Genomic DNA, 144,179 nt, shown 5'->3' on the forward strand with positions numbered 1-144,179 from the left:
ATATTTTGTGTTATTTTGATTCCTATTTTGGTTGTTTCAATCTGAAAGTTACCAGTCATCGGCTTTAGCCCCCATGGAGAGACTTCTTCGGGTGTTTCAACATATGTACTATAACGTTTAGCCGATGCATCGGTGCCCGAGGGCGGTAGTGCATGAGAGAAACAAGGAGATCGGACTATCTGGCACTACTGGAATCCAGAAATTTGCCGTCTGCTTGGCCTTTGCCGTCAGCTCACACATGGCAAAGGTACTCTTTGCCGTCAGCTGCCACAGTGCTGACGGCAAAGAGGTGGCAGATGGAAAAAGATTATTTTGCCGTCTGCCACTTCTTTGCCGTCCGCTGGCCGACGGCAAAGAATCCCTAAGCGGACGGCAAAGGGAGGCGGACGGCAAAGCCCCGCCACAAAACGCAAAGGGAGGGCGGCGGACGGCAAAGGTGTCGGCGCCCACCAACCCAACCACCCACCCGGTGCCCTCCCCCCCCCTGGGACCTTTGCCGTCGGCCTTGGCTGCCTTTGCCGTCAGCCTAGGAGCACGGCGGACGGCAAAGGTGTCGGCGCCCACCAACCCAACCACCCACCCGGTGCCCTCCCCCCCGGGACCTTTGCCGTCGGCCTTGGCTGCCTTTGCCGTCAGCCTAGGAGCGCGGCGGACGGCAAAGGGCCGGCAGCCTAGCCACGTCCACGCGCACCCCCGCTCCCCTTCCAACCATTCCCACGTAGCCCCCCTCCAACCCCCGCCGCCTACCGACGTCCCGCGCCGCCGCTGCCCCGCGCCGCCGCTGCCCCGCGCCGCCGCTGCCCCGCGCCGCCGCTGCCCCGCGCCGACGCCTGCCCCGCGCCGCCGCCTGCCACCGCCTGCACCGCGCCGCCGCCTGCCCCGCACCGCCGCCTGCCCCGCGCCGCTCCTCCTCCCTGCCCTGCGCCGCCGCCTGCCCCGCGCCGCTCCTCCTCCCTGCCCCGCGCTGCCGCCTGCCCCGCACCGCCCCTCCTCCGTGCGTCGCCCACTCCCCTGTCGCCTGCCCCTCCCGGCGCCGCCCCTCCTACACCGCCCCTCCTGCGCCGCCCCTCCTCCCTGCGGCACCCCTCCTCCCTGCTCCTCCTCCCTGCGCCGCCCCTCCTCCCTGCACCGCCCTTCCAAGATAGGTAAATTTATTTTTGTTTTTTTGTTTTTTTCTCTTTTGTCATTTTTAGGTTCATGGTAATTAGTTTGTGGTAATTAGTTTGGGGAAAATCTAAGTGGAGGCGTGCGCATTGCTTCCTTCCCGTGCGACGGTGCAATTATCTTAAATATTTATGGGTACATGCAGCTGTAGCGCAGCAGTGTGGCTTTAGATAAAAAAATCTCTCTTTTTGTGGGCCCACAACATCATTACTGGCTCCAGCGCGTATTACCTCATGGCTACAGTAACAGCTGCTACAGTGGCTTGCTTCTTTATATAACTACAGTTGGCTTGTTGTGCAGTGTACGGATGCCTTCTCCATTGTCTAATCAGTACTCGCTATTTGAACCTAGCCGAGAAAAGTTTAGTAGCTGACAAAAAATTATGATAATTAATCTGAAAACATTTTATTACTGAGATAATAATTTGATAACTACAACTTTCTTCACCAGGTAACTACACTGATTTGTTGCTTAAATCTGACAACTACGATCGCTTAAGTCCGAGAACTACATCTATTTAAACTGATAACCATGTGTAAATATGTGACAACCGTATCCACTTAAATCTGACAATTACACTTGCTTAATCATGGCAATCCTGTACTGAGAACATGTAATGCAACTTAACATGTTTAATTTTTTTGGCAACTAAGCACTTTATAATCTGGTGACTAATACGTTTAGCTAGCAGCCAATTAGTATTTATGTATGTGGCAACTAATCACTTTATAATTTGGAAACTAAATATTTTTAATTTGACAAGTACAATAATACAACCAATCATGCAATAATTAACTTGAGAAGAACTTGGCTGCCGACTCTACCTAGCTCTGACATGCAATGCATGCTCCTCGTTTTGGACTTTTGCGACCCTTTATATGCGTGAGCTTGCATGTCATCTCGCCCCTTATTTTTTTTCTGGAAGAGAAAAGCCGATGCATGTGGCACATACATGCCGCTGTTGTCACTGAGAAGGCCTAGAGAATTGTGTCGCAGGTGCACGGGAGCTAAAACGTGATTTCGCATGTGGATTACTGTCATGCCCCTGATGATGTGTTTCAAGAAAAAAGTGGTGTCATTAGAAAAGAAAAAGGTTTAGGGTTGAGCACATTATTCTATCTTCGAAGATCGACCCGGTACCCTCCCAAAAAAAAGATCGACCCGGTCCAGCTGATTCATGAGCACAACGACATGGGAAGCACTATGTTGTGGTGTGTGTGCTTCCACCGGACAAAACAATGAAATTTTGAAACATGGACGCGGCGCCGGACCAGGCGTTGACGGCGGAGGCGGCGGCCGTGCTCTCCCCGAGCGGGCCGGTCAGGTAGCTGATGATGTTGGAGGAGATGCCGTAGTACGCGAACCCCCGACCCCCGACGCCACTGACCCCTGACCCCCGACGCCACTAACCCTCGACCCCCGACCCCCTACCCTGACCGTGACGCCATTGACCCCCAACTCCCGAGCCCGGACACCTCTTTGGACTCTTGTTGACTGAAAAGACCCCAACCCCCGACGCTAGTGACCCTAAACCCCCGACAACACTCACCCTCGACCCCCGACCCCCGACCCCGACCCCCGACGCCACTGACCCCCGATCCCCGACGCCCGACGCCACTGACCCTCGACCCCCGACCCTCGACCCCCGACAACACTCACCCTCGACCCCCGACCCCTACCCCGACCCCCGACGCCACTAACCCCCGACCCCCGACGCCCGACGCCACTGACCCTGGACCCCTGACCCCCGACAACACTCACCCTCGACCCCCGACCCCCGACCCCGACCCCCGACGCCACTGACCCCCGACCCCTGACGCCTGACGCCACTGACCCTCGACCCCCGACCCCCGACCCCCGACAAAACTCACCCTCGACCCCCGACCCCCTACCCCGATCCCCGACGCCACTGACCTCCAACCCCCGAGCCCCGACACCTCTTCGGCCTCTTGTTGACCGAAAAGACCCCAATCCCCGACGCCAGTGACCTTCGACCCCCGATGACACTGACCCACATAGTTATGAGTTAGGTCATATAGTTATGTTAATTATAAAAACATCATATTTGTGTTGATCGGGTGAATTTCAATGTGCAGTTGTTCGACGACCTCCACGTGCGTTGGACGAGCTCCGCCCTTGCGTTGTTGGTGAGCACAAATGACTTCTCCTCCTACCCCCTTAATTTTCTCTGTCCCGGTCTTCGTGCCGATGAAACTTGCTAGCTATAGGTTTCTTCAATGTATTACATAAGGATAAATCGGAAGATCCAAGGCAACCTAGAGTTTTCATCAGCACGGTTGGGTTCAATGTGTATGGTATGACGGCAGCACAATATAGTTGTTGGCCTGTATTTGTCATTCCACTAAATTTGCCACCCGGAGAGATTATGAAAACAAAGAACATTTTCCTGACGTTGATAATTCCAGGGCCCAACTATCCGGGGAAGAATATGAATGTGTACATGCAGCCGCTTAAGGATGAGTTGCAAGAAGCCTGGGATAATGGGATCAAGACCTACGACGCGGCTACCAAAACAAATTTCAAAATGCATGTGTGGTACATGTACTCGACGCATGATTATCCGGCGTTTGCGCTATTCGCTGGCTGGTGTGTGCATGGAAGGTTCCCGTGCACCACATGCAAGGCAGCTCTTCAGTTTTGTTGGCTGCAGGCTGGTCGCAAGTATTCTTGCTTCGACATGCATAGAAAATTCCTGGATCCTGATCATAAGTTCAGAAAAGACAAGAAGAATTTCATCAAAGGTAGAGTTGTCAAAAACACTGCACCAGCTGCGTTGACAGGCCAACAGACCCTTGATCAGTTAAATGCTCTTGAGCCTGATCCTTTGCGTCCAGGATACTTCAAAGGGTATAATACGAAACACGCCTGGACTCACAAGTCATGCTTATGGGATCTCCCTTACTTCAAAGACCTCCTTTGCCCACACAACATTGACGTGATGCACACTGAAAAGAATATTGCGGAGGCCATTTTTGGTACATTTTTCGGCATAGAGGGGAAGTCAAAAGATAATCCTAAGGCTAGAATCGACCTGGAGGCTCTATGTGATAGACCGTTGCAAAACTTGCGACAACGGAAAGGAAAGCAAAGCATAGCGAAGCCAAAAGCATGGTTCAATCTTGAAAGGCCAGCTATGAGGGAAATGCTATTGTGTGTAAAAATGCGGTTGATGTTCCCCGATGGGTATGCAGCGAATCTAAAGAGGGGAGCGAGTCTTGAGAAATTGAAAATATTTGGGCTCAAGAGTCATGATTGGCACATATGGATTGAGCGGGTAATGCCGGTGTTGTTGCGTGGCTTTATCCCTGAGGATGAATGGCTAGTACTGGCAGAGCTGAGCTATTTCTTCCGTTCTCTTTGTGCGAAAGAACTATCGCCTGGCGTGCTAGATGAAATGGAAGAGTTGGCGCCGGAGTTGATCTGCAAATTAGAAAAGATCTTTCCACCGGGCTTCTTTAATCCAATGCAACATTTGATTTTGCATCTCCCGACTGAGGCAAGAATGGGGGGGCCCGTTCAAAATCGATGGTGCTACTCAACTGAGAGGATGCAGAAGACGCTTCGAGCTAAGTGTAAAAATAAACGTAGAATTGAAGCATCGATGGCCGAGGCATTCATTACTGAGGAGGCGGCAAACTTCGTGACAGCACACTACGAAGCCAAAAATCATCATTTGCATAACCCGAAGCCTCAGTACAATAATGGCGATCGAGAAAAAGTTCGATCCAACCTCAGCCTATTCAAAGGTAAGCTCGCACCATCCGGTGCTTCGAAAGGGAAATCGTTGGATGTCGAAGAATGACGGACCATTTCATTGTATATCTTCACCAACCTAACAGAAGTGCGGCCGTATATCGAGTAAATTCTCGGTAATTTATTGTTTCGCAACTTCTAATTGCTTTGAACTACTCTTATTCCCGGATATATGATATAGTCGATACGTCGCCGAATTCTCGGATGGAGCGGTTATCGAAAAGGATTCCGTCGAAGAGTATGAGCTTCTCGCAAAGCATGGAGGCGACTATCCTGGTTTCATCTCTTGGTTCAAACAAAGGGTAATTAATTACCATTAAGGGCCCATTTGATTTATTGGTCTAATTTGCGGCTAATGCATCCATTCTTTCGTATTAAACTTGTAGGCTGATGCAGAGTCTATGGACGCCGAGTTGAGACAAGTCGCTAATGGTTTTGACTATAAGGTCCGTTCATTTGACAAATACAACATCAACGGGTATCTCTTTCGTACCTTTGGCAAAGAGCTATCTATGCCCGACCTAAAGACTACAAATTGTTCTGTCTCTGCTATCGGCGAAGGAGACACCGAGTATTATGGAAGGGTTGCAGCAATTTATGAACTTCTATTCTATGGTGAAAACCCACCGACCGTCGTAGTCTTCAAATGTTATTGGTTTGAGCCGAGGGAGACTAGAAAGACTCATGAACATATAGGACTAGTCGAAATCAACCAAAACACCCACTTAGATGTTCCCGATGTCTATATTACGGCTCAACAGGCGACACAAGTTTTCTATCTACCGTGGCCTGCCAAACTGATCCAAATCTCAAAGGTTGGGATGTCGTTTATGAAGTGCCACCACATTTTAGACCACCTACCCTCAATGAAGAGGATTACGAACCTCACATTAACCCAGACACATATGAAGGAGAATTCTTCCAAGAAACACGTATGTCCAAGAAACGTTTCAAGAACCGCTCTACTTCACCCCAGAACATTGAAGTAGACAGCGACAGTGAATCCGTCTTAACCCCTGAGCCCGAACAGGAAGAGCTGGAAGAAGAAGAGGTTACTGCTACGGATGACCTGTCACTTCTTGACCGATTACATAATGGTGGCCTTCCACATGTTCTTCTAGATAGTGATGATGATGATGCATTTATTGATGATAGTGATGATCATGATGCATTTATTGACCCCGAAGCATATATAGAAGAGGACGATTGTTATTAGTTCATGTCAGGTATTCAACTATTATACTATATATAAATTTTGAGTTCATGTTAGGTATTCAATTTTTATTAGTCATGTTGGTATTTATGTTGTACTAATTTCATTTACTCTTTGTCATGACAGGTGTTGAAAGATGGTGGGAAAGGGTCGAAAGCACGCCGCGGCTGCTTCTTCGTCGGCGGGTGATGGGATGGGTACTTCCATTCCTGCCTCGCCTCTTCGGAGAGTGTTGCTCTCTACTATGCAAGGAGCGGCCCCCGTGAGAGGAGGTCGACCACCCACGAAGCTGAGAGGCACTAAAGGTACACGTTGTATTCATGTTGGTATTTATGTTGTACTCATGTTGTATGCATATTGGTATTTATATACATTTTATTACTCATGTTGGTATTTATGTTGTACTAAAGGTACACGTGGCCGCGGGAGAGGTAGGGCTACACGGTCTCCGCCACCACCCCAAGCTGATTCACCTGAGCACAGGAGGACTTCTAGGGTGGATTCGTCTGAGGTGGAGGCTACACGGTCTCCGGTTCACGAGCCTCGGGTCGACGAGCCTCAGGTCGACGAGCCTTTGACCCACGAGACTCGTGTCCCAGAGGCTTCCTTCCAGACGACTGCGGAGCACAGCAGGGATGAGGGTACGTCCCAAGAGACCCAGTGGGATCCCTGGCCAGAGCCAACTGGCCATGCTGGTAGCGACGAGGAGCTGGGTGAGGGGGATAACGTCTACCAGCGTGGTAGTTCGGGGCTCCCGCTCGTGCCAGCGACCCCCGAGCAGAGGTGCTCGATTAGGCCAAATGGGGACAAGTAAGTTAATTTAATCTTATTTAACCTTTTGCCTTCGCGTTTTCTCAAATATCTAATGTTTTGGCTTTAATTTGTCATACTGTAGGGGTTGGATTGTTGCCAAGGGATTCCGCAAGCCCAACAGTGTCCTCGGTGTTCTTTGCCGTCAAAACTTCCCAGGGTTTGTTACGTTGCCCGGTCGGGAGCGAGAGGTAGGGATGACCTGGGAGCACTACTTGGGTGCCCCGGCCCCGCCGGAGGTGGAGATCGACGGTGTTTTGTGTGACACGAGGGCGGACATGGTGATCCGAAAGTTCTGGGTAATTTCTCTTTCACACAATTATAAATTAACCATAGCTATTTATTGTACTAATCGGTGTTGTCTCGTTTGCAGACCTTCTATAGGTGTGAGGAGGGATACGAGGACGACGCGGCAAAGGTTATCGAAACCGAATGTCGCCGCCTACTTCAAAACATTCGGCACGAGGCTCGGGTGCAGGCTGTTCGAGACTACTATGCCACGCGGCGTATTAGGATTGATAAGGCGAAGTGCCGTGATGCTAAGATGGAGAAGGAGCATTACATGAAGGTAATTACATAATATTAAGGCTTTGTAGTTAGTTTCCTTGATTTGGTTCTTACGCACTCAAATTTCTCTTTATTAACTTAGGTGCCCCCGAGATGGTGTGTGGATAAGATGGATTGTTGGGAGGCCTTGGTGGACCAGTGGTGCTCCGAAACGTGGGAGACCAGCCACAACAACACCAAAGAGAGGCGTGGCAAAATGGTTGGCGTGCCACACCATCAAGGGAGCGTCAACTTAATCCAATTTGGCGAGAACTGGGTATGTGGTTTGCTTCATGCCTCATGAAATTCATTCTTAATGCTATCTTGAGCCCTTTACCAATACAATTTTCTGCTCTCTCTCTTTTAGGCGCGTCACAATAAGACGGAGGCGCCACAAATGTACGACCTGTATGCGATGGCCCATACTGCCTCGTACAAGAAGGTCAAGGCATTCTCTGAGTCTGACCTCGAGCATCCTGAAAATTTCACCAACATCTCCTCCCACGACAAGCTCGTGAAGTACAGAGATCACGGGAAGGCGAGGAAAGGGGAGGACTTTAACCCGAGCGAGGGGCCTATTGATCCAGAGCTGGTGATGATAGCTGGCAACGGGAGGCCCCATGGCTCGATCGCCATTGGAGACGGCCTTATACGTTGTCCTAGCACTCTCCGGCAGATAAAGGCACGCCAAACGAGCTCTTGTCCGGAGATAACACGTCGTCCACGGCCAGTCGAGCTCGCCATCGAGGTTAGTTTAATGGACTCAACTATCTTTCCGCATTATGTTGTGCGTTGGAACCAATATGATTACATTGTTAACAATGAGTTGTGTTGCAGGCTGCTATTCAGAAAGAGAGAGCGGCAATGCAGGTGGCTATGGCGGAGAAGGATAAGGAAATTAGGGAGCTGGAGGAGAGGACGACTCCATTGGTGGAGGCGGAGAGGGCACGGAATGAAGCGTCTACCAGGGCCATATACGAGCTCTTCGTGGTAAGTTTCTTCTTCATGTTATTTCAAATCTTGCATTTGAATGTCCGTTTCATTAATAAATAAAAAGTTTGACTTGTCGAAACCAAATGTACAGTCTATGTGCGAGAAGAACGGCCAAGTCCCTCCGCCGATCCCAGTCATTAACGTGGCGGGGACGGTGAGTTTCATTTCAGTGGAGTGATCTTAAGAGTGTCCTCATGCTAACTACACATTGCAAACGATGTTTAGTGCAGAATATGTCCCGAAACGCATTGCACGACCCTTCTACAGTCGAGCCTTCTCCAGGGCAGCCTTCTCCAGGTGAAACAAGCCAGAGCCACCGTGCTTCACCCTAACTTAGGTATGTTATTTCTAGTGTTTTAATAAAAAATAGCTAGACTTCCATCTAATGACATAATTAGCTTAGTTAGCTTCAAAATAGCTAGACTTCCATCTAATGACATAATTAGCTTAGTTAGCTCCAAAATGGCCTATTTAATAAAAAATGACCTATACTTAGCTAATTATCCTCGAAATGACATAATTAGCTCCAAAAAGGCATTCTTAGCCAATTTAGCCCGAAGAAGGGGACAAGAAGAGAAAAAGAGGAAAACTGAAAGGAGGGAAGAGGAAAAATGAGGAGAGGGAGGAGGAGAAGAAGAAGGAGAAGGAGGAAGAAGAAGGAGTAGGAGGAGAAGGAGCTCCTCCTACTCCTTCTTCCTCCTTCTCCTTCTTCTTCTCCTTCTCCTTCTCCTTTTCTTCTTCTCCTCCTCCTCCTCCTCCTCCTCCTCCTCCTCCTCCTCCTTATTTTACTTCTTCTTCTTCTCCTTCCCCTTTTCTTCTTCTTCTTCTTCTTATTCTTCTTCTCCTTCCCCTTCTTCTTCTTATCCTCTTCCTTCTCCTCCTCCTCCTCCTCCTCCTCCTTATTTTACTTCTTCTCCTCTTCCTTCTTCTTCTCCTCCTCCTCCTCCTCCTCCTCCTTATTTTACTTCTTCTTCTCTATCTCTTCTTCTACGTAGCTTAGACTTATCCAAGAAAGGCTAAATTGGCTAATTATCCTACGAAATGACATAATTAGCTTAGTTAGCTCCAAAATGGCCTATTTAATAAAAAATGACCTATACTTAGCTAATTATCCTCGAAATGACATAATTAGCTCCAAAAAGGCATTCTTAGCCAATTTAGCCCGAAGAAGGGGACAAGAAGAGAAAAAGAGGAAAATGAAAGGAAGGAAGAGGAAAAATGAGGAGAAGAAGGAGGAGAGGGAGGAGGAGAAGAAGAAGGAGAAGAAGGAGGAGAAGGAGAAGGAGCTCCTCCTTCCCCTTCTTCTTCCTCCTTCTTCCTCCTTCTCCTTCTCCTTCTTCTTCTCCTTCTCCTTCTTCTTTTCTTCTTCTTCTCCTCTTCCTTCTTCTTCTACTCCTCCTCCTCCTCCTCCTTATTTTACTTCTTCTTCTCTATCTCTTCTTCTACGTAGCTTAGACTTATCCAAGAAAGACTAAATTGGCTAATTATCCTACGAAATGACATAATTAGCTTAGTTAGCTCCAAAATGGCCTATTTAATAAAAAATGACCTATACTTAGCTAATTATCCTCGAAATGACATAATTAGCTCCAAAAAGGCATTCTTAGCCAATTTAGCCCGAAGAAGGGGACAAGAAGAGAAAAAGAGGAAAATGAAAGGAAGGAAGAGGAAAAAGGAGGAGAAGAAGGAGGAGAGGGAGGAGGAGAAGAAGAAGGAGAAGAAGGAGGAGAAGGAGAAGGAGCTCCTCCTTCCCCTTCTTCTTCCTCCTTCTTCCTCCTTCTCCTTCTCCTTCTCCTTCTCCTTCTTCTTTTCTTCTTCTTCTCCTCTTCCTTCTTCTTCTTCTCCTCCTCCTCCTCCTCCTTATTTTACTTCTTCTTCTCTATCTCTTCTTCTACGTAGCTTAGACTTATCCAAGAAAGGCTAAATTGGCTAATTATCCTACGAAATGACATAATTAGCTTAGTTAGCTCCAAAATGGCCTATTTAATAAAAAATGACCTATACTTAGCTAATTATCCTCGAAATGACATAATTAGCTCCAAAAAGGCATTCTTAGCCAATTTAGCCCGAAGAAGGGGACAAGAAGAGAAAAAGAGGAAAATGAAAGGAAGGAAGAGGAAAAAGGAGGAGAAGAAGGAGGAGAGGGAGGAGGAGAAGAAGAAGGAGAAGAAGGAGGAGAAGGAGAAGGAGCTCCTCCTTCCCCTTCTTCTTCCTCCTTCTTCCTCCTTCTCCTTCTCCTTCTTCTTCTCCTTCTCCTTCTTCTTTTCTTCTTCTTCTCCTCTTCCTTCTTCTCCTCCTCCTCCTCCTCCTCCTCCTTATTTTACTTCTTCTTCTCTATCTCTTCTTCTACGTAGCTTAGACTTATCCAAGAAAGGCTAAATTGGCTAATTATACTACGAAATGACATAATTAGCTTAGTTAGCTCCAAAATGGCCTATTTAATAAAAAACGACCTATACTTAGCTAATTATCCTCGAAATGACATAATTAGCTCCAAAAAGGCATTCTTAGCCAATTTAACCCGAATAAGGGGACAAGAAGAGAAAAAGAGGAAAATGAAAGGAAGGAAGAGGAAAAAGGAGGAGAAGAAGGAGGAGAGGGAGGAGAAGAAGAAGAAGGAGAAGAAGGAGGAGAAGGAGAAGGAGCTCCTCCTTCCCCTTCTTCTTCCTCCTTCTTCCTGCTTCTCCTTCTCCTTCTAAATCTCCTTCTCCTTCTTCTTTTCTTCTTCTTCTCCTCTTCCTTCTTCTTCTCCTCCTCCTCCTCCTCCTCCTTATTTTACTTCTTCTTCTCTATCTCTTCTTCTACGTAGCTTAGACTTATCCAAGAAAGGCTAAATTGGCTAATTATCCTACGAAATGACATAATTAGCTTAGTTAGCTCCAAAATGGCCTATTTAATAAAAAATGACCTATACTTAGCTAATTATCCTCGAAATGACATAATTAGCTCCAAAAAGGCATTCTTAGCCAATTTAGCCCGAAGAAGGGGACAAGAAGAGAAAAAGAGGAAAATGAAAGGAAGGAGGAGGAAAAATGAGGAGAAGAAGGAGGAGAGGGAGGAGGAGAAGAAGAAGGAGAAGAAGGAGGAGAAGGAGAAGGAGCTCCTCCTTCCCCTTCTTCGTCCTCGTTCTTCCTCCTTCTCCTTCTCCTTCTTGTTCTCCTTCTCCTTCTTCTTTTCTTCTTCTTCTCCTCTTCCTTCTTCTCCTCCTCCTCCTCCTCCTCCTTATTTTACTTCTTCTTCTCTATCTCTTCTTCTACGTAGCTTAGACTTATCCAAGAAAGGCTAAATTGGCAACTTATCCTACGAAATGACATAATTAGCTTAGTTAGCTCCAAAATGGCCTATTTAATAAAAAACGACCTATACTTTGCTAATTATCCTCGAAATGACATAATTAGCTCCAAAAAGGCATTCTTAGCCAATTTAGCCCGAAGAAGGGGACAAGAAGAGAAAAAGAGGAAAATGAAAGGAAGGAACAGGAAAAAGGAGAAGAAGAAGGAGGAGAGGGAGGAGGAGAAGAAGAAGGGGACAAAAGGATAAGAAGAAGAAGGAGAAGAAGGAGAAGAAGAAGGGGAAGACTACCTTCACTTCACGGAAGCTTGGTTGACATAATTAGCTTAGTTAGCTCCTAAATTGTCTATACTTAGCTAATTTCTCTCCGAAATAACCTATATATACACTACTTCATCTAGTATTATTTTTCTAACTTTCTTATTTGTCATTTCGCAGATTACCTTCACTTCACGGGAAGCTTGGTTGATGGATTCCTTGAAGATTATTTCTTGTACCATGGGTTGTATTGAAACTATTGTATGAATATATGAAACTTTGTATGCACGTGGATGAAACTGGTGTAATATATGGTTTGGTACGGATGTAACTTCCATAATATGTATGCACTATGGATGAGAGTTATTTTAATATGGTTATGAGTATGGAAAGAAATTTATTTATGTCAAATATATATATATATCTTGATTATTGTTAAAAATGCTGGATATAACAAAAAATAAATAAAAAAGGGGCTGGTTCCCCTCTTTGCCATCTGCCAACACATGGCAAAGGGGTGGAGGCACATGGCAAAGGGGGAATCTGCCCCCTCTCTCTCCCCTCTTTGCCGTCTGCCAACACATGGCAAAGGGGGGGAGGCAGACGGCAAAGAGGGAATCTGCCCCCTCTCTCTCCCCTCTTTGCCATCCGCCCCCACATGGCAAAGGGGGGAGGCAGACGGCAAAGAGAGAATCTGCCCCCTCTCTCCCCTCTTTGCCGTGTGCCCCCACATGGCAAAGGGGGGAGGCAGACGGCAAAGAGAGAATTTGTCCCCCTCTCTCCCCTCTTTGCCGTCTGCCCCCACATGGCAAAGGGGGGGAGGCAGACGGCAAAGAGAGAATCTGTCCCCCTCTCTCCCCTCTTTGCCGTCTGCCCCCACATGGCAAAGGGGGGGAGGCAGACGGCAAAGAGAGAATCTGCCCCCTCTCTCTCCCCTCTTTGCCATATGCCCCCACATGGCAAAGGGGTGGAGGAAGACGGCAAAGAGAGGAGGCCTGTCGTTAACACTTAACGGGGACGTTGCAATATATGCCGTCCCACTTATTTTGCCGTCCGCCCCCTCATGGCAAAGATTCTTTGCCGTCTGCTTTGTTAAAGCAGACGGCAAAGAGCCTCTTCACCGGATTTTTTTTACCGTCTACTTTGCCATGAGGGGGCAGACGACAAAGCCTTTGCCGTCTGTGGTTGCCCCCTTTGCCGTCCGCCTTGGCAGACGGCAAATTTTTGAATTTCAGTAGTGTGGATTTATTGCTTTCGATAAGCCTTAGGAACTTTATATGTGGGGACTAGTGACAAGCCCCGAGCCTTTTGCATTAATTCGAAAAACTGAAAGTTGAAATAATTACCGCGAGGTTTAAATAAGTGCAAAGCCATCCGCGTAACGTGGAGTAGGCTCTATGGACTTTGTATATGAGCTCAGATTGCAGATCAGTTCTCGCTTATTATGACAGTTAGTTTTTGGATATCTCCATTGAGGTATTTCAAACCTCGCCGGCTGGGAATACAATCGCAGTGCTTTTCCCTTTACCCCTTTAGCCGAACTTGCGGAACGTAAGGGCATAAGCACATGAGCTTGGAAATCCAACTGTAGACCCAAGACATAATTCGGAACAGGTGCATATAAACCAAAATCATGAGAAATCGAACACTTAGGAGAAGAAATAGTGACAGTATATTGATCGGGGAGGTGTTACCATCAAAGCCCCCGGTGCATGATCGATATCACTTTTAGTGTGTACAAAAAGAATTTTGACGTGACAATGCCAATAAGCATAAAGTGTATGTATACGAAGGTACTTGGAATAATGTGTGTGATGGATTTTTATAACTCGTAGCATAAAAGCAGTTGTTATATGTAACTATCGATACAAGTATTTTGAAGCAACATTTCAAGCGACCTTGCATGGGTGACTTGACGCCAGCCCTGTGTTCGACCGCACTATATCTATTTCCCCTGCTAGGGGTTGGGGTGCTATCCTTCAAAAGGAGTTGCGATTAGCAAGCGGACCTTGAGTAAAGGGTCTTGAGAAGCTGCTGATGAGACAAAGAAGCTTGACGCTTGGGATCTTCGTGACGCCCTATCTTTGATTCGTTGGACCATAGCTCGGTTTACCCGATCCCATGGTCCTTGGTGGGTTGCTCCCACGACTACCCATCAAATTTTAAGGATGAAATTGTGTTGTCGAGGGACATGCCTTGGTGGTGTTTGGGCTGTGCCGTGGGAGCCATTTCCCTATGCACTCTCGGCCGAAGAATTATCTGGCTGGTGTGTTTGAGTTCGGGCCCATTTTCCACCCCTTCGCCCTTTTGTTGTCGTCTTGTGGCTTGAAGTGTCGCTGTCTTGTTGACATTCAGCTGCTAGTGCGGCCATGTGCGACTCAGTACATAGAGATCACTTTGTGTTTCCGTTGATTGTGATGACTCCCTTGGGTCTGGGCATTTTGAGCTTCATGTGCACATAGTGGGGTACAACATTAAAGAGGGCGAGGGTTGTGCGACCAAGCAGTGCGTGGTATCCACTACAAAAGGGGACGATGTAGAAGATGAAGTCCTCGCTATGGAAGTGCTCGGGAGAACTGAACATGACTTCTGGTGTTATGTGCCCGAGCAGCGGGCTTGCAAGCGTGGTATCACTCCTTTAAAGGTAGTGCTGCTTGTCTTGATGCCTGATGGGTCTATGCCCATCTCTTTCACCAGATCCGAATAGATCATATTGAGGCTACTTCCTTCGTCCAAGAGGACTCCCATGAGGTGGAAACCGTCGATGATGGGGTCGAGGACTTGGGCGGCCGACCCTCCATGATAGATGCTGGTCGGATGATCCCTGTGGTCGAAAGTGATCGGGCAAGACGACCGCGGGTTGTATTTGGGTGCTACGGGCTCTATGGTGTATACCTCCCACAGTGCCCATTTCCTCTCCTTCTTGGGTATAGGGTGACATAGATCATGTTCATGGTCTTAACCTCGGGAGGGAACTGCTTTTGGCCATCATCATTTGAGCCACGGGGCTCCTCATCTTTTTCACTTCGTGGACCCCAATTTTGCTCATCGGTGGCAAGCTTTCCTGCGTGTTTGAACACCCAACAATTACGGTTGGTGTGGGTGGCTGGCTTGTCTTGGGTGCCATGAATCTCATAGGGCCGTTCCATGATTTTATCCCATGGGGTTTGTCCAACCCTATTCCCTTTAAAGTGTTTCTTCCGCTGTCCAAGATTTGTACTACAAAATCCAGCATTTACTGCTGTATCATCGGCATCACCAATACGGTAGCGGTGTTTGTTCTTGTTTTCCCTTGGCTTTCCATTTTATTCCTAAACCTTAGAAGTTCTAGGGTTGTCCGCATTATGGCTGCGCCGATCAAGCCGATTATCCTTGCCCGCGCAAAACCGGGTCATGAGGGCGGTAAGGGAGAACATTGTTATCGGCCTGTCCTAGCCGAGCTGTCTGGCAAGCCATTCATCCCAGATGTTGTGCTCAGAAGAAGCTATTGCTTCAATGTCCGGAGAGTGTACGATTTGGTATTTTTGGCGTGGAACCGATTCTAGAATTCTGCGGCTGATTCCCCTATCTTGTAGACGATGTTGCTTAGATCGATTGAATCCGGTGGTCGAATGTATGTTCCTTGAAACATAGATAGGAAAGCCTCATCAAGGTCTTCCCAGCATCCAATGGAATCTGTTGTCCCGTCATACTATTCGATATTTACAGGTGTAAACCCTTCTTGAAATTGGTGTTGCATGACCTCATCCATGAAACACAGTGGGTGAGTGGCACCTCTGATCCGAGCTATGTTGTGCCGCAGATCGGCTCCGAGTTGAGCCCGGTACGTTTCCCGGCATTTTCTCTTGTAAGGGACCCGAGGTGGTTCGTCATCCCATCAAGTGGGAGAGTACCTCCTGGATCCGTATATAGACCTACTACGACCTGATTTTTCATATCGTGTGTCGTTTCTTTCCCCATGGTGCATATGCTCTTTAACTTTTCGCCGCGAAGGGTCGGGTCGATACTTGTTCTCTCCGGTTGTTCTATCGCGACATCTAGGTGGGCGATCAGGCTGGTGGTAGTTATTGTGTCGGGGGGACACGTGTTCTGGCGCCTCGTCATCGAACTGGGGGAGTATTCTTCGGCACAGGTATGTTTTCTTCTGGTCCGACCATTTTGTGTCGTATCCTTCTTCGACTGCTAGGATTTTGGTCCACCTGTTATTAATAGTATCCTGTCATCTTGGAGCTATTGTTGCTTTGCTTTTAAGCTTTGGGTGGTGGCTATAAGCCGTTGCCAAAATTGCTCCTTGCCTTCACGGTCTTCGGGAATTACGAACTCTTCGGCTTCAAGGCCGTTGAGGTCGTCGATGGGAGGGAGGTAATCGTCGTCATTGTCCGAAGTATTGTGGCCGTCGGCATCGTCATTGGATGGTTCTTTTGGTTCATGTTTGGGGGCCTAGGGGTAGTCCTGGCTGCAAGGGTTGCGTTTTCCTATGTGGTTGTGTGTAGCCCCTTCCCTTGTTTTCTGTGGAGCTCTTATATGACTTTCAACATTTTGAAGGGTCTTCTATGGGCTTATCGCAGTTCTGCTTGGGTGTGACATTATCTGTGTTGTGAGGCATTTCTACCAGGTAAACATTGTAAGTAGATGTTGGAATCAACTTCCTGGTGTTTATGGGGTGGGGTAGTAGGCCTCATCGTCTTGATCATCAAGCTCTTCGAAGGCATAATCCACTGCGTCGGTTAGATCTTCGACGATGGCAATTAAGTGGGTGGTGGGTGGGTCGTAAGAGAGATTTGAAGCGACTGGATCTGGTCGAGCATCTAGTTTAACATCGAGAGACTAACTTGACCAATCCTTTGTATGTTTTGGGAGTTAAACTCTGCGACTTCCGGGAAGGAAACGAATTCGGAAGTAGCCGTTTCCTGCTGTCCGGACACAGTGGTTGGTTCCAAGCTTGAAGCCCTCTCTCTAAGGAGGAGAGGACCAAGACCGTGGTCGGACACGGGACCCGGAGACAAGGCTTCGGGATTCTGTCGAGGTCGTGAGGTTAGCGGGGAACAGATTGCCCCGTGAGTCGGTGGAGACTTCGAATTATCCGAGCCTTATCCGGTGACCGGGGACAAAACCACTAATCTCGCCAGGATGGCCGGTTAGGTTTGTGCTGAGCGTGAAGCATCCGAGGGCGAAGATGAGTTTAGTGGTGAAGATGCCCTCGTCGCGGACTCGATCGTTGATGATCAAGCGAGCCGTCGATCCTTTCAGTGATCCAATGGCACAACTCTCAATGAAAACACCAATGTCGGCGTCCTTAACCGGCAGATCTCTAGAAGGTGGTCCCGAACTATGGAGCCGAGATCAAGGGGTTGAAGGAAGTGAGCCTAGCTCACTTGGCTAGTGGAGTGGATGTACAACCCAGCCACCTAGGTTCAAGTCCCCATGGACGCAAATTTGGTTTCTTATTATTTAAAAAAACTCGTTGTGGGGGCTTCCCTTGCAATTTTCCTTCAAAAAAATGGGTTGCAGGAGAGAGTGGGAGACGATGTTTACCCAGATTCGGGCCCTCTTGAGGAGGGAAAACCCTACGTCCTTCTTGATTATAATGATTGGGAAGGATGGTTATTGTGTTGATCTACCACGAGATTGTACGAGATAAACCCTAGATGAGATAACCTACCTCTACGCATAAGGGCCCCTGGTATTGATGACCCACAAGTATAGGGGATCAATCGTAGTCCTTTCGATAAGTAAGAGTGTCGAACCCAACGAGGAGCAGAAGGATCTGACAAGTGGTTTTCAGCAAGGTAAAATCTGCACGCACTGAAATTGTCGGTAACAAGTGATTGTGTGGTGAGATGTTTCATAGCAAGCAACAAGTAACAAAAGTAGCAACGGTGCAACAAAGTGTCCCAATCCCTCTTGTAGAAAGGGATAAGCCTGGACAAAGTCTTATAGGAGGAAAAACGCTCCCGATGACACACGCGAATTTCTGTCATGCTAGTTTTCATCATGTTCATATGATTCGCGTTCGTTACTTTGATAGTTTGATATGTGGGTGGACCGGCGCTTGGGTACTGCCCTTACTTGGACAAGCATCCCACTTATGATTAACCCCAATTGCAAGCATCCGCAACTATGAAAGAAGAATTAAGACAAAGTCTAACCATAGCATTAAACTACTGGATCCAAATCAACCCCTTACGAAGCTTCGCTTAAACTAGGGTTTAAGCTTCTGTCACTCTAGCAACCCATCATCTACTTACTACTTCCCAATGCCTTCCTCTAGGCCCAAATAATGGTGAAGTGTTATGTAGTCGACGTTCACATAACACCACTAGAGGAAAAATAGCATACAACACATCAAATTACCGAACGAATACCAAATTCACATGACTACTATTAGCATGACTTATCCCATGTCCTCAGGAACAAAAGTAACTACTCACAATGCATAATCATATTCATGACCAGAGAGGTAATGAGTAGCATCAAGGATCTGAACATAAACTCTTCCACCAAATAATCCAACTAGCATCTACTACAAAGAGTAATCAACACTACTAGCAACCTTACAAGTACCAATCGGAGTTGCGATACGGAGATTGCTTACAAGTGATGAACTAGGGTTTGGAGATGAGATGGTGCTGATGAAGAAGTTGATGGTGACGAGTCCCCTCCGATGAGAGAAGTGTTTGTGATGACGATGGCGACGATTTCCCCCTCCGGGAGGGAAGTTTTCCCGGCAGGATAGTCCTGCTGGAGCTCTAGATTGGTTCTGCTCAAGTTCCGCCTTGTGGCGGCGGCGAATCCACGAAAAAGCTCCTCCTTGATTTTTTTCAGACGAAACCCTTCATATAGCAGAAGAGGGGGGCAAGTGGGCCAGCAGACTGCCCACAAGCCCTCATATTGCGGCCTGGGGGGGTGGCCGCGTCGTGCAGGCTTGTGGCCAACCCTTGGCTCCCCTCTCGCACTTCTTCGGCCGAGTATCTTTTATAAATCCGGAAAAAATCCTCATTGATTTTTATGGCATTTGGAGTTGCGCAGAATAGGTATCTCAACTTTGCTCCACTTTCAGGCCAGAATTCCAGTTGCCGGCATTCCCCCTCTTCATGTACACCTTGCAAAATAAGAGAGAAAAGGCATAAGAATTGTACCGTGAAGTGAAATAAAAACCCAAGAAGCGATAAATAACAACATGAAAACATGATCCAAAATGGACGTAAGAACTTCCCCAAGCTTAGACCTCGCTTGTCCTCAAGCGAAAGCCTAGCTCAATAAATATGTTCACATGTTTAGGGAGAAAGGTGTCGACAAAATAGGATACGAACATGCATGCATCATGTTCAAGATCAGAACAACAATACCAACATATAATCTCTTATGCTAAAGTGATAATTTCCTCACAAAGTAAAGCATGGATCAAGAACCTTACCGAGAAGTAACAACCGATAGCCTTTAGTCATTGAAGCAAGTGCAATTTATCACAACATCAGAAAGAGTCAAGTAAGAGCTTGTAAAGCAAATCCACGTACTCAATCATTCTTCCGTTCTCTACAATTGCTACAACTGACGTGGTACTCATGAGATCAAAGTTTCAGCTGGACACAAAGAAAGATAGGGGCTTATAGTTTTGCCTCCCAACTGCTTACCTCAAGGGTAATGTCAACAATAATAATTCATGAATACTTAGCTCCAAGTTGACATATGAATATAGATATTTCCCAAGCATATGACGTTAGCCAAGATAAAGGCGAAATAAGGATTTGGTGAAGATCACCATGACTCTTTCAGGGACAAAAAGTAAAGGTACAAGATAGGCCCTTCGCAGAGGGAAGCAGAGGTTGTCATGCGCTTTTGAGGTTTGGATGCGTGTCCTCTTAGTGCGGAGGAACGTCATATTATATTGCCTCCTGTGATAAAGAACTTTATTATGCAGTCTGTCGCTTTTATGTCTTCCTCATCAAAGGTTCATACAAAGCTTATTTTCCACACACTAACAGATCATACATATTAGAGAGAAATTTTTAATGCTTGCTCCGATGACAACTTATTTGAGGGGTCTTATTCAATCCATAGGTAGGTATTGTGGACACTCATGGCAAAACTGGTTTGAAGGTTTATGGATGCACAAGTAGTATCTCTACTTGGTGCGGGAGTTTTGGCTAACGTGAGGTGGAAGCAACCGTCACATGCTAAGGGATCTCTATTCATATAACATTGTTCAGAGCCAAGCAAACAAAATTCATTATGTTGTCTTCCTTGTCCAACATCTACTTCTAGGCATGCAATAGTTTAGTGAGTGTTCACAATCATAGATGGTGTCAGAGATGATATATTTAATGTGAACCTCTCCTTCTTTATCACTTCCTATTAATTGCAACAATGACAAAGGTCTACATTTGCCTACCCTCAACAAGTTTCAATCCTCATTCTTTTTATATGTGAAGCTATCACTTCCCATAAGATCATTACATGATCTTTCATGCTTTTGTTCTATTCTCACTCTTTTGATCATGGCAAGAGGCAAAGCCCTTCAACTGAGACACTCTTTGTTATATGACTCACGAGCTTGAATACATCGGGGGTGACACAAATCAAAACTCAAGACTAAAACAATAAGACTTTAATCTACTAGAGAAAGAGAAAACTAAAAAGGAAAACTAAAACAAAGGTAAAGGCAAAAGATGTGATGGTGATACGATACCGGGGCAAATCCCCCAAGCTTGGCACAAGCCAAGGGGATTGCCCATACCAATGCTCAGTTGTCTTCCTTTGGTGGTGATGGTGGTAGAGTTGTTGAAGAGGTCTTGAGCTTGTTTAATTTCCACTTGAGCATAAAATTCTACTCCCTCAGATCATCATTTTCCTCTTCAGGCTTCAACACCCTTTGGCATAATTCCTGCTTACTCTCGTGCAAGAAACGAGAAGGGATAAACATGGTCTTAGGTTTCTTCCTTGAGTCAGGGAGGCTCGACTTCTTGGACTCCACATGAGTGTGTCCAGGTTGAGGTAGAGGAGCCTCCGCTTCATCGGAACTTGTTTGTTCCTCCCCCTTCGGATCATAATCTTCTTCCTCATTAGTGGTCCAGCCATAAGGATCCAAGTCCCGTAGACCCTGGGGTTAGAAAGGTAATCAGCCACATAGCTCTTCCCCTGTGAATCCCGAGAAGACATCTTGACCTAGATCTGCGGAAGAAAACATGCTCGAAACGAAAAACATAGGAAATCTGCGTGATGCAGGGGTCAGACAAAACGGGAGTATATATAATGATTTTTTTCACACTAGAAGGAGTACCCCACACGAAAACTTAGTCCGGGAGGCGCACGACGTGGCCACAAGCCCTCACGGCGCGGCCAGGGGATGGGCCTGCACGGTGCAGGCTTGTCGCCTCCTCGCACACTTACCGGACTACTTCCAATTTTTGGATTTTTTAAAATATTCCAAAACGGAGAAAATTTCCTACTGGAAAAGTTTTGGACTATGTTTTCTTACAGAATCACATACCTCTTCATTTTCAGAGTCTGAAATAGGCTAATAAATATCCCTTAGGTATTCTTCCGGAGTTATGGTATTGATAATATTGCTTTCAACATTTATGGGAGCACCTGAGATATAATGCTTGATTCTCTGCCCATTTACAACTCTCGGACAATTTCCTTCCGTGTCATTGATCTTGATAGCATCGGAAAGATATACTCTCTCAACAACATAGGGACCTTCCCATTTAGAGAGAAGCTTGCATGCAAAGAATCTTAGACGAGAGTTATATAGCAAGAAATAATCACCTACATTGAACTCACGCTTTTGTATCTTCTTATCATGCCACATCTTAACCTTCTCTTTGAACAGCTTGGCATTCTCATATGCCTGAGTTCTCCATTCATCAAGCGAGCTAATGTCAAATAACCTCTTCTCACCGGCAAGTTTGAAATCAAAGTTGAGCTCTTTGATTGCCCAATAAGCTTTATGCTCTAGCTCAAGAGGTAAATGACATGCTTTACCGTACACCATTTTGTACGGAGACATGCCCATGGGATTCTTATAGCCAGTTCTATAAGCCCACAGTGCATCATCGAGCTTCTTAGACCAATTCTTTCTAGATCTGTTGACAGTCTTTTGCAGAATTAGTTTAATTTCTCTATTTCTTATCTCTACTTGACCACTGGACTCAGGGTTGTAGGGAGACACAATTCTATGGTTGACATCGTACTTAGCAAGCGTTTTACGGAAAGCACCATGAATGAACTGTGAACCACCGTCGGTCATTAGATATATAGGGACTCCAAATCTAGGGAAGATAATTTCTTTCAGCATCCTGATAGAGGTTTTGTGATCAGCACTACTAGTGGGGATAGCTTCTACCCACTTAGTGACGTAATCAACAACAACTAAGATATGAGTATACACGTTGGATTTTGGAAAAGGTCCCATATAATCAAAGCCCCAAACATCAAATGGTTCAATGAAAAGTGAATAGTTCATAGGCATTTCCTGATGTTTGCTAATATTACCTATTCTTTGAAATTCGTCACAAGACAAGACAAACATACGGGCATCCTTGAAGAGAGTGGACCAATAGAAACGTGATTGCAATACCTTGTGTGCAGTTCTATCTCCCGCATGGTGTCCTCCGTAGGCCTCGGAGTGACACTTCTGTAGGATCTGTCCCTGTTCATGTTCAGGTATACAACGTCTAATAACACAATCTACTCCTTCCTTATAAAGGTGAGGGTCATCCCAAATGTAGTGTCTCAGGTCAAAGAAGAATTTCTTCTTTTGCTGGTACGTGAAACTAGGTGGTATATATTTAGCAACGATATAGTTTGCATAATCAACATACCACGGTCCACTATGTGAAGCATTGATGACATTCAGTTGCTCATCGGGAAAGCTATCATAAATAGGTTGTGGGTCATCAAGAACGTTCTCCAACCTAGACAAGTTATCTGCTACGGGGTTATCAGCACCCTTTCTATCGATAACGTGAAAATCAAATTCTTGTTGCAAGAGAACCCATCTGATAAGTCTAGGTTTAGCGTCTTTCTTCTCCATGAGGTACTTAATAGCAGCATGATCAGTGTGAATGGTGACTTTAGAATCAACTATGTAAGACCTGAACGTTTCACATGCAAACACGACTGCTAAAAACTCCTTCTCCGTAGTAGCATAGTTTCTCTGGGCACTGTCTAGAGTTTTACTAGCATAGTGAATAACATTCAACTTCTTGTCAACTCTTTTCCCTAGAACAACACCAACAGCATAATCACTAGCGTCACACATGATCTCAAAAGGCAAGTTCCAATCAGGTGGTTGAACAATAGGTGCAATTATCAAAGCCCTCTTAAGTATTTCGAAGGCTTCCTCACAATCATCGTCAAAAACAAAAGGAATATCCTTTTGTAAGAGTTGGTAAGAGGCCTGGAAATCTTAGAGAAGTCCTTGATGAACCTTCTATAGAAACCAGCATGACCAAGGAAACTTCTTATACCTTTGATATCTGTGGGGTATGGCATTTTCTCGATTGCATCAACCTTAGCCTTATCGACTTCAATACCTTTTTCAGAAAGTTTATGTCCTAAGATGATGCCTTCATTAACCATAAAGTGGCACTTCTCCCAATTCAAGACAAGAATGGTGTCTTTACATGTCTGTAAGACTCGATCAAGGTTGCTGAGGCAATCATCAAAGGAAGACCCGTAAGCAGAGAAGTCATCCATGAAAACCTCAACAATCTTTTCAAAAAAGTCAGAGAATATAGACATCATACATCTTTGAAAAGTGGCAGGTGCATTACATAAGCCAAAAGGCATACGTCTATAAGAAAAGATACCAAAAGGACATGTGAAAGTGGTTTTCTCCTGATCAGATTGTGCAACTGGTATTTGGGAGAAACCATAATATCTGTCTGGAAAGCAGAAGTGTGTGTGTTTGGATAGCCTTTCTAGCATTTGGTCGATAAAAGGCAAAGGGTAATGATCTTTCCTAGTGGCTTTATTCAATTTCCTAAAATCGATCACGATCCTATAGCTAGTAATAATCCTCTGTGGGATCAATTCATCCTTATCATTAGGGACAACGGTAATGCCTCCCTTCTTAGGGACACAATGCACCGGACCCACCCAATAACTATGAGCAACAGGATAGATGATACCTGCTTCCAGGAGCTTCATTATTTCTTTTCTCACTACTTCTTTCATCTTAGGATTTAATCTCCTTTGATGATGAGAAACTAGTTTGAAATCAGGATCAGTTTTAATCTTGTGCTGGCATAGAGTAGGACTAATGCCCTTATGATAATCAAGAGTATATCCAATAGCAGCACAGTGCTTTCTCAGAGTTTTTAGTAACTTCTTGTCTTCATGCTCTGAGAGGCTAGCACTAATAATAACAGGATATATCTCTTTTTCATCAAGATAAGCATACTTAAGAGTATCAGGAAACTGTTTAAGCTCGCACACAGGATCACCCTTTGGTGGGGGTGGATCCCCAAGCAATTCAACATGCAAGTTATTCTTAAGGATAGGATATTGTTCTAAGACAACTCTATCTATCTCATCCCTTTCATCCATATGCATATCATTTTCATCCTCAAGCAAGTATTGGTCTAAGGGATCAGTAGGAGGCACGACAATAGAGGCTAAGGCAATAGTTTCATCCCTACTAGGCAACTCCTTTTCATGAGGTTGTCTACCAAACTTAGAGAAATTGAAGTCATGTGACACACCTTCAAAGCCAACAGTGACAATTTGCTTCTCACAATCAATATGAGCATTGACAGTATTGAGAAAAGGTCTACCAAATATGATGGGACAAGAGCTATCTTGTGCGATAGCAAGAACAAGGAAATCAGCAGGATACTTCGTTTTACCACACAAGACTTCAACATCCCTAACAATTCCCACAGGGCAGATAGTATCTCTATTGTCAAGCTGAATAGTGACATCAATAGGCTCTATCTCAACAGGTGCAATCTTGTCTTTGATTTCATCATATAAGGATTGAGGTATTTCACTAACACTAGCACCCACGTCACATAAACCATGATAACAATGATCTCCTATCTTAACAGAAACCACAGGCATGCCAACAACACGCCTATGTTTGTCTCTAGCGCGAGGTTTAGCAATTCTAGCTGCATCTTCACAGAAGTGAATATTATGTCCTTCACAGAAGATCTTTGATAATAACAATGCTAGGTTAAACTCTAATTTCCTTAGGGGGTGTAGGTGTTCTAATATAGCCTCTACGTATCACAGTTGAAGCGTTAGAATGACCCATTATCCTAACAGGGAAAGGTGGTTTCTCAATGTAAGCACTGGGAACAACAGAATCATTATAGGCAATGACTTTCTCTTCAACTGGAATGGGTTTAGCTACATTGACTTCTTAAGGAGGATGATATCTAAACCACTTCTCTTTGGGGAGATCAATATGAGCAGCAAATGATTCACACAATGAAGCTACTATTTGAGAGTCAAGTCCATACTTAGCGCTAAATTCACAAAAAGTATTTGTCTCAACAAAGGATTTAACGCAATCAAACCTGAAATTCATACCTGACTCCTTACCTACTTCAAGCTCCCAATCTTCAGAGTTGCATTTAATTCTCTCCAATAAATTCCATTTGAAGTCAATATCTCTCTTCATAAAAGAACCGGTACAAGAAGTGTCAAGCATGGTGCGATCATCATGAGAAAGCCGAGCATAGAAGTTCTGAATGATAATTTGTCTCGAGAGCTCATGTTTGGGGCATGAATATAACATTGATTTAAGCCTCCCCCAAGCTTGAGCGATGCTTTCTCTGTCACGAGGCCAAAAATTATAAATATAATTCCGATCACGATGTACTAAATGCATAGGATAAAACTTTTGATGAAATATCAATTTCAACCGATTGTAGTCCCATGATCCAGTATCATCACATACCCTATACCATGTCAACGCCTTATCCTTCAAAGATAAAGGAAAGACCTTCTTCTTGACCTCATCCTCAAGCAAACCTGCAAGCTTAAATAAACCACAAACTTCATCTACATAGGTTAGATGCAAGTCTGGATGTAATGTTCCATCTCCTGTAAAAGGATTAGCCAACAGTTTCTCAAGCATACCAGGAGGAAATTCAAAGAAAATATTTTCAGTAGGTGCAGCAAGTTGAGGAGAAAGTATTTGTGCTTCCGTTCGAGGTGAAGATACCCCGAACAAGCCCCTCAAAGGATTAGTATCCATAGTGACAAGTGAAAAGAAATTTCAGCACACTATATGAATGTTTCCTTACCAAGTTCCACTTACCAAAGGCGCTTCACTCCCCGGCAACAGTGCCAGAAAAGAGTCTTGATGACCCACAAGTATAGGGGATAAATCGTAGTCCTTTCGATAAGTAAGAGTGTTGAACCCAACGAGGAGGACAAGGATCTGACAAGTAGTTTTCAGCAAGGTAAAATCTACACGCACCGAAATTGTCGGTAACAAGTGATTGTGTGGTGAGATGATTCGTAGCAAGCAACAAGTAAAAAAAGTAGCAACGGTGCAGAAAAGTGGCCCAATCCCTCTTGTAACGAGGGACAAGCCTGGACAAAGTCTTATAGGAGGAAAAACGCTCCCAAGGACACACGAGAATTTCTGTCATGCTAGTTTTCATCATGTTCATATGATTCGCGTTCGTTACATTGATAGTTTAATATGTTAGTGGACCGGCGCTTAGGTACTGCCCTTATTTGGACAAGCATCCCACTTATGATTAATCCCTCTCGCAAGCATCTGCAACTACGAAAGAAGAATTAAGACAAAGTCTAACCATAGCATTAAACTAGTGGATCCAAATCAGCCCCTTACGAAGCAACGCATAAACTAAGGTTTAAGCTTCTGTCACTCTAGCAACCCATCATCTACTTACTACTTCCCAGTGCCTTCCTCTAGGCCCAAATAATGGTCAAGTGTTATGTAGTCGACGTTCGCATAACACCACTAGAGGAAAAACAACATACAACACATCAAACTACCGAACGAATACCAAATTCACATGACTACTATTAGCATGACTTATCCCATGTCCTCAGGAACAAAAGTAACTACTCACAAAGCATAATCATATTCATGACCAGAGAGGTAATGAGTAGCATCAAGGATCTGAACATAAACTCTTCCACCAAATAATCCAACTAGCATCAACCACAAAAAGTAATCAACACTACTAGCAACCTTACAAGTACCAATCGGAGTCGCGAGACGGAGATTGGTTACAAGTGATGAACTAGGGTTTGGATATGAGATGGTGATGATGAAGATGTTGATGGCGACGAGTACCCTCCGATGAGAGGAGTGTTGGTGATGACGATGGCGACGATTTCCCCCTCTGGGAGGGAAGTTTCCTGACAGGATCGTCGTGCCGGAGCTCTAGATTGGTTCTGCTCAAGTTCCGCCTCGTTGTAGCGGTGAATCCACGAAAAAGCTCCTCCTTGATTTTTTTTCGAGACGAAACCCTTCATATAGCCGAAGAGGGGGCAAGTGGGCCAGCCGGCTACCCACGAGCCCTCATGGCGCGGGTTGGGGGGTGGCCACGCCGTGCAGACTTGTGGCCAACCCCTGGTGCCCCTCTGGAACTTCTTCAGTCGAGTATTTTTCATAAATACGGAAAAAAATCCTCGTTGATTTTTACGGCGTTTGGCGTTGCGCAGAATAGGTATCTCAACTTTGCTCGACTTTCACGCCAGAATTCCAGTTGCCGGCATTCTCCCTCTTCATGCAAACCTTGCAAAATAAGAGAGAAAAGGCATAAGAAATGTACCATGAAGTGAAATAACAACCCAAGAAGCGATAAATAACAACATGAAAACATGATGCAAAATGGAGGTATCAGGTGTATATAGACACGAGGGCCCCTAGAGTTAGATGTTACCAACATAGATTAGGGGTAGATGGGCCGAACTGGTCGTCCTTCCTTGGAGTGCCCGCCTAGTCTTCACAACTCTACATATTGATTACGTGGTTGTCAGGTAATCCGGTCTTCAATGACACAACCCATATGATCGGCCCATAAGGGACAACCCGACTGCCGGAGGACCCCTTAATCCGGAACTCCCTCATCCGGGCCCGTCAGGGCTCCCGGTTCAGAAACTAATAGGACATGGGTGTCCCGAGGCCCCTCATGCTACCTGGAAGCATCCCCCACTTATCGAAACAGGGCATTATCCGGACGAGGTATCCCCCGTTCTTGTACTTATACAAGGGACACCCCCATGCGGAAGGCCGCTGATGACCTCGCTAATCAGGATCTGGAGCATCCCATCGAACTTGTCGACCGACACTCGCTCCGGATGGAGCCGCATGGCATCCTACGACCCAGAGTTGGCCCAGATCGAACGAGAGTGGCATTGAAGGGGGGCAATACACCGCCTGAGGAACTCCCTCACGACCAACGCGGTAGTCACTCCCTCCTCCCTCAAGGTTTCTAACCTCCTCCAAACTAGAGACAGCCTTGGGTCGTCGAGCCTCGCATGCCCCGACCCGGAGATGAGCGCCGCCAGGGACGATGGGGTCAGCAACAGGGAGTTGTACCGACCCACGTCCACATATACCCACTGCGGCTTGAAGCGTTCTATGGTGTGGTCAACCCACATATCGATACACTCCCCCGTCATCGCATCCGCAACCTGGAAGGACACGCACCCAGAGCGTTGCTCGGGTGTAATCAGCCGGAGAGAGAAGAAGTGCGGGATTTACACCACCAAGGGGAGAATACCCTGGAAGGCTTCACAGACGAAGGCAAACAATGCGATAATAAGAACGGATCTCGGATCAAGACGCAACGCATGAATTTGGTAATGCGTGAGCACGGCGTTGAAGAACTATGAGAACGGGGGAAGCAAGCCATAGAAGAGCCTGGGAAGAAGAAGGGTAACGGAGGGTGCGGCTGATAACCCACAAGTATAGGGGATCGCAACAGTTTTCGAGGATAGAGTATTCAACCCAAATTTATGGATTCGACTCAAGGGGAAGCGAAAGAATATTCTAAAGTATTAGCAGCTGAGTTGTCAATTCAATCACACCTGAAAGATTTGTATCTGCAAGAAAAGTATCAGTAGCAAAGTAGTATGATAGCAACGGTGCCAGAAAGTGGTCTGTTGACGGGAGACTATTGCTGACTTGTTGTATCAATGGCGCCAGAAAAGTCTTACAGCAGGTAACAACAAAGTAACAAGTAAAAGAAGTAGTGACAGAAGTAGCGGCAAAGCAAAGTAACAAGTAACAACAGTAGTGACAGCAGTAGCAAGTAACAGCAGTAGCGGCAAAGCAAAGTAACAAGTAACAGCAGTAGTGACAGCAGTAGCAAGTAACAGCAGTAGCGGCAATGTAACGTAGCAAGGACCAGTAGTAAAAGACTCGTAGGCAGTGGATCGGTGATGGATGATTATGCCGGATGTGATTCATCATGTAACGGCTATAACACGGAGAGATATGTAACTAGCTCCCGTTCGTCAATCTAATGTAGGTATGTATTCCATATGTAGTCATACGTGCTTAGAGAATAGAACTTCCATGACATATTTTGTCCATCCCTCCCGTGGCAGCGGGGTCCTAACGGAAACTACGGGATATTAAGGTTCTCCTTTTAATAAAGAACCGGACCAACGCATTAACACTTGGTGAACACATGAACTCCTCATACTATGATCATCTCCGGAAATGGTTCCGGCTATTGTCACTCCGGGGTTGCTGATGTCTACTACGCAACCTTCTTCTTGTAGACGTTGTTGGGCCTCCAAGTGCAGAGGTTTGTAGGACAGTAGAAATTTTCTCTCAAGTGGATGACCTAAGGTTTATCAATCCGTGGGAGGCGTAGGATGAAGATGGTCTCTCTCAAGCAACCCTGCAACCAAATAACAAAGAGTCTCTTGTGTCCCCAACACACCCAATACAATGGTAAATTGTATAGGTGCACTAGTTCAGCGAAGAGATGGTGAAACAAGTGCAATATGGATGGTAGATATAGGTTTTTGTAATGTGAAATTACAAAAACAGCAAGGTAACAAATGGTAACAGTGAGCACGAACGGTAATGCAATGCGTGGAAACAAGGCCTAGGGTTCATACTTTCACTAGTGAAGTTCTCTCAACGGTGATAACATAATTTGATCATATAACTGGCCCTCAACATGCAACAAAGAGTCACTCCAAACTCACTAATAGCGGGGAACAAACGAAGAGATTGTAGTTGGGTATGAAACCACCAAAAAGTTATTCTTTCTGATCGATCTATTCAAGAGTCCGTATAAAATAACACGAAGCTATTCTTTCCGTTCGATCCATCATAGTGTTCGTCCTAGAATAACACCTTAAGATACATATCAACCAAGACCCTAATGTCACCTAGATACTCCATTGTCACCTCAAGTATCCATGGGCACGATTATATGATATGCATCACATAATCTCAGAATCATCTATTCAACCAACACATAGAACTTCAAAGAGTGCCCCAAAGTTTCTACCGGAGAGTCAAAACGTGTGCCAACCCCTATGCATAGGTTCCCAATGTCACGAACCCGCAAGTTGATCACCAAAACATACATCGAGTACTCACATGAATCAAACGTGTGCCGACCCATATGCATAGGTTCCCAATGTCACAAACCCGCAAGTTGATCACAGCAGATAGACACGTGCAAGACATACATCAAGTGTTCTCAAGGACTCAATCTGATAAGAGAACTCCAAAGGGGAAACTCAATTCATTACAAGAGGGAGAGGAGGAAGAACATCATAAGATCCAACTATAGTAGCAAAGCCCATGGTACATAAATATCAAAACATCTCAAGAACACGAGAGAGAGAGAGATCAAACACATAGCTACTGGTACATACCCTCAGCCCCGAGGGAGAACTACTCCCTCCTCATCATGGAGATCGCCGGGATGATGAAGATGGCCACCGGAGATGGATTCCCCCTCCGGTAGGGTGCCGGAACGGGCTCTAGATTGGTTTTTGGTGGCTACAGAGGCTTGCGGCAGCGGAACTCCCGATCTAGGTTTCTTTTTGGGGGTTTCTGAATTTATAGGAATTTATGGCGGTGGAATTACGTCGGTTGGGCCCACGAGGAGGTCACAAGCCTGCCCTGCGCCACCTAGCGGGGTGGTGGCGGCGTCATGGCTTGTGAATCCCTCGTGGCTCTTCTGGCCTTCTTCCAAAGCTTCGGGGGTCTCTTTTGGTCCAAAAAAATCATCGTAAAGTTTCATTCCATTTGGACTCCGTCCGAAAATGGGCCAAAAACACGGAAAAAACAGAAACTGGCACTTGGCGCTGAGTTAATAGGTTAGTCCCAAAAAAGATATAAAATAGAATATTCATGCATATAAAACATCCAAAGTTGACAAGATAATAGCATGGAACCAGCAACAATTATAGATACGTTGGAGACGTATCAAGCATCCCCAAGCTTAACTCCTGCCCGTCCTCGAGTAGGGAAGTGATAAAGAATGAATTTTTGATGCTTTCATGCTACCTAGCATAGATGTCCTTTGTAACTCCTCTTATGTGACATGAATGTTCAGATCCGTTAGATTCAAAACAATAGTTTGCTATTGCCGTGGAGACAATAATACGTCAAGCAAACTAGCAAGGTAATCATGAACTTTCAAAATAACAAGGCCAAAAAGGAAGCTATCCCTACAAAATCATATAGTCTGGCAATTCTCTATCATCCTTGCAAAACAAATTTAAATCATGCACAACCCCGGTATTGGCCAAGTAATTGTTTTCATACCTTTACTTTCTCAAACTTTTTCGACTCTCACGCAATACATGAGCGTGAGCCATGGTTTTAGCACTATAAGTGGTGTGGAGTGTGGTGGAGGTTGCAAGGCAAACAAGGAGAAGATGGTCACATTGGCTAGGCATATCAATGAGCTATGGATATGCTCATCAATAGATAATAACGTGAATGAGTAGGGATTTCCATACAAATGATGCACTAGAGCTAGGAGTACATGAAAGCTCTTAAAGAAAACAAGTGTGTGTGCATCCAACTTGCTTGCTCACGAAGACCTAAGGCAATTTTGAGGAAGCCTATCATTGCAATATACCAGCAAAGTTATATAATGAAAATTTCCCACTAGCTATATGGTGGTGACAAAACGAGAGACTGTCAATCATGAAGATCATGGTGATTAATATGCACAAGTGTGGAAAAGTGGTAACATTGTCCCTTCTCTCTTTTTCTCTCATTTTTTGGTGGGCTCTTTGGCCTCTTTTTTTATTTATTTTTTATTTTGGTGGGCTTCTTTGGCCTCTTTTATTTCCTCACATGGTACAATGCTCCATCAATGATGATCATCACACTTTCAACTCAAAACTAAGAGCAACGATGACTATATATGGAATGCCTTCGGTAGTGTACCGTGACAATGATCTAGCATGGCATAGACATTAATGGAAACATCATGCTAGCTATCTTAAAATCATGCAATGGCAATGTAGACATGGTGGCACATGTCATGGTTGTAGTTGCATGGCAATATATCTCGGAATGACTTTGAAAAAGCCATAGTAGGTAGGTATGGTGGCTGTTTTGAGGGAGGCTAATGGTGGGTTTTGTGCACCGACGAAAGTTGCACGACACTAAGAAGATAGTGATGGTGGAAGGTGAAAGTGCATCTAAACCATGGACTCAACATTAGTCATGAAGAACTAATATACTTTTTGCAAAAGTTTTATTAGTAATCGAAACAAAGCATTCAACGCATACTCCTAGGGGAAGGGTTGGTAGGTATAAACCATGGCGCGATCCCGACGCCACACAAAGGATGACAATCAAAAAACTAATCATGCTCAGACTTCATCACATAGCGGTTCACCATACGTGCATGCTACGGGAATCACTAACTTCAACACAAGTATTTCTAGATCCACAACACCTTACTAGCATGACTTCAATATTACCAAAACCACAACTCAAAACTAATTGAGATGAATCAACTTCTCTAACTATTCAATGCACATGAAGGTGGTAGTTTTCGTATCCCTTTGGATAACTACCCCTTTAGAGACTACTTTCAAAGCATAGATCAACTACCAAGCCACGCACCGCTGCGCTCTAAAAGATATAAGTGAAGCACATAGAGCAAAAGTATCTAGCTCAAAAGATATAAGTGAAGCACATGTGAGCTGAATTGTCTACCAAAGGATATAATTGAAGCTCGACAAAATCACGGTGAGTGCATGTCTCTCTCTCTAGGTGTGCAGCAAGGATGATTGTGACACAACAAAAATAAAAGACTCCTACGATACAAGATGCTCCAAGAAAAACACATATGATGTGGTGAATAAAAATATAGCTCCAAGTAACATTACCGATGGATTGAAGACGAAAGAGGGGATGCTTTCCCGGGGCATCCCAAGCTTAGGCTTTTACAGCATCCTTGAATCTCTTGGGGTGCCTTGGGCATCCCCAAGCTTGAGCTCTTGCCAATCTTTATCTCTTTGTCCATAAGAACTTCACCCAAAACTGGAAAACTTCACAACACGAAACTTAAACAGAAACTCGTGACAACATTAGTATGAGAAAGCAAACCACCACTTCCATAGGTACTGTAGAAAACTTAAATTCTACTTATGCCGATGTTGGGTTACTGTATTTTCAATCTTCCATGGCTAATACCCTCCGATACTATCAATAGTTTCATCAAAATAAGCAACCAACTCAGCAAAAATAGAATCTGTTAACAACAGACCAGTCTGTAGCAATCTGTATACTTCGTAATCTTCTAGTACTTCAAAAAATCTGAACAATTACAACAGTTTGAAGAAATTGCATAGAAATCAGCAGCAAAAATAGTCAACTCTAAATCTCTTACAGAATAAAAACTAAAATTCTTTTCGTGAGCAGAAAGTTTCTGTCTTTTTCCAACATGATCAAACAATCATCACCAAGACTAATCATAACGGTTTTGCTTGGAACAAATACAAAAAGAAAGACAAAAGACACAATCATAACATAATTATGATGGTGTGGAGAAAACAAAACAGGAAGCAAAAAGCAAAGAAAAATTTATTCATTGGGTTGCCTCCCAACAAGCGCTATCGTTTAACGCCATTAGCTAGGCATTGATTTCAATAATGCTCACATAAAAGGTAAGAATTGAAACACAACGAGAGCATCATGGAGCAAATGGATAGCACATTTAAATCTAACCCACTTCCTATGCATAGGGATTTTGTGATTAAACAATTTATTGGAGCAAGAATCAACTAGCATAGGAAGGCAAAACAAGCATAGCTTCCAAAATTTCAACATATGGAGGGGAAGCTTGATACTATTGCAATAAGTAGAAGCATATGATCCTCTCTCATAGTAATTTTCAGTAGCATCATGAATGAATTCAACAATATAACCAGCACCTAAAGCATTCTTTTCATGATCTACAAGCACATAAATTTTACTACACTCCACATAAGGAAATCTATTCTCAAGAATAGCAGTGGGAGTATCGTAAAAGACTTGAGCACTAAAAATTGTGTCCACAATGAAAAAGCAAGGTTTAGCAAAAGTGTTTTCGAGAGTATGACAAGTTTTATCATCCCTTTTCTTCAAAGCATAAGTATCCTCACAATAATCATCATAGATAGGGGGCATGCTTTCATCAAAATGATTTTGATCATTCAAAGTGGAAGAACTAAAAAGATCGTCTGCATCAAATATAGCATGCCCAAGCTTGTGGCTTTGCATATCATTAGCATCATGGGTATTCAAAGAATTCATGCTAATAACATTGCAATCATGCTCATCATTCACATATTCTATGCCAAGCATTCTATGTAATTCTTCTTTCAGCACTAGAGCATAATTTTCCTTCCCATCATGCTCACGAAAGACATTGAAAAGATGGAGCATATGAGGCATCCTCAATTCCATTTTTTTGTAGTTTTCCAGAGAAAGAACAAGAAACAAAAAGATTCGATTGCAAGATCTAAAGATATACCTTCAAGCGCTAACCTCCCCGGCAACGGTGCCAGAAAAGAGCTTGATGTCTACTACGCAACCTTCTTCTTGTAGACATTGTTGGGCCTCCAAGTGCAGAGGTTTGTAGGACAGTAGCAATTTTCCCACAAGTGAGTGACCTAAGGTTTATCAATCCGTGGGAGGCGTAGGATGAAGATGGTCTCTCTCAAGCAACCCTGCAACCAAATAACAAAGAGTCTCTTGTGTCCCCAACACACCCAATACAATGGTAAATTGTATAGGTGCACTAGTTCGGCGAAGAGATGGTGAAACAAGTGCAATATGGATGGTAGATATAGGTTTTTGTAATATGAAATTACAAAAACAGCAAAGTAACAAATGGTAACAGTGAGCACGAACGGTAATGCAATGCGTGGAAACAAGGCCTAGGGTTCATACTTTCACTAGTGAAGTTCTCTCAACAATGATAACATAATTGGATCATATAACTAGCCCTCAACATGCAACAAAGAGTCACTCCAAAGTCACTAATAGCGGGGAATAAACGAAGAGATTATTGTCGGGTACGAAACCACCACAAAGTTATTCTTTCTGATCGATCTATTCAAGAGTCTGTAGTAAAATAACACGAAGATATTCTTTCCGTTAGATCCATCATAGAGTTCGTACTAGAATAACACCTTAAGATACATATGAACCAAGACCCTAATGTCACCTAGATACTCCGTTGTCACCTCAAGTATCCGTGGGCACGATTATACGATATGCATCACATAATCTCATAATCATCTATTCAACCAACACATAGAACTTCAAAGAGTGCCCCAAAGTTTCTACCGGAGAGTCAAAACGTGTGCCAACCCCTATGCATAGGTTCCCAATGTCACGAACCTGCAAGTTGATCACCAAAACATACATCAAGTACTCACATGAATCAAACGTGTGCAAACCCATATGCATAGGTTCCCAATGTCACAAACCCGCAAGTTGATCACAACAGATAGACTCGTGCAAGACATACATCAAGTGTTCTCAAAGACTCAATCCGATAAGATAACTCCAAATGGGAAACTCAATTCATTACAAGAGGGAGAGGAGGAAGAACATCATAAGATCCAACTATAGTAGCAAAGCCCATGGTACATCGAGATCAAGACATCTCAAGAACACGAGAGGGAGAGATCAAACACATAACTATTGGTACATACCCTTAGCCCTGAGGGAGAACTACTCCCTCCTCGTCATGGAGATCGCCGGGGTGATGAAGATGGCCACCGGAGATGGATTCCCCCTCTGGCAGGGTGCCGGAACGGGCTCCAGATTGGTTTTTGGTGACTACAGAGGCTTACGGTGGCGGAACTCCCGCTCTAGGTTTCTTTTTGGGGGTTTCTGAATTTATAGGAATTTGTGGCGGTAGAATTACGTCGGTTGGGCCCACGAGGAGGTCACAAGCCTGCCCTGCGCCACCTAGGGGGTGGTGGCGGCGTCAGGGCTTGTGACTCCCTCGTGGCTCTTCTGGCCTTCTTCCAAAGCTTCGGGGGTCTCTTTTGGTCCAAAAAAAATCATCGTAAAGTTTCATTCCATTTGGACTCCGTCTGAAAATGGGCCAAAAACACGGAAAAAACAGAAACTGGCACTTGGCACTGAGTTAACAGGTTAGTCCCAAAAAAGATATAAAATAGCTTATTCATGCATATAAAACATCCAAAGTTGACAAGATAATAGCATGGAACCATCAAAAATTATAGATACGTTGGAGGCGTATCAGTTGCAGGTCATAACACATAGTAGGTGACTACAACTTGCAAGATAGGATCTAAAACACACATATATTAGCGACAACATAATAGGTTCAGATCTGAAATCATAGCACTCGGGCCCTAGTGACAAGCATGAAGCATGGCAAAGTAGTAGCAACATCAATCTTAGAACATAGTGGATACTAGGGATCAATCCCCGTAAAAACTAACTCGATTACATGATAGATCCCATCCAACTCATCACCGTCCAGCAAGCCTACATTGAGATTACTCATGAACGGCGAAGAGCATCATGGAATTGGCGATGAAGGAAAGTTGATGATGACGATGGCGACGATTTCCCCTCTCCGGAGCCCAGAACGGACTCCAGATCTGCCCTCGAGATGAAGAACAGGAGGTGGCGGCGCCTCCGTATTGTAAAACGCAATGAATCCTTCTCTTTGATTTTTTTCCGAGTGAAACGGAATATATAGAGCTGAGATTGGAGGCGGTGGAGCTCTGTGGGCCCCACAAGCCCTCACGGCGCGGCCTGGGGGGTGGCCGCGCGCCTGGGCTTGTGGCCCACAGGCTCACCCCCTCCGGTGGGTCTTTGCGCAGGTATTTTTCATTAATTCCAGAAAAAATCTCCGTAAATTTTCAAGTCCTTCCGAGAACTTCTATTTCTGCACAAAAACAACACCATGGCAATTCTGCTGAAAACAATGTTAGTCCGGGTTAGTTCCATTCAAATCATGCAAATTAGAGTCCAGAACAAGGGCAAAAGAGTTTGGAAAAGTAGATACGAGGGAGATGTATCAACTCCCCCAAGCTTAAAGCCTTGTTTGTCCTCAAGCAATTCAGTTGACAAACTAAAAGAGACAAAAGAAAAACTTTGACGAACTCTATTTGATCTTGTTTTTGCAACTGTGTCTAACTCATAACCAGAATTTCAGCAAGATCACAAGCAAACCACATAAGCAAATGACATCTAGGTCTCACGGTAAACTCATATCAATGGCATAATCATCTAGCGAGAAAATAATAACAAGCCTCAAATGTCAACACTCCAATCAAAACAACATGAAGCAATACGAACATATGGTATCTCGCTAGCTCTTTCTAAGACCGCAAAACATAAATGCATAGCACCTTCAAAGACCAAGGGCTGACTAAACATTGTAATTCATGGCAAAGAAGATCCAGTCACAATCATACTCAACACAGTTAAAAGCAAAGCATAAAAATGACAGCGGTGCTCTCTAATTGGTGCTTTTATAAGAGGAGGATGACTCAATAGGAACATAAATAGAGAGGCCCTTCGCAGAGGGAAGCATTGATTTGCAGAGGTGCCAGAGCTCAACCTTTTAAAATAGAGATAATAATTTTGGGTGTCATGCTTTCATTGTCAACGCAATGACTAAGAGTTCTCAACATCTTCCATGCTACACATGCTATAGGCTGTTCCCAAACAGAAAAGTAAAGTTTTCACTCCCCCACCACCAATCAGCCACACTCCACGGCTAGCCGAATCCTCGGGTACCGTCCATACCAACATCAATCTTGGGGGAGTTTTGTTTGCAATTATCTTTTCGATTTGAGCATGGAACTGGGAATTCCAATTACCGGCCCCTTTCTCGTGAATGATAGTGAATAAACACATATCGAGGATAACACGCCTAGCATGGAAGATACTAATAGCCCCCTGTCACCACATGGCGGTTCGGGCATGCAAAATAGATTATCTCTTGAAGATTTAGAGAGTGGCACATGCAAATTTACTTGGAACGGCAGGCAGATACGGCACATAGGTAGCTATGGTGGACTCATATGGAACAACTTTGGGTTTACAGAAGTGGATGCACAAGCAGTATTCCCGCTTAGTACAAGTGAAGGCTAGCAAAAGACTAGGAAGCGACCAACTAGAGAGCGACAACAGTCATCAAAATGCATTGAGATTAACTAACATTGAGTGCAAGCATGAGTAGGACATAAATCACCATGGGCATGAATATCATAGAGGCTATGTTCATTTTGTTTCAACTACATGCGTAAACTTGCGCCAAGTCAAGCCACTTGAATCATTCAAAGGAGGAGACCATCCTATCATACTACAACAGAGTCATCTCAAAATTCATGTGAGCATCCAAGACAAACCATTATAAGCTCCTAGCTAAGCAAGCATGGCATAAGAAACTATGATCTCTAAGTTGTCATTGCAAACATGTTTCCCTCACAACAAAGCTGAATCAGGCACGATGAGCTAGTCATATATACAAAAACAAAATAGACCGAGTTCATACCAGCTTTTCCACGCTCAGTCACTTCATCATATATCATCATTATTTCCTTTCACTTGCACGACCAAATGATATGAACAATAATAGGAGTGCTCGTGCATTGGACTAAAGCTGGAATTTGCAGGCAAACACAAAGGAGAAGATAAAGTAATATGGCTCTATGACAGCTAAACAGGTATGCATGCGAGAGCCACTACACATTGTAACCATGGTCTTCTACCTTGACCCAAAGAAAGAGAAAACTATTTACACGAGAAAGCTCCCAACAAGCAAAAGAAGAAAAAGAAAATCTTTTTGGTTTTTCTCAAACTAGACAGACACACGAAAATAAAACGAGAAAAAGAAGATAACCTAGCATGGATGATACAGTGGCAAAGTGTGAACACCGACGAACAAAGTGAAAGCATAAGCAAGAATGTAAAGTCGGTGAGAACACGTACTCCCCCAAGCTTAGGCTTTTGGCCTAAGTTGATCTACTCCCAAGGATGGTCCTGGCGACACCCGAAATCATAATGGGGGTTATACGGGAGCGTTGCGGCCACTGCCCGAATAGCTGCCTCACGGAGACGAGCAGCCTTTGCCTCCCTCTCATACTCCTCTGCCTCTCCTCTACTTATGTAATATCTCCGTTTTACCTGAAAGTCAAAGAAGGCAGGAGCAGGAAGGGTAATATGGAAAACAGTTGCCGGTTAAATATCAAACGGTATAGCAGGGATTCATCATCCCTCTCAAGGAACTGGTAGCATGTCAAAGCGCCGCAGTCAAGGAAAGTTGTATGGAGCGGGGGATCTCCTTCGCGGATGGGCACTCCCAGAAAATTTGCTATGCGGGTGGCATAGATCCCAAGAAAGAAATCCCCTTCATTAGCATTCTTATCCAGCCTCCTTGCTATTATAGCTCCCATGTTGAAACTTTTTTCACCCGTCACTGCGCTCTTAAGGATACTAAGGTCGGGTGCGCAGAGGTGACAATTCTCAATCTTGCCATTAATGCATCTGCCTATGAAGAGGGCAAAGTAATGCAAGGCAGGAAAATGAATACTCCCCATGGTAGCTTGCGTAATGTCTCTAGTTTATCCAACAGTAATACCAGAGCAAAAAATCTCTAACTGAAGATTTAGGAGGATCATTGAGGCTACCCCAAACAGGTATTTTGCAAATTCTATTAAAATCCTCTAAATCCATGGTATACGATTTGTCACAGAGATCAAGCAGTACCGATGTGTCACGACCAACTGAAAATTTGAAGCTACGAACAAAAGAGGCAGTGAGAGCAACATACTGTTCACATTTATCGGAGATGAATTCTTCGAGTCCGACGTTGCGAACAAGTGCATCAAACTCATCTTTGAAACCTGCCTCAATCATAAATTCATCAGAAGGTCATTCACATGGTTGTACCTGCGCGTCCCTTGGTTGGTAAGGATCGGGCTCCCGAATCGCAAGACGGGGACCTCTCTTGCTTGAGGAACCACCATGAAAGTTTCACCTGAACATCTTCCTTTTCTGAAATTTTCAGTGACCCAAAGGAAAAGTGAACAAGGCTCAACTAAACTAGTAGCAACTACTCCCACAAGTGCCTAGAGACCATATTACGCCTCAAAACTACTTGGGACCAACTAAAATTAGCATGGAAAGCTCAAGAACATGGTCACCAAGGCAGCAAAAATGCGCGGAGTATAAGGCACTCGAGCAAAAGCTAATTGGACCAATGGAGGAGTCAATTACCAAGGAGTAATTTCCCCAAAACAGTTCGGAGAATGGTGCTTTGAGAAAAGAGAACGAAAATCCCAGCAAGAGGAGCAAGAACATGGGTTTGAGCTGCGAAATGATTTTTTCTGGAGGTAGGAGAACCATATGAGAGCAAGAATGAGTGGAGCGGTGCATGTGGGCTCCACAAGCCTGGGTGGCGTGGCCAGGGGGGTCCCCGCGCCATCAGGGCTTGTGGCCCACTGGTGCAGCCCCCAGACGAGCTCTTCGTCTCAGTATTTTTCAAAAAATCCAGAAAAAATCATACTAGATTTTCACGACGTTCGGAGAACTTTTATTTTCGGGGTACTTTTCCAACGGACGCTAAGAAAGAAAACAGGGAAAACTAAACTAAATCTATCATTTTTCTTCTAAGCAACCTAAGGTGAAAGCTTGGAACAGAGGTTTCTGACTCCTCGATTCATCCATCTCATGGTCATCGAAAGAAATCCGTCAGTGAGGGTGATCAAGTCTCCTCGACAAACCTTTTCGAATCGCAAAAGAGAATGGAGAATTTTAAAATAGTCACTAGGTCACCGCAATGGGGATGTGTATCTCCCCAACAAGCAAATCATACTTCATCTTGACATGAGGAATAGGGCATTCAAAGCTCCCACTAAGAATCGATGAAGTTTTTTCGATAGCATTGATGCAATATACTCGATATTGTTTCTTCGGAAAGTGCACCGTATTCTCATTACCGTTGACATGGAAAGTGACATTGCCTTTGTTGAAATCTATAACAGCCCCTGCGGTGTTTAAAAAGGGTCTTCCGAGGATGACCGCCATGGCATCGTCCTCGGGAACATCCAAGATAACAAAGTATGTTAAGATAGTGACATTGGCAACCACAACGGGCACATCCTCCCAAATGCCGATAGCGAAAGCAGTTGATTTGTCAGCCGTTTGCAGAGAGATTTCAGTGGGTGTCAACTTATCCAGTTCAAGTCTACGATAAAGAGAGAGAAGGATAACACTAACACCGGCTCCAAGGTCACATAAAGCAGTTCTAACGTAGTTACCTTTAATGGAGCAAGGTATAGTGGGCACACCGGGATCACCTAGTTTCTTAGGAGTTGCACCGTTGAAGGTATAGTTAGCAAGCATGGTGGAAATCTCAACCTCAGGTATCCTCCTCTTATTCATCACAATATCTTTCATGTACTTAGCACACGGAGACATTTTGAGCATATTCGTCAAACCCATTTGCAGAAAGACAGGTCTGATCATTTCAACGAATCGCTCAAAATCCTCATCATCCCTTTTCTTGGATGGTTTGGGAGGAAAGGTCATGGGTTTCTGAACCCATGGTTCCCTTTCTTTACCGTGCTTCCTAGCAGCGAAGTCATTCTTATCGTATCTCTTAGTCTTAGGCTGTGGTTGGGAGGAAAGATCAACAGGGTCAATCTCCAGATCCTTATCATTGCTAGGTTGAGCATATTCATGAACATCACTGTTGATATTATCATTAGGCTCATGTTCATCACCAGATTGTGTTTGAGCATCAGAGACAGAGACATCGTTTGGACTCTCAGGTGTAGCAGCAACAGGGTTGCTAGCTTGCAGGTTCCTATCATCTTTCTTCTTCTTTCTAGGATGACTAGGTGCATCAGTGCTAACTCCTTGAGAATCTTGTTCAATTCTCTTTGGATGACACTCATGATACAAAGGTTCCTGGGTCATTCTACCGCCTCTAGTAACGACTCTAACGGAATTGTCATTCAACTCATTGAGCAAGTCATTTTGAGCTTTAAGTACTTGTTCTACTTCAGTAGTAACCATAGATGCATGTTTACTCAGAAGCTTAAGATCATTGACATTTCTGTCCACACAAGCACTTAAATGACTAAGCATACGAACATTCTATTCCAATTGTCTGCTAACATGATCATTGAAACTTTGTTGTTTGGCAACGAAGTTATCAAATTCATCCATGCATAAGCTAGCAGGTTTATCAAAAGGAATATCACTCTCATCAAACCTACGCAGAGAACTTACTTCTACTACCTGTATCGGGTTATAATGACCATGGATCTCTTCGATAGGTGGTAGATTTTTGACATCTTCAGATTTAATGCCTTTCTCTCGCATAGATTTCTTGGCTTCTTGCATATCTTCAGGACTGGGGAATAGAATACCTCTTTTCTTCGGGTTGGCTTAGGAGGTGGTTCGGGAATAGTCCAAGCATTCTCATTGCACAAGATGTTATTCAGTAGATTCTCAGCTTGTTCTACAGTTCGTTCCCTAAAAACACAACCAACACAACTATCTAGGTGGTCTCTAGAAGCATCGGTAAGTCCATTATAGAAGATATCAAGTATTTCATTCTTCTCAAGAGGGTGATCAGGCAAAGTATTCAGTAGCTGGATGACCCTCCCCCAAGCTTGTGGGAGACTCTCTTCCTCAGCTTGAGCAAAGTTGTATATTTCCTGCAAGACATCTTGCTTCTTATGGGCAGGGAAATATTTTTCAGAGAAGTAGTAGACCATATCCTGGGGGCTACGCACACAACCAGGAGCAACAGAAGTGAACCAGGTCTTAGCATCATCCTTTAGCGAGAAAGGAAACAACTTGAGGATATAGTACTGGCGGATCTTTTCCTCACTAGTGAATATGGTGGCCATATCGTGCAGTTTGGTAAGATGGGCTACAACCGTTTCAGACTCATAATCGTGAAAAGGATCAGATTCGACCAGAATAATTAACATAGGGTCGACAGAGAATTCATAATCCTTATCGGTCACAAAGATATGCGAAGTAGCAAACTTTGGGTCCTATTTCATCCTAGTGTTCAGAGATTTTTCTTTCCACTTGAGCAGTAATTTGTCAACATCATAGCTATCCTTACACGCAAGAAAGTCCTCAGCTATCTCTCCCTCCATAACATAACGTTCAGGCATAACAGGCAATTCAGGCATATCAGGAGAGCTAGTTCTAGCATGCAAAATAGCAGGTTCTACTTCAATAGCATGAGCAGTTTCATAAGTATCATCACATCTAGCAGCAACTCTAGCAATTTGTGTATCAAGGAATGCACCTAGTGGCAAAGCAGTATCAGGCATAGCATCATCATGCAAAGCAGTATCAAGCATAGCATCAGCATAAGCATCATGGGTAGCAGAAGTAGCATCATCAAGCACAGGCGACATATCAAGATTTCTAGCAGGAGGCGATGTCGCAAACTTACTCATAACTGAAGGTGAATCAAGTGCAGAGATAGATGGAAGTTCCTTACCGGTCCTTGTAGTGGAAGGCAAGACTTTAGTTCTTGGATCTATCGTATTCCTCATAGTGATCAGAAGACGTAAATTCCAAGTGACTCAGAGAATATTGCTGTGCTTCCCCAACAACGGCACCAGAAAAAGGTCTTGATAATCCACAAGTATATGGGATCGCAATAGTTTTCGAGGGTAGAGTATTCAACCCAAATTTATTGATTCGACTGAAGGGGAAGCAAAATAATATTCTCAAGTTATAACCGCTGAGTTGTCAATTCAGCCACACCTGAAAAATTAGTATCTGCAAGCAAAGTATCAGTAGCAAAGCAGTATGATAGCAACGGTGCCAGAAACTGGTCTGTTGACGGCAGACTATTCCTGACTTGTTGTATCAATGGCGCCGGAAAAGTCTTACAGCAGGTAAGAACAAAGTAACAAGTAATAGAAGTAGTGACATCAGTAGCAAGTAACAATAGTAGCGGCAAATCAAAGTAACAAGTAACAACAGTAGTGACAACAATAGCAAGTAACATCAGTAGCGGCAATGTAACGTAGCAAGGACTAGTAGTAAAAGACTCGTAGGCAGTGAATCGGTGATGGATGATTATGCCGGATGTGGTTCATCATGTAACAGCTATAACACGGAGAGATATGTAACTAGCTCCCGTTCGTCAATCTAATGTAGGCATGTATTCCGTATGTAGTCATACGTGCTTAGGGAAAAGAACTTGCATGACATCTATTGTCCATCCCTCCCGTGGCAGCGGTGTCCTAATGGAAACTACAGGATATTAAGGTTCTCCTTTCAATAAAGAACCCGAAAAACGCATTAACACTTGGTGAATACATGAACTCCTCATACTATGATCATCTCCGGGAGTGGTTCCGGCTATTGTCACTCCGGGGTTGCCAGGTCATAACACATAGTAGGTGACTACAACTTGCAAGATAGGATCTAAAACATACATATATTGGCGACAACATAATAGGTTCATATCTGAAATCATGGCACTCGGGCCCTAGTGACAAGCGTTAAGCATGGCAAAGTAGTAGCAACATCAATCTCAGAACATAGTGAATACTAGGGATCAATCCCTGTCAAAACTAACTCGATTATATGATAGATCCTATCCAACTCATCACCGTCCAGCAAGCCTATGATGAGATTACACACAAACGGTGAAGAGCATCATGGAATTGGCGATGGAGGAAGGTTGATGATGACGATGGCGACGATTTCCCCTCTCCGGAGCCCAGAACGGACTCCAGATCTGCCCTCCAAATGAAGAACAGGAGGTGGCGGCGCCTCTGTATCGTAGAACGCGATGAATCCTTCTCTCTGATTTTTTCCGAGCGAAACGGAATGTATAGAGCTGAGATTGGAGGCGGTGGAGCTCTGTGGGCCCCACAAGCCCTCACGGCGCGGCCAGGGGGTGTCGCCGCGCCCCTTGGGCTTGTGGCAAACTGGCTCACCCCCTCTAGTGGATCTTTGCACAGGTATTTTTCATTAATTCCAGAAAAATTCTCCGTAAATTTTCAGGTCATTCCGAGAACTTTTATTTGTGCACAAAAACAATGCCATGGCAATTCTGCTGAAAACAGTGTTAGTCCGGGTTAGTTCCATTCAAATCATGCAAATTAGAGTCCAAAACAAGGGCAAAAGAGTTCGGAAAAGTAGATACGACGGAGACGTATGAGCGGCCAGCTTGGCGAGGGGATTCCAAGCTAAAAAGATCTTGGTTGCTCCCCATTCACTGTAGTCAGCCACGACCATGAGGTGGACCTTGCCGAGCCCTCGCGATTCAACACCGTAGACCTACCGAGGGCAGGTTCCGGTGCCTGGTGCCATTTCGCCAAGGCCATTTCCTTACCCTTCCTGCCCCGGGGAGTTATGGCGGCACTGTGGAATGGGGGCGTGATAGCTTGGCGGATGGGGACAATCTTATGCGGGAAGGAAGGCAAAGGGAGGTGGAGAAAACATAGAAGAGCCATGATGAACCGACCATGCGCGCAGTCTTTATGCCAACTCGTGGCGGTTACTGAAGCATCATGGGAGAAGGTGTTGGTGATACACAAAATGGGTAGGCCCATGAAGGTTCGAAATACCATAATAGCATGGGGTCCACACATGAGGTGGGTCCACAAAAATACATACATACTATCCACTCGGACAAATACATTACATGCACTCGGATGATAGTCACCACTCGGCCATATGACCCATTCAGGTATGCGAAGACCAAGAGTCGGCAAGGCAGTCGAAGCATAGAGAAGATTCTGTAGTGGGCTGACATTATGGGATCAATTCCTTATCTTGTAACATAAGAGGTGAGGGGGTGGCGCACTCTATATAAGCCACCCCTCCATATATCATTAGGTTAGCTCATTCTTCCCCCTTGGCTTCCGCGCTATTAGTCTCATGACTTAGCTCAGGCATGAAGATCTTTTCTTCCATCTCTCATTTAAACACACCATGTAACTCCGTGTTTAGGAAAACAAGCAAAGTCTCTCAGTTGCACGTGACTAAGGGTTGTTATCTCCACTGCGAGAGGCCCGAACTCGCTAAAATCACCGTGTCACCCATTTGCATCTCGATAGATCATGCTCCTTTATCCTACCCAATTCTATTGTCGGAATCGTTACCATGACAGTTGGCACCCACCATGAGGCATGGCGTCTATCAAGCCATGATGCAGATGGTTATTTTTTCAAGCACCAACGGCATATTGATTCCCGCTGGTTCCGTCTATTCGGTTTCATCTTCATTCTTAAAACATTTTTTGTATTGTTCATCTTCACGACGAGCAATGCATCACAAGCAAAAGAAAAACAGATATCCATCCAAGTAGCGACGGCGGCGTGGAAGTAGGAAACTCTGGACTTGCACATCTGAATGCGCTTCCACAGGTAGCTACCAGTGTCGTGTGCCTAATCATCGCCATGTGTGGCTACTCGCACCGTCTGCCTCGTCTTCGTCACGCATAGCTACCGGCCTCATCCGCATAACTGTTGTCATGCACGAACACCGGCCTCGTTCGCATCACCATCGTCATGCACGACCGCCGGTGTCGTCTCGAACGAAAACTTGAGCCCTCATTAACGGCCATCAACGTCGTTCATCTTGTCGTCGACTCCGGCCTCATGTTCGGTCGCTCGACGACGACCTCCATGCTGGAGGCACATGCCCGATATGGCGTAGACGTGCACGCTCCTTCCTCTAGCGCCGGTTTCTGGTGACGGTCTACGTGGCGGAGGAGCGCTGCAACGTCGTCCTGTGAAACAACCCCGTCCCGCAACCGATGGTCATTCGAGATCGAGGGAATCAATGCCTCGTAAGTGCATGCATAACATGGACTACCCCTCGATCAATTAAGTCCCCGGGAATCAATGCCTCGTAAGTGCATGCATAACATGGACTACCCCTCGATCAATTAAGTCCCCGATCAATTAACTGCATGCAGGAAGGAAATGATATGACATGGTGGCCCTCGTATCTATTAACTATATGCAGGAACACAAAAGGAAATGGAAGGACGTGATGGCCATCATCTATGCCGTATTAATTCGCTGCCTCATTAATTGACCATTCAGTGAGGGCCTCCAGGGCCATTCACGGCCAAAACACATGCCTTTGTTTACTCGGACAGGTACACCCCCGGCTTTCTCGGGCAGATTTATTCATCTGGAAAAATGGTACACTCGGGCACGCCTCATTTTCTTAATAAAATACAAGCGACTAACATGCTGACACTCATTCATTCATGTGTTTTTACTCGGATTCCTCCTTGATGATGTGTGTCACTTGACCGCCCTGGCCGCCGTCAATCGGTCGAACGTCTCCCTGACATGTTCGACTCAAACGCCCTGCATTTTTTTATTCCACTAGATGCATCTATATCATATGGCCGCCCCACGCGCCGCCTCTCCGTAGAACGCGTCGACATTAGTCAGTCATCCCGCGCGTCGTCACTTCATCCGATGTGTTTACATCCCGCATGTTGCCACTTCATCCGATGTGTTTACATCAGTCAACCGCCCTGTGCATTGCCACTCTGTCAGGCGCGTCTTCATAGTTCTGCCGCCCCATGCGCCGTCGCTCAGCCAAAGGCGTCTTGATCACTCGACTGCTCCGTGCGTGGCCACTCTGTGAAACACGTCATCATCACTTGACTGCTCCGCGCGTCGCCACTTGGTGAAACACGTCTTCATCACATGGCCGCCCCGTGCGCTGTCACTCAGCCGGACGCATCTTCATCACACGGCAGCCCCGTGCACCGTCGCTCAGCCGAACGCATCTTCATCACTCGGTCGCTCCGCGCGTCTCCACTCGGTGAAACACGTCTTCATCACCCGGCTGCTCCGCGCTCGCCACTTGGTGAAAAACGTCTGCATCACACGGCTGCCCCGTGGGCTGTCGCTCAGCCAGATGCCTCTTCATCACTCGGCCGCCCCACACGTCACCACTCGGTGAAACACGTCTTCTTCACTTGGCTGCTCCAGACGTCGCCACTTGGTGAAACAAGTCTTCATCACACAACCGCCTCGTGCGTAATTGCTCAACCAGACGCATCTTCATCACTCGGCCACCTTGCACGTCGCCACATGGTGAAACACGTCTTCATCACTCGGATGCCCCGCGGATCGCCACTCCGTGAAACATGTCTTCATCACTCGGCTGCTCCGCACGTCGCCACTTGGTGAAACACGTCTTCATCACACGGCCGCCCCGTGCGCCGTCGCTCAGCTAGACGCGTCTTCATCACTCGGTCGCCCTGCGCGTTGCCACTTGGTGAAACACGTCTTCATCAGTCAGTCGCTCGTGCGCCATCACACAACTAAGTCATTCTTCACAGACTACATTCAATTAAATAGTTATTTCTGCATTACCGAATGTAAGTAAGTCACACATGACGTTCACTCGGAGGCCACACCACCGAGTGTACCTTTGCTCTTGTTTTATTTATTTTCATGTCAGAACACTTGACTTCCGCTTCATCCAGGTCTAGTACTCAAACGAGTTCAGTCGGTTCTTTCACTCTTTTAGACTCTTGCAAGTTCTGAATTAGCAATCACCTGGTACACCCAGCGGGTGCAAATGGGTGTCATTTACACAAATCATTTCAGCAAACGCGTCTTCATCACTCGGCCGTCTCGTGCGTCGTCACTCCACCGAGCACGTCTCCATCACTTGGCCGCCCCACGCGTCGGCACACTGCTGGACGTGCCTACATCACTTGCCCGCCCCGCGTTTCGGCACACTGCTAGACATGCCTACATCACTTGGCCTCCCATGGCGTCGCCACTCGGCTAGGTGCGTCTTCATCACTCGTCTGTCTCACGCGCCGTCACTCCGTCGAACACGTCTCCGTCACATGGCCACCCCACGCGTCGCCACTCTATTGGACGTAACTACATCACTCGACTGCCCAATGTGTCGCCACACGACTGGACGCGTCTCCATCACCCAGCCATCCAGCGCGTCGTCAGTGCACCGAGCACGTCTCCATCACATGGACGCCATGTGCCCACTCTACTATATGAGCCTACATCACTCGGCCGCCCAGCGCGTCGCCACACGGTTGGATGCGTCTCCATCACTCGGTCGTCTCGCGCGCCTTCACTCCACCAAGCACGTCTCCATCAAATGGCTGCCCGATGTCTCGCCTCTCTACTAGACGCACCTACATCACTCGGCCACCCAGCGCGTCGCCACACGGTTGGACGCGTCTCCATCACTCGTCCGTCTCGCGCGTCATCGCTCCGCCGAGCACGTCTTCATCACATGGCCACCCACGCGTCGCCACTTTGCTAGACGTGCCTACATCAGTTAGTGCCCAGCGCATCGCCACACGGTTGGACCTGTCTCGATGACTCATCCGTCTCGCACACCGTCACTCCGTCGAGCACGTCTTCATCACATGGCCTCCCTGCACGTTGCTACTCTGCTAGACGCGCCTACATCACTTGGCCGCCGAGCACGTCGCCACACGGTTGGACGCGTCTCCATCACTCGGCCGCCACACACTTCGTCACTCCTCCGAGCATGTCTTCCTCACTTGGCCGCCTAGCGCGTCGCCACTCAGCTGGACGCGTCTCCATCACTCGGCAGCCTCGCGCACCATTACTCTGCCGAGCACATCTTTATCACTTGGCCACCCAGCGCGTCGCCACACGGTTGGACACGTCTCCATCACTCGTCCGCCTTGCGCACCATCACTCCGCCGAGCATATCATCATCACTTGGCCGCCTAGTGCATCGCCACTCGGCTGGACGCATATCCATGACTCGACCGTCTCACGCGTCGGCGCTCTGCCTCGCATGTCTTCATCACATGGCTGCCCCGCGCGCCGCCCCTCTGCTGGACGTGCTTACATCACTTGGCCGCCCAGCGCGTCGCCACACGGTTGGACGGGTCTACACTACTCGGCCACCTCGCGCGCCGTCACTCCGTCGAGCACGTCTTCATCACTTGGCCGCCTAGCGCATCACCACTCGGTTGGATGCGTCTCCATCACTCGGCCGCCTCGCGCGCCATCACTCTGCCTAGCACGTCTTCATCACATGGCCATCCCGCACGTGGCCACTCTTCTAGACACGCCTACATCACTTGGTCACCTAGCGCGTCGCCACTCAGCTGGGTGCGTCTCCATCACTCGGCCGCCTCGCGCGCCGTCATTCCACTGAACATGTCTTCATCACATGGCCGACCCAGACGCCGCCACCCAGCTGCACGCATTTCCATCACTCAGATGCCTTGTGCATCGCCACTCCGTGTGACACGTCTTCACACTATAACAAAACTGACTTGCATGGTCGCTTTTTCTGAGACGCTATTTGTATTCGCCTCTACATACATGAACTGTATCAAGCTAAAGACACTTCTTAAGACGTTTATAGAGCGTCACAAATTTATGCTTATAATTGCCTATTTAGAAAATAGTATATAATTTTAATTACCTTAGAGACGATTTAGGAGACGTTTTAGTATGTGACTATATTAATAAATCATATCTTTTACTCAAAAGGCTACTAAAATTATAGGTGTGTTAAAATTCCAATAGATGATCCGAGTAATTGCACGAAAAACTGATTAAGGGGAATTTTGTTATTTGATTGTCACCTTAATAATCACATCCGTATTATTATCCTAAGTAAAATAATATTACCTTTGTAATATTCTCGTGTTAAAACAAAAATCTTAATCATCCCTCCCTGGAAAAAAAATCCTTAATCAACCAAATATACAAGGGATTTGATGATTTTTTATCCTGTTTTAGTTTGACAGCTGATGATTTGCCACATTTTATTTAGACTTATATATTTTTTAAATTAATTTCTTGATAAATTGCTTTGATTGGCGTTTTCATATTATTTTAATTTATTTTGACTTCATAAATCTAGGTGGAATGACCTATATACCCTTTGATATTTTTACAATCTTTTTTGAGGTTGATATTTTTGCAATCTGATATGTAATCGGATATGTTATCTTTTTTTAGGTTGATATGTACTAGTAGTAGTACTAAACAGACCGCCCTCGTTGACCCTTAGCGCAGCCGGTCATCCTTAGCAGCGCTGCCGCTCGGCGCCTCCGACCCAGCCGTCGCTGTTTGCCCCCACAGAGCCCTCAAGCCGCCGACGGTCGCCCCCTGCATAGATCTCGCGCCACCACCACTTGCCCCAACCTGAACTCCCACTTCTCCTCACTCTGCTCCCCCGACGCTCCACGACGGTGCCTTTGTCTAGAGCTACCCCACTGCCCCCCGCCGCTCCTTCCAGGCAAGTTCCATAGCCGCCGGACACCGGTCTCCAATAGCCGAAGCTCCCCAGTCGACGCTAGTCTCCCCTAGCCCGGCTCTCCTGCCACCAAGACGTCGGTCTCCCCCCAGCCCAAGCTCCATAGTCGCCGCAATCTCAGGGGAATCCACCACCGGCCTCCCCGCTGCTTTGTCCTACCACGTGGACTCGGGAGATTTCATTTTCATGGACAGAATCACAGAAGTGACAATATCATCGGTCCCAACCGACAGCTTTTGAACAACAGATCAGGTAAGCATCTTCTTGATTCAACAGCCGGGAGCTACTGAATTAGAGTAGCTACTGAATTAGGGGGGAAGAGTAGGACGTACTTGTTGTACTGTAGTCCAAATGTACTTGTTGAGTTGAGGTATTAACAGGAGACATGTATGGGCCAATTCAAACTGTCTTTTGAAATAAATTAGCAGGAGATTGTCTTTGTCATTTTCTTTTATGGAAGAAAATTTAAATAGTTTGCTTGGAGTAGAGCTGACAGTGTGGATGTTTTTTGATCAAAACTATTCATTCCATTGCAAACTTCAGTTCTGGTCGACTTGTTCTTTACTCGGATAGTTTCATGCCCTAATTTTGGCAAGTGCGGAATGATTAGCTCATTCATCTGTTATATCCTTAGTAGTTAGTAGCCAAGAATGTTCAATTAGTAGACTTACATTATGTTGTCTATCTACTTAAAACCATGTTTCTATGTTAATACACTGACATCCCTTAATTTCGATCTATAAATACATACAACCAGAATTCTTTGGAACGTTTAATGGAAAACAAAGAATGTATTCCCTCTGTAAATAAATATAAGAACGTTTAGATCACTAAAGTAGTGATCTAAACACCCTTATATTTATTGACCCAGGGAGTAAAAGATAAACAGTGAATAAGGTAACATGTGACATAGGCATATGAATATTATTACCAACTGGAACGACCTAGTTTAAAAGTTTACAGGCGGAAGTGCTTAGTTCAAAAGAGACCCACACATATTTACACAACAGGCAGCAACATTTTGGATATTACTTGTATGATTGTTCCGACTGCTTAAAAGGCTAAAATATTGGCATCCGTGATTACAAAAATGCAATACCATAATATCACTGGGTTGTAGCCTTTTAGGGCTACAAACGTCACAATTGTTGTGTCAATTCCTTCATATAGATTCTGGGGTGCTTTGTGCAGTTCAATTATTTGATAGGACAAAATGGTGCCCCTTCACCACAGTGTATTCCCTTCACTGAATACCCCCTAGATACTGCAACCATGGTTGTTCACAAAAACTGTGAAGTAATAATAAAGAAGGGAAGACAGGGGAACAACCGTACCTGAGGTTGAGAGGTAGACCCATGCATATCGTAGGGAGGAGGGGGCACCAAGTAGCAAGGTGCAGCCAGGTGCCGATGGTGACCGGGATGCCAATATTTTTGCACTTTTTAGTTTATCCCATTTATTCGTCAATTGTCTTTTGTTGTACTTAATGTATAACAGCATATGGAAAATTATAAACTGATCTATTTTGCTTTTATTACTACAGCTGGAAAAGGATGGATCAAAGTTTGATGAGTAAACCAAGATCGACTACCGCATATAAAGACGGCGTTGAGCAATTTCTATCTTTTGCCTTCCGTGATGTTCCACTCAGTGATAAAATCCTTTGTCCCTGTGTAAACTGTGCAAATAAAGCAACACAGAATTATGACGAAGTGAAAACCCACCTAAGATGTGATGGTATTGTTCAAGGTTATACAAAATGGGTTTGCCATGGAGAAGAGTATGATTCACCGTCATTTGCATTTGCTCCCATGTCAAATAACAACAACAATTTTCATATTCCTGCTTTTCGAATCGATTCTGATGTAGAAGGCAGTAATAGAAGATTGCATGACATTCCTGGACTCTTAAGTGCTATTTTCCCCATGACTGACAGCTTCCAATCACTATCAAGCTCATTGGATGGGGAACTAGATGTTGTTCAGTCTGAATTTGTTGACTTGGAGCCTGGTGTGGCTGAGAATGTGAGTACATCATTTGCCGATGATGATAAAATGAGAGAACAAGACATATACACTAGTTTCTTGAAGGAAGCAGACACAGATTTATACCCTGGATGTACAGCATATTCGAGGTTGTCATTTCTTGTCACTTTATATCACATGAAAGTCTTGCATGGGTGGTCACAGGAGTCGTTCACACAGCTACTTGGTGTATTATCGGTTGCATTTCCTCAGATAAACCTGCCGTAGAAATATTATGAGGCGAAAAAAATCATACGCGGATTAGGGCTGGATTATGAGAAAATTCATGCATGCCCAAGAGATTGCATGCTCTTTAGAGGTGAAAGAGCTAACCAAGCGTTTAGCCATGTGTGTGGTGCCTCTCGTTGGGTTACCAATGAAAATGAGAAGAAAGATTCAACAGCTGAATCTAAAAGAAGAAGAAACCAGCCAAGGTGTTCCGATATTTCCCATTGATTCCAAGGCTCCAAAGGTTATTTGCAACTAAGAAGACATCAAGTGACATGCGTTGGCATGATGAAGGTCGTACAAAAGATGGATTGCTGCGATGTCCAGCTGATGCAGAGGCATGGAAAGATCTTGATGCCAGATATCCTAAATTCGCTGAGGATCCCCGTAATATACGACTAGGCCTTGGGTCTGATGGGTTTAACCCTTTCCGACTCATGAGTGCAAAACATAGTACTTTGCCAGTCATGCTTATTCCATATAACCTACCACCTTGGATATGCATGAAGCAAACATCTCTAATTTTATCAATGATTATTCCTGGACCAAGTTCCCCTGGCAATGACATTGATGTATACCTGCAGCCGTTGATGGATGAGCTGTTACAACTTTGGAAGGGTGTGGACACTTTTGACTCATGTACTCGGGAGAAATTTCCTCTTCGAGCTGCACTATTATGGACTTTGAATGATTTTCCAGCATTAGCTTACCTGTATGGATGGAGCACGAGTGGTAGATATGCTTGTCCATCCTCTGGTCCTTTCACAAGATCATATTGGCTAAAAAATTGTTTGTTATATGGGTCATCGTCGATGGCTACCACGGGATCATGTATTTCGGAGACGAAAGAAGGAGTTTGATAACACCGAAGAGATGGAACTTGCACCTACTATTATGAGTGGTAGCTCATCTTTGAGAATGTTGCAGGGCAGAGTGTTTGTCTTAGGAAAAAAAGTTGTTGCAGCAAACAAAGGGAAAGGGAAAATGAAGGACAAAGCCAGTGAAAAAGCAACTGCAGGGCGTGAAAAACAGAAGCGTAAAAGAGCGCCTAAAAATAAATCGGATAACATCTCACGTAAACCTGAAAAGAAGCCCAAGGATTGTTTCAAAAAGAAGTCAATATCCTTTGATTTGGAATAGTGGGAGCACAACAAGTTAAGGCACAATCTAGATGTAATGCATATTGAGAAAAACGTCTTTGAAAATTTAATTGGTACCTTACTGGATATTGATTCTAAAACAAAGGATGGCCTTAATGCACGTCTTGACTTGGGAGAAATTGGAATTCGACCTAACCTTCAATCCGATGAAGGTGATACAGGTAAAACTAAATTGTCGCACGCACCTTTTAATATGGATAAAGAAAAGAAGGAGATGCTTTGTACAATGATTAAGAATTGTAGGTTGTGCATCAAAGTTTTTGAGGTGTGTGAACATGAAAGAATTAACATTGACTGGTCTCAAAAGCCATGACTGTCATGTTATTCTAGAAGACATCCTTCCTGTGGCACTTTTACACTGTTATCCTAGTAAAGATGTCATGATAATAGTGGTTGAGCTGGCTAATTTCTTCAGGAAGCTATGCTCCAAAGTGTTAGATGTCTCTGAGCTTGGGAAACTGCAAGAGAGTATTGTGAAGACACTTTGTAATATGGAAAAAGTTTTTCTTCCATCGTTTTTTACTGTCATGGTACATTTAATGGTGCACTTAGTTGAAGAAGCTAAACTTGGTGGCCCGGTGCATTACAGGTGGATGTACCCTCTAGAGAGGTATGCTACTTTGATTTGATTTGTTATTTTCCACGATGCATCTAAGTATATGATTTGATTTATCATTTCCTGTGATGCATATAACATCATTGTTTTATGATGTTCAGATCATTTGTTTGGCTAAAGTCACTTGTGCGCAATAGAGCTTATCCCGAAGGTTCTGTTGCTGAAGGATATATTGTTGAAGAATGCTTGACCTTTTGTTCATGATTTCTAGAAGGAACCACACGTTTCACAAGAACATCTCAGAACCCCGATCCTTCAGATAATACAAAGGGTGTATACATGTTCGATAGTGTTGGTGAGCCAATTGGAAAGGCTGTCATTGGTCAGTTGGACGATCAACTTCTTGTTCAAGCACATCAATATTTCTTGAGACACTCTAATGAGCTTGATGGTCTCCGTGGGTGTGGTTCAGTGCTATCTTGTATTTGTTTTGTTTTTCATAAGTTGGAAAGAATAATGATGTTATTTGTCTTATTATTATAGAGAATTTCTGGATCAAGAGAAGAGGAAACCGGGTAACTTAAATTTGACGGATGATGACAATGAGGGATTGATTAGTGGACACTTTGCTGCCTGGTTGGAACAAAAGGTATAGTTCACCTTTAGCATATTCCTTCATTGTAGTTCCATATGAACTCAATGTAACCACTCTTACATACAGGTTATACTAAACGATGGACTGGATATCACAGAAAAGATAAGAGCATTAGCCGGAAAACCAAGCAAATGCGGGGTGCGCTACAGTGGCTATATAATTAATGGTTTCAGGTTTCATACTATCAGTCGCGAGACAGGACGCGTGACACAAAATAGTGGTGTTGTGAACATTGCTGAAAATAGTGTGTCCTATTATGGCCGGTTATCTGACATCTTCGAATTGTCGTATAGAGATTACAAGGTGGTGTTCTTCAAATGTGATTGATATGATGTTCATCACAAATCCGGTGTTATAAAAGATGAGTTTGGGTTCAGTCATGTGAACTTCTCCCAAAAAATACATATAGGGGAGAATTTAGAGGATGATCCTTTTGTATTTTCTTCCCAAGTTGAACAGGTCTTTTATATCCAGCATCCGAGAAGTGAGAATTGGAATACCATGGGAAAATTCCAACCTCATGATATATTTGACATGGGTGAAGAACCATCTTCAGAAGAAACAGATTAGTCTTTGGGCTTTCAGCTTGTTATCGGGAACTAAGATATAGGTTGTTATCTTCAGAATGTATTGTTCCCCGTGTTACTCTATAATGAATGATCCTATGGTTTTTTTTTATGCGTATGTTGCCTTTTGTTCCAAGATTATTGTTCCCTGTGTTACTCTGTAATGTGTTACTCTGTACTGAATGATCCTATGCAGATTATTTTTCAGTCAGTTTTAAGGTATACTCCCAGAGATTACTCTGTAATGTGTTACTCTAAGAGGCGACCCTGGTTCCAGTAGTTGTGCAGCAGAGTTGAGAACTTTCAAAGATTTCCTCATAGTTTGCCTGCAAGGAGTAGGTGATCCAAATACGGCACCTAGAATTTTTGCAAATAAACAAATTAAATTTTCATAGAGCATATGTTTTCACATACTAGAAGATAAATACACAGTTGATATTCCCTATTTCCCACTATGTATACAGATTATTTTTTAGTATGAAGCACATATGGCCGTTGACTTTTACAAAAAGTACACAATTTTGGGGGGAAACAAAAAATGTTTGCGATCTTGAAAAAAAAACATGAATTTGAAAAAAGTTCATGGCTTGTAAAATTGTTAATGAATTTTCAAAAAATCTCACCAATTCAAAGAAATATATTCACAAACTCAAGAAAATGAATTTAAAAATTCTCAAAACTTTTTGCAACAAATTGTAGAAGTTCATGAATTAGGAAAAAAATTGCAAATTCAAGAAATGATTGCGAGCTTGAATTTATTGTGAATTTTTAAAAAGTTCACGGTTTGAAGAAAATATTCACGGATTTAAAAAGATAGGGAATTTAAATAGTTCACAAATTAGGAGTGACGCAATGTCGTGCCACGTTCGCGACATCGGACATCGACCACATGGAGACGGTGACACCGCATCAGTGACGAGATGGTTAAGATCGGTTTGAAGGAGTCGCTGCGCGCCGCCGCCCCATTGCCGACATGGGCTATATGAAGAGATGGCATGTCGGGCGTTGTTCACGGTCGACGCGGGCAGAGCGTGGTAGAGGGGGAAGGCAATTTTGATTTTTTTTTGAGAAACCGGCAAGAGCTCTGCCATTGCTTTAAGAAGAAGAGAATTGACCCGAGTATGCACCTAACGAGCCGACTACCCTGCAGCCCAAACGGCTAGAGTTGCCACCCTACCACAAGACCTGGAGCCACCACTCCGACATACAAAACCTCAACAACACACACACGTCGGCCCCGAGGCCGCACTCCACACGAGCCGACGACTCTGCCACGCGGCCAGATCCGACACTCCACAACACCGGGTGTTCCTCGTAGTCCCTCGCTCCGACTTACCCACTGGCCCCGAGTCCACACTCCATCCGAGCCGACAACTCTGCCGCCCACGCGACGAGAACCGACAATCCATGACGCAGCTCCCTCCGCAGAGGTAGGGGACCCCAGGCACGTAGGGCATGTCGGGCGGCGTTCATGGTCGACACGGGCATAGCGTGGTGGAGGGGGAAGGCCAATTTTGATCTTTTTTTTGAGAAACCGGCAAGAGTTCTACCATTGCTTTAAGAAGAAGAGAATTGACCCGAGGCTGCGCACCTAACGAGCCGACTACCCTGCCGCCCTAACGGCTAGAGTGGCCACCGTACCACAAGACCTGGAGCCGCGACGCCGACATACAAACCTCAACAACACACACACGTTGGCCCTGAGGCCGCACTCCACACGAGCCGACGACTTTGCCACGCGCGCGGCCAGATCCTACACTCCACAACAGCGGGTGTTCCTCGGAGTCCCTCGCTCCAACTTACCCACTGGCCTTGAGTCCACACTCCATCCGAGCCGACGACTCTACCGCCCACGCGACCAGAACCGACACTCCATGACGCAGCTCCCCTCGCGAAGGTAGGGGACCCCAAACATCTAGCGCGCCCAACAGCAGAAGCGCCCCAACCACTAGATCTTAAAAAAATAATAAGGATTTATTTATCTAATAAAAAATAATAAGGATTTATTTATCTAATAAAAAATAATAAGGATTTATTTATCTAATAAAAAATATTACTCAATAAAGTTTGATCTTAAAAAAATAATAAGGATTTATTTATCTAATAAAAAATACACCTCAAAAATTAATTATTTAGGGCTCCCAATTTTTTTGGTGCTACAGTTCTTTAGCGCCCATATACTTCCCGCGTTCCTCATTTATCCAACCGCGTCGTGATAGTCATCCCTTGCGCCGCCCGTTCCTGCATCGATCTGGCGCGGAGCATCACCCTGAAGCGCTGCCCGTTCCTGCATCTGGCGCGGAGCCTCACCCTCAAGCGCCGTCCGTTCCTGCATCTCGCGCGAGATCGCCACCTCATGCGCTGGCCGATTTCCTTTTGCCACCATCGACGAGATCGGTAATTGGAGCTATGCAGTGTAGATCGCCCCGTCGTCTCAAAGTCGTGCTCCTCCTCCCGACATCGTCCTCACCATCACAAAGCCGGATCCACGCAGGTCTGTACACAGCCCGCAAGCAGCTATCGCCTCCATCCAATCTTCAGCCTCTACCAAGCAGGTAATTCCTTGAATCCCATAGGCCGTACAGGTTACCATTAGATCAGCCGAAGTGGAATCCTTCATTTATATGCATATGAAATCCTAATCCTTTTCTCCTTCGTGTTCTTCCTTCCTTCATGTAGGCAATGCACTGTAAGTGTTTGTTGAATTACTTGCTTGCCTAAAAACAACAAGCAAACTTTGTGTGGAAGGGGAAGATAACTTTTAGGGGAAGATAACTTTGTTCTCTTAAGGGGTGTAGAACAACATAATTGTTTTCATGATATATACTAGTCCAAACTCTGGTAATATTGCAGACACAGGTTCCTGAATCTTCGTCTTGGTTATGATGTTCATATTATTTTGTTCTCAAACTCTCACAGCACATATCATAATCTGGTGTTGAATCCAGTCTAGAAGAAAAAGGATGCAACATCTGTAGTTCCCTTCGCCCCTGTGTGGTCCTCTGCTTTTGTTATGTGTGAAACCAAATTACAGTAACCAATGAACAATACACATAATGCAGTAATTTTGAGTCTTTGGTTTGTGTGGAAGGCTATTTGGTTCCAAGAAATATGTGAAATCATATGCATGACCTTGACATATGCTTCTATGCTTGACCTTAACATGTGATTTAACATTGTTTGGTACAGATATCATGTCGAGGATACCTCGACGGCTTCGAAGCCTAAACATCCCAAAGGAAGATTATGAAAGTGTACAGCAAGATGAAGAAAATTTAGAAAGCCCTCCAGAGATTGATGATCTAATAGCAAAAAAGCCTCTTGATTCTACTAGGCAAATTAAAATAATTTGTAAGCTCAAGTTTCTTTTCCAAACACAGATCTAGTGTGCTTTATAGGGTCTAGTTATATAAAACTGTGATAATCTTGCATGCAGGGGCAAATGGAGATGTGCGACAGATTATAGTTGAATTCCGTGGTAAAATTTGTCGGAATTACATAGGGGGAAGATAGTTGTGGAGACTGATGGAAATGGAATTCCAAATGAAATGTCGGTTGCCATTCTCAGTCAACATATTACCTGGCTTGTAAAAAACTCAACATTTGCACCATTGCATATTCTGAGATGGGATAATGAATTGTTTCTACAAAAACATGGGCAAATGATCACAGATGTGGAGGTAAGATTTTCATAGTACTGTTCTTTTGATAACACCGTTCAAGACTGTTAATTTCACATTGTTGATTGCCAATTTTAATTTTTGAAGAAGAAATTTATCTACCCCAATGAGACTAGACAACTTACAAGAGACTAGATCCTATTGACTATTAACAAAAAATGGAGAGCATATAAGTCTCGTTTGAAGAGTAAATATTTCAGGCGTGACAAGAAGTCTTTAGCTGAAATTATAGTAGGTGTTCCCAAAGGTGTTAATGAACATCAATGGGATACTCTTGTTGGGTTTTGGTGCCAGGATTCACACATGGTTATGTGTTCTTTTCTCATACTTAATCTGGTGTACATAACTAGCTTGCTGACATTAATATTGACTAGATGTGTTCTTTCACCAGAAATTATGTGAAAAGAACACCGAGTGTGCAAAGAAGCAGAAGAATCCACATACAACTGGGAGAAAAAGCCATGCTAGGCTCGGAAAAGAGATGGTGAAACCTTTCATTTCTAAAGATGGCTCATAATTTTTTTAGTGAATAAACTTGAATATGTTCTAATAGAAAGACTAACAAACATTGTAATTTACTTTGTTGAACAGGAAATCAAAAGCGGTCGAAAGGTTAGCAAGATTGAACTATGGGATGAAGCTCATAAGCACAAGGACGGTGAATACAAAAATGTCAAAACAAAGATAGTGATGGTATATATACTTCTATTTGTGATTAAAGTAAAGGCTTTAATTCAATACTAGTTAGTATAATGAGATGTTTGTATTTATTTCATTAGGAGAAACTGGAAAAAAGAAAGAAAGATAAAAATGGATGCCTTTCATTCAGTGATTATAGAGAAGTATTTAAAAGTATTTAAAAATGGATGCTCAGGAGTCGCCCTTGATGCGCGAGCTGCCCTCATGAGGAGAACGCGATGAAGATTTCGAAACTTGGAACACCTTCAACAGTCCGCATTGGTAGGGCCCGCCCCGCGCGAACCTCCCCTCGATCGAACACACCGGAAACCAAGGACGACCCGAAGGGGGGAGCGGCTACGAGCGCAGTTAGGCCCGTGAGTCGTGATGCTCGGGGGTCCCCCTTGACGTGAGAGCGACTCCGATGCTCCTCCTAAGAAACCAAAAATTTAAGACACTCGAACTCCTTCAGGACTCTGCGTCTACAGGGCCCGCTCGGTGCGTACCTCCCCGTGGTTGAAGCAACAAGAAGGGAGGGCTCAAAAGGGAAAGTGGCTACGGGCGCAGTTCATGCTCCTGATTCGCGATGCTCAGGAGTCCCCCTTGACGTACGAGTGACTCTAGTGTTCTTCTGAAGGGATCCGAAGTGATATGTCGAGCGCACTGGGCTTTGCGTCGGCAGGGCCCGCCCCGCGCATACCATCCTGCGATTGAAGTGTCGAAGGACGGCACAAAGGCGGAAGGTTCTACACGCACAGTTAGGCCCCTGAGTCGTGATGATCAGGGGTCCCCATTGACGTGCGAGCAGCGCCGTACCTTCAGCTGTTCGCCCCACATGCTGAGCGTGGGTGAAGTTGTGGGTGGACTGCGCTGATCTCCTTGGTGGCTGAGGGTTTAGCCATTGGCAGGCTGTGTTGGTGCCAGCTAGGGGTGTAGTCATAGGCAGACTGCATTGGTGCCAGCTTAGGGTATAGTCATTGGTGGATTGCATTGGTACCAGTTGAGGGCATATTCATTGCCGGACTATGTTGATTGCCCCTATCTGTACCCAGCATGGAGCATAAGTCTTCCACTAGGCGTGGGATGGACCCCTCCGCGTCCTCGGGGGGCCCTGAGCGTATACAGCCTCACCTCGGTATTACGTGAGAGTGTCACGGTGGGGGTGTATATGGGAGGTCGCGAGGACACTTTGGCATTGCGGGTGTCCTACCCCCGAGTCATTGGTGGACTCAGCTTGTCCCCCAGCAAGGAGCATAGGGCTTCCACTAGGCGTGGTATGGACCCCTCCGCGTCCTCGGGGGGGCCTGGGCGTATACAGCCTTGGCTCATTATTACGTGAGAGTGTCACGGTGGGGGTGTATATGGGAGGTCGCGAGCACGCTATGTCGTCGCGAGTGTCCCTACCCCCGAGGCATTGGGGCCTGAGCTTCTAGGGTCATTGGCGGACTAAGCTGTTTTTGTTTCGGTCATTGGCAAATCCTACTGACTTCTTCTTCTTTGGGTGCGAGGCTACGTATTTGCATGGACAAACTTCAACCGGAGACCCCTAGCGGGAGACCGACCACCTGACAATATAAGCAAGGCAGAACATTAGGATTTTGAACGTGTGAAAACTGAACAACCAAATGATGCATAAATGAAAGTAGCAGCCAGAGGAGTGTCCTGAGCTCGGGAAGGCCGCATGGCCCCGGGGAAGCCCTCGGACAAGGTGAACCAAATAATTACCTGCAAGCAGCCAACAAAAACTCACCTGGCGGCCGTGCCGCTGGAGTTCCGCACGCGCCTCGTCGCTTGATATCTTGACTCCAAGGTCGCGACCCTCATGGGTGCGCCGCCTCCCGAGGCCCGGGGCCTTCGCTTGACCCGAGCATCTCTTCCTCTTCCTCACTGTGCCCCAGCAGGCGGGGTACAAGCATGGCCCGGTGGAGCCTCTCATATGTGGCAGCCGTGTTCCCCACCCCGAAGGGCATGAAGGCGTTAGCGCCCAACTACTCCCGCCGGTAGCAAACCAGCATAGGCCAGGATGTGCGGGCGCGTTGATGCAGATGCGGGGTTGGTTAACCATGCGGACGACGGTGACTGCGCTTGGTTGTGTAGGGAAGTCACCACGTCGCATGGCCTGGGCCTCTCGAAGTTCTTGGATTGCTTTGATGACGGAGTCGCGAGAGCTGGTCGGACGTGCTGTGGAGCGCGCCCTCGGGATGTGCTCGAACGCTGCCCCCGCCTCACTAATCAGACTAGGGGCCTCCTCGGTGGGAGCCCCCAGCTCTGACCCTAGGGGGTACCGAGCGCGCATCCCTATGCGATGGGGGGGCAGAGCCCCGTCCCCAGGCATGGAGCCCGAAGTCCCAAGGCACTCTGCGAGGAGGAGCTCCTTCTTCTTCTTGCGGGGGTCCTCGTGAGGCATCTCGTCTTCTTCATCCTCAAAGCGCTGCACCGCCACCGTGCGGTAGGCGCGCTCCAATGCACAGACGACATCCTTCTCGTGGCAAGGGATGCTTATCACGCCGTGGCTCCCTGCCATCTTGAGGACATTGTAACCATGGTGGACCACTACCATGAACTTGGCGAGCGTCGGGTACCGGAGGATTGCATTGTATGGCAGGTGGATGTGCGCGACATCGAAGACGATGATCTCAATGTGGTAGTTCTTGCGCTCGCCAAAGGTGACGGGCAGATGCACTTGCGCAATGGGCACGGTGGATCCTTCTGTTACTCATGAGAAGGGCTTGGTCGGCATGAGCTACTCATACGACAGTTGGAGTTTCTCGAAGGTCTCGACCGAGAGGACGTTGAGCCCCGCTCCACTGTCAATGAGGGTCTTGGTGACGAGGATGTTGCTGATGGTTGGGGTGCACATCATTGGGAGCTTGCCGGCCATGAACGACCACCTGAGCTGGTCGTTTGGGTTGAAGGCGATGGTGGTCTGGGACCAGTTGAGCGGACACATTGCTTCTGGCCTCGGGAGGGCGACATTCACCTCCCAGGCAAACTGCTTGAAGGCTGGGGTATGGGCGCCGCCCAATATGGAGTCCACTTCCCTTTTCTCCTGGACCCCCCCAGTCCCTTCGTCCTGCCTCACTTCATCCCTCCTCCTGGGTGGCGGAGGCAACGGTGGCAGCCCGGCCTCCTGAGGGCGAACCTCATGAGGTTGGCCGTGTCGCTGCCCCTCGTGAGGGGTATCACGCCAGCGGTCCTCCTGAGGCTGGCCACGCCAGGGGTCCTCCTGAGGCTGCTCACGTCAAACCTGACGTGGCTCACAGTCATCCGAGCGGCCCCCATTGCGGCCTCCTCCGCGTGAGGGGCTTCTGTTGAAGTCCTCGGCACAGACCAAATGGAGTTCCTGACACTCAGAGGTATCATGGCCGCTGGTGACTTAGAAGATGCACGTCGGCCCGCCTCCAGATGGGCGCTCCCCCCTCTGACACGATTTGCCTCAGGCTTGGTGGCGAGCACCGCCGAGCCCTTGCGCTTCACCTCCTTGGCTTTGGCTTTCTTCTGTTCTGGGTCCTTCGCCTGGGGCCTGAGGAGCGACATGCGTCCTTCTTCAGCCTTTGCGCATTTGCTTGCTAAGTTCAACATCTCGAGTGTGGTGCTCATTTCATTGTTCATGGCGAGCTCTTACTTCATCTTGAGGTCGGCGACTCCGTCAGAGAAATCCTAAATGACGGCTTCGTCCGACGCCTTGGGGATCTTGAGGCGCTTAACCGTGAAGCGATCTATGAACTTGTGCAGGGTCTCTTCCTCCTGCTGCTCGACGTGGCGCGGGTCGTTCACGGTGGGGGTGCAGTCGCAGGTGCCCTAGAAGTTGGCGATGAAGCACTCTTGCAGGCCATCCCAGGAGGCTATGGAAACCTTCGAGAGGTTGAGGAGCCACGAGAGTGTGCCGCCCTTGAGCTCCATTGGGAACCAACACGCCATGATCTGGTCACCCCATCCCGCCGCCCTCATGCTCAAATTGTAGAGTTCCAGGAACTCAGCTGAGTCTTGGGTGCCATTCTAATGCGGGAGCAGGTCGGGCTTGAACTTGTAGGGCCACACAGTAGGGTAGAGCTTGGGGGCGATAGCGAGGCACCCGTCCGGTCCAACGGGTACAGTGTGCGCGGGGGCCGCCGGGTCTTGTCGATCCACGGGGTCTGCTCCGAGCGGGGCGTGCTCACGATGCGGGATTTGCAGCGTCGGGGGTGCGCATACATTGGCGCGTGGCCGGGGGGTCATCTCGCAATCGCTTCATCTCCGGGTCCCGCCCTGGGTTCACGAGGCCGGGCGAGGGGTCGCGCTTCCTGCCTGGGCTTTGGGTCTGCGACACGCTACGGGGGTGGTGGTGGCGAGTCTTGTTCCTCATTGTTCGCCAGGGACGACTGGGGTCGGAGTGAGCACGAGAAGGCCGGTAACAGAGCGATTCACCGGCAGAAGTGATAAGCTCCTCGATGCGCTCGAGCTAGTCGTGGTGGCGATCAAGAGAAGGCCGGTAACGGAGCAGCTCGGTGGTCATGGCAAGCGCGCGCTGGCCGGGCACGCGATGCCGATCCCGAAGGCCTGGCGAGTGACGAAGTGGCGGTGTGGCCGTCGACCGGCTCGGTCACTGGCTTCGAGGAGCCCGGTTGCTCTTGAACATCGGGCCTGGTGGCATCATTTACCACGGCTAACGGCGACCGGCGCATGCCGGCGGCACCGATAGGCGCGGTCTGGGCGATGCGAGTGGCACGGCATTTAGCGCGAACCCGGCGAGCGTCAGACATCGGAGACTTGGAGCTTGGCGAAGGCGGAGCTTCGAGGAAACCTCGACACGCCCCTACGTGGTGCACCAAATGTCGGATTTCGGGCTCGGCAAAACCCAGATGATTCGAACACTGCGGCGTGTGTGAAGGTATCTCCCCGCTCTGCCTCGCCTAGCCCACTATTTGATGGAAATGACGAAGGACTCGCTCGATGGCGAGGGTAGCACAGGACACAACAGTTTACCCAGGTTCAGGCCGCTGCGAAGCATAAAACCCTACTCCTGCTTTTTTTATGGATTGCCTCTCGCGAAGGGGGCGGACGAATTAGTACAGTGATCTCGAGCCTCCGGAGGCCAAGCGGCTAGGTGTATTGTTCTGTCGTCGGAATGAACTCCCCATCTCAAGTATCCTACCTTCTCTATTTATAGCGGGGGGCTGGGTCTTCTTCCCTCATAGCTTTGGCGGGAAGGGATCCCACACTGGCCAATTTTGAAGGGGAACAGGGGAACATGCTCCCCTGCCCAAAGGTGGTCTTCGCCTGCAAAGTACCTGTCTGTGCTGCAGAGACGGTCCCGTGGGTGACGTTTGCCCTACTGGCGGGGGACTGCGGCTTTGTTGCACCAGAAGGGAAACCTTTGGAAGATGCCTTTGGAACCCCTGTATGTTCCCGCCTCCTTTGCACCAAAGGGGAAACTACCTCGTCCTGCCATCTGCTCCTCGCCTGTCCTTTCCTGGCGTCACCCTTGACTCTTGAGGCCCGGCCTTGCCTCGGCATGTCCGCCGCTCCGGATGGGTCCTGAGGAGCCCCCCTGCGGGTCTTGACGCCGCTCCTCGTCGTGAGGCTTGGCCCCTCACGTCGGCCTTACCTTGAACGGTGTTGGGTCGGCTCATTTGTTGTGGTGAGGCGGGCCGGCCCTGGGCCACAGGCAGGCAGGTTTGGGTACCCCCATTCGCAGAACATCGACAGTGGCTTAGGTGCGAACCTGACTTCACCTAAGTAAAAAACTACTCTGTGTACAGACATCATCCATACTCGGGGGCTTAGCTATGACCCCGTATCGCCTAAGTTAAAAAAATACACTCGGGGACTCGACCTTTATCCTGAAATCATATAAGGCAGACTCAACAAACAATCAACATGACGAGATCTAGTCCGACAGAGACTCGAGGACTACACCTAGTAGGTCCACTGAGTGTGCCCCCACGGGAGGAGAAGTACAAAAAATAAACATTCTGCTTGGTCAGGTCCATCAACAACATTCAAGTTCAACAGACTCTACAGACTCCAACCGACTACCAGCAATCAGTCACAGTCTCAGGGGCTACCGCTGGGGATACACAAAACGCGTGGGCCCATGAAGGGTCGAAATACCAAAATAGCATGGGATCCACACATGAGGTGGGTCCAGACAAATATATACATACTATGCACTCAGACTAGAACATTCATGCACTTGGATGATAGTCACCACTCGGCCATATGACCCACTCAAGTATGCGAAGACCAACAGTCGGCAAGGCAATTGAAGCATAGAGAAGGTTCTACAGTGCACTGACATTATGGGATCAATTCAACATTTTTGTAACATAAGAGGTGAGGGGGTGGCACACTCTATATAAGCCACACCCTCCACATAGCACTGGGTTAACTCATTCTTCCCCCTTGGCTTCCGCACTATTAGTATCAGGACTTAGCTCAGGCATGCAGACCTGTTCTTCCCTATCTCCCTGAAATACACCATGTAACTCCGTGTTCAGGAGAATAAGCAAAGCCTCTCCGCTGCATGAGATGTAGAGTTGTTATCTCCATGACGACAGGCCCGAACTCGCTAAAATCATCGTGTCACCCATTCACATCTTGATTGATCATGCTCCTTTATCCTACCTCATTCTATTGTCGGAATCGTTACCACGATAGAAGGGGCATCCCACGACTCGCCGGGAGCCATGCGTCGAACCTGGCGCACAGGCAGTCGGGGCCCACATTGCTTCGCCCCTCCCATCGGGTGGAGTCATGCACAAAGCAGGCCCAGGAACTACTGTCGGGCCCCTGGGATAGGGGGTAGCCAGGCCCGTCGGCCTGCGGCCTGAGGAGTAACGCGCTGCGCTAGGACAATTCGGCTTGGCGGCAGGCCGGCCAGCAACACCCTAGGGAGGGTCTTGCCCTTGCGAGGAAGGCGTCGGGGAGTCGGCACCAAGGGCTGCACTGAGCAGCATGTAGACGATGTGCATCTCGGGGCTAACCCTAAGGCCCTCGCGGGGAGCCTAGTCAAGGGAAACCAGTTTGGGTCGCACGGTCCTACAGCCTCATGTGGGTGACATGAGCCACGTAGGATAGCGCCAGGATCGGTGCTAGCATGCACGCATAGAGAGGTTTCCCGTTTGGTGTTAAGGGAGCAGCGCCAGCCGGCGGGTTTTCAAAGCAAACCCCAAAGGTTTCGTAATCGGTGTAAGAGGTCCAAGGCCGGGGGCTGGACGGGACGAAGGTCACCCCGAACCCGCCGACGCATCATGGTGAATAGCTTTAGCAGGAGAAGACCACCTTTGTTAGGGCAGGCTACAGTCGTATGCCCTTTCAAAATGGTTGTTGTGGCAACCCTTCCCACAAAGTGTGAATTTTTGGGGGAAAGAGGACCAAGGATTGTATAAAAGGGAGGCCCAGCCTCCATAGCAGGGGATCCACCAACTCAATTAGGGTGAGACCCCCCCCCCCCTTGTACTTGTCTTCCACCTCAAGTAATCTAGATAAGAAGGAGTAGAGTTTTACACCACAAGGTGTCCTCAACCTTGGTAAACTGTAGATGTGTTATTGTGCTTCTTCCTTAGCTCGAGCCACTGGTGATTCACCTTGAGGTCGAAGAGGTAAAATGGGGTAGGAGAGCGAGCACACCCAGTGTTCAAACCTTTCTAGGTCTACGGAGCCCCGATTCTAACAATGGTGACATTACCTTCTAGGGAAGTGATGTGAGATATACACAGATCACGAGAGTTTGAAGTATATTTTCACTCAAAGAGAGTTGAACATGAGGTAACATAGAAGGTTGGAGTTGATCAAGGACTATGACCTTAGCGTTCAATGCCACCATGGGAAGGCTAACATGGTAGCAGATGCCTTGAGCAGAAAGGCTTGGTCCTTGAATGCTATGATTAAGGAAAACGTACCCGGCGTGTATGAAGAGCTTGAAACCTTCATGTTGCAAGTGGTTACGCTAGGATTTTTCGACAACCTCGAAGTAAACCTATCTTGATGGATGATATTAACAAATCTCACAAGGGACATGGAAGCACCAAAGGTATAAAGAGGAAGATCAAGGCAGGCAAGGACCTAGGATTCTCAATGGATGAACAAGGAGTTGTATGATTTGGGAATCACATTTGGTTAATCAAAAAAGTTGAGCTAAAGAATTTTATCTTGCAAGAAACCCACGACACACTGTATTCCATCAATCATGGAGGAATCGAGATGTACCAAGACCTCAAGGCAAGATTATGGTGGCATGACATGAAGAGGGAGATAGCTATATTTGTCGCTAAGTGTGACATATGCGAGAGAGTCAAAGCTGAGCATCAGCAACCCGCTGGATTGTTACAACATCTCAAAGTGCCTGAATGGAAGTGGGATAAAGTTGGGATTGACTTCATCACCAGGTTGCCCAGGTCAAGCAAGGGACATTATTCCATTTCGGTCATTCACTACTGAAATTCAGAAATTTGCCGTCTGCCAAGGCGGACGGCAAAGGGGGCAACCACGGACGGCAAAGGCTTTGCCGTCTGCCCCCTCATGGCAAAGTAGACGGTAAAAAAAATCCGGTGAAGAGGCTCTTTGCCGTCAGCTTTCACACCACGGACGGCAAAGAATTTTTGCCATGAGGGGACAGACGGCAAAATAGATGGGACGGCATATATTGCAATGTCTCCGTTAAGTGTTAACGGCAGGCCTCCTCTCTTTGTCGTCTGCCTTACCCCCCTTGCCATGTGGGGGCAGACGGCAAAGAGGGGAGAGAGAGGGGGCAGATTCCCCCTTTGCCGTCTGCCTTCCCCCCTTTGCCATGTGGGGGCAGACGGCAAAGAGGGGAGAGAGAGGGGGCAGATTCCCCCTTTGCCGTCTGCCTTCCCCCTTTGCCATGTGGGGGCAGACGGCAAAGAGGGGAGAGAGAGGGGGCAGATTCCCCCTTTGCCGTCTGCCTTCCCCCTTTGCCATGTGGGGGCAGACGGCAAAGAGGGGAGAGAGAGGGGGCAGATTCCCCCTTTGCCATGTGCCTTCCCCCCTTTGCCATGTGGGGGCAGACGGCAAAGAGGGGAGAGAGAGGGGGCAGATTACCCCTTTGCCATGTGCCTTCCCTCCTTTGCCATGTGTTGGCACACGGCAAAGAGGGAGAGAGAGGGGGCAGATTCCCCCTTTGCCATGTGCCTTCCCCCTTTTGCCATGTGTTGGCAGACGGCAAAGAGGGGAACCAGCCCCTTTTTTATTTATTTTTTGTTATATCCAGCATTTTTAACAATAATCAGGATATATATATATATATATATATTTGACATAAATTAATTTCTTTCCATACTCATAACCATATTAAAATAACTCTCATCCATAGTGCATACATATTATGCAAGTTACATCCGTACCAAACCATATATTACACAAGTTTCATCCACGTGCATACAAAGTTTCATATATTCATATACTACAATAGTTTCAATACAACCCATGGTACAAGAAATCATCTTCAAGCATTCCATCAACCAAGCTTCCCGTGAAGTGAAGGTAATCTGCAAAATGACAAATAAGAAAGTTAGAAAAATAATACTAGATGAAATAGTGTATATATAGGTTATTTCGGAGATAAATTAGCTAAGTATAGAGCATTTAGGAGCTAACTAAGCTAATTACGTCATTTAGGTGGAACCCTAGCTAACTATAGGAGAAGAGAAAGAGAAGAAGAAGTAAAAGAAGGAGGAGGAGGAGAAGGAGAAGGAAGAGGAGAAGAAGAAGAAAAGAAGAAGGAGAAGGAGAAGAAGAAGGAGAAGGAGAAGGAGGAAGAAGGAGAAGGAGGAGCTCCTTCTCCTTTTCCTCCTTCTTCTCCTTCTTCTTCTCCTCCTCCCTATCCTCCTTCTTCTTCTTCTCATTTTTCCTCTTCCTTCCTTTCATTTTTCCTATTTTTCTCTTCTGTTCCCCTTCTTAGGGCTAAATTGGCTAAGAATGCCTTTTTGGAGCTAATTATGTCATTTCGAGGATAATTAGCTAAGTATGGGTCATTTTTTATTAAATAGGCCATTTTGGAGCTAACTAAGCTAATTATGTCATTTCGTAGGATAATTAGCCAATTTAGCCTTTCTTGGATGAGTCTAAGCTACGTAGAAGAAGAGATAGAGAAGAAGAAGTAAAAGAAGGAGGAGGAGGAGGAGGAGGAGGAGAAGAAGGAAGAGGAGAAGAAGAAGAAAAGAAGAAGGAGAAGGAGAAGAAGAAGGAGAAGGAGAAGGAGGAAGAAGGAGGAAGAAGAAGGAGAAGGAGGAGCTCCTTCTCCTTCTTCTCCTTCTTCTTCTCCTCCTCCCTCTCCTCCTCCTACTTCTTCTCATTTTTCCTCTTCCTTCCGTTCATTTTTCCTCTTTTTCTCTTCTTGTTCCCTTCTTCGGTCTAAATTTGCTAAGAATGCCTTTTTGGAGCTAATTATGTCATTTCGAGGATAATTAGCTAAGTATAGGTCATTTTTTATTAAATAGGCCATTTTGGAGCTAACTAAGCTAATTATGTCATTTCGCAGGATAATTAGCCAATTTAGCCTTTCTTGGATGAGTCTAAGCTACGTAGAAGAAGAGATAGAGAAGAAGAAGTAAAAGAAGGAGGAGGAGGAGGAGGAGAAGAAGAAGGAAGAGGAGAAGAAGAAGAAAAGAAGAAGGAGAAGGAGAAGAAGAAGGAGAAGTAGAAGGAGGAAGAAGGAGGAAGAAGAAGGAGAAGGAGGAGCTCCTTCTCCTTCTTCTCCTCCTCCCTCTCCTCCTTCTTCTTCTTCTCATTTTTCCTCTTCCTTCCTTTCATTTTTCCTCTTTTTCTCTTCTTGTCCCCTTCTTCGGGCTAAATTGGCTAAGAATGCCTTTTTGGAGCTAATTATGTCATTTCGAGGATAATTAGATAAGTATAGGTCATTTTTTATTAAATACGCCATTTTCGAGCTAACTATGCTAATTATTTCATTTCATAGCCTAATTAGCCAATTTAGCCTTTCTTGGATCAGTCTAAGCTCCGTAGAAGAAGAGATAGAGAAGAAGAAGTAAAAGAAGGAGGAGGAGGAGGAGGAGAAGAAGAAGGAAGAGGAGAAGAAGAAGAAAAGAAGAAGGAGAAGGAGAATAAGAAGGAGAAGGAGAAGGAGGAAGAAGGAGTAAGAAGAAGGAGAAGGAGGAGCTCCTTCTTCTTCTTCTCCTTCTTCTTCTCCTCCTCCCTCTCCTCCTTTTCTTCTTCTCATTTTTCCTCTTCCTTCCTTTCATTTTTCCTCTTTTTCTCTTCTTGTCCCCTTCTTCGGGCTAAATTGGCTAAGAATGCATTTTTGGAGCTAATTATGTCATTTCGAGGATAATTAGCTAAGTATAGGTCATTTTTATTAAATAGGCCATTTTGGAGCTAACTATGCTAATTATGTCATTTCGTAGGATAATTAGCCAATTTAGCCTTTCTTGGATGACTCTAAGCTACGTAGAACAAGAGATAGAGAAGAAGAAGTAAAAGAAGGAGGAGGAGGAGGAGGAGGAGAAGAATAAGGAAGAGGAGAAGAAGAAGAAAAGAAGAAGGAGAAGGAGAAGAAGAAGGAGAAGGAGAAGGAGGAAGAAGGAGGAAGAAGAAGGAGAAGGAGGAGCTCCGTCTCCTTCTTCTCCTTCTTCTTCTCCTCCTCCCTCTCCTCCTTCTTCTTCTCCTCATTTTTCCTCTTCCTTCCTTTCATTTTTCCACTTTTTCTCTTCTGGTCCCCTGCTTCGGGCTAAATTGGCTAAGAATGCCTTTTTGGAGCTAATTATGTCATTTCGAGGATAATTAGCTAAGTATGGGTCATTTTTTATTAAATAGGCCATTTTGGAGCTAACTAAGCTAATTATGTCATTTCGTAGGATAATTAGCCAATTTAGCCTTTCTTGCATGAGTCTAAGCTACGTAGAAGAAGAGATAGAGAAGAAGAATTAAAAGAAGGAGGAGGAGGAGGAGGAGGAGGAGGAAGAGGAGGAGAAGAAGAAGGAAGAGGAGAAGAAGAAGAAAATAAGAAGGAGAAGGAGAAGAAGAAGGAGAAGGAGAAGGAGGAAGAAGGAGGAAGAAGAAGGAGAAGGAGGAGCTCCTTCTCCTTCTTCTCCTTCTTCTTCTCCTCCTCCCTCTCCTTCTTCTTCTTCTTCTCATTTTTCCTCTTCCTTCCTTTCATTTTTCTTCTTTTTCTCTTCTTGTCCCCTTCTTCAGGCTAAATTGGCTAAGAATGCCTTTTTGGAGCTAATTATGTCATTTCGAGGATAATTAGCTAAGTATAGGTCATTTTTTATTAAATAGGCCATTTTGGAGCTAACTAAGCTAATTATGTCATTTCGTAGGATAATTAGCCAATTTAGCCTTTCTTGGATGAGTCTAAGCTACGTAGAAGAAGAGAAAGAGAAGAAGAAGTAAAAGAAGGAGGAGGAGGAGGAGGAGGAGGAGAAGAAGAAGGAAGAGGAGAAGAAGAAGAAAATAAGAAGGAGAAGGAGAAGAAGAAGGAGAACGAGAAGGAGGAAGAAGGAGGAAGAAGAAGGAGAAGGAGGAGCTCCTTCTCCTTCTTATCCTTCTTCTTCTCCTCCTCCCTCTCCTCCTTCTTCTTCTTCTCATTTTTCCTCTTCCTTCCTTTCATTTTTCCTCTTTTTCTCTTCTTGTCCCCTTCTTCGGGCTAAATTGGCTAAGAATGCCTTTTTGGAGCTAATTATGTCATTTCGAGGATAATTAGCTAAGTATAGGTCATTTTTTATTAAATAGGCCATTTTGGAGCTAACTAAGCTAATTATGTCATTTCGTAGGATAATTAGCCAATTTAGCCTTTCTTGGATGAGTCTAAGCTACGTAGAAGAAGAGATAGAGAAGAAGAAGTAAAAGAAGGAGGAGGAGGAGGAGGAGGAGGAGGAGGAGAAGAAGGAAGAGGAGAAGAAGAAGAAAAGAAGAAGGAGAAGGAGAAGAAGAAGGAGAAGGAGAAGGAGTAAGAAGGAGGAAGAAGAAGGAGAAGGAGGAGCTCCTTCTCCTTCTTCTTCTCCTCCTCCCTCTCCTCCTTCTTCTTCTCATTTTTCCTCTTCCTTCCTTTCATTTTTCCTCTTTTTCTCTTCTTGTCCCCTTCTTCGGGCTAAATTGGCTAAGAATGCCTTTTTGGAGCTAATTATGTCATTTCGAGGATAATTCGCTAAGTATAGGTCATTTTTTATTAAATAGGCCATTTTGGAGCTAACTAAGCTAATTATGTCATTTCGTAGGATAATTAGCCAATTTAGCCTTTCTTGGATGAGTCTAAGCTACGTAGAATAAGAGATAGAGAAGAAGAAGTAAAAGAAGGAGGAGGAGGAGGAGGAGGAGGAGGAGGAAGAGAAGGAAGAGGAGAAGAAGAAGAAAAGAAGAAGGAGAAGGAGAAAAAGAAGGAGAAGGAGAAGGAGGAAGAGGGAGGAAGAAGAAGGAGAAGGAGGAGCTCCTTCTCCTTCTTCTCCTTCTTCTTCTTCTCCTCCCTCTCCTCCTTCTTCTTCTCATTTTTCCTCTTCCTTCCTTTCATTTTTCCTCTTTTTCTCTTCTTGTCCCCTTCTTCGGGCTAAATTGGCTAAGAATGCCTTTTTGGAGCTAATTATGTCATTTCGAGGATAATTAGCTAAGTATAGGTCATTTTTTATTAAATAGGCCATTTTGGAGCTAACTAAGCTAATTATGTCATTTCGTAGGATAATTAGCCAATTTAGCCTTTCTTGGATGAGTCTAAGCTACGTAGAAGAAGAGATAGAGAAGAAGAAGTAAAAGAAGGAGGAGGAGGAGGAGGAGAAGGAAGAGGAGAAGAAGAAGAAAAGAAGAAGGAGAAGGAGAAGAAGAAGGAGAAGGAGAAGGAGGAAGAAGGAGGAAGAAGAAGGAGAAGGAGGAGCTCCTTCTCCTTCTTCTCCTTCTTCTTCTCCTCCTCCCTCTCCTCCTTCTTCTTCTTCTCATTTTTCCTCTTCCTTCCTTTCATTTTTCCTCTTTTTCTCTTCTTGTCCCCTTCTTCGAGCTAAATTGGCTAAGAATGCCTTTCTGGAGCTAATTATGTCATTTCGAGGATAATTAGCTAAGTATAGGTCATTTTTTATTAAATAGGCCATTTTGGAGCTAACTAAGCTAATTATGTCATTTCGTAGGATAATTAGCCAATTTAGCCTTTCTTGGATGAGTCTAAGCTACGTAGAAGAAGAGATAGAGAAGAAGAAGTAAAAGAAGGAGGAGGAGGAGGAGGAGGAGGAGGAGAAGAAGGAAGAGGAGAAGAAGAAGAAAAGAAGAAGGAGAAGGAGAAGAAGAAGGAGAAGGAGAAGGAGGAAGAAGAAGGAGAAGGAGGAGCTCCTTCTCCTTCTTCTCCTTCTTCTTCTCCTCCTCCCTCTCCTCCTTCTTCTTCTTCTCATTTTTCCTCTTCCTTCCTTTCATTTTTCCTCTTTTTCTCTTCTTGTCCCCTTCTTCGGGCTAAATTGGCTAATAATGCCTTTTTGGAGATAATTATATCATTTCGAGGATAATTAGCTAAGTATAGGTCATTTTTTATTAAATAGGCCATTTTGGAGCTAACTAAGCTAATTATGTCATTTCGTAGGATAATTAGCCAATTTAGCCTTTCTTGAATGAGTCTAAGCTACGTAGAAGAAGAGATAGAGAAGAAGAAGTAAAAGAAGGAGGAGGAGGAGGAGGAGGAGGAGGAGAAGAAGGAAGAGGAGAAGAAGAAGAAAAGAAGAAGGAGAAGGAGAAGGAAGAGGAGAAGAAGAAGAAAAGAAGAAGGAGAAGGATAAGGAGGAAGAAGGAGGAGAAGGAAGAAGGAAAAGAAGGAGGAGGAGGAAGAGGAGGAGGAGAAGGAAGAGGGGAAGAAGAAGAAAAGAAGAAGGAGAAGGAGAAGGAGGAAGAAGAAGGAATTATGTCATTAGATGGAAGTCTAGCTATTTTGGAGCTAACTAAGCTAATTATGTCATTAGATGGAAGTCTAGCTATTTTTGAGCTAACTAAGCTAATTATGTCATTAGATGGAAGTCTAGCTATTTTGGAGCTAACTAAGCTAATTATGTCATTAGATGGAAGTCTAGCTATTTTTGAGCTAACTAAGCTAATTATGTCATTAGATGGAAGTCTAGCTATTTTGGAGCTAACTAAGCTAATTATGTCATTAGATGGAAGTCTAGCTATTTTTTATTTAACCACTACAAATAACATACCTAAGTTAGGCTGAGGCACGGTGGCTCTGGCTTGTTTCACCTCGAGAAGGCTGCCCTGGAGAAGTCTCGACTGTAGAAGGGTCGTTCGATGCGTTTCGGGACATATTCTGCACCAAACATCGTTTGCAATGTGTAGTTAGCATGAAGACACTCTTAAGATCACTCCACTGAAATGAAACTCACCGTCCCCGCCACGTTAATGACTGGCATCGGCGGAGGGACTTGGCCGTTCTTCTCGCACATAGACTATACATTTGGTTTCGACAAGTCAAACTTTTAATTTATTAATGAAACGGACATTCGAATGCAAGATTTGAAATAACATGAAGAAGAAACTTACCACGAAGAGCTCGTATATGGCCCTGGTAGACGCTTCATTCCGTGCCCTCTCCGCCTCCACCAATGCAGTCGTCCTCTCCTCCAGCTCCCTAATTTCCTTATCCTTCTCCGCCATAGCCGCCTGCATTGCCTCTCTCTCTTTCTGAATAGCAGCCTGCAACACAACTCATTGTTAGCAATGTAATCATATTGGTTCCAACGCACAACATAATGCGGAAAGATAGTTGAGTCCATTAAACTAACCTCGATGGCGAGCTCGACTGGCCGTGGACGACGTGTTATCTCCGGACAAGAGCTCGTTTGGCGTGCCTTTATCTGCCGGAGAGTGCTAGGACAACGTATAAGGCCATGGGGCCTCCCGTTGCCAGCTATCATCACCAGCTCTGGATCAATAGGCCCCTCGCTCGGGTTAAAGTCCTCCCCTTTCCTCGCCTTCCCGTGATCTCTGTACTTCACGAGCTTGTCGTGGGAGGAGATGTTGGTGAAGTTTTCTGGATGCTCGAGGTCAGACTCAGAGAATGCCTTGACCTTCTTGTACGACGCAGTATGGGCTATCGCATACAGGTCGTACATCTGTGGCGCCTCCGTCTTATTGTGACGCGCCTAAAAGAGAGAGAGCGGAAAATTGTATTGGTAAAGGGCTCAAGATAGAATTAAGAATGAATTGCATGAGGCATGAAGCAAACCACATACCCAGTTCTCGCCAAATTGGATTAAGTTGACGCTCCCTTGATGGTGTGGCACGCCAACCATTTTGCCACGCCTCTCCTTGGTGTTGTTGTGGCTGGTCTCCCACGTTTCGGAGCACCATTGATCCACCAAGGCCTCCCAACAATCCATATTATCCACACACCATTTCGGGGGCACCTAAGTTAATAAAGAGAAATTTGAGTGCGTAAGAACCAAATCAAGGAAACTAACTACAAAGCCTTAATAATATGTAATTACCTTCATGTAATGCTCCTTCTCCATCTTAGCATCACGGCACTTCGCCTTATCAATCCTAATACGCCGCGTGGCATAGTAGTCTCGAACAGCCTGCACCCGAGCCTCGTGCCGAAAGTTTTGAAGTAGGCGGCGACATTCGGTTCCGATAACCTTTGCTGCGTCGTCCTCGTATCCCTCCTCACACCTGTAGAAGGTCTACAAACGAGACAACACCGATTAGTACAATAAATAGCTATGGTTAATTTATAATTGTGTGAAAGAGAAATTACCCAGAACTTTCGGATCACCATGTCCGGCCTCGTGTCACACAAAACACCGTCGATCTCCACCTCCAGCGGGACCGGGGCACCCAAGTAGTGCTCCCAGGTCATTCCTACCTCTTGCTCCCGACCGGGCAACGTAACAAACCCTGGGAAGTTTTGACGGCAAAGAACACCAAGGACGCTGTTGGGCTTGCGGACACCCTTGGCAACAATCCAACCCCTACAGTATGACAAATTAAGGCCAAAACATTAGATATTTGAGAAAACGCGAAGGCAAAAGGTTAAATAAGAGTAAATTAACTTACTTGTCCCCATTTGGCCTAATCGACCACCTCTGCTCGGGGGGTCGCTGGCACGAGCCGGAGCCCCGAACTACCACGCTGGTAGACGGTATCCCCCGCACCCAGCTCCTCGTCGCTACCAGCATGGCCAGTTGGCTCAGGCCAGGTATCCCACTGGGTCTCTTGGGACGTACCCTCATCCCTGCTGTGCTCCGCAGTCGTCTGGAAGGAAGCCTCTGGGACACGAGTCTCGTGGGTCGAAGGCTCGTCGACCTGAGACTCGTCGACCCGAGGCTCGTGAACCGGAGACCGTGTAGCCTCCACCTCAGACGAATCCATCCTAGAAGTCCTCCTGTGCTCAGGTGAATCAGCTTGGGGTGGTGGCGGAGACCGTGTAGCCCTACCTCTCCCGCGGCCACGTGTACCTTTAGTACAACATAAATACCAACATGAGTAATAAAATGTATAGAAATACCAATATGCATACAACATGAGTACAACATAAATACCAATATGAATACAACGTGTACCTTTAGTGCCTCTCGGCTTCGCAGGTGGTCGACCTCCTCTCACGGGGGGCACTCCTTGCATAGTAGAGAGCAACACTCTCCGAAGAGGCGAGGCAGGAATGGAAGTACCCATCCCATCACCCGCCGACGAAGAAGCAGCCGCGGCGTGCTTTCGACCCTTTCCCACCATCTTTCAACAACTGTCATGACAAAGAGTACATGAAATTAGTACAACATAAATACCAACATGACTAATAAAAATTGAATACCTAACATGAACTCAAAATTTATATATAGTATAATAGTTGAATACCTGACATGAACTAATAACAATCGTCCTCGTCTATATATGCTTCGGGGTCAATAAATGCATCATGATCATCACTATCATCAATAAATGCATCATCATCATCACTATCTAGAAGAACATGTGGAAGGCCACCATTATGTAATCGGTCAAGAAGTGAGAGGTCATCCGCAGCAGTAACCTCTTCTTCTTCCAACTTTTCCTGTTCGGGCTCAGGGGTTAAGACGGATTCACTGTCGCTGTCTACTTCAATGTTCTGGGGTGAAGTAGAGCGGTTCTTGAAACGTTTCTTGGAGATACGTGTTTCTTGGAAGAATTCTCCTTCATATGTGTCTGGGTTAATGTGAGGTTCGTAATCCTCTTCATTGAGGGTAGGTGGTCTAAAATGTGGTGGCACTTCATAAACGACATCCCAACCTTTGAGATTTGGATCAGTTTGGCAGGCCCACGGTAGATAGAAAACTTGTGTCGCCCGTTGAGCCGTAATATAGACATCGGGAACATCTATGTGGGTGTTTTGGTTGATTTCGACTAGTCCTATATGTTCATGAGTCCTTCTAGTCTGCCTCGGCTCAAACCAATAACATTTGAAGACTACGACGGTCGGTGGGTTTTCACCATAGAATAGAAGTTCATAAATTGCTTCAACTCTTCCATAATACTCGGTGTCTCCTTCGCCGATAGCAGAGACAGAACAATTTGTAGTCTTTAGGTCGGGCATAGATAGATCTTTGCCAAAGGTACGAAAGTGATACCCGTTGATGTTGTATTTGTCAAATGAATGGACCTTATAGTCAAAACCATTAGCGACTTGTCTCAACTCGGCGTCCATAGACTCTGCATCAGCCTACAAGTTTAATACGAAAGAATGGATGCATTAGCCGCAAATTAGACCAATAAATCAAATGGGCCCTTAATGGTAATTAATTACCCTTTGTTTGAACCAAGAGATGAAACCAGGATAGTCGCCTCCATGCTTTGCGAGAAGCTCATACTCTTCGACGGAATCCTTTTCGATGACCGCTCCATCCGAGAATTTGGCGACGTATTGACTATATCAAATATCCGGGAATAAGAGTAGTTCAAAGCAATTAGAAGTTGCGAAACAATAAATTACCGAGAACTTACTCGATGTACGGCCGCACTTCTGTTAGGTTGGTGAAGATATACAATGAAATGGTCCGCCATTCTTCGACATCCAACGATTTCCCTTTCGAAGCACCGGATGGTGCGAGCTTACCTTTGAATAGGCTGAGGTTGGATCGAAGTTTTTCTCGATCGCCATCATTGTACCGAGGCTTCGGGTTATGCAAATGATGATTTTTGGCTTCGTAGTGTGCTGTCACGAAGTTTGCCGCCTCCTCAGTAATGAATGCCTCGGCCATCAATGCTTCAATTCTACGTTTATTTTTACACTTAGCTCGAAGCGTCTTCTGCATCCTCTCAGTTGACTAGCACCATCGATTTTGAACGGCCCCCCCCATTCTTGCCTCGGTCGGGAGATGCAAAATCAAATGTTGCATTGGATTAAAGAAGCCCGGTGGAAAGATCTTTTCTAATTTGCAGACCAACTCCGGCGCCAACTCTTCCATTTCATCTAGCATGCCAGGCGATAGTTCTTTCGCACAAACAGAACGGAAGAAATAGCTCAGCTCTGCCAGTATGAGCCATTCATCCTCAGGGATAAAGCCAGGCAACATCACCGGCATTACCCGCTCAATCCATATGTGCCAATCATGACTCTTGAGCCCAAATATTTTCAATTTCTCAAGACTCGCTCCCCTCTTTAGATTCGCAGCATACCCATCGGGGAACATCAACCACATTTTCACCTACAATAGCATTTCCCTCATAGCTGGCCTTTCAAGATTGGACCATGCCTTTGGCTTCGCTATGCTTTGCTTTCCTTTCCGTTGTCGCAAGTTTTGCAACGGTCTATCACATAGAGCCTCCAGGTCAATTCTAGCCTTAGGATTATCTTTTGACTTCCCCTCTATGTCGAACAATGTACCAAAAATGGCCTCCGCAATATTCTTTTCAGTGTGCATCACGTCAATGTTGTGTGGGCAAAGGAGGTCTTTGAAGTAAGGGAGATCCCATAAGCATGAATTGTGAGTCTAGGCGTGTTCCGTATTATACCCTTTGAAGTATCCGGGACGCAAAGGATCGGGCTCGAGAGCGTTTAACTGATCAAGGGTCTGTTGGCCTGTCAACGCAGCTGGTGCAGTGTTTTTGACAACTCTACCTTTGATGAAATTCTTCTTGTCTTTTCTGAACTTATGGTCAGGATCCAGGAATTGTCTATGCATGTCGAAGCAAGAATACTTGCGACCAGCCTGCAGCCAACGGAACTGAAGAGCTGCCTTGCATGTGGTGCACGGGAACCTTCCATGCACACACCAGCCAACGAATAGCGCAAACGCCGGATAATCATGTGTCGAGTACATGTAGCACACATGCATTTTGAAATTTGTTTTGGTAGCCGCATCATAGGAGCTGATCCCATTATCCCAGGCTTCTTGCAACTCATCCTTAAGCGGCTGCATGTACACATTCATATTCTTCCCCGGATAGTTGGGCCTTGGAATTATCAATGTCAGGAAAATGTTCTTTCTTTTCATAATCTCTCCGGGTGGCAAATTTAGTGGAATGACAAATACAGGCCAACAACTGTATTGTGCTGCCGTCATACCATACACATTGAACCCATCTGTGCTGATGGCAACTCTAGGTTGCCTTGGATCTTCCGATTTATCCTTATGTAATGCATCGAAGTGCCTCCACGCAAAACCATCTGAAGTGTGTACCAGCATCTTGTTCCCATCCGCATCTAGTTCAGTTCTTTTGTCCAATTTGCGCCATGTTATCTGTCTGGCCGTCTCTTCGACCATGAAAAGACGTTGAAGTCTTGGTACGATTGGCAGATATCGAAGAACACTAATGGGGATTTTGGTCTGATTCTTCTCACCCATGCCGTTGTCTACCACAATATACCTGGAAAAATTGCAAATGGGGCAATAGTTCAAGGCCGCATACTCAAGCCTAAATAAGGCACATCCATTCTCACAGGCATGTATCTTCTCATAGGGCATCTTAAGTACACGGAGGATTTTCTCTGACTGGTACAGGTTTGCAGGCAGTACATGGCCTCTGGGTAGAAAGCGTCCAAATATCGTCATCATCGCGTCGTAGCATTCTCTGCCTAGGTTGAATTGAGCCTTCAGAGCCATTACTTGCGCGATGGCATCCAGCTGACAAAGCTCAGTCTGCTTGTGGAGAGGACGTTTTGAAGACTCCAGCATTTCATAGAAGGCCTTTGCAGATTCCCCCATCTCATCGTCCGAATCACGAGCATCATCAAAGTCTTGCACCATGTCTTCAATCCCGGTACCATGCTCGTTGGTGCGACGACGAATCACCTCAGCTCTGGCACGTTGGTCAGACTCACCATGAAAAGTCCACACCGTATAATTAGGCGTAAAACCCCACTTCTGCAGGTGTTTACCCATTTCAAACTCTGTCTGCTTTTTCCAGTTGTCGCAGTTGGGACAGGGGCACCATGTTTTATGGTGGCCATTTGCAAATGCGGCTCTCACAAACCCCCTGGTTTTTGTTAACCATTCATGGGTCATGTCTTTCTGACTAGGGTGACCAGTGTACATCCAAGCGGGATCACTCATGTTGCCTAGCTACCTATGGGGGCACAAGAAATAAATATATAATTCGTCATCTATATTCATACGCTAATCAAGTTTGTCAGTTTTATTACGTGCATGCAACCTACACGCCAATAGGTAAAGATAGGTCCTAATCCCACCCGAGTATGTGCAGACTGGGTTCGTTTTCCCATGCTCTGCTCCAGATGCGACGCAGAATTTCGACAGCACCTCCCCGCTGTTCTCCTGATACACGTCTCGGCAATAAGCAGAGAGGATGTGTACCCGGAGAACAACAGGGGAGGCACTGACGAAATTCCGCATCGGATCCGGAGCACAGCATACAGGAAAACAAACCCAATCTACACATACTCGGGTTGTCCATGGATAATGTTGGACAATTCGAAAGGATGGCGGTTATAAATATGCAAAGAAATGCATATTTATAGATGTCGCCCTTTCGAATGGGAGACGCATACTGGTCACGCATACTAATGATTGAAGAAACCTATAGCTATCAAGTTTCATCGGCTCGAAGACCGGGACAGAGAAAATTAAGGGGGTAGGAGGAGAAGTCATTTGTGCTCACCAACAAACGCAAGGGCGGAGCTCGTCCAACGCACGTGGAGGTCGTCGAACAAGTGCACATTGAAATTCACCCAATCAACACAAATATGATGTTTTTATAATTAACATAACTATATGACCTAACTCATAACTATGTGGGTCAGTGTCATCGGGGGTCGAAGGTCACTAACGTCGGGGATTGGGGTCTTTTCGGTCAACAAGAGGCCGAAGAGGTGTCGGGGCTCGGGGGTTGGGGGTCAGTGGCGTCGGGGGTCGGGGTAGGGGGTCGGGGGTCGAGGGTGAGTGTTGTCGGGGGTCGGGGTCGGGGGTCGAGGTTCAGTGGCGTCGGGCGTCGGGGGTCGGGGGTCAGTGGCGTCGGGGGTCGGGGTAGGGGGTCGGGGTTCGAGGGTGAGTGTTGTCGGGGGTCGGGGGTCGGGGGTCGAGGGTCAGTGGCGTCGGGCATCGGGGATCGGGGGTCAGTGGCGTCGGGGGTCGGGGTAGGGGTCGGGGGTCGAGGGTGAGTGTTGTCGGGGGTCGGGGGTCGGGGGTAGAGGTTACCTATAAAACTTTCCAGGTCACCTATAAAACTTTCCAGCTCCAACTAGCTAAAACTAGCTCTAGCAGTGGCATCCAAACAGGGCCATTGTGTCGTGCTTTCTTACCATGTTCTCCTAATCTTTTCAGATGTGACGTGGTAGTAATTTTAAATTATTTTATTCATAAACCAGATTACTTACTCAGTCTTCTATTGTATATACGATGCACTTTTTTCCATGACCTCTACTTATACATTGGTTTTGTTCACTAGATTCCTGAATTCAGGGCACGTGCGTCTGCTCGGATTGATGCATGGATAGTACTTGATGTCCTCTACATGCACGATGAGTGTATAACTCTTTAACATCACATATTAGGGGCACTTTTACCCATCTTAACATCACATTGAGTTGGTGTAAATATAGAGAGTCGATGCCAGGGTCTATATAATTGATATGCATACAACCAACAGGAAGTTAACACGCGCATATCAAAACGGCCAAACATAGAGCCATGACACAAACTAAGCGCCCTAGGGTATGGAGGGCTAATGACATGCTCCACATGCAGACATGCACCATTATTCGCAGCAGTCTCAGAATTTATTTTGTTGAACACTAAATCATTAGGAAAATCAATTAAACCAAAGTTGTTACATGTCACTGTAAATTTTGGGAACTTGGTATGGCCTTTGTTTAACACAACGCATTAAGTAAAACTGACATTTATATGTTAATCATATTTCCACAGCAGACAAAAAGATATTTGTATTTGCATAATTTCTATAACAACATTGTGCCATTCTACATATTCGAAGATGTCACCTCCTTTATTTTGTATCATTTATTCAAAGAGAATAGATATTAGCATGAGAATATTTTCTTTGTGTAGGTATGATGTGTCATGTGTCCAAGAATTACTACCAAATTGATGGTAAATAGCAGTACGAACTCATTTTTTTCATTTTCTCCTATACAGATGAATCTCACCGTTTTTGCTTGTTGGGGAGAGGAGTTCCTCCGGGGAGGTGGCTGCTCCGGCTAGGCGGCGGAGGAGGGTGCGGGCGACGGAGGGGGGTGGCGACGAGGCTCCAGGACGTTCGGGGCGAGGAGGAGCGTCAGGGGGGCTGCTCCTGCTCCTGACGGCGTGGCCGGATCCGAGGAGAGGTGCAGCCTGCAGGGGGGAGCCGATGGGGAGGGGAGCCGATGGGGAGGGGGGTGGCGACGGTGGGGAGGGCGGGGAGGCGCCGGCCGGTGGGGGAGGGCGGGGAGGCGCCGGCCGGTGGGGGAGGAGATGGCGACGGTGGGGAGGGCGGGGAGGCGCCGTCCGGTTGGGAGGGCGGGGAGGGGCCGGCCGGTGGGGGAGGCGCCGGCCGGTGGGGAGGGCGGCGAGGCGACGGCCGGTGGGCGCAAGCTGGATGGGGGAGGGAGCATGCGGGAGGAGGGCGATGAGGTGGGTTTTTTCTTTTTTTTTCAAACAACGAGGTGGGGTTGGAGCGTTAGTGGGCAGCCGTTAGTGGGGTCAATGTCTTTGCCGTCCGCTGTGCTCCAAAGCAGACGGCAAAGGAGCTTTTGGCGGACGGCAAAGACACGGCTGATGGCAAACGTAATGGCTACAACTGCGATTTTTCTTTGCCGTGTGCATGGGTCATCTTTGCCGTCAGCCATTTCTTTGCCATCAGCTTGGTCGATCTTTGTCGTCCGCTAGCTGACGGCAAAGAAGCGACTCATGGCAAATCACTTCTTTGCCATCTGTCAGATCTTCGCCATCTATTTTTTGGTAGCTGACGGCAAAGAGCTTCTTTGCCATCAGCCAGCAGATGGCAAAGACCCGGCAGATGGAAAATTCTCTGATTCTAGTAGTGATTGTCGATCACCTGGCCAAAGTAGCCCACTTCAGTCCCGTCAAGACCACCTATGGTAGAAGCCAGCTATCAAATCTCTATATCAACATGATCATGAAACTTCACGGAGTTCCAATGGAGATTGTGTCGGACCGAGGTACCCAGTTTGCCTCGAGGTTTTGGAAGAAGTTTCAAGAAGCCGTTGGAACCAAGTTATCCTTCAACACCGCTTTTCACCCTCAGACCGGAGGGCAGACGGAATGAATAAATCATATATTCGAGGACATGCTGCGTGCTTGTGTTGTGGCAAGTGGGAAGATTGCATACCATTTGCCGAGTTCTTCTACAACAACATCCAATAGTCGAGTTTGCAGATGGCACCATTTGGGGTGCTATATGCTCGCAAATGCCACACTCCCCACAATTGGTCACAGAGTTGAGAAGGACTAGTCTTTGCACCAGATATCATCTATGAAGTAGAAGAGCAAGTTCAAATTATTTGTGACTGTTTGGAGACCGTGAAGTCAAGATAGAGGAGATACGCCCACTCGCACCGTTGAAAAGTGAACTTCAACGCCGAAGATCATGTCTGTCTCTAAGTCAGGTCTATCAAAGGAACCAAGTGTTTCCACGTCAAGGGAAAGCTTGCGCCAAGATATATCGGCCCCTTTAAGATCTCCAAAAGAAGATGAGAAGTTTCCTACCAGCAAGTGCTACCTTCCGAGTTAAGATCACCGCACAATGTTTTCCACGTGTCACACCTCCGGAATTGTCTCCATGTTTCCGTCCGTCCCGACCTCTACAAGGACATTGATCATCAGGCAATCGACCTTCAACTAGATCTCACTTATCGCGAGAGACCAGTTTGCATGTTGGACAAAGCCGAGCGTTGGTCCTGGAGCCGCACCATCAAGTGTTTAAAGGTCCAATGGAGCAACCACACTTAAGTGGCAGAAACCTCGTAGGATGAAGACTACCTGAGATCCCAGTTCCCTTATCACTTATATCTTTAACACCCTATCTTTGTAGCACTTTGCTATGATTATAAGTTTAAAAAATTGGACCAATTAAAACTTTTTGTGTGGATGTGAATGCTTGAGTTGATTGCTATTTGCTTAGTTGCTTGTTTGTGTTTTAATTCAAAAAATCCTTTTTCTCTGCAAACTCATATCCTTTAATCCAAATCCTTGCCCAATACCATGCCATGTGTATAGGACATAAAACTATTTTATAATATTGTTTTAGCCAAAAATCATTTATTTGATATAGATTTTCAAAACCCAAATGGATTGAGGTTTGTACTGCGAGTCCACAAATTAGGGTGAATGTTTTGCCCTAAAGATTTTATTTGGAACCTATTTGTTGGAAATATGCCCTAGAGGCAATAATAAAGCCGTTATTATTATATTTCCTAGTTCATGATAATTGTCTATTATTCATGCTATAATTGTATTAACTGGAACCGTAATACATGTGTGAATTTATAGATCACAATGTGTCACTAGTGGGCCTCTAGTTGGCTAGCTCGTTGATCAATAGATGCTCATGGTTTCCTGATCATGGAAATTGGATGTCATTGATAGCGGGATCACTTCATTGGGGAATGATGTGATGGACAAGACCCAATGCTAAGCATAGCAGTAGATCGTATTGTTCGTCTGCTAAAGCTTTTCTAATGTCAAGTATCATTTCCTTAGACCATGAGATTGTGCAACTCCCGGATACCGTAGGAGTGCTTAGGGTGTATCAAACGTCACATTGTAACTGGGTGATTATAAAGGTGGACTACATGTATCTCCGAAAGTATCTGTTGAGTTGTACGAATCGAGAGTGGGTTTTGTCACTCCGTGTGACGGAGAGGTATCTCTGGACCCACTCGGTAATCCATCATCATATTGAGCTCAGTGTGACTAAGGATTTAGCCACGGGATGATGTGTTACGTAACGAGAAATAGACTTACAGGTACCGAGATTGAACAAGGTATGGGGATACCGACGATCGATTCTCGGGCAAGTATCATACCGATAAACAAAGAGAATTGCATAAGGGATTGATTGAATCCCCGATATCATGGTTCATTCGATGAGATCATCGTGAAACATGCAGGAACCAACATGGATATCCATATCCCGCTGTTGGTTATTGGCCGGAGAGATGTCTCAGTCATCTATGCATGGTTTCCGAACCCGTAGGGTCTACACACTCAAGGTTTGATGACGCTAGGGTTATATGGGAATAGTATACATGGTTAGCGAAGGATTTTTGGAGTCCCGGATGGGATCCCGGATGTCACGAGGAGCTCGAAAATGGTCTGGAGGTAAAGATTCATATATAGGAAGTGAGGATTTGATCGCCGGAAGTGTTTCGCGCGTCACCGGTAATGTACCGGGACCACCGGAAGGGTTCCGGGAGTCCACCGGGAAGGGCCAATAGCCCCAAAGTGCCGCATGGGCCAAGAGTGGAAGGGAACTAGCCCCTAGATGGGCTGGTGCGCCTCCGATCTCAGCCGAAGGCACACAAGGAGTGGAGAGGGGCAAAACCCTAGGCGTGGAGGGGCAGCCTTGGGCCTTTAGGCCCACCCTAGGGCGCTGCTTAGCAGTCCCCGGCAACGCCACTAGAAGAATGTTGTTGACGAGTCCCTGACTTGATGCCTTCGCGACAACAGAGCCAGAACTGCTCCTAGTTGCTCAACAATTCGCAATTGTCTTGCAATGGCCCACCAGCGCGTGGGTTCGCGACAGTTTTCGAGGGTAGAGTATTCGACCCAAATTTGTTGGTACGCCAGTCAGGAGGTGAGAGAATACTCTCGAGTATTAGCAGCTGCATGTGTCAGATTCAACCACACCTGAAAGATTAGTATCTGCAAGCAAAGTATCAGCAACAAAGTAGTATGCCCAACAAGCAAATTATACTTCACCTTGACATGAGGAATAGGGCATTCAAAGCTTCCAATAAGAATCGATGAAGTTTTTTCGATAGTATTGATGCAAAATACTTGATATCATTTCTTCGAAAAGTGCACGGTATGCTCAGTACCGTTGACATGGAAAGTGACATTGCCTTTGTTGCAATCTATAATAGCCCCTGAAGTGTGTAAAAAGGGTCTTCCGAGGATGACCGCCATGGCATCGTCCTCGGGAATATCCAAGATAACAAAGTCTGTTAAGATAGTGGTGTTAGCAACCACAACAGGCACATCCTCGCAAATACCGACAGGGAAAGCAGTTGATTTGTTGACCATTTGCAGAGCGATTTCAGTGGGTATCAACTTATCCAGTTCAAGTCTATGATAAAGAGAGAGAGGCATAACACTAACTCTGGCTCCAAGGTCACTTAAGGCAGTTCTTACGTAGTTTCCTTTAATGGAGCAAGGTATAGTGGACACTCCAGGATTCCCAAGTTTCTTAGGTGTTCCACCTTTGAAAGTATAATTGGCCAGCATGGTGGAGATCTCAAGATCTGGTATCTTCCGTTTATTGGTCACGATATCTTTCATGTACTTGGCATACGGAGACATTTTGAGCATATCAACTAACCGCATCTGCAGAAAGACGGGTCTTATCATTTCAATAAAGCGCTCAAAATCCTCATCATCCTTTTTCTTGGATGGCTTAGGAGGAAAGGGCATAGGTCTCTGAACCCATGTATCTCTTTCTTTAACGTGCTTCGTAGTAGTGAAGTCATTCTTATTGTATCCCTTAGGTTGTGGGTTATCAGGATTAACCGTAGGTTCAATGTCCACATCCTTATCATTGCTAGGTTGAGCATCATTATGAACATCGCTGTCCATCTTGTCACCACGTTCATGTTCATCACCAGATTGTGTTTCTGCATCGGAAGCAGAAATATCGTTTGGTTCTTCAAGTGTGACAGTATTTGGTGAACTAACATGCAGGTTTCTGTCATCCTTCTTCTTCTCCTTAGGATGACTGGGTGCATGTGCATTAATTCCTTGAGAACCTTAATCGTCTCTCTTAGGATGACCTTCAGGATACAAAGGTTCCTGAGTCATTTTGCGTCCTCTATTAATGACTCTGACAGAGTTGTCATTTAGTTCATTGAGCAAGTCATTCTGAGCTTTAAGTACTTGTTCTACCTGAGTAGTAATCATAGAGGCATGTTTACTTAGAAGCTTCAGATCATTGACATTTCTGTCTACACAAGCACTTAAATGACCAAGCATACGAGTACTTTGTTCCAAATGTCTGCTAACATAATCATTGAAACGCTGTTTTTTGGCAAAAAAGTTGTGAAATTCATCAAAGCATAGGCTAGCAGGTTTATCAAAAGGAATATCACTCTCATCAAACCTACGCAGAGAATTTACTTCTATTACCTGTATCGGGTTATCGAGACCATGGATCTCTTCGATAGGTGGTAGATTTTTGACATCTTCAGATCTAATGCCTTTCTCGTGCATATATTTCTTGGCTTCTTGCATATCTTCGGGATTGGGGAATAGAATACCTCTTTTCTTCAGAGTTGGCTTAGGAGGTGGTTCGGGAATAGTCCAAGCATTATTGTTGATCAAGATGTTATTCTGTAGAGTCTCAGCTTGTTCTACAATTCGTTCCCTAAAAACACAACCGGCACAACTATCTAGGTGGTCTCTAGAGGCATCGGTAAGTCCGTTATAGAAGATATCAAGTATCTCGTTCTTCTTAAGAGGGTGATCAGGCAAAGCATTCTGTAGCTGGACGAGCCTCCCCCAAGCTTGTGGGAGACTCTCTTCTTTGAGTTGAGCAAAGTTGTATATTTCCTGCAAGGCAGCTTGCTTCTTATGGGCAGGGAAATATTTCTCACAGAAGTAATAGACCATATCTTGGGGACTACTCACACATCCAGGAGGAAGAGAAGCGAACCAGGCTTTAGCGTCATCCTTTAGAGAGAAAGGAAACAGCTTAAGGATATAGTAGTGTCGGATCTTCTCCTCACTCGTGAAAAGGGTGTCTATATCGTGTAGTTTGGTAAGATGGGCTACGACCGTTTCAGACTCATAACCGTGGAATGGATCAGATTCGACTAGAGAGATAATCTCAGGATCGAAAGAGAATTCATAATCCTTATCGGTGATAAAGATACGTGAAGTGGCAAACTTCGGGTCGTATTTCATCCTAGCTTTCAGAGATTTTTCCTTCCACTTGAGAAGTAATTTCTCAGCGTCATAGGCATCCTTACACGCAAGGAAATCCTCAGCTATCTCTCCCTCCATAACGTAACCCTCAGGTATATCAGGCAATTCATATCTAGGAGAGCTAGATCTAGCAGGAGCAAAAGCAGGTTCTATCTCAATAGTATCGACAGTAACTCTAGCAATATGAGCATCAAGGAATACCCCTAGTGGCACATCAGGCAAAATAGTATCTCTAGCAGTATCAAGCATAGCATCATCAGGCATAGTATCAAGCATAGCATCTCTAGCAGTAGCATCATAAACATCATCAAGCAGAGGCGACATATCAAGATTTCTAGAAGGAGGTGATGGCGCAAACTTACTCATAACTGAAGGTGAATCATGTGCAGATCTAGATGTCAGTTCCTTACCTCCCCTCGTAGTTGAGGGCAAGACTTTGGTTTTTGGATACTTCAGATTCTTCATAGTGATCAGTAGATATAAATCCCAAGTGACTCAGAGAATATAGCAATACCTTCCCCGGCAACGGCGCCAGAAAAATGCTACTTAGCAGTCCCCGGCAACGACACTAGAAGAATGTTGTTGACGAGTCCCTGACTTGATGCCTTCACGACATCAGAGCTAGAATTGCTCCCAGTTGCTCAACAATTACCATTTGTCTTGCAATGGCCCACCAGCGCGTGGGTTCGCGACACTTTTCGAGGGTAGAGTATTCGACCCAAATTTGTTGGTACGCAAGTCAGGAGGTGAGAGAGTACTCTCGAGTATTAGCAGCTGAATGTGTCAGATTCGACCACACCTGAAAGATTAGTATCTGCATGCAAAGTATCAGCAGCAAAGTAGTATGATAACAACGGTGTCAGAAACGATCTGTTGACACGGCTGACTATTTCTAACGGTCGTATCAATGGCGCCAGAAGTTGCCCGTTGACGGAAATTGTCTTTTCCCGTCAACTACGAGCAAACCAGAATTCTAACAGGTAGCAGCAGTGTAACGAGTAACATCAGTAGCAAGGAACAGCAGTAGTGATAGCGGTAGCAAGTAGCAACAGTAGTAAGTAGCAGCAGTAGCAAGCGACGGTAGTAAGAGCAGTAGCAAGTAGCAACAGTAGCAAGTAGCAGCAGTAGCAAGCGGCAGTAGTAATAGCAGTAGCAAGTAGCAACAGTACTAATAGCAGCAGTGCAGAGCAAGTAACAGCAGTAACACGAGCAGAGAAAAACAAGTAATAGCAGCAGTGGGACAAACTCGTAGACAATGGTCGGTGATTCGTTTGGATGATATTCCTCATGCAACAATGGTCACCACCGCTAGTGGTTTCGGTTATTGTCACTCCGGGGTTGCCGGGTCATAACACATAGTAGGTAACTACAACTTGCAAGATCGGATCTAAAACACACATATATTGGTGACAACATAATAATTTTAGATCTGAAATCATGGCACTCGGGCCCTAGTGACTAGCATTAAGCATGGCAAAGTAGTAGCAACATCAATCTCAGAACATGGTGGATACTAGGGATCAATCCCCGTCAAAACTAACTCGATTACATGATAGATCTCATCCTACTCATCACCGCCCAGCGAGCCTACGAATAGATTACTCACGAACGATGAAGAGCTTCATGGAATTGGAGAGGGAAGAAGGTTGTTGATGAAGATGGCGACGATTTCCCCTCTCCGGAGCCCAAAACGGACTCCAGATCTGTCCTCCAGATGAAGAACAGGATGTGGCGGCTCCTCCGCATTGCAAACGCGACGAAATCTTCTCTTCTGATTTTTTTCTGGGCGAAAGTGAATTTATAGAGCTGGAGTTGGGGGCGGCAGAGCCACGTGGTCTCCACAAGCTTGGTTGCCGCGCCCAGGGGGTGGCCACGGCAACAGGGCTTGTGGCCCACTGGCCCATCCCCTTCGGTAGATCTTTGCGCAGGTATTTTTCATATTTTCCAGAAAAATTCTCCGTAAATTTTCAGGACGTTCCGAGAACTTTCATTTCTGCACAAAAACAACACCCTGGCAATTATGCTGAAAACAGCGTCAGTCCGGGTTAGTTCCATTCAAATCATGCAAATTAGAGTCCAAAACAAGGGCAAAAGAGTTTGGAAAAGTAGATACGATGGAGATGTATCACGCGCCTCGTCCACCCTTTGCCGCCGCCCCTTGCACATCTAGGGTTGCCGCACCCCTTAGGGTGGAAACCCTAAGGGTGGGTACCCTCCTCCCTCTCCTCCTATATATAGTGGAGGGTTTGGGGCAGTTTTGAGACACAATTTCTCTCTCACTCGTTGCAGCCCTACTCCTCATCCTCCTCGTCCTCCGTAATGCTTGGCGAAGCCGTGTCGGAGTACCACGCAGCTCCAGCGTCACCATGCCGTCGTGCTGTAGGAGCTCTCCCTCAACCTCTCCTCCCTCCTTGCTGGATCATGGCGTTGGAGACGTCGCCGGGCTACACATGTGTTAAACGCGGAGGCGCCGTTGTTCGGCACATAGATCGAAATCCACCGTGATGTGAACCGATGCGAGTATGACTCCATCAACAGCGTTCTAGCAATGCTTCCTCTTAGAGATATTCAAAGGTATGAAAATGCTCTACCCCTTTGATTGTTGCTGGTTTCTCCACAGATATATCATTGTGTGACGTAGGAACATGTTTGAAATTACTACATTCCCCAACATTAGCATCCGAGCCAAGGTTCTATGCGTAGATTCTTTGCACGAGTAGAACACAAAAGTTGTGGGTGCTAATTTGTAAAATGCTTGTCGTTACTAGTCTTATCTTGATTCGGCGGCATCATGGGATGAAGCGGCCCGGACCGACTTTACATATACTCTTATGTGAGACTGGTTCCACCGACCGACATTCACTTGTTGCATAAGGTGGCTAGAGGGTGTCTGTCTCTCCCACTTTAGTCGGATCAGATTCGATGAAGAGGGTCCTTATCAAGGGTAAATAGCATTGTCATATCAACGTTGTGGGTGTCATGTAGGTAAGAAGCGTTCTTGCTAGAAACCCCAATAAGCCAGGGAAAACTTGTAACAACAATTAGAGGATGTCTAACTTGTTTTTGCAGGGTATGCTATGTGATGTGATATGGACAAAAGGATGTGATGTTACATATGTGATGTATGAGATTGATCATGTTCTTGTAATCGGATTCACGACTTGCATGTCGTTGAGTATGACAACCAGCAGGAGCCATAGGAGTTGTCTTTATTTATTGTATGAGATTCAATGTCATGTGATTACTTTATTTCATTTCTAAACCGTTAGCTATAGTAGTAGAAGTAATAGTTGGCGAGACGACTTCGCAAAGACACAATGATGGAGATCATGGTGTCATGCTGGTGACAACGATGATCATGGTGCCCCGAAGATGGAGATCAAAGGAGCAAGATGATATTGGCCATATCCATACCTGGCCAAACGGGCCGGCCCGGCACGGCCCGTGCTAAACGTGTCTGGCCCGGCACGGCCCGTCGAGGCACGTTTAGTAATCAGGTCATGCCCGTGCCAGCCCTTGGGATGCGCCTCCGGGCTTAGGCACGACCCGGTTACTAAACGGGCTGGCCTGTTGGCCCGATTAGCATGTTGGGGTGTATAATTTTAGCCTCATGGGCTTATTATTAGGCCTATTGGGTCATATATTATGTATATATATATTAAAAAAATCTAAAAATATGTAAAAAAATAAACGTGTCGTGCCATGCCGGCCCGCGTGCACAGCCTCCAGACCCAGGCACGTCCCGAGGCGTGCCGCGTGCGTGGCACGACCCGTTTAAGTCATGTCGTGCCTGGCCCATGGCGGGCTGTGTCGGCAGGCTTGCGGGCCAGCCTGTTTAGCCCGGCCCGTTTGGCCAGGTATGGCCATATCATGTCACGATATGATTGCATGTGATGTTTATCATGTTTTTCATCTTATTGCTTAGAACGAGGGTAGCAAAGATAAGATGACCCCTTATTAAAATTTCGAGATATGTATTCCCCTAAGTGTGCACCATTGCGAACGATCGTTGTCTCCAAGCACCACGTGATGATTGGGTCTGATAGATTCTAATGTTCGCATACAACGGGTGTAATCTAGTTTACACACACAAAACACTTAGGTTGTCTGGACGAGACTAGCATATACAGACATGGCCTTGAATACGGGAGACCGAAAGGTCGAACTTGAGTCGTATGGTTGATACGATCAGCATGGAGATGCACACCATTGATTCATAGTTCGTCTCACATGATGATCGGACACGGGCTAGTCGACGTGGATCATGTAACACTTGGATGACTAGAGGGATGTTGATCTAAGTGGGAGTTCGTTAGTAATTTGATTAGATGAACTTAATTATCATGAACTTAGTCTAAAATTGTATTTACAAATATTGTAGATCCAATCGCCAACGCAAATGTCTCATTCAACTCCAATGCGTTCGTAGAGAAAACCAAGCTGAAAGATGATGGGAGCAACTATGCGGATTGGCCTCGTGACTTAAATCTCATCCGCACTGCTTCCAAGAAGGCATATGTCTTTAATGCACCACTAGGTGATCCTCCCGTTCCCGCGGCAACCCAGGACGTTAGGAACGCCTCGCAATTGCAGAGTGATGACTACTCTCTGGTTCAGTGTGGCATGCTTTACAATTTAGAACCGGGATTCCAAAGGCGTTTTGAGCAACACGGAGCATATGAGATGTTCGAGGAGCTGAAACTTGTTTTTCAAGCTCATGCCCGGGTCGAGAGATATGAAGTCTCCGCATGTTTTTTAGTTGTAATATGGAGGAGAATGGTTATGTCAGTGAGCACATACTCAGAATTTTTGGGTTGCACAACCGCTTGACTCAGCTAGGAGTCGAACTTCCGGATTATGCGGTCATTGACAGAATCCTCCAGTCGCTTCCACCTAGCTATAAAGGCTTTGTGATGAACTACAACATGCAAGGTATGGAGAAAACCATTCCGGAGGTGTATTCAATGCTGAAATCTACGAAGGTAGAAATCAAGAAAGATCATCAAGTGTTGATGGTCAATAAGACCACCAGTTTCAAGAAAGGCAAGCGTAAAAAGAACTTCAAGAAATACGGCAAAGCAGATGCCGCGCCCTGGTAAAGCAGTTGGTGGGAAGAAGCCAAAGAAAGGACCCAAGTCGGAGACTGAGTGCTATTACTGCAAGGGAAACGATCACTGGAAGCGGAATTTCCCTAAGTACATAGCGTGCAAGAAGGCCGGCAACGTCAAAGGTCTATATGATATACATGTTATTCATGTGTACCTTATCAGCGCTCGTAGTAGCTCATGGATATTTGATACCGGTGGTGTTAATCACATTTGCAACTCTAAACAGGAACCGGGGAACAAGCGTAGGCTGGCTAAGGACGAGGTGACGATGCGCGTCGGAAATGGTTCGAAGGTCGATGTGATCGCCGTCGGCACGCTACCACTACATCTACCTTCCAGATTAGTTTTAAACCCTAATAATTGTTATTTAGTACCATCTTTGAGCATGAACATTGTATCGGGATCTCGCTTGATGCAAGATGGCTACTCATTTAAATCTGAGAATAATGGTTGTTCAATCTATATGACTGGTATGTTTTATGGTCATGCCCCGCTGGTCAATGGTTTATTCCTGATGAATCTCGAACATGTTGTTACACATATTCACAGTATGAGTACCAAAATATGTAAGGTTGATAATGATAGTCACACATACTTGTGGCACTACCGCCTTTGTCATATTGGCGTCAAGCGCTTGAAGAAACTCCATACAGATGGACTTTTGGAGTCTCTTGGTTTTGAATCATTTGACACATGCGAACCGTGCCTCATGGGCCAGATGACCAACATTCCGTTCTCCGGAACAATGAAGCGAGCAACCAACTTGTTGGAAATAATACATACCGATGTATGCGGTCCAATGAGCGTTGAGGCTCGAGGTGGCTATCTTTATGTTCTCACCCTCACTGATGATTGAAGTAGATATGGATATGTTTACTTAATGAAGCATAAGTCTGAAATCTTTGAAAGGTTCAAGGAATTTCAGAGTGAGGTGGAGAATCAACGTGACAAGAAAATAAAGTTTCTACGATCTAATTATCGAGGAGAATATTTGAGTCATGAGTTTGGCATGCACCTAAGGAAATGTGGAATTGTCTCACAACTCATGCCGCCTGGCAGACCGCAGCGTAACGGTGTCTCTGAACGTCGTAATCGCACTTTATTGGATATGGTGCGATCTATGATATGTCTTACCGATTTACCGCTAACATTCTGGGGATATGCATTGGAAACTGCCGCATTCACTTTAAATAGGGCACCGTCTAAATCCGTTGAGACGACACCGTATGAATAATGGTTTTTCAAGAAACCTAAGCTATCGTTTCTGAAAGTTTGGGGTTGTGATGCTTATGTGAAGAAACTTCAACCAGACAAGCTCGAACCCAAAGCGGAAAAATGCATCTTCATAGGATACCCTAAGGAAACTATTGGGTACACCTTCTATCTTAGATCCGAAGGCAAAATCTTTGTAGCCAAGAACGGATCCTTTCTAGAGAAGTACTTTCTCTCGAAAGAAGTAAGTGGGAGGAAAATAGAACTTGTTGAGGTAACTGTACCTCCTCTCGAACCGGAGGGTAGCGCAGCGCAAGAAAATGTTTCTGAGGCGCCTGCACCGGCTAGAGAAGGAGTTAATGATGATGATCATGAAACTTTAGATCAAGTTGATATTGAAACTCGAAGGTCCACAAGGGTACGTTACGCACCAGAGTGGTACGGCAACCCTGTCATGGAAATCATGTTGTTGGACAACAGTGAACCTTCGAACTATGAAGAAGCGATGGCGGGCCCGGATTCCAACAAATGGCTTGAGGCCATGAAATCCGTGATAGGATCCATGTATGAGAACAAAGTATGGACTTTGGTGGACTTTTCCGATGATCGGTGAGCCATAGAAAATAAATGGATCCTTAAGAAGAAGACTGACGTGGATGGTAATGTGACCATCTATCAGGCTCGACTTGTCGCTAAGGGTTATCGACAAGTTCAAGGGATTGACTACGATGAGACGTTCTCACCCATAGCGATGCTAAAGTCGGTCCGAATCATGTTAGGAGTTGCCGCATTTTATGATTATGAAATCTGGCAAATGAACGTCAAAAAGGCATTCCTGAACGGCTTTCTCAAGGAAGAATTGTACATGATACAGCCGGAAGGTTTTGTCGATCCTAGCAATGCTAACAAGGAATGCAAGCTCGAGCACTCCATCTATGGGCTGGTGCAAGCATCGCGGAGTTGGAACATTCGCTTTGATGAGGTGATCAAAGCGTTTGAGTTTGTACATACTTATGGAGAAGCCTCTATTTACAAGAAAGTGAGTGGGAGCTCTGTAGCATTTCTCATATTATATGTGGATGACATATTGTTGATGGGAAATGATATAGAACTATTGGAAAGCATAAAGTCCTACACCCTCCGTTCCTAAATATAAGTCCTTTTAGAGATTTCACTAGAGGACCACATACATAACAAAATGAGTGAATCTATACTCTAAAATATGTCTATATACATCCGTATGTAGCTCCTCTAGTGAAACCTCTTAAAAGACTTATATTTAGGAACGGAGGGAGTATTTGAATAAGAGTTTTTCAATGAAGGACCTTGCAGAAGCTACTTAAATATTAGGCAACAAGATCTATAGAGATAGATCAAGACGCCTCATAGGTCTTTCACAAAGCACATACCTTGACAACATATTGAAGAAGTTAAATATGGATAAGTCTAAGAAGGGGTTCTTGCCTGTATTACAAGGTGTGAGGTTGAGTACGATTCAACGCCCGACCACGTCAGAAGTAAGACAAAAGATGAGTATCGTCCCCTATGCTTCATCCATAGGCTCTATTATGTATGACATGCTATGTACCAGACCTGATGTAAACCTTCCCATAAGTTTGGTGGGGAGGTTCCAAAGTGATCCAGGAGTGGATCACTAGACATTGATCAAGAACATCCTTAAGTACCTGAAAAGGACTAAAGATATGTTTCTCGTTTATGGAAGTGCCAAAGAGCTCGCCGTAAAGGGTTACGTCAATGCTAGCTTCGACACAGATCCGGATGACTCCAAGTCACAAATCGTATACATGTACATTTTGAATAATGGGGCAGTAAGCTGGTGCAGTTGCAAGCAAAGCGTCGTGGCGGCATCTACATGTGAAGCAGAGTACATTGCTGCTTCGAAAGCAGCACACGAAGGAGTGTGGATGAAGGAGTTCATCACCGACTTAAGAGTGATTCCAAGTGCGTCGGGCCCGATGACTCTGTTCTGTGACAACAATGGAGCTATTGCCATTGCAAAGGAGACCAGGTTTCACAAGAATACCAAGAAGATCAAGCGCCGCTTCAACTCCATTCGTGGATACATCCAAGATGGAGATATAGATATTTGTAAAGTACATACGAATCTGAATGTCGCAGACCCGTTGACTAAACCTCTTCCACGGGCAAAACATGATCAGCACTAGAACTCTATGGGTGTTCGATTCATCACAATGTAAGTAGATTATTGACTCTAGTGCAGGTAATTATTATATTTCCTAGTTCATGATAATTGTCTATTATTCATGCTATAATTCTATTAATTGGAACCGTAATACATGTGTGAATTTATAGATCACAATGTGTCCCTAGTGAGCCTCCAGTTAGCTAGCTCATTGATCAATAGATGACCATGGTTTCCTAATCATGAACATTGGATGTCATTGATAACAGGATCACATCATTGGGAAATGATGTGATGGACAAGACCTAATACTAAGCATAGCACTAGATCGTATTGTTCGTCTGCTAAAGCTTTTCTAATGTCAAGTATCATTTCCTTAGACCATGAGATTGTGCAACTCCCAGATACCGTAGGAGTGCTTTGGGTGGATCAAACGTCACATTGTAACTGGGTGATTATAAAGGTGCACTACAGGTATCTCCGAAAGTATCTGTTGAGTTGTACGAATCGATAGTGGGTTTTGTCACTCCGTGTGACGGAGAGGTATCTCTGGGCCCACTCGGAAATCCATCATCATATTGAACTCGGTGTGACTAAGGAGTTAGCCACGGGATGATGTGTTACGTAACGAGTAAATAGACTTACAGGTAACGAGATTGAACAAGCTATGGGGATACTGACGATTGAATCTCGGGCAAGTATCATACCGGTAGACAAAGAGAATTGCATACGGGATTGATTGAATCGCCGATATCATGATTCATCCGATGAGATCATCGTGAAACATGCAGGAACCAACATGGACATCCATATCCCGCTGTAGGTTATTGGCCGGAGAGATGTCTCAGTCATGTATGCATGGTTTCCGAACCCGTAGGATCTACACACTTAAGGTTCGATGACGCTAGGTTTATATGGGAATAGTATACATGGTTACTGAAGGTTCTTCGGAGTCCGGATGAGATCTCGGACGTCACGAGGAGCTCCGGAGGTAAAGATTCATATATAGGAAGTGAGGATTTTATCGTCAGAAGTGTTTCGCGCGTCACTGGTAATGTATCGGGACCACCGGAAGGGTTCTGGGGGTCCACCGGGAAGGGCCACCAGCCCCAAATTGCTACATGGGCCAAGAGTGCAAGGGAACCAACCCCTAGATGGGCTGGTGCACCTCCTATCCCAGCCCAAGGCGCACAAGGGGTGGAGAGGGGCAAAACCCTAGGCGTGGAGGGGCTGCCTTGGGCCTTCAGGCCCACCCTAGGGCGCCATATCCACCCTTAGCCGCTGCCCCTTGCCCATCTAGGGCTGCCACACCCCTTAGGATGGAAACCCTAAGGGTGGGCACCCTCCTCCCACTCCTCCTATAAATAGTGGAGGGTTTGGGGCTGTTTTGAGACACAATTTCTCTCTCTCTCGGTGCATCCCTACTCCTCATCCTCCTCGTCCTCCGTAGTGCTTGGCGAAGCCCTGTAGGAGTACCAGGCAACTCCACCGTCACCATGTCGTCATGCTGCCGGAGCTCTCCTTCAACCTCTCCTCCCTCCTTGTTGGATCAAGGCATTGGAGACGTCACCGGGCTGCACGTGTGTTGAACGTGGAGGCGCCTTTGTTCGATGAATAGATCGGAATCCACCGCGATCTGAATCGCTACGAGTACGACTCCATCAACCTCGTTCTAGCAACTTTTCTGCTTAGCGATCTTCTAAGGTATGAATATGCTCTAGCCCTTTGGTCGTTGCTGGTTTCTCCATAGATAGATCCTTGTGTGACGTAGAATTTTCTTTGAAATTACTACGTTCCCCAACACTATTACCTATAAGACTTCCCAAAACCACACAAATATTATTCTAAAATTTATTTTTGTATTTTATTTAAATGCCTTTCTCTAGGGACAGAAATGGTATTTTACAGCGGAAAATTGTTTTAATGCTTCCAAAATATCGAAGAAATTTTTTGGAAACTCAGTGGACATATATTTTGCATATATATGAGTTTCAAAGCATGGCCATGTTCAAAATATTGGACAAAACCCTCCAAAACCCTTTGTGTATATTTCAAGTATTTGAAATATTTCTATAAGAAATATTGTCAAGCAAATTCACGAAAATTCCAGCAAGTCTCATATGCCTAATGTGATGATCTTGACAAGTTTCATCTCAATCCCAATGGTCTTGGTTCACCAAACTGCCCAAAAAGCCTCTTTGTCTAGAACCAAGTTTGAGCAACTTTACATTGTCAAGTACCTCCATTTGATCTCAAAGTTTGTGGGCATGTTCGAATCCCGTAATGATGCAACTACACTAAGTGGTGCATCAAGGATGAGATTTTAGCCTCGCTAGATCTAAGGAAATATGATTATGTTGATTTCTAGGGTTTATAAGGTTTTTATTGTCCACTTTCTCCAAATGGGATGAAAATTGGTTTGCAAGCCTAAAATAGTCCCTCATCCAATCCCGTTAAGTCTCAACATCATCAGAAGCCTCTAAGTCCATCAAAACAACACCAAACACCTTCTCCCAATTCCAAAATTCAATCATTGTGGGGGCAAACAAGTTCTCCTTGAGCTGAAATTTTTACCACATCACCAACATATCTCTCCCTCCCTCGAGTAAAAATTCTAGCAGCCACGTCCATTATTACAAGGGCAATAACCCACTTGTACCTCTATGGACATCGATTTTCCCCTACCTCTTGACTCTGCCCTCTCTCTCTTCCCCCCCCCTTTGCCTTTGCCTAGCGTATTCGCCACCATGGCATCTCGAATAGCTCCCAGATGTGTTAGGGCAAGTAGGGCATGCAAGAACGTACGGATGACGGCCAAATGGGCGCTTTGGAGCGTGCGACAATGCAATAGAGATTTGACCCCATGCTCCGACCACCTAGTGTCCACCCCGCATTCCAGAAGACGTGTCTCAACATCCGCATCGCGCTAGAGAAACGGAACCCTCCTCCCTCTCTCTCCACTGACCTCCTCCACGCGTTCCCGATGCCGCCTGACTAGGTCAATACTCTGCCTCACATGTGCGAGCCTCTGGCCAGTCCCTCCCTCCTCCGTCCTTAGGCTCGAACCAAGTCCAGGAAAACCTTAGGAATCATCCAGTGAGTGCCTGTGGCCTCTAACAACAACAGCGACCTTGCTGGCTCACGGGTCCATGGTGCGCCGTCGCCTCGCTGTAAAAAGCACCTCCTGAGGAACTTTCTCCCCTCTAACCTCTCTATCAACCCCAATCAACCACTAGAAATACCCCATCTCCCCTCTCACCTTGTGTCCTCGGGATCAAGCCGAGCACCACCAACTTGTGTCACCGTTGTTCGCACGGTAGGGAGCTCCTACACCCCTCTTTTCACTCGATCTAGAACTGCCTCCTCCTCCTCATCATTTACCCTCTGTATCCCACGTGTTTTGCAGCCTAGGGTGTCGAATTGGAGCTCGGCCAAAGCATGGTCACCCCTTGTACTTGTCACTGGCTACTCAAGCCACTCTGGGGGCCCCTCGACCTTCACCTGAACAATGACTTAACACTGAGTATCTTCCTGCCCTCTGTTGCCACTACCGCACCCTTTGTTGTCGCCGATGAGCTCGTGGCCTTCCCGGTCATGAGGTTATGAATGATAGGCGAGGCCCGCTTGTCATCCTCTCGTTTGTCTCCCTCATACTGTGGGTCGCTGGCCGCTACGCATCGCCTATCGGGTTTAAACCTACTCACGCGCGCGCGCCATAGCTCGCCCAGGCTGGCTTAGCTATAGACCGACCCAACTAGGTCAGTTTAGGCCGAATTGACCTTTTTTTTCTTTTATCACTTGTTTCCCAAAAATTCCAAACCCAAATTATTTTTCCATATCCCATAATTCCAACTCTGTAATTCTTGCAATATTAGAACCTATTTAATGGTATAGTTTTCATGTATGTCGAATAAACCTTTGTGTACTATCCAATAATTCATGTCTCTATTTTTTGCACTCCAATCCAAAAACTAGGAACTATGGTATTATTAGTTTTCAGTCTAGTATTTTACAAAAGTGGGTTGACATTTTGAGGAGTGATTTATTTTTCCTGTTTTTGTCGTGGTCTTATTTGTTCCCGTTATTTTGCAACAATAGATTACGTTGTTGACAAAGAGGTTGGACCAGAAGCATTTGAAGACCACGAAGACTTTGCTGAGCCACGCAAGCAGTCCTTTGACCATGTTGATGAAACTATTTCATTGCATGTGATTATAGAACTTTTATTTCATTGCATTAAAGAGCATGTTGATGATGGGTGAAAACCCTTCTAGGTTGGTCTCCGATGCATTTGTCGTTTAAACTTGCATTGTGCACTCTTCAATCCTCTGTTGGGAGTTATGCGGGTGGGAAGTAGATAGGTGTAAATAGTTGCTATTCAAATGCGATGGGAATACGCATGAGGTGGGAGAATATTGTTTTTTCCAAAGACTTATGAAACCCCATCGGGTGCGACTAATGCGTGAGGGAGAAGTTGAGCTAGGTAATCGCTTGAGAAAGAAGTGGTGTACCGTAGAAAGTTGTGTGTGTATTTTCAAAAATGCATTAGATTTAACAGTTATTGACCGTTTCCAACCTTACGTGTAGAACCACGATACCCTTTATGGGATGGGGCTTTGTTGATTACTTTGTTTGATGGTAGCATATATCCCACATTACTAGTGGCGTGGTCACTCTCAATAAGGGGTCGTGCTTGGTAGGGCGACTATCGTTGTTTTTACAAACACCGGGCACACCATTGGTCCCATCATGGATGGTACTTGTGATGTAAATCATGGAGGCTGTGTGCCAACAAGTGGACTCTTTGTTTAGTGTTGTCAAGGGAAAGACATTGTTCGGGTGCTTACCTTGGGTATGTAATATACCGCAAGCCGTGGCTTGACACGGAAGTTCCCCGAGTCTTATGGGTAAAGTTTGCCACCTCTGGAGAATGTAAAACTATTCGAATAGCCGTGTCCATGGTTAAGGACGGTTGGGTGGTGCTGCTTAAACAACGTCCAGTGTTTTACGAAACATGGTGAGTGTGTGGGAAGCGGACACATGAGTTGAGTCTGATGACTTGACGTGATGATTAAACTAGAGTTGTCCCAAAGTTTGTTTATAATGATATCTATAACCTGTTCATACTTTTAACCTCATGATACATGATTTACAAGATGACATGACATGTCATTGCACTCAAAATTAGCTTTATACGAAGTAACCTACTTAGTGCTATATCGTGCATCGTTATTCCTTGTTCCAAACATGGGTTGCTTGCGAGTACACTCAAAGTACTCATTAGCTTGCGATTGGTTATTTAATTGGTCAGGTGTGGAAGAACAGGAATATGGTGAAGAGTACCTTGGTGACGTGCATGCGAATTAGGTCGCTTCCAAGTTAGAATGTGTGTACGGTTAAGGAAGATGGCATGGGTCCACTCTACCGTTCAGAAATTCCGCTACAAGTTTCTGTTTGCTGGTTGGCCTTTATGGTCCTATATGTCGAAGACTTGACCATAATGGTCATATTTGTGTAAGATGGTCTGTAATGGATGTAAGACTCTTGATTATTCAACTTCTATGTGTTCATTGAGCATTGATCTCTAGGAACACTATACACGTGCATTGGATGACTTTGAACTATGAGTCAGGATCTACTAACCTCCATTGACTCGCGCAACCATTACCCTCCTATAACCGCCCAAGTGCCCTTTTAATTATTTCAATATGCCACATGTGAACCTTCACTATTGCCATATGTGGTTTGGGTAATAATAAATATTTGTCTTCATATCCTTTTGCATCATCGCATCATACCATCATTTCATATGTTGCATCATGCCTTGTTGAAATGTTATGTTGAATGTTGTTTGAGTGTGAGGTGTGATTGCTAGTGGGTGTGGTCTGGATTCCCCCTCCAAAATCCCTTTTACAAAACTATGCTTACAACCCCCTACTAATCCCAATAATAGATAGGTCTTGTTTTTACTTCCACAATCCAATTATTAAAAATGTTGCCAAGCTCCCGAATATTCATTAGGTAATTTCAAAATATACTTGGTCATATGGGTATTTTTCTCTTGTTAGTTTTTTTTCAAGGATGCGTCAAAGCTTGACACATCAGAACCATAGATAGAAAGAGCCAAGAATGGCAATCGAGTCATTACAATGCCATGGCTTACTAAAGCCCGAAAAGGGTCCACATGTTCACTCACCGCTATCCAACCTCACTACTCTACGTGTCAAAGAGATAGACTCACGAAGCAGGCTCGTGGCCTGATACGTCTCTGTCGTATCTACTTTTGCGAACTCTTTTGCCCTTGTTTTGGACTCTAATTTGCATGATTTGAATGGAACTAACCCGGACTAACGTTGTTTTCAGCAGAATTGCCATGGTGTTGTTTTTGCGCAGAAATAGAAGTTCTCGGAATGACCTGAAAATTTATGGAGAATTTTTATGGAATTAATGAAAAATACCTGCGCAAAGATCCACCGGAGGAGGTGAGCAAGTGGGCCACAGGCCCAGTGGGCGCGACAACCGTGAGGGCTTGTCGGGCCCACAGAGCTCCACCCCCTACAATCTCAGCTCTATATATTCCGTTACACCCAGAAAAAAATCAGAGAGAAGGATTCATCGCGTTTTACGAACGGAGGTGCCACCACCTCCTGTTCTTCATCGGGAGGGCAGATCTGGAGTCCGTTCTGGGCTCCGGAGAGGGTAAATCATCATCATCGTCATCATCAACTTTCCTCCATCGCCAATGCCATGATGCTCTTCACCGTTGGTGAGTAATCTCATCGTAGGCTTGCTGGACGGTGATGAGTTGGATGGGATCTATCATGTAATCGAGTTAGTTTTGACGGAGATTGATCCCTAGTATCCACTATGTTCTGAGATTGATGTTGCTACTACTTTTCCATGCTTAATGCTTGTAACTAGGGCCCGAGTGCCATGATTTCAGATATGAACCTATTATGTTGTCGCCAATATATGTGTGTTTTAGATCCTATCTTGCAAGTTGTAGTCACCTACTATGTGTTATGACCCGGCAACCCCAGAGTCACAATAGCCGGAACCACTCCCGGAGATGACCATAGTATGAGGAGTTCATGTATTCACCAAGTGTTAATGCGTTGGTCCGGTTCTTTATTAAAAGGAGAACCTTAATATCCCATAGTTTCCATTAGGACCCCCCTGCCAGGGGAGGGATGGACAATAGATGTCATGCAAGTTCTTTTCGCACGTATGACTACATACGGAATACATGCCTACATTAGATTGATGAACGGGAGGTAGTTACTTACCTATCTCTGTTATAGTTGTTACATGATGAATCACATCCGGCATAATCATCCATCAAAGATCCAATGCCTACGAGTCTTTTACTACTGGTCCTTGCTACGTTGCTTTGTTGCTGCTACTGGTTACTGTTGCTACTGCTGCTACCATACTACCTTGCTACTGATACTTTGCTGCAGACACTACATCTTTCTAGTGTGTTTGAATTGACAACTCAACTGCTAATAATTGAGAATATTTTTTCGCTTCCCCTTGAGTCGAATCAATAAATTTGGGTTGAATACTCTACCCTCGAAAACTGTTACGATCCCCTATACTTGTGGGTTATCAAGACATTTTTCTGGCGTCGTTGTCGGGGAAGCACAGCTATATTCTTTGAGTCACTTGAGATTTTCATCTGCTGGTCACTATGAGGAATCTGAAAGATCCAAGAACTAATATCTTGCCCTCAACTACGAGCACAGGTAAGGAACTGCCATCTAGCTCTGCACTTGATTCACCTTCGGTTATGAGTAAGTTTGCGACATCACCTCCTGCTAGAAATCTTGATATGTCGCCTACGCTTGATGATGCTACTTCTGCTGCCCATGATGCTTATGATGATGCTATGCTTGATACTTCTTTGCCTGATGATGCCATGCCTGATACTGCTTTGCCACTAGGTGCATTCCTTGATGCACAAATTGCTAGAGTTGCTGCTAGATGTGATGATACTTCTGAAACTGCTGATACTTCTGAAGAAGAACCTGCTATTTTGCATGCTAGAACTAGCTCTCCTGATATGCCTGAATTGTCTGTTATGCTTGAACTTTATGTTATGGAGGGAGAAATAGCTGAGGATTTCTTGCGTGTAAGGATAGCTATGATGTTGAGAAATTACTGCTCAAGTGGAAAGAAACATCTTTGAATGCTAGGATGAAATATGACCCGAAGTTTGCTACTTCGCCTATCTTTGTGACCGATAAGGATTATGAATTCTCTGTCGACCCTGAGTTAATCACTCTAGTCGAATCTGATCCTTTTCACGGTTATGAGTCTGAAATGGTTGTAGCCCATCTTACCAAACTGCATGATACAGCCACCCAATTCACGAGTGAGGAAAAGATCCGCCACTACTACATCTTCAAGTTGTTTCCTTTCTCGCTAAAGGATGATGCTAAGACCTGGTTCACCTCTCTTGATCCTGGTTGTGTGCGTAGCCCCCAGGATATGGTATACTACTTCTCTGAAAAATATTTCCCTTCCCATAAGAAGCAAGCTGCCTTGCAGGAAATATACAACTTTGCTCAAGCTGAAGAAGGGAGTCTCCCACAAGCTTGGGGGAGGCTCATCCAGCTACTGAATGCTTTGCCTGATCACCCTCTTGAGAAGAATGAAATACTTGATATCTTCTATAATGGACTTGCCGATGCTTCCAAAGACCACTGATGTCCCTACAAGTATAGGGGATCAATTGTAGTCCTTTCGATAAGTAAGAGCGTCGAACACAACGAGGAGCAGAAGGCTCTGATAAACGGATTTCAGCAAGGTAATAAACTGCAAGCACTGAAAGTAGCGGTAACAAGTGATTGTGTAGCAAGGTGAAACGTAGCAAGCAAAGAGTAACAAGTAAAAAGTAGTAGCAATGGTGCAGCAAGTGGCCCAATCCCTTTTGTAGAAAGGGACAAGCCTGAACAAAGCCTTATAGGAGGAAAAACGCTCCCGAGGACACACGGGAATTTCTGTCATGCTAGTTTCATCATGTTCATATGATTCGCGTTCATTACTTTGATAGTTTGATATGTCGGTGGACCGACGCTTGGGTACTGCCCTTACTTGGACAAGCATCCTACTTATGATTAACCTCTCCCGCAAGCATCCGCAACTACAAAAGAAGAATTAAGACAAAGTCTAACCATATCATTACACTAGTGGATCCAAATCAGCCCCTCACGAAGCAACGCATAGACTGGGGTTTAAGCTTCTATCACTCCAGCAACCCATCATCTACTTACAAATTCCCAATGCCTTCCTCTAGGCCCAAATATGGTGAAGTGTTATGTAGTCGACGTTCACATAACACCACTGGAGGAAAAACAACATACATCATATCAAAATACCGAACGAATATCAAATTCACATGACTATTATCAACATGACTTATCCCATGTCTTCAGGAACAAAAGTAACTACTCACAAGACATAATCATAATCATGACCAGAGGTGTAATGAATATCATCAAACATCTGAACATAAACTCTTCCACCAAATAATCCAACTAGCATCAACTACAAAGAGTAATCAACACTACTAGCAACCTTACAAGTACCAATCGGAGTTGCGAGACGAAGATTGGTTACAAGAGATGAACTAGGGATTGGAGAGGAGATGGTGCTGATGAAGCTGTTGATGAAGATGCCTCCCCTCCACGGGAGGAGTGTTGGTGATGACGATGGCGACGATTTCCCCCTCCGGGAGAGAAGTTTCCCCGGCAGGATCGTCCTGCCGGAGCTCTAGATTGGATTTGCTCAAGTTCCGCTTCGTGGCGGCGGTGAAACCACGAAAAAGCTCCCGAATGATTTTTTCCAGACCAGGACGCTAGTGGGCCTTCAGGCAGCCCATAAGCTTGCCCACCGCCACCAGGGGGGTGGTGGCGGAGTGGGGGCTTCTGGGCCCTGGTAGCCCCCTCTGGTAGTTCTTTCGCCCAGTATTTTTAATATATTCCAGAAAAAATCCACGTAAATTTTCAGGGCATTGGGAGATGTGCAGAATAGTGGACTAGGATTTGCTCCTTTTTCCAGTCCAGAATTCCAGCTGCCTGAATTCTCCCTCTTCAAATAATCCTTGCAAAATAAGAGAGAAAAGGCATAAATATGGTACCACAAGTAATATAATAGCCCAAAAAGCAATAAATATCAACATGAAAGCATGATGCAAAATGGACGTATGAACCACCTAGATAGTTGTGTCAGTTGTGTTTTTAGGGAAGGAACTGTAGAACAAGCTAAGATTCTACTTAATAACATCTTGTGCAATGAGAATGCTAGGACTATTCCCGAACCATCTCCTAAGCCAACTCCGAAAAAAGAGGTGTTCTATTCCTCAGTCTTGAAGATATGCAAGATGCCAAGAAATATATGCGAGAGAAAGGCATTAAATCTAAAGATGTCAAAAATCTACCACCTATCGAAGAGATCCATGGTCTTGATAACCCGATACAAGTAGTAAAAGTAAATTCTCTGCGTAGGCTTGATGAGAGTGATATTCCTTTTGATAAACCTGCTAGCTTATGCATGGATGAATTTGATAACTTTGTTGCCAAACAATAGAGTTTCAATGATTATGTTAGCAGACAATTGGAACAGAATGCACGTATGCTTAGTCATTTAAGTGCTTGTGTGTACAGAGATGTCAATGAACTTAAGCTTCTGAGTAAACTTGCCTCTATGGTTACTACTCAAGTAAAACAAGTACTTAAAGCTCAAAATGACTTGCTCAATGAGTTGAGTGACAATTCTGTCAGAGTCTTTACTAGAGGAGGTAGAATGACTCAGGAACCTTTGTATCATGAGGGTCATCCTAAGAGAATTGAACAAGATTCTTAAGTAGTTAGCACTGGTGCACCTAGTCATCCTAGAAAGAAGAAGAAAGATGATAGGGATGTGCACGCTAGCAACCCTGTTGCTGCTACACCTGAGTGTCCAAACGATGTCTGTATTTCTGATGCTGAAACACAATCTAGTGATGAATATGAGCCTAATGATCATATCAATAGTGATGTTCATGATGAGCTCAACCTAGCAATGATAAGGGTGTGGAGATTGAACCTATTGGTCTTGATAAACCACAACCTAAGAATAAGAGATACGATAAGAATGACTTCACTTCTAGGAAGCATGGTAAAGAAAGGCCGCCATGGGTTTAGAAACCCATGCCCTTTCCTCCCAAACCATCCAAGAAAAAGGATGATGAGGATTTTGAGCGATTCGTTGAAATGATCAGACCTGTCTTTCTGCAAATGCGTTTGACAGATATGCTCAAAATGTCTCCGTGTGCTAAGTACATGAAAGATATTGTGACTAATAAGAGGAGGATACCTGAGGTTGAGATTTCCACCATGCTTGCTAACTATACCTTCAAGGGTGGAACTCCTAAGAAACTAGGTGATCCCGGTGTGCCCACTATACCTTGTTCCATTAAAGGCAACTATGTTAGAACTGCTATATGCGATCTTGGAGCCGGTGTTAGTGTTATGCCTCTCTCTCTTTATCGTAGACTTGAACTGGATAAGTTGACACCCACTGAAATCTCTCTCAAATGGCAGACAAATCAACTGCTTTCCCTATCGGCATTTGCGAGGATGTGCCTATTGTGGTTGCCAATGTCACTATCTTAACAGACCTTGTTATTCTGGATATTCCCGAGGATGATGCCATGGCAGTCATCCTAGGAAGACCCTTTTTAAACACTGCAGGGGCTGTTATAGATTGCAACAAAGGCAATGTCACTTTCCATGTCAACGGTAATAAGCATACGGTGCACTTTTCGAAGAAACAATATCGAGTACATTGCATCAATGCTATCGAAAAAACTTCATCGATTCTTATTGGGAGCTTTGAATGCCCTATACCTCGTGTCAAGATGAAGTATGATTTGCTTGTTGGGGAGATACATATCCCCATTGAAGTGACCTGGTGACTATTTGGAAATTCTTCGTATTCTTCTGCGATTCGAAAAAGTTTGTCAAAGAGACTTGATCAACCTCACTAACAGATTTCTTTCGATGACCATGAGATGGATGAATCGAGGAGTCACAAACCTCTGTTCCAAGCTTTCACCCTCGGTTGCTTAGAAAAAATGATAGATTTAGTTTAGTTTTCCCTGTTTTCTGTCTTAGCGTCCGGTGGAAAAGTACCCCGAAAATAAAAGTTCTCCGAACGCCGTGAAAATCTAAGATGATCTTTTCTGGATTTTTTGAAAAATACGGAGACGAAGAGCTTGTCTGGGGGCTGCACCAGTGGGACACAAGCCCTGATGGCGCGGGCACCCCCCTGGCCGCGCCACCCAGGCTTGTGGGGCCCACAGGCACCCCCTGCACTCATCCTTGCTCTCATCTGGTTCTCCTACCTCCAGAAAAAATCGTTTCGCAGCTCAAACCCGTGTTCTTGCTCCTCTTGCTGGGATTTTCGATCTCCTTGCTCAAAGCACCATTCTCCGAACTGTTTTGGGAAAATTACTCCTTGGTAAGTTACTCCTCCATTGGTCCAATTAGTTTTTTCTCTAGTGCCTTATACTCCGCGTATTTTTGCTGCCTTGGTGACCATGTTCTTGAGTTTTGCGTGCTAATTTTAGCTGGTGCCAAGTAGTTTTGATGCGTAATATGGCCTCTAGGCACTTGTGGGAGAAGTTGCTACTAGTTTAGTTGAGCCTTGTTCACTTTTCCTTTGGGTCACCGAAAATTTCAGAAAAGGAAGATGTTCAGGAGAAACTTTCATGGTGGTTCCTCAAGCATGAGAGGTCCCCGTCTTGCGATTCGGGAGCCCGATCCTTACCAACCAGGGGACACGCAGGTACAACCATGTGAATGGCCTTCTGATGAATTTATGATTGAGGCAGGTTTCAAAGATGAGTTTGATGCACTTGTTCGCAACGTCGGACTTGAAGAATTCATCTTCGATAAATGTGAACAGTATGTTGCTCTCACTGCCTCTTTTGTTCGTAGATTCAAATTTTCATTTGGCCATGACACATCGGTACTGTTTGATCTCTATGACAAATCGTATACCATGGATTTCGAGGATTTTAATAGAATTTGCAAAATACCTCTTTGAGGTAGCCTCAATGATCCTCCTAAATCTTCGGTTAGAGATTTTTGCTCTGGTATTACTGATGGAGAAACTAGAGACATTACGCAAGCTACCATGGGGTGTATTCATTTACCTGCCTTGCGTTAGTTTCCCCTCTTCATAGGCAGATGCATTAATGGCAAGATTGAGCATTGTCACCTCTGTGCACCCGACCTTAGTATCCTTAAGAGCACAGTGACGGGTGACAAAAGTTTCAACATGGGAGCTATAATAGCAAGGAGGCTGAATAAGAATGCTAATGAAGGGGATTTCTTTGTTGGGATCTATGCCACCTGCATAGCAAATTTTCTTGGAGTGCCCATCCGCGAAGGAGATCCCCCGCCCCATACAGCTTTCCTTGACCGCGTCGCTTTGACATGCTACCAGTTCCTTGACAGGGATGATGAGTCCCTCCTATACCGTTTGATATTTAACCGGCATCGTGTTTTCCATATTACCCTTCCTGCTCCTGCCTTCTTTGACTTTTAGGACAAACGAAGATATTACATAACCAGAGGAGAGGCAGAGGAGTATGAGAGGGAGGCAAAGGCTGCTCATCTCCGTGAGCCAGCTATTCAGGCAGTGGCTGCAGTGCTCCCATATAACCCCCATTATGATTTTGGGTTTCGCCAGGACCATCCTTGGGAGTAGACCAACTTAGGCCAAAAGCCTAAGCTTGGGGGAGTACGTGTTTCATACCGACTTTACATTCTCGCTTATGCTTTCACTTTGTTCGTCGTTGTTCACACTTTGCCACTGTATCATCCATGCTAGTTTATTTTCTTTTTCTAGTTTTCTTTTGATGTGTCTGTCTAGTTTGAGAAAAACCAAAAAGATTTTCTTTTTCTTCTTTTTCTTGTTGGGAGCTTTCCCGTGTAAATAGTTTTCTTTTTCTTTGGGTCAAGGTAGAAGACCATGGTTACAATGTTTAGTGGCTCTCGCATGCACACCTGTTTAGCTGTCAAAAGAGCCATATTACCTTGTCTTCTCCTTTGTGTTTGCTTGCAGATTCCAGCTAGTCCAATGCACGATTACGCTTATTATTGTTCACATCATTTGTTCGTGCAAGTGAAAGGCAATAATGACGATATATGATGAAGTGACTGAGCGTGGAAAAGCTGGTATGAACTCGATCAATTTTGTTTTTGTAAATATGACTAGCTCATCATGCCTGATTCAGCTTTGTTGTGAGAGGAACATGTTTGCAATGACAACTTAGAGATCATAGTTGCTTATGCCATGCTTACTTAGCTAGTAGCTTATAATGGTTTGTCTTCGATGACCACATGGATTTCGAGATGACTGTGTTGTAGTATGATAGGATGGTATTGTCACATCCCTAACCCTTAAGCAAGATATCATTGTGCTCATGTCTTCTTTGCATTAGCATCTAAGAAGTTTCAACAAAAACAACAAAGTGGCAAAGGAAAAACTCAAAACCCTAGCCACCATTTCAATTAAAGGAAATCTCAAACTAGTTCAAAATCAATGAACCCAAAATGGCCTCAAGAAATGTTCAAACTTTCTGATAAATCATGAAAGTAAATGAGCATTGGAGAAAACTATTTTCTTGACACTTTAAGATTTTTGAATAAATGAAAAAGGCTACTGGTTTCAAGTTTTAAATTTGAAATCAGAAACTATAAATTTCCAAAAATGTTGAAAACCTTGGAAATGGTTGGGGATATTATAACAAATATTTCAGGAGGTCTAAAATAGTTTTACTTATTGTTTTGGAGCTGAATTAATTAGCAAAACAATAATTAGCAAAACAGAAAAACAAAAACAGAAAAAAATGGAAAAACCTTACCTGTCGCTTAAGCCTGGCCCGGCCCATCCCTGGCTCGTCCCCTCCCTCGCGCCAGTAGGCAGCAGGAGGTGGCCGCTGCCCCCTCCGGCGCGGCCACGCACCTGCGTGCCTGCCTGGCCGCCGCCTCGCGCTGGTGACGACGGGGATAAGCTCCCCAGGGCATCCCCTATCCATTCCCCGCCTCGGTTCTCTTCCTCCTCCTGGATCTCCTCCTCCTCCTTGCTGCCGCCATTAGAGCCGAGCTCGAGCTCGAGCTGCCCGTGCCCCTAGCCATACGATTCCCTCCCAGAGCACGCCATTAGCTCCGCCTCGTCGCCCTGGTCATCTCTGCAGAAGCCGAAGCTTCCTCGAGCCCTGCAACGCCCGCAATGCCGTCGTCTTCCACCTCCAGCCGCCGGACCTCTCCCGTCGATTCGTCGCCCCCAGGCCTTCCCCGAGCCGTCTAAGCTCTGCTCTGCACTCCCCGTGAGCATGCGATCGTTTCCCCTAAGTTTTTCCCGTCGATCCCCTCCTCTAGCTCTTGTTTCACCGGAGCCCGACGAGGACCACCGCTGCCGCTCGTCGCCGGTGGCCCTCCGATGATCAGCTCGTTCTTCCGAGGGCACCAGCAGCTCCAGGTCGACGCGTAGATGTTGTAGCAACTAAGAACCGAGCGTAGATCCCTCTGATTCAAAGACCCCGATGACGCCCGAGCCTTGGCCGCCGCCAAGCTCGTCGCCGGAGTCATCTCCGGCCAGATCAGCCCCGGCTAAGTGCAGAACTGAAGCTACGGGAGACGTGCCGTTCCTCTGGTGCTCTCCGCGCAGCATTTGGCACCCTGTGCGCCGTTTCCGAGCCCCTCCGCCGTGCTGGTGGTCGCCGGAGGCTCCCCGCCGGCGAGGACGACCTCGCCGCCGGTGGATGTCGACGTGGCAAAGCTAACCCAGCAGCTCAGCACCTAATCACTCGCTGACAAGTGGGCCCAAGGCCAAGTCAAACGTCAGTTAGGGCTGGTCAGCGCGGGATTAGTCCCAGAGAGGCTGACCAGTGGGGCCCCCCTGTCAGGTTTGACCTGGACAGTTCGGCTGACCTGCTGACGTCAGTCTGATGCAATAAATAGAATTTCCAGTATAAAACTAATACAGGAAATTGCTAAAAATTGTAAAAATCATAGAAATTAATCTGTAACTCCAATGAAAATAATTTATATATGAATAAGTATCAGAAAAATTCAAGGATTCTGATTATGCTATTTTCAACCATGTTTAAAAAAGTTACAGAACCCTAAATTGTGGAATAAGGAATAATTCAATTCTTATAATCACTTTTTAAATGGAATTTGCAAAAGTATTCAAATTTCATTATATATACAATGTTCACCACTGTCCTAATTACAAATTAGTACCATAACATGACATTTCATGCATGTTAACATCAAGTTGATCTGAGCATCAGGTCGAATCAATTCAACCGTTATCCGAGAATACCCCGTTTGAATTGCTATTCGAATGTGATTCAAATCAACTCTAAACCTAATACATGTTGAAAATAATAACTTATCACCTTGCATTCTCATGCCATTCTCATGCATAATTTTGAGTGCATATGATTGTTATTGAATGTTGCCATTCATTTCGGTATGCTCCGCACCCCGGATTCCACCGAATATCCGTCTGACGGATATCGTTCCTCCTCTGAGCAAAAAGGCAAGCAACCCTTTTGATCATCCCGATAATTCCCATGTTCTTGCTCCTGCACCTATTTATTGCATTTAAGATCAAATGCTTCAACTACTTTTGCCACGATAGTTGAACCCACTTCCTTTGCATGACTTAACCTTGTCACCGTAAATAGCCAAACCTTGCAACCTAGCATACCTGGTAGTTGTTTGAGCTATGATGTGCCTTATCCTGCTATGCATGCTATGCTTAGAGTTGTGTATGGTCTGTCATCTGGGAGATGAACAGAAATGTGGAATGTGTTCGGTAGGCAAAGGTTGTGTGTTGAACTTGACTTGGTAAAGGTACCGGTGAAAGGCTGTGTAGGAGTACATGGCGGGTTGTTTCATTGGAACCGTCCTTAGGAACTGAGTTCCGTGTATGTATTCCAAGACTAGATAATACCACATGCTGGGCCCTGAAATATGACCCCGCTCGGCCTATTAATCGCGTAGTACCCGGTCCAGGAGTTGCAAGTAGTTTCTGGTGTTTATAGTAATGCTGGAGGCAGTGCATGGTGCTGACCTGAGAGGTGGGCCGTGATGCGGTAGGCAGTGGCACGGTGTACCAAGTGGCACCCGGATGGTTGGCTTGGGAACCCTGCGCACATCGTTTGAGGCCGTGGCGGAAACCTCGGCCGGACTTCCGTACGGGTTACTCTCAGATAGGCGATAAACCTGGACTAGGTACTAGTGTGGTTAACGGTCGTGGCCGACTCCCTCGCTGGGCTTCCGCTTGAAGGTTGCCGAGGTGCATGACGTGCACATAGCGATAAGTGGCGAGAGCGTGTGTGACGAAGTACACCCCTGCAGGGTTATGATCTATTCGAATAGCCGTGTCCGCGGATATGGACTACTTGGAGACATATGTTGTTCATAGATAACTTCAATGGCTACTCATAAAATTGTCAAGATAAGCGTGAGTGTCGTGGACGGCATTTCCGAATGGAGACGGAATGATTCCACGATAGTGTATTGTTGTGGTGTTAGTGGACTCGTGTGCGAGAAATCAAGTTGTCAAAACTAATTTCAAAATGCAAGTTGTCTAGCCACGAGTCAAATGCTGGCTTCCCGCATGAAACCCCACAATACCTTTTGATACCTTGCATGAGTAGTTAGCCATCCTAAAGTCTTGCTGAGTACCTTCCTACTCATGTTTGCTTAATAAATGTTGTAGAGGTTGCTAATGACCCTAATGGAGGGTTCTTCGTAGACATCGACGACGACGAGTAGCTGGTGTCCCAGCTACGATCTGGCCCTACGTCGGCTCTGTAGTACAGTCAGGCCATGTGCCTTCTAGTTGCCCTGTCTGTACCCAGACAGTTTATAACTCTTCCGCTGGCTTGTATTTGTATGACTTCTATTATGGGTCGTGAGACCCTTAATGTGTAATATTATATGTGTGGCTTTTCCGAGCCTCTTAAATAAAGGTTGTATGTTTATGGTTATGTTGTGATGCCATCGATGTATCTATACATATCGGTATGCCATGCGTACGTGTGTCGTACTTGATATGTATGGGGTTCGATTACCTAGTCGTGAACTTTAGTAGCACTCCTTACAAGGAAATGCCCCTTTGTGATCCAACGAGCCTTGGTAGTTCGCTACTGCTCCGGACACATTGGTTGACCGGCATGTGTCCTTCTTAGCTGCTGTGTCTGTCCCCTTTGGGGAAATGTCACGCGATCTAATGGAGTCCTTGTAGCCTGCTACGACTCGTCTACATTCGCTGATGACCGACACCTGCTTTGTTGGGCCATGTATGCCTGTCCTTGTGCGGTACTGCCACTTTGGTTTATGACTAGACATGTCGATCCGGGTTCTTTGACATTGGATTGCTAGCGACACTATCACATACGTGAGTCAAAAGACGCAAACGGTCCCGGCTAAGGTAAGGCTGCAGCCGTGGAGTTAACCATGCGTGAGACCACAAAGGGATGCGATGTGTTACAGGCTGGATTCCTATGGCTTAAGATCGGGGTCCCGACAGGTATCCTCCTTTGAATGTTTCAAGTGGCTTGACTTAGCGCATGTTCACGCATGTAGTTGAAACAAAATCAACATAGCCTATATGATGTTCATGTTCATGGTGATTTATGTCCTACTCATGCTTGCACTCAATGGTAGTTAATCTCAATGCATTTTGATGACTATTGTCGCTCTCTAGTTGGTTGCTTCCCAATCTTTTGCTAGCCTTCACTTGTACTAAGCGGGAATACTACTTGTGCATCCACTCCTATAAACACAAAGTTGTTCCATATGAGTCCACCATACCTACCTATTTGCGGTATCTACCTGTCGTTCCAAGTAAAATTGCATGTGCCACTCTATAAACCTTCAAGAAATAATCTGTTTTGCGTGCCCGAACCGCTCATTTGGTGACAGGGCGCTATCAGTATCTTCCATGCTAGGCGTGTTATCCTCGATATGTGTTTATTCACTATCATTCACGAGAAAGGGGACGGTAATTGGAATTCCAAGTTCCATGCTCAAATCAAAAAGATAATTGCAAACAAAACTCCCCCAGGATTGATGTTGGTATAGACGGTACCTGAGGATTCGGCTAGCCGTGGAGTGTGATTGATTGGTGGTGGGGGAGTCAAAACTTTACTTTTATGTTTGGGAACCGCCTATAGCATGTGTAGTGTGGAAGATGTTGAGAACTCTTAGTCATTGCGTTGACAATGGAAGCATGCCACCCAAAATTATTATATCTCTTTTCAAAGCTTGAGCTCTGGCACCTCTGCAAATCAATGCTTCCCTCTACGAAGGGCATGTCTATTTATGTTCCTCTCGAGTCATCCTCTTCTTATAAAAGCACCAACTAGACAACACCTCTGTCGTTTTTATGCTTTGCTTTTAACTGTGTTGAGAATGAGTGTGACTAGATCTTTATTGCCTTGAATTACAATGCTTAGTCATCCCTTGGTCTTTGAAGGTGCTCTGCATTTATGTTTTGTGGTCTTAGAAAGAGCTAGCGAGATACCATCGGTTCGTACTGCTTCATGTTGTTTTGATTGAAGTGTTGACATTTGAGGCTTATTATTATTTGCTCGCTAGTTGATTATGCCATTGATATGAGTTTACCGTGAGACCTAGATGTCATTTGCCTATGTGGTTTGCTTGTGATCTTGCTAAAATTCTGGTTATGAGTTAGACATAGTTGCAACAACAAGATCAAACAGAGTTCGTCAAAGTTTTTCTTTTGTCTCTTTCAGTTTGTCAATTGAATTGCTTGGGGACAAGCAAGGCTTTAAGCTTGGGGGAGTTGATACGTCTCCGTCGTATCTACTTTTCCGAACTCTTTTTCCCTTGTTTTGGACTCTAATTTGCATGATTTGAATGGAACTAACCCGGACTAACGCTGTTTTCAGCAGAATTGCCATGGTGTTGTTTTTGCGCAGAAATAAAAGTTCTCGGAATGACCTGAAAATTTACGGAGAATTTTCTGGATTAATGAAAAATACATGCGCAAAGATCCAACGGAGGATGTTAGCCAGTGGGCCACAAGCCCAGGGGGCGCGGCCACCCCCCTGGCCGCGTCGTGAGGGCTTATGGGGCCCACAGAGCTCCACCGCCTCCAATCTCAGCTCTATATATTCCATTTCGCCCGGAAAAAATCAGAGAGAAGGATTCATCGCGTTTTACGATACGGAGGCGCCGCCACCTCGTGTTCTTCATATGGAGGACAGATCTGGAGTCCGTTCTAGGCTCCGGAGAGGGGAAATCGTCGCCAAAGTCATCATCAACCTTCCTCCATCGCCAATTCCATGATGCTCTTCACTGTTCGTGAGTAATCTCATTGTAGGCTTGCTGGACGGTGATGAGTTGGATGGGATCTATCATGTAATAGAGTTAGTTTTGACGGGGATTGATCCCTAGTATCCACTATGTTCCGAGATTAATGTTGCTACTACTTTGCCATGCTTAATGGTTGTCACTAGGACCATGATTTCAGATCTGAACCTATTATGTTGTCGCCAATATATGTGTGTTTTAGATCCTATCTTGCAAGTTGTAGTCACCTACTATGTGTTATGACCCGGCAACCCCGGAGTGACAATAGCCGGAACCACTCCCAGAGATGACCATATTATGAGGAGTTCATGTATTCACCAAGTGTTAATGTGTTGGTCCTGCCCCTCCTCGTCCATCCGCCTGAGCACCGTTTCCGCTGATTGAACCCTATGTCATTGCGGTGTCTCCAGATCGTCGATGCCACCAGAGTGATCACCTCCCAAATATATTTTTTGAGCCCCTACTGCGGATTGAGGGCGGTCCACCATTGCAACAAGTTGGCATCGGCCGAAGGCATCCAAGTGGGCTTTCCCCACGCACTGGTGATGCACGACCAAACATGTCGCGCGAGCACACACCGTAACAGCAAGTGGTCAATGGTATCCTCGGCTTGATCACAGAAAGGACATGCAAAGGGGTGAGGCAAGTGGCGTCTTTGCAATCTATTCATCATCCAGCATATGTTCTGTGCCGCAAGCCAAGCAAAGATCTTGCAAGTGGCCGGTGCCCTGGATCTCCAAATCTGGGTAGCTCCGTCCATCTCAATCCTACCCGCAAAGCACGCCCTCTAGGCAGATTTAGCAGAAAAATGTCCAGAGGCTTCCCAAGCCCAGTGTATCCTATCCTCAGACCAAGGCGAGAGCTCCACCTCTTGCAGCATGTCCACTAGAGCAACGAACTTTAGTAGGGCACGCGTAGTCATGTCCGGGGAAACGTCGTGCCACTAGCCTTCCACCATGGCGTGTGTAACCATCTTTAGCCGTGCAGGTTTTCTCACAAACGCAAAGAGATTAGGCATTATCTCCTCGATGGGGCCATCCGACAGCCACCAGTCCGTCCAGAATCGTGTCGATTCGCCATCACCCAGCACACACCGCGTAGCCGCTCTATATATCCCCAAGGACTTGCAAGAGACTTGCATATTGAACTTCTTCCAAGGTTTGTTCGGATCTGTTCTCTCGAGCCATGGCGATCTCGCCCTTAGTGCCGCATTCAACAGTCGCAAGTTAGGAAATCCCAGGCCGCCGAACTCCTTTGGCGTGCAAACCTGTTCCCAAGACACCACGCATTGGCCTCCTTGCACAACCAGACGCCCCTTCCACAGGAATCCACAACATATCTTGTTTGTCGCGACAATTGTCTTGACAGGCAGATCAATCGCCATCATTGCATGGATCGGCATGGAAGCAAGTGTGGTCCGCAACAACTCTAGCCAGCCCGCGCGGAAGATTATTCTGGCTTGCCAGGCAGGCAATCGGTCTGCTATCTTGTCTAACATGTACTGCAACTGTGCGGCCGAGATCTTCCTCAAACCCAAGGGTAGCCCAAGATACTTACATGGCCAGACCAAAACCTGACACTCCATCTTGGTGACGATCTGCCACACCTGCTCCTCCAAGCATCTAATTGGGTGGGCGGAGCTTTTGACTAGATTAGTGTGGAGGACCGATGTCGTGCCAAAATAGCGGAGCAAGACAGTGCATGCCCGACGACTCTGCAGATCATGCTTGATGAAGGTAACCACGTCGTCAACATATATGGAAGTGGTACTCCGAAGACCAGCAGCAGCGAACCGATGCAACACCCGAGCCATCATGGCCGAGCGCATGAGGTGGTGAATAGACTCCATCACCAGGACGAACAGAAGCGACGAGGTCGGCCCCCCCTGCCATAGACCCTGATGGCTATAGATGACCTCTCTAGGGATTCCGTTGAGCAACACCTTGGTGGAAGATGAGGCAAGCCGGCCGGCAATCCACGATGTCCACTTGACTCCAAAACCCATGTGTCTTAACACATCCAACAAGAAGGCCGAGTTCACCATGTCGAAGAACTTCGTGATATCTAGCTTTAGCATCACCGCATCTTTCGTAGTGACATGCATCATCTCATCACCGCATCTAGCTTTAGCATCACCGTAAGAAGGCCTTTGTTAGGGTTTTTGCAAACAACCCCTTTAGTAATTAATTTGGCCAATTATTTTTATCCTCCTACAAATCCCAAACCATTTTTATAAACTGGTGCATGTTTTTGTGAGTGCAAAGGTATATTTGTTTCTTACCAAAAACCTCCATATCTTTCTCTATGGATTTTGCTGACGTGCGATTTTAAATTTTTTTAAAGAAATCACAGCTAAGAGAGAGAGAGCAGCCGACCTGCCTTTTCCCGCAGCCGATCCCAGCTGGGCCTTGCCTCCCTTGGCCTAGCAACAGCTGCAGCGGCCCAGCCCCCTCGCCCCGACGGCCAACTGCTCCTTTCTGACGTTGTCGTCCTCGTCAGTGTCTGCGAGCGAGAGAAAGCTCCATGCCCGCACCGTGAATTGCTCACGTATGTTGAGGCTGTTCTCCTATATAGCTCGAACGCCTCCCTAGGGTTTCCCCCTCTCCCCTCTCCTCTTCCTCATGCCACCGCCACCTCTCTCCCCTCCTTCATCTCCCCCTGCAGGTAAGTTTCACAGAGAAAAGAGAGTGGTTCAGAGAGACAGCTGCAGCACCGGCGTTCTCCCTCACTGTCATCACCTCTGGTGGCTTGCTCCCCTCCTTCGATTATATTCAGAAGGTTGAAAGCGACACGCGCATACGATTCCCAGCGCTAGCTGGCTGGGAGGCCCTCCATTGCCTCGGGTTGGTCGACGTCTTCGCCGCAGTCCGGCGGCTCCACTGCATCAGGTTTCCCCGACTCTCTGCTTCGCCCCGCATCAGATCCCTAGTACCCGCAAAGCCCCACGGGGAGCAGTCGTTCTACCAACAACCTCCCATGCATTTCTCCTGCTAGATCTCACGCCGTTGCGTTCCGACCGCTGTAGCCATGCCATTCCCGAGCCTAGCAGGAGCTCGTGCGCGAGCTCCTTGCCGTAGCATGTTTCAGTGGTAGTAGCTGCGGGAGCGGGTTCCACTCGGTGCCCGCAACCCCCGCCCGTGGTCCCGCTCGTTGGAGAGTGCCGCCGTTGCCACTAGTGATGTCCTCCTCTTCTCTGTTCTAGGGAAGAAGGAGACCAGCGCTGATGTTTGTACTTAGGGGCGAGGCCCCCACTTTGGTCATCTGCACGTGGCATTGTTCGAGTGCCAAGTGGCCCCTCTTTTAAAAAAAAATGGTTTCTATTTATTTTTTTGTCTCTCTTTGCGTATTCCATTTTAGGCAGGTTTCCATTTGTGGCCATGATTGTTTCAGGTTCCTGCCAAATAGGGCAAGTCCAATTTTGGGCCCACATGTGATGGCATTGTTCGAGTGCCAGGTGGCCCCTCTTTTTAAAATATTTTGTTGTCTATCTTTATGTATTTCATTTTAGGCAGGTTTTCTTTTGTGGCCATGACTGTTTCGGGTTCCTGCCAAATAGGCCAAGTCCATTTATGGACATTGCCAATCCAGTGCGTGCCATTTGTCCATCTGTTTTGTCCGGTTTTGGTCATAGGAACATAGGGGTGTGATATATGGTTTTGGGGTAAAAAATCTCAGGAATCCATTGGTATCATAGATTTTGTCATTTTGAAAAGTTCCCAAAAATGTTACTTTTGTGTGTAGTGTTGGGGAGGGTTGCATGGGAAACAAAAATTTCCGACGCACACGCAAGACCTATCATGGTGATGATCATCTACGAAAGGGGATATCGGATCCACATACCCTTGTAGATCACTAAAAGCGAAGCGTTAAGAAACACGGTTGATGTAGTCGAATGTCTTCGCGATCTGAATCACAAGCATCCCACGAACTCCGTCCCAATCTAGCGCCAAACGAACGACACCTCCGCGTTCAGCACACGTATAGCTCGATGACGATCTCCGCCTTCTTGATCTAGCAAGAGGGGCAGAGTGGTAGATGAGTTCCCCGGCAGCACAACGGCGTGGTGGTGGTGGTGGTGAACTAATACAGAAGGGCTTCGCCAAGCTATGCCGGACTAATCTAGACGAGGAAGACGATCTGTGGAGAAGAGGGCAACACATGGCTCTTTCTGGTGGTGTTTGCCCTCAAAACCTCCACTATATACACGAGGAACAAGAGGGAGGATTACCTTGCCTCCTACTCATAGTAGGAGGACTTCGGCCGAGCCAACGGGAGGACTCCTGTTCCAATTCGGTTTGGTCGAAGACTCCCTTCCCACTTGTCCACCTCCTTCCTTTTTTCCTTTTCCTTCTATTTTTGCCGAAACAGGTTATTGGGCTGGCCTCACCAGCCCACTACACTACTGGAATTCAGTTATTTGCCGTCAGCCTCTTCTTTGCCGTCCACTGGCTGATGGCAAAGACTCTATATGCCGTCATTCACCAGAAAACTGACGGCAAAGAGCAGACTGATGGCAAAGATACTCTTTGCCATCAATCTTGTGTTTGCCGTCTGCTGGCGCACGGCAAAGAGAAGGAGGGCACACGACAAAGAGCACGGGGCGGCCCACCACACACCCCATCCCACCCCATAACGGATGCTCTCTTTGTTGTTGCCCTCCTGCTCTTTGTCGTCGGGGGGGGGGGGGCGGGGCGGCAAAGAGAGGCCCCACCTAACGCTCGTCTCCCCACCCCACGTCCCTCTATCTCCTACTCTTTACCGTCGGGGGGCGGATGGCAAAGAGAGCCCCCCAACGGCCGTCTCCCCACCCCACATCCCCCTATCTCCAACATCTCTTTGTCTCTCTCACCCGCTCTCTCTGCTCGTCCCTCGCCCGCCGGCCGCCTCCCCTCCGCTCGTCCGAGCGCCGCGGCACCCCTCCTCCCCGCCCGCCGGCCGCCTCCCCTCCCGCCCCCTCCTCCCCGCGCCCTCCACCCCGCGCCCTCCTCCCTGCACCCCTCCTCCCCGCCCGCCAGCCGCCTCCCCACCAGCCCGCCGACCACCTCCCCTCTCTCCCGCCGGTCGCCTCCCCTCCCGCCAGCCGGCCGCCTCCCCTCCCGCCCCCTCCTCCCCGCCCCCTCCTCCTCGCGCCCGTCCTCCCCGGCTGCCCACCGCCGCAGCTGCCCACCGCCCCGGCTGCCCCTCCTCCCCGGCTGCCCACCGCCCCGGCTGCCCACTACCCTCCTCCTAATAGGTGAGTTTTTTTATCTGATTAGGTTCAGTTAGTTGATTTAGTTATTTGATTTAGTGGTAGTTTAGTTAGTTGTTTTAGTTAAATAGTAGATTTAGTCCTAGGTTTAGTTAATTAGTGCTAGGTTATTTGTTATTTGTTAATTTAGAGGTAGATTTGATTTTCTTAATTAGTGGTAGATTCTTTTTTAGTTAATGATTGATAGATTCTGTTTTTGTTATTTTTTTTGCTGTTTAGTGCTATATAGGTTTAGCGAGAGGTTTAGTGATAGGTTTAGATTCTACATAGTCGTAGTTGAAATAAGTAGAAAAAAGATGAAGAATAAAAGAAGAATAAGTAGATAAGGGAAGAAGAATAAGAAGAAGAGGAGGAGGAGGAGGATAAAAAGAAGAAGAAGAAGAAAAAGAAAAAGAGGAGAGTCGAGAAAAATAAAGAAGATGAAAAAGGAAAAGAAGGAAGAAGAAGAAGAGGGAAATGGAAAAGAAGGAAGAAGAAGAAGGAGGAGGAGAAGAAGAAGAAGAAGAAGAAGAAGAAGAAGAAAAGTAAGGAAGGAAGAAGAAGAAGAAGAAAAGGAAGAGGAGGAAAAAAAGAAGATGAAGAAGATGAAAATGACACCCTGACACGCCGACACCCCGAGACGATGCACGAAACCCCAACACGACATCCTCACGACACCCTGGCAGAAAACTCCACGAAGGTGTTAATACGCCGCTCCCGACGCCACTGACCCTCAACCCCAACCTCCGACACCTCTTGGGCCTCTTGTTGACCGAAAAGTCCCCCGACCACCGACCCCTGACACCACTGACCCTGGACCCCCGATGACACTGACCCCCGACCACCGACGCCACTAACCCCTAAACCCCAACGCCACCGACACACGACACCACCTACCCTTGATGGCACTGACTCACGACGCCACTAACCCCCGACCCCTCACAACTCTTCTGCTTCCGATTGAACAAGAAGGTGCTTTTCAGCCTTCCACAAACCGACGGGGTCATAGTTTTGTAAATTATGAGTTAGGTCACATATTTTCTGATTAGATTTTAAAAACATCATATTTGTTTTGATCGTGTGAATTTCAATGTGTAGTTGTTCGACGACCTCCACGTGCATTGGACGAGCTACGCCCCTGCGTTTTTTGGTGAGCACAAATGACTTCTCCCCCTACCCCCTTAATTTGCTCTGTTCCGGTCTTCGTGCCGCTGAAACTTGCTAGATATAGGTTTCTTCAATCATGAGTATGCGTGGCCAGTATGCGTCTCCCGTTCGAAAGGGTGAAATCTATAAATATGCATGTCTTTGCATATTTATCACCGCCATCCTTTCGAATTGTCCAACATTATCCATGGACAGCTTGATCATGTGTAGATTGGGTTCGTTTTGCCGTATGTTGTGCTCCGGATCCGATGCGGAATTTCGTCAGTGCCTCCCTGTTGTTCTCCGGGTACACATCCTCTCTGCTTATTGCCGAGACGTGTATCAGGAGATCAGCGGGGAGATGCTGCCAAAATTATGCGTCACATCTGGAGCAGAGCATGGGAAAACGAACCCAATCTACACATACTCGGGTGGGATTAGGACCTATCTTTACCTATTAGCATGTAGGTTGCATGGATGTAATAAAACTGATAAACTTGATTAGCGGATGAATATAGATGATGAATTATATAGTTATTTCTTGTGCGCCCATAGGTAGCTAGGAAACATGAGTGATCGTGTTTGGATGTACACTGGTCACTCTAGTCAGAAAGACATGACCAATGAATGGTTAACATAAACCAGGGTGTTTGTGAGAGCCGCATTTGCAAATGGCCAGCAAAAAACATGGTGCCCCTGTCCCAACTGCGGCAACTGGAAAAGGCAGACAAAGTTTGAAATGGGTAAACACCTACAGAAGTCGGGTTTTGTGCCTAATTATACGCTGTGGACTTTTCATGGTGAGTCTGACCAATGTGCCAGAGCTGAGGTGATTCGTCGTTGCACCCATGAGCATGGTACCGGGATCGAAGACATGGTGCAAGACTTTGATGATGCTCGGGATTCGGACGATGAGATCGAGGAATCTGCAAAGGCCTTCTATGAAATGTTGGAGTCTTCGAAACATCCTCTCCACGAGCAGACCTAGCTTTGCCAGCTGGATGCTATCGCGCAAGTAATGGCTCTGAAGGCTCAATTCAACCTAGGCAGAGAATGCTACGATGCGATGATGACAATATTTGGACGCTTTCTACCCAAAGGCCATGTACTGCCTGCAAACATGTACCAGTCAGAGAAAATCCTCCGTGTACTTAAGATGCCCTATGAGAAAATACATGCCTGTGAGAATGGATGTGCCTTATTTAGGCTTGAGTATGCGGCCTTGAACTATTGCCCCATTTGCAATTCTTCCAGGTATATTGTGCTAGACAACGGTATGGGTGAGAAGAATCAGACCAAAATCCCCATTAGTGTTCTTCGGTATCTGCCAATCGTACCAAGACTTCAATGTCTTTTCATGGTCGAAGAGACGGCCACACAGATGATATGGCACAAATTGGGCAAAAGAACCGAACTAGATGCGGATGGGAACAAGATGCTGGTACACACTTCAGATGGTTTTGCCTGGAGGCACTTCGATGCATTACATAAGGACAAATCAGAAGATCCAAGGCATCTTAGAGTTGCCATCAGCACGGATCGGTTCAATATCTATGGTATGACGGCAACACAATACACTTGTTGGCCTGTATTTGTCATTCCACTAAATTTGCCACCGAGAGAGATTATGAAAAGAAAGAACATTTTCCTTACGTTGATAATTCCAGGGCCGAACTATCTGGGGAAGAATATGAATGTGTACATGCAGCCGCTTAAGGATGAGTTGCAAGAAGCCTGGGATAATGGGATCAAGACCTACGATGCGGCTACCAAAACAAATTTCAAAATGCATGTGTGGTACATGTACTCGACGCATGATTATCTGGCGTTTACGCTATTCGCTGGTTGGTGTGTGCATGGAAGGTTCCTGTGCACCAAATGCAAGGCAACTCTTAAGTTCCGTTGGCTGCAGGCTGGTCGCAAGTTTTCTTGCTTCGACGTGCATAGACAATTCCTGGATCCTGACCATAAGTTCGGAAAAGACAAGAAGAATTTCATCAAAGGTAGAGTTGTCAAAAACACTGCACCAGCTGCGTTGATAGGCCAACAGACCCTTGATCAGTTAAACGCTCTCGAGCCTGATCCTTTGCGTCCAGGATACTTCAAAGGGTATAATACGGAACACGCCTGGACTCACAAGTCATGCTTATGGGATCTGCCTTACTTCAAAGACCTCCTTTGCCCACACAACATCGACGTGATGCACACCGAAAAGAATATTGCGGAGGCCATTTTTGGTACATTGTTCGGCATAGAGGGGAAGTCAAAAGATAATCCTAAGGCTAGAATCGACCTGGAAGCTCTATGTGACAGGCCGTTGCAAAACTTGCGACAACGGAAAGGAGAGCAAAGCATAGCGAAGCCAAAGGCATGGTTCAATCTTGAAAAGCCAGCTATGAGGGAAATGCTATTGTGGGTGAAAATGCGGTTGATGTTCCCCGATGGGTATGCTGCGAATCTAAAGAGGGGAGCGACTCTTGAGAAATCGAAAATATTTGGTCTCAAGAGTCATGATTGGCACATATGGATTGAGTGGGTAATGCCGGTGATGTTGCGTGGCTTTATCCCTAAGGATGAATGGCTAGTACTGGTAGAGCTGAGTTATTTCTTCCGTTCTCTTTGTGTGAAAGAACTATCGCCTGGCGTGCTAGATGAAATGGAAGAGTTGGCGGCGGAGTTGATCTACAAATTAGAAAAGATGTTTCCACCGGGCTTCTTTAATCCAATGCAGCATTTGATTTTCCATCTCCCGACCGAGGCAAGAATGGAGGGGGGGCGTTCAAAATCGATGGTGCTACTCAACTGAGAGGATGCAGAAGACCCTTCGAGCTAAGTGTGAAAATAGACGTAGAATTGAAGTATCGATGGCTGAGGCATTCATTACTGAGGAGGCGGCAAACTCCATGACAGCACACTACGAAGCCAAAAATCATCATTTGCATAACCCAAAGCCTCGGTACAATGATGGTGATCCAAAAAAAGTTCGACCCAACCTCAGCCTATTCAAAGGTAAGCTCGCACCATCCGGTGCTTCAAAAGGGAAATCGTTGGATGTCGAAGAATGGCGGACCATTTCATTGTATATCTTCACCAACCCAACAGAAGTGTGGCCGTACATCGAGTAAGTTCTCGGTAAATTATTGTTCCGCAACTTCTAATTCCTTTGAACTACTCTCTTATTCCCGGATATTTGATATAGTCGATACGTCGCTGAATTCTCGGATGGAGCGGTCATCGAAAAGGATTCCGTCGAAGAGTATGAGCTTCTCGCAAAGCATGGAGGCGACTATCCCGGTTTCATCTCTTGGTTCAAACAAAGGATAATTAATTACCATTAAGGCCCCATTTGATTTCTTTGTCTAATTTGCGGCTAATGCATCCATTCTTTCGTATTAAACTTGTAGACTGATGCAGAGTCTATGGACGCCGAGTTCAGACAAGTCGCTAATGGTTTTGACTATAAGGTCCGTTCATTTGACAAATACAACATCAATGGGTATCACTTTCGTACCTTTGGCAAAGTGTTACCTATGCCCGACCTAACGACTACAAATTGTTCTGTCTCTGCTATCGGCGAAGGAGGCACCGAGTATTATGGAAGAGTTGAAGCAATTTATGAATTTCTATTCTATGATGAAAACCCACCGACCGTCATAGTCTTCAAATGTTATTTGTTTGAGCCGAGAGAGACTAGAAGGACTCATGAACATATAGGACTAGTCGAAATCAACCAAAACACCCACTTAGATGTTCCCGATGTCTATATTACGGCTCAACAAGCGACACAAGTTTTCTATCTACCGTGGGCCTGCCAAACTGATCCAAATCTCAAAGGTTGGGATGTCGTTTATGAAGTGCCACCACATTTTAGACCACCTACCCACAATGAAGAGGATTATGAACCTCACATTAACCCAGATACATATGAAGGAGAATTCTTCCAAGAAACACGTATGTCCAAGAAATGTTTCAAGAACCACTCTACTTCACCCCAGAACATTGATGTAGACAGCGATAGTGAATCCGTCTTAACCTCTGAGCCCGAACAGGAAGAGCTGGAAGAAGAAGAGGTTACTGATGCGGATGACCTTTCACTTCCTGACCGATTACATAACGGTGGCCTTCCACATGCTCTTCCTGATAGTGATGATGATGATGCATTTATTGATGATTGTGATGATCATGATGCATTTATTGACCCCGAAGCATAAAAAGACGAGCACGATTGTTATTTGTTCATGTCAGGTATTCAACTATTACTATATATAAATTTTGAGTTCATGTTAGGTATTCAATTTTTATTAGTCATGTTGGTATTTATGACGATGATACACTTATATTATATACATTTTATTACTCATGTTGGTATTTATGTTGTACTAATTTCATTTACTATTTGTCATGACAGGTGTTGAAAGATGGTGGGAAAGGGCCGAAAGCACTCCGCGGCTCCTTCTTCATCGGCGGGTGGTGGGATAGGTACTTCCATTCCTGTCTCGCCTCTTCGGAGAGCGTTGCTCTCTACTCTGCAAGGAGCACCCCCCGTGAGAGGAGGTCGACCCCCCGCGAAGCCGAGAGGTACTAAAGGTACACGTTGTATTCATGTTGGTATTTATGTTGTACTCATGTTGTATGCATGTTGGTATTTATATACATTTTATTACTCATGTTGGTATTTATGTTGTACTAAAGGTACACGTGGCCGCGGGAGCGGTAGGGCGGTGGATGCCACGCCTTCTGAGGTGCAGGCTATACGGTCTCCGCCACCACCCAAGCTGATTCACCTGAGCACGGGACTTCTAGGGTGGATTCTTCTGAGGTGGAGGCTACACAGTCTCCGGATCACGAGCCTCGGGTCGACGAGCCTCAGGTCGACGAGCCTACGACCCATGAGACTCGTGTCCCAGAGGCTTCGTTCCAGGCAACTCTGGAGCAAAGCAGGGATGAGGGTACGTCCCTAGAGACCCAGTGGGATGGGGACAAGTAAGTTAATTTACTCTTATTTAACCTTTCGCCTTCATGTTTTCTCAAATATCTAATGTTTTGGCTTTAATTTGTCATACCGCAGGGGTTGGATTGTTGCCAAGGGTGTCCGCAAGCCCAACAGCGGCCTTGGTGTGCTTTGCCGTCAAAACTTCCCAGGGTTTGTTATGTTGCCCCGTCGGGAGCGAGAGGTAGGAATGACCTGGGAGCACTACTTGGGTGCTCCGGCCCCGCCGGAGGTGGAGATCGACGGTGTTTTGTCCACACGAGGGCCGACATGGTGATCCGACAATTCTCGGTAATTTCTCCTTCACAGAATTATAAATCAACCATAGCTAGTTATTGTACTAATCGGTGTTGTCTTGTTTGCAGACCTACTACATGTGTGAGGAGGGATACGAGGAGGACGCGGCAAAGGTTATTGAAACCGAATGTCGCCACCTACTTCAAAACTTTCGGCACGAGGCTCGGGTGCAGGCTGTTCGAGACTACTATGCCACGCACCATATTAGGAAGGACAAGGCGAAGTGCCGTGAGTCTAAATGGAGAAGGAGCACTACCTGAAGGTAATTACATATTATTAAGGCTTTGTAGTTAGTTTGCTTGATTTGGTTCTTATGCGCTCAAATTTCTCTTTATTAACTTAGGTGCCCCCGAGATGGTGTGTGGATAAGATGGATTGTTGGGAGGCCTTGGTGGATCAGTGGTGCTCCGAAACGTGGCAGGCCAGCCACAACAAAGCCAAGGAGAGGTGTGGCAAAATGGTTGGTGTGCCACACCATCAAGGGAGCGTCAACTTAATCTAATTTGGTGAGAACAGGGTATTTGGTTTTCTTCATGCCTCATGCAATTCATTCTTAATGCTATCTTGAGCCCTTTACTAGTACAATTTTCCTCTCTCTCTCTTTTAGACGCGTCACAATAAGACGGAGGTGCCACAAATGTACGACCTGTATGCGATGGCCCATACTGCCTCGTACAAGAAGGTCAAGGCATTCTCTAAGTCTGACCTCGAGCATCCAGAAAACTTCACCAACATCTCCTCCCACCACAAGCTCGTGAAGTACAGAGATCACGGGAAGGCGAGAAAAGGGGACGACTTTAACCCGAACGAGGGGCCTATTGATCCAGAGCTGGTGATGATAGCTAGCAACGGGAGGCCCCATGGCTTGATCGCCATTGGAGACGGCCTTATACATTGTCCTAGCACTCTCCGGCAGATAAAGGAACGCCAAACGAGCTCCTGTCCTGAGATAACACCTCGTCCATGGCCAGTCGAGATCGCCATCGAGGTTAGTTTAATGGACTCAACTATCTTTCCGCATTATGTTGTGCGTTGGAACCAATATGATTACAATGCTAACAATCAGTTGTGTTGCAGGCTGCTATTCTGAAAGAGAGAGAGGCAATGCAGGCGGTTATGGCGGAGAAGGATAAGGAGATGAGGGAGCTGGAGGAGAGGACGACTGCATTGGTGGAGGCGGAGAGGGCACGGAATGATGCTTCTAACAGGGCCATATACGAGCTCTTCGTGGTAAGCTTCTTCATATTATTTCAAATCTTGGATTTTAATGCCCGTTTCATTAATAACTAAAAAGTTTGACTTGTTGAAACGAAATGTATAGTCTATGTGCGAGAAGACCGGCCAAGTCCCTTCGGCGATGCCAGTCATTAACATGGCGGGACGGTGAGTTTCATTTCAGTGCAATGATCTTAAGAGTGTCCTCATGCTAACGACACATTGAAAACAATGTTTGGTGCATTATATCTCCCGAAATGCATGGCACTACCCTTCTACAGTGGAGCCTTCTCCAGGTGAAACAAGCTAGAGCTACCGTGCTTCACCGCCGTGATGACGATAATGGTATGTTATTTCTAGTGTTTTTCTGAACAACCGCATAATGGTCGAGTATGGCTTAATAAGCACAATTAGCTCCAAAATGACATATTTAACCCAGGTTAGCTCCAAAAAGACATATAGTTAGCTTGGCTTCCACCTGAATGACATAATTACCTTAGTTAGCTCCAAAATGACCTATAGTTAGCTAAGTTCTCTCCTAAATGACATACTAAGGATAACTTAGGTATTTAATGGCCTATAATTAGTTTAGCTAGATCCAAAATGGCTTAATAAACATAGTTTGCTCCGGAATGACCTATTTTACCCAAGTTAGCTCCGAAATGACCTATAGTTAGCTAGGCTTCCACCTAAATGACATAATTAGCTTACTTAGCTCCAAAATGGTGTATTTAATAAAAATGGCATATATTTGCTAATTATTCTCCAAAATGACATAATTAGCTCCAAAAAGGCATAATTAGCTAATTTAGCCCGAAGAAGGGGATAAGAGGAGAAGAAAGAGGAAAAATGAAAAGAAGGAAGAAGAAGAAGAAGAAGAGAAGGAGAAGAGAAGGAGAAGGAGAAGGAGAAGGAGGAAGAAGAAGGAGAAGAAGGAGAAGGAGGAGAGAAGCTCCTTCTCCTTATTCTCCTCCTTCTTCTCCTTCTTCTTGTCCTTCTTCTTTTCTTTTTCTTCTCCTCTTCCTTTTCTTTCTCCTCCTCCTCCTTCTTCTTCTTTTACTTCTCCTTCTTCTTCTTCTCTTCTTGCTTCTTCTCTTTCTCTTCTTCTACGTACCTTAGACTCATCCAACAAAGACTAAATTGGTAATTATCCTACAATATGACATAATTAGCTTAGTTTGGTGAAAACATCATAATAACCTTGGTTAGCTCATTAAAATGACCAATTTAGCTCAAAAATGAAATAATATGCTCAAAATGGCATAAGAACCTTGGTTAGCTCATGAATATTATATACTTAGCTTGGCTTCCACCTAAATGATATAGTTAGCCAATTTAGCTCCAATATGGCTTAATAAGCATAGTTAGCTCCAAAATGACATATTTAACCCAAGTTAGCTCCAAAACGACATATAGTTAGCTTGACTTCCACCTAAATGACATAATTAGCTTAATTAGCTCCAAAATGACCTATTTAATAAAAAATTACCTATACTTAGCTAAGTTCTCTCCTAAATGACATAATAAGGCTGACTTATTTATTAAATGGCCTATAATTAGCTTAACTAGATCCAAAATGGCTTAATAAGCATAATTTGCTCCGGAATGACCTATTTTACCCAAGTTAGCTCCGAAATGAGCTATAGTTAGCTAGGCTTCCATCTAAATGACATAATTAGCTTAGTTAGCTCCAAAATGGTCTATTTAATAAAAATGGCATATACTTAGCTAATTATCCTCCAAAATGACATAATTAGCTCCAAGAAGGCATAATTAGCTAATTTATCCCAAAGAAGGGGACAAGAGGAGAAGAAAGAGGAAAAATGAAAGAAGGAAGAAGAAGAAGAAGAGAAGGAGAAGAGAAGAAGAAGGAGAAGGAGAAGGAGGAAGAAGAAGGAGAAGAAGGAGAAGGAGGAGAGAAGCTCCTTCTCATACTTCTCCTCCTTCTTCTCCTTCTTCTTGTCCTTCTTCTTTTCTTCTTCTTCTCCTCTTCATTCTCCTTCTCCTCCTCCTTCTCCTCCTCCTCCTTTTTCTTTTACTTCTCCTTCTTCTCTTCTTGCTTCTTCTCTTTCTCTTCTTCTACGTAGCATAGACTCATCCAACAAAGACTAAATTGGCTAATTATCCTACAAAATGACATAATTAGCTTAGTTAGGTGAAAACATCATAAGAACCTTGGTTAGCTCATTAAAATGACCAATTTAGCTGAAAAATGAAATAATAAGCTCAAAATGGCATAAGAACCTTGGTTGCCTCATGAATATTATATACTTAGCTTGGCTTCCACCTAAATGATATAATTAGCCAATTTAGCTCCAATATGGCTTAATAAGCATAGTTAGCTCCAAAATGACATATTGAACCCAAGTTAGCTCCAAAACGACATATAGTTATCTTGGCTTCCACCTAAATGACATAATTAGCTTAGTTCGCTCCAAAATGGTCTATTTAATAAAAATGACATATACTTAGCTAATTATCCTCCAAAATGACATATTTAACCCAAGTTATGTGCAAAACGACATATAGTTAGCTTGGCTTCCACCTAAGTGATCTAATTAGCTTAGTTAGATCCAAAATGACATATTTAATAAAAAATGACATATACTTAGCTAAGTTCTCTCCTAAATGACATAATAAGGCTAACTTAGCTCCAAGATGACCTATTCCCCTAACTTAGGTATTAAATGGCCTATAATTAGTTTAGCTAGATCCAAAATGGCTTAATAAGCATAGTTTGCTCCGGAATGACATATTTTACCCAAGTTAGTTGCGAAATGACCTATAGTTAGCTAGGCTTCCACCTAAATGACATAATTAGCTTAGTTAGGTCCAAAATGGTCTATTTAATAAAACATGACCTATACTTAGCTAATTATCCTCAAAATGACATAATTAGCTCCAAAAAGGGATAATTAGCTAATTTAGCCCGAAGAAGGGGACAAGAGGAGAAGAAAGAGGAAAAATGAAAAGAAGGAAGAAGAAGAAGAAGAGAAGAAGAAGAGAAGAAGAAGGAGAAGGAGAAGAAGGAGAACGAGCCCTCCTTCTTCTCTCCTCCTTTTTCTTCTTCTTTTCTTCTTCTTCTCCTCTTCCTTCTCCTCTTCCTACTCCTCCTACTCCTCCTCCTTCTTTTTCGTCTCCTCTTCTTCTCTTTCTTCTTCTACGTAGCTTATTTTCCCCAACATAGACATACTTAGCTAATTATCCTCCAAAATGACATAATTAGCTTAGTTAGGTAAAAACATCATAAGAACCTTGGTTAGCTAATTAAAATGACTAATTTAGCTTCAAAATGACATAATAAGCTCATAATGGCATAAGAACCTTGGTTAGCTCATGAATATTATATACTTAGCTTGTTTTCCTCTAAAATGACATAATTATCCCATTTAGATCCAAAAAGAAATACTTAGATAATTTAGCTCCAAGAAGAGGAGAAGAGGAGAAATGAAAAGAAGGAAGAAGAATAAGAAGAAGAAGAGAAGGAGAAGGAGAAGGAGAAGGAGAAGGAGGAGCGTTCTACTACTTCTTCTCCTCCTTCTTCTTCTCCTCCTTCTTCTTCTTGTTCTCTTCTTGTTCTCTTCTTCTTTTGATTTCTCCTCTTCTCCTCTTCTTGTAGCTAAATTAGCTAAGTATGTCTTTTTGGAGCTAAATGGATATGAAACTTACTTAATTCTTCTCCTCTTCATCTAGTCTTCTTCTTCTAACTTACTTTTTCCCATTTTGCAGATTACATTCAATTCACGGAAGCTTGGATTATATTGATGGAGTGCTTCAATATGGTTTCTTCTAAAATGGCTTCATAGAAGCTTGGATTGGAACTATTGTAGTAAATGGATATGAAACTTTGTATGTATGGATGAACCTAGTGTAATATATGGTTTCGTACGGATCAAATTTGCATAATATGTATGGATTATGGATGAAACTTATTTTAATATGGTTATGAGTATGGGTAGTTTGTGTGAAATATATTATTTGATTTGGCGCAGTTTGTGTGAAATATATTCCTGATTTTTGTGAAAATTGCTGGATATTATTAAAAATAAAATAAACAGTGGCAGTTTGGAGCCTTTGCCGTGTGCCCACCGATGGCAGAGGAGCTACAGCAGACGGGAAAGGTCCCAAACTGGCCTGTTGAATCAAATTGGGTGCCCGCTTTGCCATCTGTCGTGCTGGTGGGCAGACGACAAAGGTTAAAAGGGCAGCTGGCAAAGGGGCAAGTGAGGGGGGCTTTTCTGGTACCTTTGCCATCAGCCCACCAGCACGACAAATAGCAAAGGGGCAAAGCGCATACGGCAAAGGGTCAAAGGGCAGATGGCAAAGGGGAAAATGAGAGGGGCTTTGGTGGTGACTTAGCCGTCAGTCCACCAGCACGGCAGACGGCAAAGGGGCAAAGGGCGGACGGCAAACTATCTGTGGGCCAGCAGGCCGTCGTTAGCACTTGACGGAGGTGCCCGCAGATGTGCCGTCCCATATTATTTGCCGTCAGCCCTCTCACGGCGAAGATCCTTTGCCGTCAGTTGTCCCAATGTAGACGGCAAAGAGGCCCTTCACCGGATTTTTGTTTGCCGTCCAGTTTGCCGTCTACTGACGGACGGCAAAGGCCTTTGTCGCTCGGGGTGGCCCCCTTTGCCGTCCGCCGTGGAAGACGGCAAAGTCTCAGATTCCTGTAGTGCTAAAGGCTGGTGTGCCACCCATAGGCCTATTAGGTACTCTCCTCCGTGAGTGGCCCCTCCCGGTAAAACCTCGGAACCCATTTGTCACTTCCGGTACTTTATCGATAATGCCCGAAATCTTTCTAGAAGCCAAATGCAACATTCCTATTTATCAATCTTTACCTCCGGACCATTCCGGAGCTCCTCACGACGTCCGGGATCTCATTCGGGACTCCAAACAACTTTTGGTCACCAACATACTTAACTCAATACTACTGAAATGTCACCGAACCTTAAGTATGCAGACCCTGCGGGTTCGAGAACTATGTAGACATGACCGAGACACTCTCCGGTCAATATCCAATAACGGGACCCGGATGACCATATTGGATCCTACATATTCTATGAAGATCTTATTAGTTGAACCTCTATGTCAAGGATTCAGTTAATCCTGTATAACATTCCCTTTGTCCTTTGGTATGTTACTTGCCCGAGATTCGATCGTCGGTATCGCCATACCTATTTCAATCTCGTTACCGGCAAGTCTCGTTACTCGTTCCGTAATTCAAAATCCCGCGACTAACTCTTTAGTCACATTGCTTGCAAGCTTGCTTGTGATGTTGTATTACCAAGTGGGCCCCGAGATACCTCTCCGTCATACGGAGTGACAAATCTCAGTCTCGATCCATGCTAACTCAACGAACACCTTCAGAAATACGTGTAGTGCACCTTTATAGTCACCCAGTTATGTTGCTACATTTGGTACACACAAGGCAGTCCTCCGGTGTCAGTGAGCTAGTTCATCTCATGGTCATAGGAACCTATACTTGACATGCAGAAAACAATAGCAACAAAATAACGTTATCACATGCTATGTTTATAGTTTCGGTCTTGTCCATCAAATCATTCTCCCAATGATGTGATCCCATTATCAACACACAACCCTTGTCTATGGCTAGGAAACCTTAACCATCTTTGATGAATGAGCTAGTCAACTAGAGGCTCACTAGGGACATTGTTTGGTCTATATATGCACACATGTATTTGTGTTTCCATTTAGTACAATTATAGCATGGATAATAAATGATTATCTTGAAACAGGAAATATAATAATAACTATTTTATTATTGCCTCTTGCGCATATTGCCAACAGTCTCCCACTTGCACTATAGTCAATAATATAGCTTTACATCACTATGTGATTAACAATGTAACGAATCTAACACCTATACAGTTTTGGTGTTGATCATGCTTTGCTCGTAGAAGAGGCTTAGTGAGTGGATCTGCAACATTCATATCCGGGTGCACTTTGCAAATGTTTATGTCCTCCTCCTTCATGTAATTGCGGATGGCATTGAAGCGTCTCTTTATGTGTCTGGTCCTCTTGTGAAACCTTGGTTCCTTGGCTAGAGCAATGGCACCAGTGTTGTCACAAAATAGATTTATTGGATCCAGTGCACTTGGCACAACTACAAGATCTGTCATGAACTGCTTCATCCACACACCCTCCTTAGCTGCCTTCAAGGCAGCTATGTACTCTGCTTCGCATATAGAATCAGCTACGACGCTTTGCTTGGAACTGCACCAGCTTACCGCACTCGCATTAAGAATAAGTACGTATCCGGTTGGAGACTTAGAGTCATCCGGATCAGTGTCGAAGCTTGCATCGACGTAACCCTTTACGATGAGCTCTTCTTCACCTCCATAAACGAGAAACATTTCCTTAGTAATCTCATGTACTTCCGAATATTCTTGACCGCTTTCCATTGATCCATTCCTAGATTACTTTGAAACCTGTGTGCCATACTTATGGCAAGGCTAACATCCGGTTCTTGTGCACAACATTGCATACATGATAGACCATATGGCTGAAGCATAAGTGGACGACACTCATCGTTTCTCTATCTTCTATAGTCACTTGGCATTGAGTCTTACTCAACTTTATACCTTGTAACATAGACAAGAACCCTTCTCGGATTGTTCCATTTTAAAAATTTTCAAAATCTTATCAAGGTACGCGCTTTGTGAAAGTCCTATTAGGCGTCTTGATCTATCTCTATAGATCTTAATGCCTAATATGTAAGAAGCTTCTCCCAGGTCCTTCATTGAAAAACTTTTATTCAAGTAATCCTTTACGCTTTCCAAAAGTTTTACATTTTTTACAATCAGCAATATGTCATCCACATATAGTATTAGAAACGCTATAGAGCTCCCACTCACTTTCTTGTAAATACAAGCTTCTCCAAAAACTTATATAATCCCGAACGCCTTGATCACCTCACCAAAGCGCTGATTCCAACTCTGAGATGCTTGCAAGAGGCCGTAAATGGATCGCTGGAGTTTGCATACTTTGTCAGCATTCTCTGGATCGACAAATTCTTCCGGTTACATCATGTACAACTCTTCCTTAAGAAACCCGTTAAGGAACGTTGTTTTGACATCCATGTGCCAAATGTCATAATCGAAAAATACGACTATTGCTAACATGATTCTAACGGACTTACGCATCGCTACGGGTGAGAAAGTCTCATTGTAGTCAAATCCTTGAACTTGTGAAAAACCATTTGCCACAAGTCGATCTTTATAGACGGTCACATTACTGTCCGCGTACGTCTTCTTCTTAAAGATCCATTTGTTGTGAATGGACTTTCGGCATTCAGGTAATACTTCTAAACTCAATACTTTGTTTTAATACATAGATCCTATCTTAGACTTCATGGCCTCTCACCATTTGAAGTTTCATGGTCATCATCATTAGCTTCTTCTTCAATTGGTGTAGCCTCGATAGAAACTTCTTTCTGTCCTCTGCCACCATCTGGTTGAGGCAAAGGTTCTACAACCTCATCAAGTTCTATCTTCCTTGCACTCAATTCTTTTTAGAGAAACTCTTTCTTAAGAAAAGCTACGTTCTTAGCGACAAACACTTTGCCCTCGGATCTGAGTTAGAAGGTGTAGCAAACAATCTCTTTTGGGTAACCTATGAAGACACACTTTTTTGCTTTGGGTTCAACCTTTTCAGGCTGAAGCTGTTTGACATAAGCATCACATCCCCAAACTTTAAGAAACGATAACTTTGGCTTCTTGCCATACCACAGTTCGTATGGCGTCGTCTCAACGGATTTTGATGGTGCCCTATTTAAAGTGAATGCAGTTGTCTCCAATGCGGTGACAAGTGTGAAACAATTCCACATTGTCTTAAGTGAGCACCAAACTCGTAACTTAGATACTCACCTTCTCAATCAGATCGTAGGATTTTGATCTTCTTGTTATGATGATTTTTAACTTAACTCTAAAATTGCTTGAACTTTTCAAACGTTTCGGACTTGTGCTTCGTCAAGTAAATATAACCATATCTACTCAAATAATTAGTGAAGGTGAGAAAATAACGTTATCCACCGCGCCCCTCTATGCTCATCGGTCCGCATACATTAGTATGTATGATCTCCAACAAGTCACTTGCATGCTCCATTGTTCCGGAGAACGGAGTCTTAGTCACCTTGCCCATGAGGCATGGTTCGCATGTGTCAAGTTATTCAAAATCAAGTGACTCCAAAGTTCCATTAGCATGGAGTTTTTTCATGCGATTTACACCAATATGACCTAATAGGTAGTGCCACAGGAAAGTGGCGCTATGATTATCAACTCTACATCTTTTGGTCTCAATGTTGTGTATATGTGTATCACCACTAACGAGATTCAACATGAATAAACCCCTCACAATGGGTGCATGACCATAAAAGATATTACTCCTATAAATAGAACAACATTATTCTCTAATTTAAATGAGTAACCTATCACAATAAACAAGATCCAGATATAATGTTCATGCCTAGCGCAGGCACTAAATAACATTTATTCAGCTTCATCACGAATATCGATGGTAACTAAAGGGAGATCATGTCAACGGCGATCACATCAACCTTGGAACCATTTCCCACGCGCATCGTCACTTCATCCTTCGCGAGCCTTCGTTTATTCCGCATTTCCTGTTTCGAGTTGCAAATGTGAAAAACAGAACCGGTATCAAATACCCACGCACTACTACGAGAGCTGGTCACGTACACATCAATAATATGTATATCAAATATACCTTGTTTGGCGTTTGTCGCCTTCTTATCAGCCAGATACTTGGGGCACTTTCGCTTCGAGTGACTAGTCCCCTTGCAATAATAACACTCAGTTTCCGGCTTGGGTACAGCCTTGGGTTTCTTCGTTGGAGGGGAAAATGCCTTGCCACTCTTCTTGGAGTTACCCTTCTTGCCATTGCCATTTTTATTGAAACTAGTGGTCTTATTGACCATCAACACTTGATATTCTTTCTGGATTTCTGACTCAGCGACTATCAGCATCGTAAACAGCTCGCCGAGTGACTTATTCATCCCTTGCATGTTATAGTTGAACATGAAGCTTTTATAGCTAGGTCGCAGAAGAACTCTATCAGTGATAGACTCTTGCGGGAGAGCAATCCCCAGCTCAGCTAGACGATGAGAGTACCCAGACATTCTGAGTTTGTGTTCACTGACATACCCGTTCTCCTCCATTTTGCAAGCATAGAATTAACGAAGGTTTCATACCTCTCGATCCGGGCATTATTCTCAAAGATAAATTTAAATTCCTAGAACATCTCATATGCTCCATGACGTTCAAAATGCTTTGAAGTCCCGTTTTTAAGCCATAAAAAATAGCACATTGAACTAATGAGTAGTCATCCTTACGTGACTGCCAAGCGTTCAAAACGTCTTGGGTCGCCGTTTCGTGTAGTGCATCACCTAGCGCTGCATCAAGAACATATTACTTTTGGGAAGCCGTGAGGACAAGCTTTAGATTACGAGCCCAGTCAACACAGTTGCTTCCATCATCTTTCAGCTTAGCTTTCTCTAGGAACACATTAAATTCAGGGTTGCTACTGCACAAGGCATTGATCTACAACATAAAATTTTGCAAATATTACATAGACTATTTTCAAGATAATTGAGCTTAGCTAATCATATTACTAATAAACTCCCAATCAAATTGACATCCCTCTAGTCATTCGAGTGTCGCCCGATCCAAATTCACTAACTCAAGTCTGATCATCCCGTGAGTTCAGTTTAGTTTCAATGCTGAACATCTCCATGTTGATCATATCAACTATATGCTTCATGCTCGACCTTTCGGTCTCTTGTGTTCCAAGGCCATATTCGTACATGCTAGGATCATCAAGCTTAACCTTAGTGTTTCGCGTGTGCAACTGTTTTACACCCGTTGTATCTGAACGTAGAGTCTATCACACCAGATCATGAAGCGGTGTCTCGAAACAATGAACTGTCGCAACGGTGCACAGTCGGGGAGAACACAATTTTATCTTGAAATTTTAGTGAGAGATCACCTTATAATGTTACCCTTGTCTTAAGAAAAATAAGGTTCATAAAATGATTAACATCACATGGAAATCATAAGTGACAGGATATGGCCATAAAATTGTGCTCGTTGATCTCCATCACCTAAGCACCGGCATGATCTCCATCATCACCGACACCACACCATGATCGCCATAATCACGATCTCCATCATCGTGCTACCATCTAGGTTCTCTCGCTAACGATGCTGCTACTACTAAGGGTAATACTAGCGATAAAGAAAAGTGGCACCAAGAACAAAATAATTAAAGACAACCCTATGGCTCGTGCTGGTTGTCGTAGCCTCGACGTGCAAGTCAATATTTAAATATTACAAAATGATCATCTCATACATCCAATATATCATATCATGTATTTGGCCATATTACATCACATGCATACACTGCAAAAACAAGTTAGACGGCCTCTAATTTGTTGTTGCAAATTCTCCGTGGCTGCTATTGGTATCTAGTCTGATCGCATCTTACTTATGCAAAGCCACAACAGTGATATGAAAATTTCTATTTAACCTTCCCCAAGGACCGCCTCGGTCAAATCTAATTCAACTAAAGTTGAAGAAACAGATACCCGCCAGTCATCTTTATGCAACAGGTTGCATGTTAGTCGATGAAACCGGTCTCTCGTAAGCGTACGAGTAATGTTGGTCTGGGCCGCTTCAATCCAACAATAGCACTGAATCAAGAAAGGACTAAGGAGCACGGAAAATTGAACATCAACGCCCACAAACTCTTTTGTGTTCTACTCGAGATATCATCTACGCATGAACCTAGCTCATGATGCACTATAGGGGAACGTTGCATGGGAAACAAAAAAATTCCTACGCACACACAAGACCTATCATGGTGATGATCAACTACGAGAGGGGAGATCGGGTCCACATACCCTTGTATATGGCTAAGCATGAAGTGTTAAGAAACGTGGTTGATGTAGTCGAACGTCCTCGCGATCTGAATCGCAATCGTCCCAGGAACTCCGTCCCGGTCGAGCGTCGAACGGAGGTTACCTCCGCGTCGAGCGCACGTACAACTCGATGAAAATCTCCACCATCTTGATCCAGCAAGAGGGGCAGAGTGGTAGATGAGTTCTCCAGAAGCACAACGGCGTGGTGGTGGTGTTGGTGAACTGATCCAGAAGGGCTTCACCAAGCTATGTCGGACTAATATAGACGAGGAAGACGATCTATGGAGAAGAGGGCAACATGTGGCTTTTTCTGGTGCTGTTTTCCCTCAGAACCTCCACTATATATAGGAGGAACAAGAGGGAGGGTTGGCTTGCCTCCTACTCAAAGTAGGAATGCTTCGGCCAAGCCAAGGGGAGGTTTCCTCCTCCAATTCGGTTTGGTGGAGGAGTCCCTTGCCACTTGTCCACCTCCTTCCTTTTTTTCCTTTTTCCTTTTTTTGCCTTTGGCCGAAATAGGTTATTGGGTGGCCACCCATCCCACTAAGGGCTGGTGCACCACCCATAGGACTATTAGAACTAGTAGAAAAGAGGGCTACTGTTCGGCCCTGGCCAG

The sequence above is a fragment of the Hordeum vulgare genome, chromosome 4H, assembly GCF_904849725.1.
Source record: "Hordeum vulgare subsp. vulgare chromosome 4H, MorexV3_pseudomolecules_assembly, whole genome shotgun sequence".
NCBI lineage: Eukaryota > Viridiplantae > Streptophyta > Magnoliopsida > Poales > Poaceae > Hordeum > Hordeum vulgare.